Source organism: Telopea speciosissima, chromosome 1 (assembly GCF_018873765.1).
Source record: "Telopea speciosissima isolate NSW1024214 ecotype Mountain lineage chromosome 1, Tspe_v1, whole genome shotgun sequence".
Classification (NCBI taxonomy): domain Eukaryota; kingdom Viridiplantae; phylum Streptophyta; class Magnoliopsida; order Proteales; family Proteaceae; genus Telopea; species Telopea speciosissima.
The window spans coordinates 32,135,733-32,279,911 of NC_057916.1; the positions used below are offsets into that span (position 1 = coordinate 32,135,733).

General features: G+C 38.9%; 6 protein-coding genes, 1 long non-coding RNA gene and 1 other non-coding gene across 11 annotated transcripts in view; 6 read left to right on the forward strand and 2 right to left on the reverse strand.

Moving 5' to 3' along the window:
• The first annotated feature begins 38,968 nt into the window (after nucleotides 1-38,968).
• LOC122668567 (CRM-domain containing factor CFM3A, chloroplastic/mitochondrial-like) lies at nucleotides 38,969-53,829 on the forward strand. 2 transcript variants are annotated; one of them, XM_043865112.1, is made up of 10 exons: nucleotides 38,969-39,954; nucleotides 40,220-40,715; nucleotides 40,817-40,947; nucleotides 47,864-48,214; nucleotides 48,858-49,014; nucleotides 49,110-49,402; nucleotides 49,902-49,961; nucleotides 50,092-50,181; nucleotides 50,281-50,518; nucleotides 53,541-53,829. In XM_043865112.1, the coding sequence occupies exons 1-10, from the start codon at nucleotides 39,034-39,036 to the stop codon at nucleotides 53,579-53,581; spliced, it is 2,778 nt and encodes a 925-aa protein (XP_043721047.1). In that variant the 5' UTR covers nucleotides 38,969-39,033; the 3' UTR covers nucleotides 53,582-53,829. The 2 variants fall into 2 exon arrangements, with proteins under 2 accessions (XP_043721047.1, XP_043721051.1); XM_043865116.1 differs by having other exon boundaries at nucleotides 50,281-50,515; nucleotides 53,538-53,829.
• LOC122668576 (DNA-directed RNA polymerase V subunit 7-like) lies at nucleotides 51,871-53,829 on the forward strand. Its single transcript, XM_043865123.1, has 3 exons — nucleotides 51,871-51,989; nucleotides 52,614-53,171; nucleotides 53,470-53,829. Exon 2 carries the CDS (start codon nucleotides 52,623-52,625, stop codon nucleotides 53,151-53,153), a length of 531 nt encoding a protein of 176 aa, XP_043721058.1. The 5' UTR covers nucleotides 51,871-51,989; nucleotides 52,614-52,622; the 3' UTR covers nucleotides 53,154-53,171; nucleotides 53,470-53,829.
• A 2,772-nt stretch (nucleotides 53,830-56,601) lies between these two features.
• On the reverse strand, nucleotides 56,602-59,689 carry LOC122661592 (GABA transporter 1-like). Its single transcript, XM_043857043.1, has 7 exons — nucleotides 59,383-59,689; nucleotides 58,836-58,958; nucleotides 58,182-58,276; nucleotides 57,901-58,087; nucleotides 57,647-57,777; nucleotides 57,142-57,357; nucleotides 56,602-57,020 (listed from the first exon to the last, which is right to left on the reverse strand). Exons 1-7 carry the CDS (start codon nucleotides 59,609-59,611, stop codon nucleotides 56,625-56,627), a joined length of 1,377 nt encoding a protein of 458 aa, XP_043712978.1. The 5' UTR covers nucleotides 59,612-59,689; the 3' UTR covers nucleotides 56,602-56,624.
• Nucleotides 59,690-85,448: 25,759 nt separating this feature from the next.
• Nucleotides 85,449-86,868, forward strand: LOC122648623 (transcription factor BHLH148). The gene is made up of 3 exons (XM_043841833.1): nucleotides 85,449-85,826; nucleotides 85,925-86,200; nucleotides 86,728-86,868. Exons 1-3 carry the CDS (start codon nucleotides 85,500-85,502, stop codon nucleotides 86,812-86,814), a joined length of 690 nt encoding a protein of 229 aa, XP_043697768.1. The 5' UTR covers nucleotides 85,449-85,499; the 3' UTR covers nucleotides 86,815-86,868.
• Nucleotides 86,869-92,316: 5,448 nt separating this feature from the next.
• On the forward strand, nucleotides 92,317-112,035 carry LOC122650824 (signal recognition particle 9 kDa protein-like). 3 transcript variants are annotated; one of them, XM_043844209.1, is made up of 6 exons: nucleotides 95,159-95,163; nucleotides 95,746-95,749; nucleotides 99,258-99,335; nucleotides 99,472-99,540; nucleotides 111,430-111,523; nucleotides 111,723-112,035. In XM_043844209.1, the coding sequence occupies exons 3-6, from the start codon at nucleotides 99,264-99,266 to the stop codon at nucleotides 111,797-111,799; spliced, it is 312 nt and encodes a 103-aa protein (XP_043700144.1). In that variant the 5' UTR covers nucleotides 95,159-95,163; nucleotides 95,746-95,749; nucleotides 99,258-99,263; the 3' UTR covers nucleotides 111,800-112,035. The 3 variants fall into 3 exon arrangements, with proteins under 3 accessions (XP_043700137.1, XP_043700139.1, XP_043700144.1); XM_043844202.1 differs by lacking the exons at nucleotides 95,159-95,163; nucleotides 95,746-95,749 and adding an exon at nucleotides 92,317-92,429; XM_043844204.1 differs by lacking the exons at nucleotides 95,159-95,163; nucleotides 95,746-95,749 and adding an exon at nucleotides 92,363-92,425 and having other exon boundaries at nucleotides 99,251-99,335.
• A 5,573-nt stretch (nucleotides 112,036-117,608) lies between these two features.
• On the forward strand, nucleotides 117,609-117,681 carry TRNAF-GAA. The gene has a single exon. It is a non-coding gene; the product is annotated as a tRNA-Phe (tRNA).
• Nucleotides 117,682-137,024: 19,343 nt separating this feature from the next.
• LOC122672091 (probable WRKY transcription factor 21) lies at nucleotides 137,025-139,492 on the forward strand. Its single transcript, XM_043869595.1, has 3 exons — nucleotides 137,025-138,039; nucleotides 138,125-138,250; nucleotides 139,017-139,492. Exons 1-3 carry the CDS (start codon nucleotides 137,222-137,224, stop codon nucleotides 139,159-139,161), a joined length of 1,089 nt encoding a protein of 362 aa, XP_043725530.1. The 5' UTR covers nucleotides 137,025-137,221; the 3' UTR covers nucleotides 139,162-139,492.
• A 384-nt stretch (nucleotides 139,493-139,876) lies between these two features.
• LOC122672099 overlaps nucleotides 139,877-144,179 on the reverse strand; it is a 9,352-nt gene continuing 5,049 nt past the window's right edge. Inside the window, exons 2-3 of the long non-coding RNA XR_006334431.1 lie at nucleotides 142,473-142,477; nucleotides 139,877-139,888 (exon numbers count right to left, since the gene is read on the reverse strand). This is a non-coding gene — a long non-coding RNA (uncharacterized LOC122672099). The remainder of the gene's footprint in view (nucleotides 139,889-142,472; nucleotides 142,478-144,179) is intronic.

Below are 144,179 nucleotides of genomic sequence, written 5' to 3' on the forward strand. Positions count from 1 at the left end.
CCTCCTTAGGACATGTCTCGTACGGTTTGCAAGATTTGCACCATAAATTGCTTCATCTCTGCCACCTCAGCCTGTAATTGGTCCATTTGTCGACCTAACCATTCTTCGGGTAGATCACTTCCTAACGAATCCATGGTGGTTCTATCCAGGAAAAGCCTGATCGAACTGTGCCTCACGATGTTGGGTGGAGAAGGGGAAGTCCTGAACACCTCTGGATTGGATTGGACCAATTTGGGTTAGCCTATTGTCATAACGGGCTCACGTGGGTAACAGGAAGTCTTTCGATGTGAATTGTGCTTTACATAAGTCAGAGAGAATTATTTTAGGTCACAAGGAATTTACTAAAATTTTTTTTTTTTTATTTAAAAACATTTTTATTTTGTATTTTTTTTTTATCATTTTTTTGGTATTTTATTTTTATCATTTTTTTTTGTATTTAATTTGGCTCAAGTAATCGAAGTCGTCATTGGAGCTTCTGATATTGTAGAAGTTCTCTCAGACCATACTTCAAATGCCATCGTCGCCCAAACATTTCTTAAAAAAGAAAAATAAACAAACAAAGAAGAAAGCCGAGTTTCAAGTTCCTGATGATTATATCTTGAATCAATACGTGGTGCCCCATTTTCGAGGGACATGTCGGAATCCATCATACGGGAGTGGGCTCCCATCTTTCTTCGAGGGACTATCGTGAGACTATGGGATTCCTTACTTTGGGCGACGTCTCGTATTGAGGCCAGATTAATCATCAAGTGACCTTAAACTCAGTCTTTCTTACAGCTAACAAGGGTTAGTTTGTATCGCACCCTAATCATATATGGTCTATTTTCCTACATGATGCATGTAATGGGTAGGCTTAATAGGACAGAACAAGGTCACCCTTGACAGAATCGATATACCTATCGCTCGTGGTCGCGAATTGCAGGCACATGGTTCTTTTAATATACCTGGAGAGTAGGTCACTCAATCTCAGAGTAATCAAGCTAGTGCCTTTTTTGAATGGCTAAAGCATCCCACAGCACACTAGTGAATACCCTCGCTGGTGATTCTAAGCTCGTACAGTAAATATCAAAGGCTGTAGCTTTGCCGCAAATTACCCATGACTACTCATGGGGTCCAACGACTAACTACGGGGATAAGAGTGTTCCCATGTAGTGCGTGTGTGCACAAAAGTGGTATAGGAAGCGGCTATCATCCGATCTCAGAGTACTTAGTATGACGTACCTCACCTCCCCGGGGGTAGAGGTACGACAGGGAGTACCCTCGTCGTTTGATTTCACTTCGAGCACTATGCATGATGCAGTTAATACAAACAAAAGGGTTAGCCAAACATGTTATCATACAAACAATACATAAGGGAGAATATTCTTGCATTTAACGAGAGCATCTAGTGTTGAAAGCTTGACATGTCCCCAGTGGAGTCGCCACTGTAAGTGGTCCTCAGGACGAGGGTTCCTCAGCCTTGTGGTGACAAGGATTGGCTTCGATGAATAACGACGTATCATTCTGATATATCATCATGGGGATTGGGATCCTGCTTTATAAAATAATGGAGTCGCCACCTAGGATTAGGGCCTAGGACCCAATGGGTGTAGCCCCATCCGGGGTTAGCGGAAAAGGCTACTTGATTCCATATGGTGTGGACAGAGATTCAAGGTAAGTAGTCAGGTTACGAGGGTGGGAAGGTGTTAGGCACCCACCTCGCCCGGATAAACCGATCTTTCTACTAGATGCTGGTTTTTGAATATTCTCCCTTGATAATATATCTTATACTAACATATAAGGCTAAATTATGATACACTAATATTGACAAAGGAAGAGAAAATCATCTATTATGTACACTAAACGAGTTGCTTTAATTGTCTACATTATGCCAAAAATAATGAAAGGGAAAGAGACAGATACCTATCTAGAAATGCAAGAAATAAATGAAAGCGCACTGAGGGCGAAATATATGATGTCCCACGGCTCAGGTGGAGACGGACGATCGACTTGTCTCTCTCTTGTCGGACAGAATGAGGCTATACGAGATGAGTTTTGTCACTCAGACTTTGGGCAGAGTAACGGCTATATAAGAGATTCTCGTTATCTGTATACAGACAAAATAACGGCTGTGAAGGGGGTTTTTCGTTATCCGTACACTGACGGGATAACAATACCCAAGAGCATAATCGCACTATACTTGGATGGATAATCGAAGGATCTACCCAGGTCAAAGAACTCGACTCACTCACATACTAAAGAGGGAAAGACGGAGGAAAAGAGGGTAAAAAGTGGGCAAAACAAGCCCTGGAGGGTCTCCTTACCCAAAAAAAAGCTTGAGAAATGAGGGGGGGAGACCCTCCTATTTATAGGGAGGGGTACCCTCTCTCTCCTGGCTAGATAAGTCCTCCACGGTGCCGTGGGGGACTTTTCCATGGCGTCGTGGTGGGGGAGGGTGAGCAGTACCTCCTTCAGCATTTTATAAGTCATTTTAGGGATGTTAGGGTGATTTGGTTTAGATGTAGGGACAAGAGTCCTTCTTGAGAGAGATACCGATGTCTGTCCATGTCCTGTTCGCAGGGGGGTGACAAAATTCAGTGTCTTCAGTTTGCCCTCTTTGGCCAAGGCCTGTGCCAACAGCTGAAGGGTAAAGACAAAAGACCAACTAATTTCTTCACCAAGAGCATGTACTGCTGACGCTTTGCTCAAAGGCGACAGAGTTGCTAAAAACAGACGGTTAATCACGATGAAATCTTTTGATAACTCTTAAAAGAAAAACTCAAAAAAACCAAATCTCTATCTTGTGAGCATTGCTCAATCAAATTTTGAGGGTGATAAGGCACCGCTCGACCAAAGATCTAGATAAGGCACCACTCGGCCAAAAGATCAAATATGAGGGGCTCCACTAGGGATAGAATTTTGAGGGTGATAAGGCACCACTCACCCAAAAATCTAGATAAGGCATCACTTGGCCCAAAGATCAAATTTGAGGGTGATAAGGCACCGCTCGACCTAAGATATAGATAAGGCACCACTCGACCAGAGTTGCCAAACAGGCGGTTAACCGCGATGAAATCTTTTGATAAACCGATTGATCTTGATCGGGAGCAAGAGGACTCGATTGATCTTGATTGGGAGCAAGAGGACTCGACTGGTCTTGATTGAGAGAAAGAGGACTCGACTGATCTTGATTGAGAGCAAGAGGACTCGATTGATCTTGATTGGGAGCAAGAGGACTCGATTGATCTTGATTGGGAGCAAGAGGACTGCATTGATCTTGGTTGGGAGCAAGAGGACTCGATTGATCTTGATTAGGAGCAAGATGACTCGATTGATCTTGATTGGGAGCAAGAGGACTCGACTGATCTTGATTGGGAGCAAGAGGACTCAATTGATCTTGATTGGGAGCAAGAGGACTCGATTGATCTTGGTTGGGAGCAAGAGGACTCGATCGATCTTGATTGGGAGCAAGAGGACTCAATTGATCTTGGTTGGGAGTAAGAGGACTCGATTGATCTTGATTGGGAGCAAGAGGACTCGACTGATCTTGATTGGGAGCAAGAGGACTCGACTGATCTTGATTGGGAGCAAGAGGGCTCGACTAATCTTGATTGAGAGCAAGAGGACTCGATTGATCTTGATTGGGAGCAAGAGGACTCGATTGATCTTGATTAGGAGCAAGAGGACTCGACTGATCTTGATTGAGAGCAAGAGGACTCGATTGATCTTGATTGGGAGCAAGAGGACTCGATTGATCTTGATTGGGAGCAAGAGGACTCGAGTGATCTTGATTGAGAGCAAGAGGACTCGATCGATCTTGATTGGGAGTAAGAGAACTCAATTGATCTTGATTAGGAGCAAGAGGAATCGATTGATCTTAGTGCTAACCTCTTGAACAAGAGTTAGTATGACTCATGATAGATGATCTTAGTGCTAACCTCTTAGACCACCGTGGTGGGGGAGGGTGAGCAGTACCTCCTTCAGCATTTTATAAGTCATTTTGGGGATGTTAGGGTGATTTGGTTTAGATGTAGGGACAAGAGTCCTTCTTGAGAGAGATACCAATGTCCGTCCGTGTCTGTTGTCATCATCCGGGGTGACAAAATTCGGTGTCTCTGAGGACTCGATTGATCTTGATTGGGAGCAAGAGGACTCGATTGATCTTGGTTGGGAGCAAGAGGGCTCGACTAATCTTGATTGAGAGCAAGAGGACTCGATTGATCTTGATTGGGAGCAAGAGGACTCGATTGATCTTGATTAGGAGCAAGAGGACTCGACTGATCTTGATTGAGAGCAAGAGGACTCGATTGATCTTGATTGGGAGCAAGAGGACTCGATTGATCTTGATTGGGAGCAAGAGGACTCGAGTGATCTTGATTGAGAGCAAGAGGACTCGATTGATCTTGATTGGGAGCAAGAGGACTCGATCGATCTTGATTGGGAGTAAGAGAACTCAATTGATCTTGATTAGGAGCAAGAGGAATCGATTGATCTTAGTGCTAACCTCTTGAACAAGAGTTAGTATGACTCATGATAGATGATCTTAGTGCTAACCTCTTAGACCACCGTGGTGGGGGAGGGTGAGCAGTACCTCCTTCAGCATTTTATAAGTCATTTTGGGGATGTTAGGGTGATTTGGTTTAGATGTAGGGACAAGAGTCCTTCTTGAGAGAGATACCGATGTCTGTCCGTGTCCTGTTGTCATCATCGCCGGGGGGTGACAAAATTCAGTGTCTACAGGACTCGATTGATCTTGATTGGGAGCAAGAGGACTCGATTGATCTTGGTTGGGAGCAAGAGGACTCGATCGATCTTGATTGGGAGCAAGAGGACTCAATTGATCTTGGTTGGGAGCAAGAGGACTCGATTGATCTTGATTGGGAGCAAGAGGACTCGACTGATCTTGATTGGGAGCAAGAGGACTCGACTGATCTTGATTGAGAGCAAGAGGACTCGATTGATCTTGATTGGGAGCAAGAGGACTCGATTGATCTTGATTGGGAGCAAGAGGACTCGAGTGATCTTGATTGAGAGCAAGAGGACTCGATTGATCTTGATTGGGAGCAAGAGGACTCGATCGATCTTGATTGGGAGCAAGAGAACTCAATTGATCTTGATTAGGAGCAAGAGGAATCGATTGATCGTAGTGCTAACCTCTTGAACAAGAGTTAGTATGATTCATGATAGATGATCTTAGTGCTAACCTCTTGGACCGCCGTGGTGGGGGAGGGTGAGCAGTACCTCCTTTAGCATTTTATAAGTCATTTTAGGGATGTTAGGGTGATTTGGTTTAGATGTAGGGACAAGAGTCCTTCTTGAGAGAGATACCGATGTCTGTCCGTGTCCTATTGTCATCATCGCCGGGGGGTGACAAAATTCAGTGTCTACAGGACTCGATTGATCTTGATTGGGAGCAAGAGGACTCGATTGATCTTGATTGGGAGCAAGAGGACTCAATTGATCTTGGTTGGGATCAAGAGGACTCGATTGATCTTGATTGGGAGCAAGAGGACTCGAGTGATCTTGATTGGGAGCAAGAGGACTCAATTGATCTTGGTTGGGAGCAAGAGGACTCGATCGATCTTGGTTGGGAGCAAGAGGACTCAATTGATCTTGGTTGGGAGCAAGAGGACTCGATCGATCTTGATTGGGAGCAAGAGGACTCAATTGATCTTGGTTGGGAGCAAGAGGACTCGATTGATCTTGATTAGGAGCAAGAGGAATCGATTGATCTTAGTGCTAACCTCTTGAACAAGAGTTAGTATGAGTCATGATAGATGATTGGAGTTTATGTATGAGGACTTTTCCTCACCATTTAGGGTTTTTCCCCTTTTCAGGGCCTTTCTTGAAAATATTTTTCTTTCAGTTTTTTTTTTCTTTGTTCTACGAGGTAAGACCCTCGATGCGAAGAAGTATTGTGGTGCGGAGAAGGTGTTCTCATGGTATAGACATCATTCGCCGATGATGGCACGTGGAAAGCCACTCTTGATCAATCTAAGACAACGATATGAGCGTACTTATAGCCGATCTGCTGACCGTGGAAGCGACACACTCCGATCGTTACGAGGGAAAGATATGGTTTCGATGAGGGACGGGTCTCATCTGAAATGCTTATCGGGAATGAGCCATTCACGATTTTTGACAATGGTTGGATGATAAAATTATGCGCAAGTGCAGAAGTGGTCAAGAGATCACGACGATCAGACCATACATGAGTCCGGTACTGGCCAGATGAAATAATGATTTGGATGATAAATTGTCCGTGGGTTTAGACTAAAAAGGATCGATTCGTACATGAGTACAATGGAGCCCGAAAGATTCATGGGATGATCGAACTACACACGAGTATAGTTAAGATCAGAAAGTTCAATGATTAATTTGTACATGAGTACAAGGAGGATCAAATAATGGATCAATCTTGTACACGAGTACAATGAGGATCAAATGATGGATCAATCTATACATGAGTACAATGGAGACTGAAGATTCACGGGATGATTGATCTACACACTAGTATAGTGAAGATAAAAAAAATGTTAATGATTAACTTATACACAAGTACAAGGATAATTAGATAGTGGATCAATCTTGTACATGAGTACAAAGAGGATTAGGATGATGGGTCAATCTGTACATGAGTACAATGGAGACTGAAGATTCACGGGATGATCGAACTACACACAAGTATAGTGAAGATAAAAAATGCTAATGATTAACTTGTACACAAGTACAAGAAAAATCAGATAATGGATCAATCTTGTACATGAGTACAAAGAAGATCAGGATGATGGGTCAATCTGTACTCGAGTACAATGGAGACCAAAAGATTTATAGATTTATTGAACTACACGCGAGTATAGGGAGGATTAGAAAGTTCACAAAGTAATCAAACTATATGTGAGTATAGTGGGATCGAAAAAATCAATGAATGATCAAGCTATACACAAGCACAGCAAGGTTCAATAGGGTCAATGGTTCAATCAATTTGTACGGGAGTACAGCTGGGACCAGAAGATTCAAATGGTAATCGAACTATACACGAGTATAGCAGGGATCAAAAGGATCAAATTGCACGAGAGTATGAAACCATACGTGAATCTGGTATAACCGAAAGATCAAACTAACAGTGATCCAAAAAACCAAATGCACATGAGTGCAGAAGTGGTTAAGGACTTGGTCAAACTGTTCATTGGGCCAAATCATTGGAGATCAAGTTGTACATGGATTCAACAGTGATCAGATAATCCAATTGCACGTGAGTGCAGGAAGTACGAGGGTCCGATGGAACTAAATGATTAGAGCCCAAACTGTATACGAATTCTGTCATAATTGGTTGAGTAGGTTGCACGCGAGTGCAACGAACATAAGAATTCAGATGGTATATGATCAAGGCATTGGTCAGGAAAATGCAATCCTATGCATGTGCAGTATTCATGATGAAAATGGAAAAGCAATCCAAAATGTATACCATTAGATGCCAAGTAGTGCATGGGTATTATGATGATGAAAACAGGATAGCACATGAGTGCTATCATGATCGAATTACTGGAATGCTTAAAGGATAATGCAATCTTATGCACACGGATCCATGATGACAATGGCAAAGAAGTCTATCATTAAAACTCAGGTAGTTGGCATTATGATCCAAAATGCAACGATAAAAAAAAAAACAATCTTATGCAAGTAATCTTTTTTTATCTTTTTTTTAAAAGTTTTTTGCATGCAAAGGGAATCACAGTCCTAATGCAAATTATGTCATGCAAAAAGGAAAACACAACCCTATGCAAGTAATCAATACAAGCAAGTGAAAAGTAATCACATACAAACATAGACACTTACCAGATATTCTCCATTTTTGTGTTGCACAACACTTGTCCTTCACAAAAGCTTCGTGTAAAATTATAGGTTACCAAAAATATACTTTGGCAGAGAAATCTGAGATTCACTCAAACCCCCATTTTTTTTTCTTCTTAAGAAACAATCTTATTTATGAGAGAAATTTATTTTGAAAACTTATGGTTATTCACATTCTGACCTAGTAATGCACAATTCCACATAGACATATTATTCTCATCCCGTTACACACGTAGACTCGTCAAACATCGCTTGTCCAACATCGAACTGGTGTGGGGTGAATTTTTGACAAAGCGAGTCAAAAGGGTAAATTGAGAGAATGTGTATGAACAAGATGGTGGATAGGTCATTCTTCCCTTCTTTCATGGAGAGTCATGGCAGTTTATCCCATACAGTATCATCCTTCTCTGCTTGTACGGTCATTTTGTCTTTTAGGCTGAGACTCTTCATGATTGAGAGTCGATCTTCATGGACAACATGCCCCTTTAATTTCACATGCTCTTGCCTGGTGGATTGCCCCAAGGAAACAAATCCTTTTTCCTTATGCTCCTTTGTCCTTCTTATCTTGGATAGAGATTGCCTCAGTGATAAGTTAATTCTTCTGGTCGTCTTACTGGTTGAGAGGGTGAGTACAATACTGCTGGCATTTAATCCCCTAATCATTTCTTCAGAAATCTTCATGATTTTGGTAGACGTGCTTCTTTTTCTTCACATCATCGGATCGCATCAAAGAGAGAGGGATACTAGTGGGAAAGGGGAAAAAGTAGAAATATGATAGATATGACGCAAGTGAGCAAAAATAAAAAATTGTACATGGACGAATGGAAAACTGTACATGTGGGAGGACCGAACTTGATTATTACTTCATCAAGTTGCCTACGTACCCCAAATAGGGATCAGGTCGAACGTAGTTCAGGACAAAGATGTCTTAATGTCAAAGCCTTGATGATTAAGTTCCATCATAGCCGGCTGAGCTCGAAACTGTGGACGAGGGTCTCATCACCATTTGGCCCGGGAGGGCTTTACTAGGATGTAATGGGGCTTAGGACTGGGTTCCAAAGGATGGTAAAGGCTCAAATGTGCCCCTCGGGTCTAACCATGACTCGACACTTCTGCTCCCAAAACTTTATCAAGATTCTGGTAACTGAACTTGTTGGGGAATTTCTTCTTTTTTAATAATGTAATCAAGAAGTTTGGCAATCCCTCTCGTGTCTCAATTGAAGACTTTGGTAATTTTAACCCTGATAATTTTGACAATATTGTCTCCGAAGGAAAAGTGGCTATTTTTGCCCCATGGTCTAAGTGCTCCCAATTATTTGCAATGCCTTGAGCCAATGCATCCTTTCTTCTCTTTTTTTTTTGTCTTTTTTTTTTTGAACTCTCATTTTTTTTTTTCTCTTTTTGTTTTGGTTGTCATTTTTTTTTTTGGAGCTCTTTTTTTTGGAACTCTCATTTTTTTTTCTTTTTGAGATTGGCCCAATTTTGATTGTGGAGACAGAGCTACTCTTTTTTTTTTTTTTTTTAAATCCTTCAGAAACGTATTGCCCTTGTGACATCTTACTTCACCGAGAGACCTCTTCCGGTTAGACCCTAGAAGCTAATGGGACATTTTGATGAGCAAGAAGATATATGGATAATGAGGTGTGGGTGGGCCAAAGTGAGTTTTTTTTTTTTTTTTTTAAGGGAACGGCTAAGGTACAACTGGGGGACTAGCGGATTTTATTGTCTCAGGGTTTATTTGAGATGACTAGCGGCCAAAGGGGGCCTCCCTTAACAGGCTTTATGAGATAAAATCTTCATCCAGGCTTCCGACTCGTTGGAAGGGGATCAGATGTATGGAAAGCTCTAGATCTTTGACCATCAAGACTTTGACATTGGAAAGAAGGGAAGTAATTTTTATTTTTTATTTTTTTTGGTTTATTAAAACTAGCAGTCATGAGGTCATCATAAACTATTATTTAGATGAAAGAGAAAAGAAAGAGAACGAGTAGGTGGACGAGAGAACATATTCATTGACGGCTAATGGAAAATACACGGTGGATGAGTTTACAAAAGGAAATTTGACTGAATGAAAAGACCTAAAGAACTAAGGGATGCAGACCCGATGATGTTTTCGATGCGATCCTGTCTACACAAGAGTAAAAATCTTTATCGCTTTGTCACGGGACTATGCAGTTTGTACCATGAAAAATGCCATTCTAACTAGAGCCGGGTGCTGGAACTATTTCCAGTCAGCAAGACTAATGCTCGTCAAATTAATGACCGTAGTTTAACGCCTTCGGGCGATAGTGATGTCCTCAATCAGTGTTTGCCCCTGTTCCATCGGAGGAATACGAAGAACTTTCTTCGACGATTCTACCATTTTGCAGGCTGGCAATGTAAAAGAAGTATTCTCTTTTAAAAGTGCTGGTAGCATCAAAAGGATTTTCCCATAATCCTGGAGGAATCTGCTCCTTAGGGACTCTGTTAATCTCGCACAAATGATTCCTTATCTTCTCCCAATCATCCTTTCTGTATCCTCAATTACAGAAATCCCCCAAATTGAATGTTGTACCAAAATGAAAGGTGCAGTGAGGTTGACGCATGATCAGATTCGCATTTGGTTCTTCTCGTGACTCCTGTATCCAATACGGGGTTATGGAGGGTATAGAGGACATTCCATTTTGCACAACTGAATAATTGCTCGAGCCACTGAGTCTGGGTCTGAAATCGAAGAAGAAATTTCATTGTGTTTGACCGAGGAGGAACAAATTATGGATGCAATTCGTCCTGGCTCATATAGGTCAACAATTCTGGAACACGAAAGCTGAATGCTACCACGTACCTTTCGCAAAGGTACAGAAGGAAACAAAGGGCTTCAGTAGACAACTGGTAGAGGTCTCTTATCCCGAAGATATTGAGGAAAGGATAATCTGGATGGACAGGAAGTCCTCGGAGGTCATCATTCCCACGGTTGAGGAGAGTAATTTCATGAAACAAATCCAGGCAATCTTCACTCCTTGATTATAAGACCTGATGCATGATCTATTCTTGGAGATAGAAAGGTAAAAGGTCAATCCGATATTGCAATCCTGCCAAAACCTCTTTTTCCTTGGTCTCTTCATGGCCTTCAAACCCATTCAGCTTGGTCATATCAGTTGTTGAAGGAAGAGAGGATTCATGAATATCCTGGGAGAACATTATTGATGGAGACTTTTGACCTGTCACTACCTCTTCTAAAGGAACCGACAAAGCTTGGATCAAGGAGGTGGGATCAAACCCTTCTAAATCTTCTTCGAGGGCATTGATTGTCTAATTAACAGACTATTATTTTACCCCTAGCTTGAATTTTCCTGCTTCCAGCAGGTCTTAGATAGCATGCCCGGGTGTAATGCATTCATTAGTGGGGTGCCCCTCTTGGGTGTGATAGTCATAGTATTGATTTGGATTATACCAAAATGGTGGAGGATCCATGACCGGTCGCGGAGGAATTGTGCCCAGAAGTCCCAGTTTCTTCAATTCAGCATATGCAAGAGACCTAGCCACACCCAAATCGGCGAACTCACATTGTCTTGAATTTTCCATATTTGCCTCCGAATTTTGGCTATGATATTGCATTGTGTGGCTATACTGGCCATATGCCTTTCTGAGCAATTTGTCTTCAATATGCTTCCCTACGGCCATTAGCTCTTCAAAAGTCTTGAGGTGTTGGTAGTAAAGGCAATCGTGATATTCTCCGTACCGATTCTCCAGGATCATCTCCACCTGTTCTGCTTCTTTCAGGCGATTCCACATCTTTACGGCCTTCTCTATAAACCACATAATGAAATTGTAGAACCCTTCAGTAGGGCCTTGCCTTAGTGTCTCCAACTCTCTCCGTGTGACATCCACTTCAGTGTTGTATGAGTACTGCTTTGTAAAGGCTCTCACCACTGTTGACCAAGTCTGAGTCTGTGCCTGATCTAACTGTGTCAACCATCGCAAAGCAGGTCCAGCGAGCGAGTAGAGAAAAGTCTGCCCCATTTGATTTTCCTTGTGGCCCCAAGATTTAGCCACTGTAGCAAAGATTTTGAGGTGAGCTTCAGGATCACCTGAACCATCAAATTTATCCAATTTCCATTTAAAGTCTTCGGGTATCTTTCCTTCAGGGAAGAACACTAAGTTATCTTCAGGCTCCTCGTGAACCGTGTCCTTGACAATAATTTCAAGCTTTTCAACTTTCTCCCTCATCATACGCTCTCTTTCAGTCTCGGGATACTCCTGAGTTACGTTGATCACGGCATCTTCTTCCTCCATCATAATCTTGGTGGGTACCCTAGGCACTGTCGGGACTACTCTGCGAGTCATAGGCTGAGCATGCTCCGGCTCCCTGAAAGTAGGTATTGTGCCTCCTTGGGACATGTCTCGTACTGTTTGCAAGATTTGCACCATAAATTGCTTCATCTCTGCCACCTCAGCCTGTAATTGGTCCATTTGTCGACCTAACCGTACTCGGGTGGATCACTGCCTAACAAATCCATGGTGATTCTATCCGGGAAAAGCCTGATCGAACTCTACCTCACGATGTTGGGTGGAGAAGGGGAAGTCCTGAACACCTCTGGATTGGATCAGACCAATTTGGGTTAGCCTATTGTCATAACGAGCTCACGCGGGTAACAAGAAGTCTTTTGATGTGAATTGTACTTTACATAAGTCAGAGAGAATTATTTCAAGTCACAAGGAATTCACTTGAGTATGTAAAAAATATATATATTTTTTTAAACATTTTTTTGGTATTTTTTTTTATCATTTTTTTTTTATTTGGCTCAAGAAATCGAAGTCGTCATTGGAGCTTCTGATATTGTAGAAGTTCTCTCAGACCATACTTCAAATGCCATCGTCGCCCAAACATTTCTTAAAAAAGAAAAATAAACAAACAAAGAAGAAAGTCGAGTTTCAAGTTCCTGATGATTATATCTTGAATCAATACGAGGTGCCCCATTTTCGAGGGACATGTTGGAATCCATCATACGGGAGTGGGCTCCCATCTTTCTTCGAGGGACTATCGCGGGACTATGGAATTCCTTACTTTGGGTGGCGTCTTGTATTGAGGCCAGACTAATCATCAAGCGACCTTAAACTCGGTCCTTCTTACAGCTAACAAGGGTTAGTTTGTGTCGCACCCTAATCATATATGGTCTATTTTCCTACATGATGCATGTAAGGGGTAGGCTTGATAGGACAGAAAAAGGTCACCCTTGACAGAACCGATATACCTATCGCTCGTGGTTGCGAATTGCGGGTACGTGGTTCTTTTAATATACTTGGAGAGTAGGTCACTCAATCTCAGAGTAATCATGCTAGTGCCTTTTTTGAATGGCTAAAGCATCCCACAACACACTGTTGGGTAACCTAGAGGGGGGTGAATAGGTTACCACTAGTGGATTTTGCCTCTTTTTCGATTGGTTGCACACTTATATTAAATACAAAAAGCAGAAGTAAATGAGGCACAAGATTTATAGTGGTTCGGCTAACTTAGCCTACATCCACTCCTCTCAACCTTGAGAGAATTCCACTAGTATTTCCCTTTCAATACAATAGGTGGGGAAATGACACCTTTACAACTCTTTTTAACAGGATAAGAGGATCCTTACAATCTTAGTTTCAGGACAAGAGTATCCTTTCAATCTCTTAAGGATGAGAGGGTCCTTATACTAATCTAAGTACAGTCTAGATTAATACAACAATGCTTTATCAAATCAAAAGCATAAACAATTAAATACAATAGAAGTTTGGTATAAATACCTATCAAAGAGTAGTGACACTTTTACCCTTTGAGTGATGGTGCTCAATGATATGAATGAGAGTGATGCACCTTGAGTCTCCTAGATGACTCTCCTTGATGGCATGAGTTGGAGAGAGTGGAGAGTTAAGAGCTTGGTAATATCTCTTTGAAGAGCTTGAATTGAATAATTTAGCTCAATGATAAATTCTCACTTTTGTACCTTCTCAAATGTACAATGCACTTTTTCTATCAAAAGATGTGTTTTGTTCCTTGTTTGGATGTGTTTTATAAAGCCAAAAGTTGGAGTTTGTTTGTTCTCCAACGGATATAAAGCTGTCATATTTTTAGACGCTTGGTCGACCTATAAAAGTTGTCGGTCGACCATCAAAAATCTAGCCGTTGAGCCCAAGTTTGGGGCTGTAGGTCGATTGTCGGTCGACCTATGGATCGACCTACAAGTGTCGGTCGACGATAGATCTGTCGGTTGCAACCGGACAAGCTCGGAAACAGGTCTGTATTTTTTATATTCTGTAGGTCGACCGACAGAGTCTGTAGGTCGACCGACAGATAGTTATCCTATTTTTTGATTGTCTGTCAAGGGGATTTTTGATCCGGCTTGCTTGGGGACTTCATAGGTTTTTGTCTAACACTTTAATGGCCATGTTTCTTGAGTCTAGGGCATGGGAATGAGTTCCTCCTAGGGTCTCTTACATGTGAATGCAATGTGTTTGTGATGTGATATGTACATGTAATGAAATGTGTTCTAATGCACTTGAATCTTCTTGGAGAGTCTTTGTCTTGGCTTCCTTTAGAAGATGTTCCTCAATCTTCAAATTTCTTCTTTTCCTTAACTCTTCTGTCGTGAGCTCCGTTGATCAAGTCTTTCCTGGATGCTTGATGTTCCCAACGTCTGACTATGAGGTTTGCTTAAAGATTGGAATATTAGTATTAATCTTAATGTTTGTTATCATCAAAATTAGTTTATGGAGGAATGTGTTTTCCAACAATCTCCCCCTTTTTGATGATGACAAACATGTGATTCAAAATATGCATTACTCATGTATGTATGCAATTCAAGATAAATATATGCATTATTCATGTGGGCATGTAACTCAAGATGAATTTGTATTATCATACATCATAATTCAAGGTATGCATTGAATTTGTATTATCATACATCATAATTCAAGGTATGCATTATCACATAAAATGAATATTTGAATCATAACTTCTCCCCCTTTTGTCAACACAAAAAGGAGGTGTAGAGCATGAACAAGCACAAACAATCTTAGGGTGGCTCCCCTAAGCCGTCTTTAGTAACCATGAACAAACAAAAACAATCTTAGGGTGGCTCCCCTAAGAAAATGACTTCTGCATGGTTAGAAGAACAGAGAGCAAATAATATGAAGCCCAATAAAGTGTTAATTTTAAAAGCATCACATGCTTCAAAAATAGAAGTTCCATGTTTTAAAAGTATGCCATAAAAGTACAGATCAAGAGTTCTAATATAAAGTCAGTGATGTCAACTATCTCTACTGGGGAGGAGGAGGAAAGAAATGCAGATTGAGACGCTGTAAGATCACTTGGTTCTCCTGTTGGATGCGAAGAATCTCTTCTTGATCTTTGTGGAGAGAGGTGAAGTGATCATCAAAGCCCTTGGCGGGTGTCAAGTTGTTGGCGAAAACTTAAAAATTCTTCTCTGGTGACATAGTCCCTCGAGGGTTCACCAGCATAGTCTTCATCCTCACTGTCGTCCTCTTCTTGTGACTCGCCGTCACACTGTGACATGTTGGGTAGCTCGCTTCCTTCGGGCTTGGTGTGAGGGAGGAGCCGCAACAAATCCCAGCTTCATCTTCTTGATGGTGGATGAGTCGATGTCAATCATCTTTGGGTCAATGAATTCCCCAGAGAGATCCACTTCATGGAACTTAAGGATGGCGATTATGAGTCCGCCATATGGAAGGTTTCCCCTATAATGAGGTCTCGACATATTCCATGGTCTTCATAATCACATATGGAAGATTGATAGGAGTGGCAGTGACAAGACACCAAGTAATGTAGGCTTGAAAGGGATTGACTTGGTCTCTATGGCCTCCTTTGGGCAAGATGTTGTAGCGACAATGAAGCTGATCATCCTGGGTAGTTCATGAAGTTTTATAGCTTTAACAGTTGGTTCAAACCCAACATAGTCTTTCATGATGGCACCATAAATTTCATCAACATTCATAAAAGTTTTGGCATCCCCTTTGGGAGGAAGATAGCTCATATCTCCTACAGTGGGAATCCCCATGATCTCTCCTAGATCTTCATAAGTGAACATGATGGGAACACCCTTTACTAGGGATGTGATGACAAGCCTATCATCCACTATTTGGGTTCTCGACAGAAAAGTGTCCGGCAAGGTCAGGATAGCAGGATCAACATAAACTAAGGTATTTTCCCAACCCAAATATTTGAAATATTCTTCAATGTCATAGTCAAGAAATTGAGAAACTCTTACTGTTCTTTCCTTGTCAACCTTTCTCTTCTCAAATCTTCCCCAGAGAATGGAGGCTTCTTCTGAGATGAAGAGAGACTTGTCATATGCTGCAGAGCTCTCTCCAACTTTGGAGCCATTTGAAACCTAGGGCTTTAGAGAATAGAGAGAAATAGAGATTTTTGGGTTGGAAGTGGGTAGATTGTGTAGGAAGAGTGATTTGGGGCTTGGATTTGGTGAAATCTCAAGGGTTTTTGCAGGGTTTTGCCTTGGAGTTCAGAGAAAAAGGGTTTTGGAGAGGAGAGGTCTCGAACATAAGATGAGAGAAATGAAAAAAATCCTCTCGGTTCATGTTTAAAAATGAAATTTTTCAGTGTCGGTCGACCTACACGAGTCTGTCGGTCGACCGACAGGTCAAAAACAGGGATTAATGGGATTTTAGCCCAGAATTCTCTAACAACCTGATTTTTGGGCTTTTTGAGGATTTCACTTTACTCAAAAGGGTTGCAAATCCCGAGTTCTCTCCTCAAATAGCAGAATCTCTCTTCACTTAATGGCTTGGTGAGTATGTCGCAAGTTGTTTTTCGGTTTCAATGTATTTTAGAACAATTTCCCCTTTTTGAACTGTGTCTCTAAGAAAGTGATGCCTAATATCAATATGTTTGGCTCTTGAATGGAGAATGAGATTTTTGCTTAAATTGATTGCACTTGTATTGTCGCAATTAATTGGAGATGAACTAAAATGTATCCCATAGTCCATGAGAGTTTGCCTCATCCAAAGGACTTGGGCACAACACTGCCGGCCGCAATGTACTCGGCTTTAGTGGAGAGAGCAACAGAGTTTTGTTTCTTGCTAAACCATGAAACCAAGCAAGATCCTAAGAAGTGACATGTGCCACTTGTACTCTTGCGATCAAGATGGCACCCTGCAAAGTCGGCATCCGAAAAGCTTATTAAATCAAAATTTTGGTTCATTGGGTACCATAATCCTACATTTGTAGTACCTTTAAGATATTTAAAGATCCTTTTAACGGCACTAAAGTGGGATTGCATTGGGTTGGCTTGGAATCTAGCACAAGCACACACGCTAAACATGATGTCTAGCCTACTAGCGGTGAGATATAGAAGGCTGCCAATCATGCCTCTATAGCGTGTAGGGTCTATGGGAGTACCTTCCTCATCTTTAGATAGCTTTAGAGAGGTGCTCATGGGGGTGCTAGATGACTTTTGACTATCGAAATCAAATTTCTTGAGAAGTTCTTTAGTGTATTTAGTTTGACATATAAAGATTCCATTTTTGGTTTGCTTAATTTGAAGTCCTAAGAAAAAATTAAGTTCACCCATCAAACTCATTTCAAATTCATCACTCATGCATTTGCTAAATTCAACACAAAGATTTTCATTGGTGGATCCAAATATAATATCATCAACATATATTTGCACGATAATAGAGTCTTTTCCTTTATGTTTTACAAACAAGGTTGTATCAACCTTACCCATTTGAAATCCACTTTGGATTAGGAATTCACTCAATCTCTCATACCAAGCTCTAGGAGCTTGTTTGAGTCCATAGAGAGCTTTGTTAAGTTTGAAGACATGATCCAGATATTGTGTATCCTCAAATCCGGGAGGTTGTGCAACATATACTTCCTCCATGATAAAGCCATTTAAAAAAAGCACTTTTGACATCCATTTGACATAGCTTAAAATTTTTATGACATGCAAAAGCAAGTAGCATTCTAATAGATTCCAGTCTTGCTACCGGTGCATAGGTTTCATCAAAATCTATCCCTTCTTGTTGATTATATCCTTTGGCAACTAATCTAGCGTTGTTTCTAATGATTGATCCATCTTCATCAAGTTTGTTTCTAAACACCCATTTGGCTCCTATAATAGAATGATTCTTGGGTTTTGGGACAAGCTCCCAAACATTGTTTCTTTCAAATTGATGGAGCTCTTCTTGCATAGCTACTATCCAATCACTATCTTCCAATGCTTCTTTTATATTTTTAGGTTCAATTTTGGATATGAAAGCAACATTGTTGCAAATGTCTTGAGTTTTAGATCTAGTTTGGACTCCTTTGTCTAAGTCTCCAATGACATGATCCAAGGGATGGTCTTTCCAAGGTCTAACCTCTTTGGGTAGATCCTTTGGTTGGTTTTCGGGTTCTCTTAGAGAGAGATTTTCTATGTTCTCCCTAATCTCAACAAGTGTATCATCATCATCAACCAATGGCTTGTTTCTATCTTTAGGAAGAGATTCATCAAATTTTATATTCATTGATTCTTCAGTAATCAAGCTTTTCTTATTGAAGACTCTATAGGCTCGACTATTTGAAGAGTATCCAAAGAAAATGCCATCATCGGCTTTAGCATCAAATTTTCCTAAGTTATCCTTAGTATTCAATATATAACATATACACCCAAACACTTTAAAGTAATCAACTTTAGGTAGTTTATTATGATAGAGTTCATAGGGTGTTTTGAGTAATATAGGTCTAATTAATACACGATTTAACACATAGCAAGCCGTATTGACCGCTTCGGCCCAAAAATATTTTGGAAGAGAGTATTCATTTATCATTGTTCTAGCGGTCTCTTGGAGTGATCTATTCTTTCTTTCAACCACCCCATTGGATTGAGGTGTTCTAGGAGCGGAGAAGTTGTGGGTTATGCCTTGTTTTCGCAATAACTCCCAAATTGATTGAGATTGTCAAATTCTCCTCCATGATCACTTCTAATGGTTGTTATGAGATATCCCTTTTGGTTTTGTATTCTCTTACATAGAGATGCAAATTCATCAAAGGCTTCATCTTTATGTTTTAAAAATAGAGTCCATGTGAAGCGGGAGAAATCATCAACTATTACAAAGGTGTATCTTGAACCGCCTAGGCTAGGTGTAGTAATAGGTCCAAACAAGTCCAAGTGTAGTAGTTCTAAGGGTCTAGTGGTAGACACTTCATTTTTTGATTTATGAGATACCTTGGTTTGTTTTCCTCTTTGACAAGCATCACATACATGGTCTTTTCCAAATTTGAGTTTGGGTAAGTTTCTAACTAAATTCTTAGATGCAATGGTCTTAATCACTTTTACATTAACATTTCCTAGTTTCCTATGCCATAGGTAGGGATCAACATCATTTGTCACAAGACATGTATTACTAGAATTTGCTTCATCCAATAAGCAGATATAGATATTATTTTTCCTAATTCCCTTCAGGATAGTCTTATCATTTGAATTTTTTACTAAGCAATGAGAGGTTTTGAAAATGACACTATATCCTATATTACACAGTTGACTCACACTAAGCAAATTATACTTTAAATTGTCAACTAGGCATACATTGGATATGATTGTACCTCCAATGGTGATTTCACCGATGCCAATGATTTTTCCTTTGCTATTGTCCCCAAATGTCACCATTCCTCCATTGTACTTATTTAGCTTGGTGAATAGATTGGGGTTGGCCGTCATATGCTTGGAGCATCCACTATCAATATACCATTCAATTGCTTTACTGCTCTTCAAGCATACCTACAAAAGCAATCAATTATATGTTGGTCCCCATAATCTCATGGGTCCATTGAGGTTAGGATCGATCATACCCTTAGGTATCCAAGCTCTTCTGGAATTTTGACTTTGTATTGTAGGTGTGATAGATGTAGGTTTTTGATGTCCATATGATCTTTGGGTTCTTCTTGGCCCTTGAAATTCATAGTGTCTATATGGAATATAGTAATTTTGTGATGTGTAAGACTTATTGTTGATGTAGGCCCTTTGGTGATCATAGGGCCTAGTGTATGTGTTTGGTCTATAGTGATTTTGAGGTCTTTGGGGTGCATATGGCATATATGAAGCATTTTGCCTATATGGTTGAAATGGCTTAGGCTTGGGATATTGTCTTTGTGGCCGTTGGGGCACAAATTCTCTTTGAGGTTTGTTGGTCCTCTTTTGAGAAGTATAGTAGAATGCATGATGCTTCCTTTTTGTATCCGGTTCTTTATATATCACCTTACCATCAATATAAGCACCGATGCAAGTTTCATGTCCGGGTAAATGACATTTTTCACATACAATGGGATGTGAGGTTTGGCCTTGGTTTGATTTTTTCCATCTTGGAGTTCTCATCTTTCCCTTTCCTTTGGCTTGATGTGGTCTTTTACCATCATAGCCTAGACCTTCTTTATTTTGAGGTCCCTTTTGTGGATTTCCTAATAATGTATCTAAGGTCTTTTGACCCTTAGTAAAGGTGTGCAATGTGGAAGTTAGATTCTTATTTTCTTCTTCTAGGTTGTGTGCATGTGAAGTCAACTCATCAATTTTGTGTAGAAGATTGGCTACTTCTTTTTCTAAGGCCTTTTTAGAAGCTTCCTCTTGGAGACTTACATTATAAAGTTCTTCAAAGGCCTCTTGAAGTTCTTCATATTCTAAATCATCATTGCAAATTGACACTGAGCTATGATAGGGAGAGTTTACCTCGTCATCATCATTGTTGTGAGCCATTAGTGCCAAGTTGACGGTCTCTTCATCGGATTCATTATTTTCTTCTCCACTATCACTTGAATCCCATGATATCTCGGCGGTGCAAGCCTTTTTCTTTCTGCTTTCCTTTCCTTTTAGCTTGGGGCACTCGGTTTTGAAGTGTCCGGGCTTTCTACATTCATAACACACAATGTCCTTGTTAGTATTGAAGGGTTTTTCCTTTGTGTATGTTTTACCTTTGTTTTCTTTTGATGGTTGTCCTTTGTAGAATCTTCCTCCTCTCTTTCTTAGGAATTTTTGGAACTTCCTTGTGATTAGAGAGATTTCTTTCTCTATATCCTCTTCATCGCTTTCTTCTTCTTCGGATTCGCAAGAGGTCTTGAGTGCGATGGACTTTCTCCTTGGTTCTTTTACTTCTATGACTTTATCATCTTCAAGGAGTTCAACTTCATGGGTTTGTAGAGTACCCATCAATTCATCCATGTGTAGAACCTCTAGATCTTTTGCTTGTTTGATGGCGGTCACCATTGGTCTCCACTTGGAGGGTAGTGATCTCAAGATCTTCCTTACATTCTCCGCTTTGGTGTATTCCTTTCCTAAGCTTTTCAACTTGTTAACAATGTTAGTAAACCTAGTAAACATGTTAGAAATACTTTCATCATCAAGCATTTTAAACAATTCATATTCATGAACAAGTTTGTCAATCTTGAGTTGTTTAACTTGTGATGTTCCTTCATAGGTAACCACAAGAGTATCAAACATCTCCTTAGCTGTGTTACACATACTAGTTCTATTGAATTCTTTTTCACTAAGAGCACATTGTAGGAATGCAATAGCTTTGTAGTTTTGTTGTATGTGTGTTTTATCCGATGGTGTCCATTCGGATTTCTCCTTAGGTACAATTCTTCCTCCAACTTCTTTTGTGATTTGGAAGGGACCTTCCTCAATCACAGTCCATACATCAATATCGTGAGCACACACATAATTTTTGAACCTACACTTCCAGTGGGCAAATCCTTCACCATCAAAGTATGGTGGCCTAGAAGTGTTGAGCCCCTCAATTTGGTGTGTAGATGATGATGATGCCATGGATCGTTTTTAGCACAATATAAAGACAATATGGTCTTAGTTTTGAGCTCCCGCTCGATACCAATTGTTGGGTAACCTAGAGGGGGTGAATAGGTTACCACTAGTGGATTTTGCCTCTTTTTCGATTGGTTGCACACTTATATTAAATACAAAAAGGTAAGTAAATGAGGCACATGATTTATAGTGGTTCGGCTAACTTAGCCTACATCCACTCCTCTCAACCTTGAGAGAATTCCACTAGTATTTCCCTTTCAATACAATAGGTGGGAAATGACACCTTTACAACTCTTTTTAACAGGATAAGAGGATCCTTACAATCTTAGTTTCAGGACAAGAGTATCCTTTCAATCTCTTAAGGATGAGAGGGTCCTTGTACTAATCTAAGTACAGTCTAGATTAATACAACAATGCTTTATCAAATCAAAAGCATAAACAATTAAATACAATAGAAGTTTGGTATAAATACCTATCAAAGAGTAGTGACACTTTTACCCTTTGAGTGATGGTGCTCAATGATATGAATGAGAGTGATGCACCTTGAGTCTCCTAGATGACTCTCCTTGATGGCATGAGTTGGAGAGAGTGGAGAGTTAAGAGCATGGTAATATCTCTTTGAAGAGCTTGAATTGAATAATTTAGCTCAATGATAAATTCTCACTTTTGTACCTTCTCAAATGTACAATGCACTTTTTCTATCAAAAGATGTGTTTTGTTCCTTGTTTGGATGTGTTTTATAAAGCCAAAAGTTGGAGTTTGTTTGTTCTCCAACGGATATAAAACTGTCATATTTTTAGACTGTCGGTCGACCTATAAAAGTTGTCGGTCGACCATCAAAAATCTAGCCGTTGAAAACTAGCCGTTGAGCCCAAGTTTGGGGCTGTAGGTCGATTGTCGGTCGACCTATGGATCGACCTACAAGTGTCGGTCGACCGATAGATCTGTCGGTTGCAACCGACAGGCTACTGGAAACAGGTCTGTATTTTTTATATTCTGTAGGTCGACCGACAGAGTCTGTAGGTCGACCGACAGATAGTTATCCTATTTTTTGATTGTCTGTCAAGGGGATTTTTGATCCGGCTTGCTTGGGGACTTCATAGGTTTTTGTCTAACACTTTAATGGCCATGTTTCTTGAGTCTAGGGCATGGGAATGAGTTCCTCCTAGGGTCTCTTACATGTGAATGCAATGTGTTTGTGATGTGATATGTACATGTAATGAAATGTGTTCTAATGCACTTGAATCTTCTTGGAGAGTCTTTGTCTTGGCTTCCTTTAGAAGATGTTCCTCAATCTTCAAATTTCTTCTTTTCCTTAACTCTTCTGTCGTGAGCTCCGTTGATCAAGTCTTTCCTGGATGCTTGATGTTCCCAACGTCTGACTATGAGGTTTGCTTAAAGATTGGAATATTAGTATTAATCTTAATGTTTGTTATCATCAAAATTAGTTTATGGAGGAATGTGTTTTCCAACACACACTAGTGAATACCCTCACTGGTGATTCTAAACTTATACAGTAAATATCAAAGGCTGTAGCTTCGCCGTGAATTACCCATGACTACTCATGGGGTCCAACGACTAACTACGGGGATAAGAGTGTTCCCATGTAGTGCGTGTGTGCACAAAAGTGGTATAGGAAGCGGCTAAAATCCGATCTCAGAGTACTTAGTATGACGTACCTCATCTCCCCGGGGGTAGAGGTACGACAGGGAGTACCCTTGTCGTTTGATTTCACTTCAAGCACTATGCATGATGCAGTTAATACAAACAAAAGGGTTAGCCAAACATGTTATCATACAAACAATAAATAAGGGAGAATATTCTTGCATTTAACGAGAGCATCTAGTGTTGAAAGCTTGACATATCCCCAGCAGAGTCGCCATTGTAAGTACCGTGGTCCTCGGGACGAGGGTTCCTCAGCCTTATGGCGACAAGGATTGGCTTCGATGAATAACAACGTATCATTCCGATATATCATCATGGGGATTGGGATCATGCTTTATAAAGAAATGGAGTCGCCACCTAGGATTAGGGCCTAGAACCCAATGGGTGTAGCCCCATCCGGGGTTAGCGGAAAGGGCTACGTGATTCCATATGGTCTGATCAGAGATTCAGGGTAAGTAGTCAGGTTACGAGGGTGGGAAGGTGTTAGGCACCCACCTCGCCCGGATAAACCGCTATTTCTACTAGATGCTGGTTTTTGAATATTCTCCCTTGATAATATATCTTATACTAACATGTAAGGCTAAATTAGGATACACTAATCTTGACAAAGGAAGAGAAAATCATTTATTATGTACACTAAAGGAGTTGCTTTAATTGTCTACATTATGTCAAAAATAATGAAAGGGAAAGAGACAGATACCTGTCTAGAAATGCAAGAAATAAATGAAAGTACACCGAGGGTGAAATATGTGATGTCCCACGGCTCAGGTGGAGACGGACGATCGGCTTGTCTCTCTCTTATCGGACAGAATGAGGCTATACGAGATGAGTTTTGTCACTCAGACTTTGGGCAGAGTAACGGCTATATAAGAGATTCTCGTTATCTGTATACAGACAGAATAACGGCTGTAAAGGGGGTTTTTTTGTTATCCGTACACTGACGGGATAACAATTCCCAAGAGCAGAATCACTCTATGCTTGGATGGGTAACCGAAGGATCTACCCACGTCGAAGAACTCCACTCACTCACATACTCATGAGGAAAAGACGGAGGAAAAAAGGGAGAAAAGGGGGCAAAACAAGCCCTGGAGGGTCTCCTTACCCGAGAAAAGCTTGAGAAATGAGGGGGGGAGACCCTCCTATTTATAGGGAGGGGACCCCTCTCTCTCCTAGCCAGATAAGTCCTCCACGGCGTCGTGGGGGACTTTTCCACAACGCCATGGGTGACATTAGCAGGCTGATGTCACACCCCCTCATGGTGACGTGGAAATCCGGTACACATCCAAAAGGTGTCGTGGGATTGCGCCCACGGTGTCGTGGGAAGGCGTCCACGGTGCCGTGGGAAGAGTCCACGGCGCCGTGGGAGCGCAGTGCCATTTTTCTTTATTTTTTGGGTTTTTAGCTCCCTTCTGACTCTTCAGGAAATTTCCTGTCGGGGGGGCTCCGCCCCCCCTACACCCCCCGCAGGGGGGCTGCCTGCCCCCTAGACCCCTACAACCCGGTAACTGACTAACGGGACCGCCGTGGTGGGGGAGGGTGAGTAGTACCTCCTTCAGCATTTGATAAAAGGGTCTTATAAGTCATTTTAGGGATATTAGGGTGATTTGGTTTAGATGTAGGGACAAGAGTCCTTCTTGAGAGAGATACCGATGTCTGTCCGTGTCCTGTTGTCATCATCGCCTGGGGGTGACAAAATTCAGTGTCTACAGTTTGCCCCTCTTTGGCCAAGGCCTGTGCCAACAGCCGAAGGGTAAAGAAAAAAGACCAACTAATTTTGTCACCAAGAGCATGTATTGCTGACGCTTTGCTCAAAGGCGACAGAGTTGCTAAAAACAGACGGTTAATCACGATGAAATCTTTCGATAACTCTCAAAAGAAAAACTTGAAAAAACCAAATCTCTATCTTGTGAGCATTGCTCAATCAAATTTTGAGGGTGATAAGGCACCGCTCGACCGAAGATATAGGTAAGGCAGCACTCGGTCTACAGATCAAATTTGAGGGTGATAAGGCACTGCTTGACCAAAGATTTAAATAAGGCACCACTCGGCCCATAGATCAAGATAAGGCACCACTCGGCCCGAAGATCTAGATAAGGTACCACTCGACCAAAAGATCAAATATGAGGGGCTCCACTAGGGATAGAATTTTGAGGGTGATAAGGCACCACTCAGCCAAAGATCTAGATAAGACACCACTCGGCCCAAAGATCAAATTTAAGGGTGATAAGGCACCACTCGACCTAAGATCTAAATAAGGCACCACTCGACCAGAGTTGCCAAACAGGTGATTAACCGCGATGAAATCTTTTGATAAACTGATTGATCTTGATTGGGAGCAAGAGGACTCGAGTGATCTTGATTGAGAGGACTCGATTGATCTTGGTTGGGAGCAAGAGGACTCGATTGATCTTGATTAGGAGCAAGAGGACTCAATTGATCTTGATTGGGAGCAAGAGGACTCGATTGATCTTGAAAGAATTCATTTGATCTTGAAAGCAAGAGGACTTGATTGATCTTGGTTGGGAGCAAGAGGACTCGATTGATATTGATTGGGAGCAAGAGGACTCGATTGATCTTGATTAGGAGCAAGAGGACTCGATTGATCTTGATTGAGAGCAAGAGGACTCAAGAGGACTCGATTGATCTTGATTGGGAGCAAGAGGACTCGATTGATCTTGATTGGGAGCAAGAGGACTCGATTGATCTTGATTGGGAGCAAGAGGACTCAATTGATCTTGAAAGAATTCATTTGATCTTGAAAGCGAGAGGACTTGATTGATCTTGGTTAGGAGCAAGAGGACTCGATTGATCTTGATTGGGTGCAAGAGGACTCGATTGATCTTGATTGAGAGCAAGAGGACTCGATTGATCTTGATTGAGAGCAAGAGGACTCGACTGATCTTGATTAAGAGCAAGCGGACTCGACTGATCTTGATTGAGAGCAAGAGGACTCGATTAATCTTGATTGGGAACAAGAGGACTCGAGTGATCTTGATTGGGAGCAAGAGGACTCAATTGATCTTGGTTGGGAGCAAGAGGACTCGATTGATCTTGATTGGGAGCAAGAGGACTCGATTGATCTTGATTGGGAGCAAGAGGACTCGACTGATCTTGATTGAGAGCAAGAGGACTCGATTGATCTTGATTGGGAGCTCGAGTGATCTTGATTGGGAGCAAGAGGACTCGATTGATCTTGGTTGGGATCAAGAGGACTCGATTGATCTTGATTGGGAGCAAGAGGACTCGAGTGATCTTGATTGGGAGCAAGAGGACTCAATTGATCTTGGTTGGGAGCAAGAGGACTCGATCGATCTTGGTTGGGAGCAAGAGGACTCAATTGATCTTGGTTGGGAGCAAGAGGACTCGATTGATCTTGATTAGGAGCAAGAGGACTCGATTGATCTTAGTGCTAACCTCTTGAACAAGAGTTAGTATGACTCATGATAGATGATTGGAGTTTATGTATGAGTACAATGGAGCCCGAAAGATTCATGGGATGATCGAATTACACACGAGTATAGTTAAGATCAGAAAGTTCAATGATTAATTTGTACATGAGTACAAGGAGGATCAAATAATGGATCAATCTTATACACGAGTACAATGAGGATCAAATGATGGATCAATCTATACATGAGTACAATGGAGACTAAAGATTCACGGGATGATTGATCTACACACGAGTATAGTGAAGATAAAAAAAATGTTAATGATTAACTTATACACAAGTACAAGGATAATCAGATAGTGGATCAATCTTGTACACGAGTACAAAGAGGATTGAGATGATGGGTCAATCTGTACATGAGTACAATGGAGACTGAAGATTCACGGGATGATCGAACTACACACAAGTATAGTGAAAATATTACTGATTAACTTGTACACGAGTACAAGGAAAATCAGATAATGGATCAATCTTGTACATGAGTACAAAGAGGATCAGGATGATGGGTCAATCTGTAGTCTAGTACAATGGAGACCAAAAGATTTATAGATTAATTGAACTACACGCGAGTATAGGGAGGATCAGAAAGTTCACAGAGTGATCAAACTATACGTGAGTATAGTGGGATCGAAAAAATCAATGAATGATCAAGCTATACACAAGCATAGCAGGGTTCAATAGGGTCAATGGTTCAATCAATTTGTACGGGAGTACAGCTGGGACCAGAAGATTCAAATGGTAATCGAACTATACACGAGTATAGTAGGGATCAAAAGGATCAAATTGCACAAGAGTGCGAAATCATACGTGAATCTGGTATAACCGAAAGATCAAACTAACAGTGATCCAAAAAACCAAATGCACATGAGTGCAGAAGTGGTTAAGGACTTGGTCAAACTGTTCATGGGGCCAAATCATTGGAGATCAAGTTGTACATGAATTCAACAGTGATCAGATAATCCAATTGCACGTGAGTGCAGGAAGTACGAGGGTCCAATGGAACTAAATGATCAGAGCCCAAACTGTATCCAAATTCTGTCATGATTGGTTGAGTAGGTTGCACGCGAGTGCAACGAACATAAGAATTCAGATGGTATATGATCAAGGCATTGGTCAGGAAAATGCAATCCTATGCATGTGCAGTATTCATGATGAAAATGGAAAAGCAATCCAAAATGTATACCATTAGATGCCAAGTAGTGCATGGGTATTATGATGATGAAAACAGGATAGCACATGAGTGCTATCATGATCGAATTACTGGAATGCTTAAAGGAAAATGCAATCTTATGCACATGGATCCATGATGACAATGGCAAAGAAATCTATCATTAAAACTCAGGTAGTTGGCATTATGATCCAAAATGCAACAATAAAAAAAAAACAATCTTATGCAAGTAATCTTTTTTATCCTTTTATTTTATTTTATTTTATTTTTAAATTTTTTTGCATGCAAAGGGAATCACAGTCCTAATGCAAATTATGTCATGCAAAAATGAAAACACAACCCTATGCAAGTAATCAATACAAGCAAGTGAAAAGTAATCAGATACAAACATAAACACTTACAAGATATTCTCCATTTTTGTGTTGCACAACACTTGTCCTTCACAAAGGCTTAGTGTAGAATTATACGTTACCAAAAATATACTTTGGCAGAGAAATATGAGATTTACTCAAACCCCCATTTTTTTTTTCTTAAGAAACAATCTTATTTATGAGAGAAATTTATTTTGAAAACTTATGATTATTCACATTCTGACCTAGTAATGCACAATTCCACATAGACATATTATTCTCTTCCCGTTATACTCGTAGACTCGTCAAACATCGCTTGTTCTTGACCCCAGCTGAAGCCCTGGAAGAGCGAACTGTCGAAGGCGGTGGGGCTCAAGATGAGGAAGAGGGGGAGTCCGAAGAGGAAGCCATGGGAGTGGATGTCTGGGAGAGCACTTTGACTGAGCGCTCTTTGGCTGCCTTGAGGAACCAATACGGGTTCCTTGAGGATGTGCTCACCTTCATGTCGACCTCGGCAGAGAGGGCCAACACCCTGCATCCTGGCACCGTGTGTCTGTATGAGGTCGCGCTTCAGAGCGGCCTCCACCTGCCCGCACACCAATTTATAATTGATGTCCTTCACCACTACACCATCTCCCCAAGTCAGCTGGTGGTGAACTCTTGGAAGCAGCTCATTGGCTTCTATATGTACTTCGCCCAGCTCGATCGTAAGCCATCGTGGGCTGTTTACGTTTATTTTTTTCAGTTAAAGCAGACCACAGACGAGTGGTTTTACTTAGCTCTCTATGGAATGAGGGGGTCGCTAAAGTCTGTGCGCTTCATAAGCCACATGCCTCAGTCTGCGAGAAGTGGAAAGATTGCTTCTTCTATGTGAGCATTCCTGGCGACCCCTTCAAGGCCGAATGGGAGAGAGTACGTCTAAAGATCGTGAAAGCGGTCCCCCTACTGAGCCAGTACGACCAGCAATCTCTCAGCTTGTGCGAGCAGGGCGTGGCATTCGACGTGCATGAGTTAAAGAATGAGGCTCTGTTGGTCAGGCACAGGCTGAGCTCAACTCGGGGTGAGCCCCCTTTCCCTTTCAGTTTTAATTTTCCTTTTGTTGTATGTGTTCGCTAGCTAGGCTTCTGACTTTATCTTCTTTGTTTGTTTTCTTAGTGAACTTCAAGGTAGACCCCAAGGCGCTCCGCTCCAGCGCGGCCGAGGACAAGAGGAAGGTCATGGAGAGGCAGACCCATTCCTCCACGGGCATTACCATCGAGGGCTCCTCTATAGCTCCTTCAAAGGAGCAGATAAAGTCCTCCCTGAAGGGGAAGGAGGGGCCTTCCAAGACTCTGCCACCGAAGGTCCCCAAGGGGAAGAGGGCCCGCGATGAGGTGGTCGACCTTGAGGCGCCCCCCAAGAAGATTGCCCTGGAGAAGGGCACTTCAGATAAAGCCCCCCAGGACACCACCCAGGGGGGTACTGGTGGAGGTTCTTCTCAGGCCCCGCCGAAGGGGAGGCATCGGCTCCACTTCTGATGGGAGGTGTATGAGGGCGATTCAGGCTTCGCTGATCCGAAGGTGTCCCGGAAGCTGATGGATTATGGTCTCCCACAGGATTTGACCGCCATCAGCAGCCTCTCGAACGATGATCTGGCAGACTCGTTCGCCATGGACCTTGCCAGAGTAACCTCTTGTCCCTATCATATTATTTTCCTTCTTCTTGTATTTCAGGCATGTTCTGACATGGTTCCATCTTATCAGGTCGCCAGCGGATGGAGTCCCTTGCCACGACCTGTGAGGAGGAGAAGAAGAAGAGGAAGGTCGCAGAGCAGCAGGCCTTGGAGGCTACGACTTGTATCTCGTTGCTTGAGACCGCAACCAAGGATCATGAGGAGACCGTCAAGAGCTTGACAGATCATAAGGACGAGCTGGAGTGGGAGCTCGCCCTGGAGAAGAGGAAGGTCACGAGCCTTCAGGGGGACTTGGTCGAACAAGATGCTCGCGAGGCGCGAGCAATTGAGAAGGCTGCTTTGGAGGCCGTCAAGGCATTCCAAGTCTCTAAGGAGTTGCACGACTTCATAGCCAAGAAGGTGGATGAGGGCTATAAAGTTGGCGTGGGCGATACCATTAGCTACGTCTTTCAAGGCACCCCCAACTATGACTTCTCGGGCTTCAAGTACTATGCTCCACCCTTGCCTGAGACTCTAGACGTGTCGGCCTCTCCTGCGCTTGAAGACCCTGCAGTTTCGAGCGAGCTCCTTGCTCCAGAAGATTCCCTTATTCTCGATCCAGTCTCGACCGACGCGACCATTGCTTCAAATCCTCCTCCACCAGCCAAAAAGGATTAAAGACTGTGTATCTCTCCTTTTTTTTTTTTTTTTTTTTGAGATGTAAATATTAACTCCCCATAAACAAAAAGCATTTTTCTTAAGTACTTGAGCACGTTTTTCATACTCTTCGAATTCCCTTAGGTCGCGAACTTGGTGCCCTTACGAGTGCTGCTATTTCGTGCCAATGGTGATGACCTTAGAGGCTGGTCTCTTATGCCAGTCCTGTGGACTGGTCTTTTGTGCCAACACCCGAGGTTGGTCTTTTGTGCCGTCCTCATAGGTCGACCTTTCATGCCAGTCCTATGGACTGGTCTTTTGTGCCAATACATTGAGGTTGGTCTTAAGCGCCAACCCTTAAGGTTGGTCTTTCGTACTAGTCACATGGACTGGTCTTTCATGCCAACCCTTGAGGTTGGTCTTTCGCACCAACTTTTACGGTTGGTATTTTCACGCCAGTCCGATGGATTGGTCTTTCGTGCCAACCCCAAGAGGTCGGTCTTTTGAGATTTTAGCCAATTGAACAAACAAAATTGTATGCATGACTGAATTGTATTGATATTACCATGAACAATTCTTACATCGCCTGTACTAGTAAAATTTTCTCAGATTCTTTGAGTTCCAAGGTCGTGGTATCTTGTTGCCCCCCAGGGTCTTCAAGTGATATGTGCCCGGCCTTATCTGCTTAGAGACCACGTAGGGTCCTTCCCAGTTCGCGTCCAGCTTTCCTTATTTTTGAGGTTATAATGAGCTTACTTTGCACATTACCAAGTCCCTTGCCCTGAATACTCTTTCCTTCACCTTAAAGTTGTATTAGCGAGCTGTCCTTTGCTGATAGGCTACGTTTCTCATTAGGGCGTCTTCTCTCACTTCGTCGAGAAAGTCCAAGTTTGCTATGAGCCCGTCTTGGTAGGTTCTTTCATTGAAATTGAGGCACCTTAGTGAGCCCGTTAGTACTTCCACTGGGGCTAAAGCTTTAGTTCCATAGGCTAGCCGAAATGGGCTCTCCCTCGTGGGTGTTCAAACTATGGTTCGGTAAGATCACAAGACGGTTGGTAGCTTGTCTACCCACCTTGCTTTTTCTTTTGTTAATCTTCTCTTTATCCCAGCTAGGAGGGTGCGATTGGTGACTTATGCTTGGCCATTTGCCTGTGGGTAGGCCACTGATGTCGTCCTTACCTCTATGTCATATTGGGCACAAAACGCCCTGAACTGTGGGTTGTTGAACTGGAGCCCATTGTCTGTCACCAGTATTTTAGGCAACCCAAACCGGTAAATGACCTTATCCCTAAAAATTTTTCCATTCATTGTCATGTGATTGTGGCTAGTGGTTCTGCCTCTACCCATTTGGTGAAGTAGTCCATTGCGACAACGAGGTACTTCCTCCCTCCAGAGGCTGGGGTGAAGCTGCCCAGGATGTCCATTCCCCACATAGTGAATGGGATAGGGCTAAGTATTGAGGTCAGCTCAGTGGCTGGCTAGCATAGGATGGATGCAAATGTCTGGCATTGCTTGCACTTCTTTACGTACTGGATGGCGTCCTTTTACATATTTAGCCAGTAGAAGCCCAGACAGAGCACCTTATAGGCCAGGTCACGACCTCCTATGTGGCTGCCACATATCTCCCTGTGGACCTCTACTGGGGTGTTCAGGGCATGAGTGGGCATTAGGCATTTCAGCAACAGGGCAAATGCTGATCTCTTGTACAACTCGCCTTCCACCATAGTGTACCTTGCCGCGCGACCCCTTACCTTACATGCCTTAAACCTGTCTTCAGGCAGGACGTCATCTCTTAGGTAGGAAACAATTGGGTCCATCCAACTTGGCTCCATTTTAATTGGCTTTTTAACTTGGTGGGTGGGATCAGACAATTCTTCTATATACACCGACTCGTCCAGTTGGGCTAACGCCTCTGTTGAGAGGCGTGAGAGCGCGTCTGCCTTATCATTCTTGTTCCTTGGTATTCTCTGCATCTCGAACACCTCGATGGAACTGACCAGTGTTTTAGCCATGGCCAAATATGCCATCATGCGTTCATCCTTTGCCTCAAACTCCCCGTTCATCTGATTCACGACCAGCTGTGAATCAGCTCGAACCGCCAGTCTCTTGACTTGGATGGCTTTGGCCGTCCTAAGGCTTACTATTAGTGCCTCGTATTCGGCTTCTTTGTTGGATGCTGGGAACTTGAAGTGCAACGCGAACTGAATTTTGAAACCCTCTGGACTGGTCAGGATGAAACCTGCTCCACAGCCTTCTGAATTACTCGACCCATCCACGAACATCGTCCAGGATGGTTCTGGAACGCTCTCTACTTCCATTTGGTCCTCTTGTTTTGGCTCATTCTCGCCCTAGGTGCATTCAACCGTAAAATCAGCCAGGGCCTGACCCTTTATGGCTGTCCTTGGCCTGTACTCGATCTGACACTCGCTCAATTCTACTGCCCATGTTATCAACCTTCCAGATACATCGGGCTTGTGGAGCACTTTCTTCAATGGTTAGTCAGTCATGACCGTTATTGGATAGGCCTGGAAGTATGGCCTTAGCTTTCTTGCTGCTTTAACTAGCTCGAATTCGAGCCTCTCAATCTTGGGATAGCGGGTCTCTGCGTCCAACAACACGTGACTGACGTAGCACACTAGCTTTTGTACCCCATCCTCTTCTCTCATCAAGGTCGCACTCACAACCACTGACGACGTTGCTAAGTATACTAGCAGTTACCCCTTGGGGACAGGTCTTGCCAGTAGGGGTGGATTGACCGGATACGTCTTCAGATCTTCAAAGGCCTTTTGACAGTTTTTGGTCCATGTGAAGCCTTTAGCGTCTTTCAAGTTCTTCAGGGTCTTGAAGAAAGGCAGGCACTTGTCTCCAGATCGCGATACGAACCTGGCTAGTGTCGCTATTCTTCCATTTAATCTCTGTACCTCGCGAACGGTCCTGGGCGGGCTTATTTCTTGGATGGCCCATATTTTGGTTGGGTTGGCCTCGATCTCCCTTTGGGATACCATGTACCCTAGGAACTTCCCAGAACTTACTCTAAAGGTGCACTTGGCCGGGTTTAGCTTCATTTGGTGAGCTCGTAACACCTGAAATGCCTCGTCTAAGTCATCCAAATGGTCCTCGACCCGTATGCTTTTGACCAACATGTCGTCTACGTACACCTCCATATTCTTGACGATCTGGGCTTTGAACATTTTGTTCACCATTCTTTGGTAGATCACCCCTACATTCTTCTGCCCGAAAGGCATCACCAAATAGCAGAAGTTCTCTTGGTTCGAGCAGAATGCGGTGTACTTTTCATCCCCTTCTTTCATCAGGATCTGGTTGTATCTTGAGTACGTGTTTGTGAAACTTAGTCTCTCGTGCCCGATAGTCGTGTCTATCAGGAGGTCTATTCTAGGGAGAGAATACTTGTCCTTAGGGCACGCCTTGTTGAGGCCGGTGTAGTCTACATACATCCTCCACTTTCCATTTATCTTGGGGACCATCACGACGTTGGCCAACCAGGTAGGGAACTGTTCTTCCCTGATGAAGCCAGAGGCCCTTAGCTTCTCTATCTCTTCCTTCATTGTCGTCTGTCGTTCAGGAGCAAAACTCCTTTTTTGCTGGACCGATTTTCTAGTTGGGTCCACGTGCAGGGCGTGTTATGCAATGTGGCGCGGGATGCCTGGCATGTTAGCCGCCGTCCAAGCAAACACGTCTTCATTCTTACGGAGGAACATCCCGAGTTCTTTCGCTTCTCCCTCCCTCAACAGGGACCCAATCTTTACAGTTTTCGTGGGGTCCTGCTCATCAATCATGATCTCAACAAGCTCTTCTATTGGTTCGCCTTGCTGGTAGCACTGATCGCCCTCGCGGTTGTCTGTGACTTTCACCGCGAAGGTCGTTCCCCTGTAGTTGCCCTTGATCTGCTTTAAGAAAGCAGTGTGGCATTCGTGAGTCCTTTTTTGCTCAGTCTGGCATTCCCTTACACCGTTAGGGGTAGAGAACTTGACTTTCAGGTGCTTGGTGGAAACCACGGCTCCTAACTCGTTTAAACTTGGCCTGCCGAGGATGACATTGTAGGCAGTCGCGACCCAAACTACCATAAAGTTTACCCTTATGGTTTTTTTACAAGGGGCAGTCCCCACTGTCATCAGGAGTTCTACCGACCCCTCGATTGGGGCAGGCGCTCCTGAGAACCTGTACAACGGTGCGGTCTCGGGCTTTAATGTGCCTGGCTCGAACCTAAACTGTAGGTAGGCATCATACGACAGCATGTCGACTGATGCCCCGGTGTCCACCAAGATTCTATGCATGGGCCGGTTGGCTATAACCACCTGAACCACGACAACGTCGTTGTGTGGCTAGCTTAGCCCCTCCATGTTTTCATCTGAGAACGTGATCACAGGCTCGGTCCGTGCTCTCTTCTCGGGCATCTTGGCCACCGCCACGAACCGTGCCTTTGCTTGGCTTTGCGAGACGACTCCTGTCCCGGGCCTCCCAAGATGGTAAGGATGACAGGTGCAATGGAGGTGTTGGCTTCGATGTCAGTCCTCTTGACTTCTCTACTGTCATCGCGTCGATCACCTCGACGGTCGCGATCATCCCCTCCTCTCGTTTGTCATCCCTCTATGGGTCACTCCTTAGGGTTTTGCGACCTCTGGAGTTATCTTTTCCATCTTCCTTGATGTAGCACCTCAGGTGGCCTTTCTGGATCACGTCCTCTATCTCTCTTTTTAATTGCCTGCAGTCCTCCGTGTCGTGGCCGATGTCTCTGTGGAACTTGCAGTACTTCTTCTTGTTCCTATCCTCAGGCCTAGAGAACATTGGCCTGGGCCACTGCAGTAGACCCCGATCGTATACCTCCATTAGAATCTTAGTCCTACTAGTGTTGAGCAGCGTGTAATCTGGGCTCTGGTACCGGTCTGCATACCGATCTGTTCTTGACTTTTTAGTGTCTTTCTTCTCTTCTTTCTCGCTCGCTCTTTTCTTTTCTGAAGCCTTGGGATTTGCTATCTTTTGCGCCTTCATATTGTCAAACATGTTGGCATACTGGTAGTAGCGATCCAGTAACTGGGGCATGTTGGTGATCGGGTCAAGAGCGAGCGACTTCACCAGGTCGTGGTTGGTTACCCTATTGTGCAGGGTGTTGAAGGCCATGGCATTGTCCAGGTCCTTGATCTCCAGAGCCTCCCCGTTGAAGCGCGTGATGTAGTCTCTTATGGACTCATCATGTCACTACTTTACTGCCAGTAGGTTGGTAGCTGTCTTCTTTTACTTGACGCTGCTTTGGAAGCGACTCACAAAGGCTTTAGCCAACTCCGTGAAGTTCTTGATGGAGTTGGGCTTGAGCTTGGCAAACCAGAGCACCGCTGGTCCTTTTAGAGAGGTTGGGAAGGAGTGGCACGATACGACATCTGACCCGCCATACACCGTCATCATTGCGTTGAAGTAGCTGATGTGATCGTTGGGGTTGCCCTTCCCATCTTATGCCTCAAAAGTGGGAGGTTTGAAGCCTCGGGGGAGTTCAGCCCTCATGATCTCAGCCATGAAGGGATGCTGGCAGGGCGTGAAACTCTCCTCAGGCACACTGCCCTTCTCCAGGGCCTCCAATTTGGTGTTTATTTCTCTGAGCTTATGGCCAAGCTCACTCTCAAAGGCCTGATTGGCCACAGGCTCAGCGCGGGTGCGACGTGCATTCAACTCATCCCGAAGGTCTTGTCGGGCCGACCTCTGTTGGCTGGCTTGCTCGATAAGAGCGTCTGAGGCCTTAGACCGACTCCTTTCTGTTCTGCCATGGGTCCCCCGATTGGTGGACACTAACTGCTCCACCACGCGAGAAGGGTTGTTCCTTGTGGGCAGTTTTTGGTACGGACGATCACTGGCGGGGGTAAGCTCCTCCGAGATGGGTGTGATGATCCAGCCCTGCTCCCAGTCGCTCGTACCTCATCTCTAGTAGGCCTCGGGTTCTCTTGCGCTGGTCTGGGGAGTATCGGGGCTGGGGGCAAGATCGGTGTTACTGTAGATGTTAGGTTGGCCGCTCTCAAAGCCTGAGGAACTCATTTTGATGGAGGACTTACCGCTGCAGGTCCTGGATCTAGCCCACTGAGGCTGACGCATCTGGGATTATGGTTGCCGGGATGAATCCCTCTGACAACGGAGGTGGGGGTGGCAGCGCTCTCGAGCTCAGGCTGGTTTATCCCGATTCTGGGACTGTGCTTGGTCCAGCCGCACTTGCTGTTGACGGCTGGGACCCCGCCATGCCTGCTGCCGCCGCCAGTAACTAGGATCCGGTTGGTGCCGCAGTCGTCCGTTGCTGGGTCTGCTTCCCAGCTTGTCCTCCTCCGCGGGTGCTTCTCACCAACAGTCGCTCGACTAGGTTTTCCCCGGCCTGTGGGGCTTCTGTGTTGGTGGGAGCCACATTCTGTTCGCCTGCCACGATCTTTGGTTAACTGGTAGAAGTTTTTAACGGCTTGCTATCGTCGTTCCCACAGACGGCACCAATCTGTTGCAACAGAAAAGTCACCGAAGCATCCTATGCCTGCAAAACGAGATTAGCAAAGACTACCGGGCTATGCCAGCGATCTCACTCCGATGCTTAAGTCAGAATCCTTAGCAACAGATAATTAGAGTAGAATTCAGATAATCGTAATTGGGTGTTACCTCCCCTACTTAAGGTGGGCGATGGGCAGAATCGTGCCTTAATAGGAAAGCTGGATTCTCGGAGTAGAGTGAGAATGTTTAGGAGAGATGTGGGGAATAATGTTTATCCAAAACTTCTCACGCGCTTGATTAGGCGCAGCGTGGGCGTTAATCTCGGGCCATGTTAGCTCATGGCAAGCTTTGAGTGGCTTATGTGAAGTATGGAGGTCGCCCCTCTTTATTGGCTTGGGCCAAGTCGTCGTTATTTGGATGGTGGAGGGGCGTGCCCGCGCTATGGTACGAGTTGGATCCTAGCTCAGTGCCAAGCGATGCATGTCGCTTCTTTGGCCTCGTTCTAGACGAGCTCATAAGTTTGTGTCAGTCGTGCATGTCCTCAGCCCATCCTCTGCGTGCTCATTAACTCGTTCTCGCAGTCAGAGACTTCTTGACCCATCAATGAGATTTTCGTGAGAATGAGATGCAACCAAATCATCAAATTACGGTGTTTCAATCTTGCTAACATTTCTAATTATTGCTGAATTCGTCTCTTGACCGACTTGCTCTCAATCTCTGGACAACCCTTCTTCAAGGGTTCGAGCCTCTTCATAGCAAAGGTGATTCTTCCATCAAGAACAGCTTTGTAGTACTTTCCATTAGGAGTTAGGACTGGACCCAATCAACTGGTGGTTGTCGGTTGAGAGAGCGAGTTGTAGAGTCTTAGGATCAATCTTAGGAGTGTCAACCGCAGGGCCTTTGAGAATTGGGGTTCTGCTCATGTAACAGAGAACCAGCCGCACTAAGAAAGCAAAAAGAACCTCGAAGAATTACCTAGTTAAAATTCCAAACAAAATGTTGAGGCATATCCTACAAAGACTATTCTTTAAAATCGGAAACCCTAGATGGAGATGGGGAACCTGTAGGAATTTGCTCGGTCATCTCTTTTCGGCGTTGGGTGGTAGGAATAAAGACAATTCCGAGAGAAATCATATAATAGGAAATTCTTAATTGGACACTACACAATTGAGTTTTTAAACCTTGCTTTAACTTGTGACATTGTTTGATTTCTTATATTACCTTACAATAAGAAGAAAGAATTGGGGTTATTGGTGCAATTTCATATTTTTCAAATGGCAATTGACCTTCTTCTCCGTTTCTGGTTTTGCAACTCTCTCCTCTTCCTCCTGACCCTTCTCAATTTTCATCACTCTCTCGCCGGCGAAAATAAAGCCGAACATGGAGATGAAGGTCGGTTGCTAGAGTGGGGGAAGGGACTCAAACACATGATGCTTTAAGAATCATTTTATGTCTAAAGTATACTCCATGTCATTGCTTAACGTTGAATTATTAACGGATGAATAATTTTGTATTTTCTGAAAAATACAAGGGGTGTATTTTTTAAACTTCGGGTTGAATAGTATTTTAGGCAAAATACAGGGGATGTACACGTAATTTTCCCAAAAAAATATATTGATCAATACTAATCCGAGATCGACCGATCGGATCCCAATACCGATCCAGCCGATACCAGACCGTGCCCAGATCTTATTGAACCATTGAATGCATCCATCTGTTTGTCGTTGTTCTCCAGTAATCCTTCTTGAAACGGGCCGGAACAGAATCGGATCCCGGTCAGTGTTCGACCCATTTACCGTCCTGGGTCCTTCTTCGTGGATTGGATAAACGAGGAAGAGAAAATACTTTCAGGATTAAACCCCAGAGCCACATAAACCTCCTAAACGGCGAAACCTGCAACTCGTTTATTCATTCCAGTTAATGAAAAGCCTGTTCTTTTCATTTTGATGTATATATTTTGCTTGATTCGTTGGTTTATTTAGTAGTCAGTTTGAGATCCTAAGATGGCACTTGTACCTGGCCGTCAAATTTATCCAACGACCTTTTTGGATTCGTTTCAGTGCTCTCGCTCACGATTCAACAGTTCTCGCTTGCAAATTTTTAGGTCTGGTTCGTCGATTCCCAACAAAAAATACAATTTCTATGTAGCCCAGAACAGCATTAAACCAGATTCCGTCCCAGAGGAAAACCCACAAAGAAGTCATAATTTTGTACTAAAAAACAGTCATAGCAAGTGGTCTTCTGCCGGTGAAACACAAATTTCTCAATTTCCTTCTGATGGCGGTTTCTACGGTCGTAGTTGGATTAGTAAGTGGAATGAAAACCATCAACAGTTGCTCCCTAAAACGCCTCAAGCTGTGGTGGATTACCGAAACAGTGAGGGTGTTTCGAGCGAAGACGACGAGCGGAGTAGTAGTACAACCACTAGCAGTAGTACAATGGAGAAGATCGTGGAGAAATTAAAGAGATTTGGGTATGTTGACGATATGAACGAACGGAAGGAAAGAGTGCCAGAGAGAGGATCTGTGGAAGATATCTTTTATGTTGAAGAAGGTATGTTACCGAATACGAGAGGTGGTTTCTCATCAGAACTTCCGTTTGGGGTGGGAAATGGTTTTACGGGTGATGAGAAGGTTCGTTTTCCATGGGAAAAACCATCTCCAAAGGAAGAACAAGAAGAACGGAATTCAGTGAGGCGAAGGAGTAAGACCTCTTTGGCTGAATTGACTATTCCAGAGTCAGAGCTGCGGAGGCTGAGACATTTGGCTGTTCGGTTAAAGCAGAAGACTAAGATTGGGGGTGCCGGCGTTACTCAGGTGGTCGTGGATTTGATTCATGAGAAATGGAAGGAGTGCGAGGTCGTGAGACTCAAATGCGAGGGAGCTCCTGCACTTAATATGAAACGGATACATGAGATATTGGAGGTTAGCTTTTGAATAGTATCTAACGGTTTCTTTCTTCCTCTAGCATTTGGTCAATTACTATGTGAATCGGTGTATCTTGAATTGTCCTTTCCCCCCCTCCCCCTCCCTTCTTTTTTGTATAGCTACCATTGCATGATGGAGTTCATATTTCATAGCATAAGCCTCGTGATATATGAATAATGCTTTCATTAAGTCAGTTTTCAATCAGTAATGGGTTGTTCTTGTTTAGCCTATTTGCTGATATGGATTATTCCATGCTGTTCAGAGAAAAACTGGTGGGTTGGTAATTTGGAGGTCTGGCACCTCTATTTCTTTATACAGAGGTGTTGGCTATGAGCTTCCTTCAATGCAAGAAGCAAAGAAAAGGATGCAGAAGACTAGTGAAATTCCCCATAATATCTTTGGAAAGGAAACAGGTAAAAGTAGTAGTGATCCTAGAGAATATGGTTCGTATAACGATAAACAGACACCTCAAACCAGCTTGGCACCTACTGTTGAGAAGAAAAGAGATGCAGATTCATTGCCAGAAAAGAAGTATGAGCATGAAGTGGATGAACTATTAGATGGTCTTGGCCCTAGGTATGTGGATTGGCCAGGAAGTGATCCGTTACCTATAGATGCTGACTTGCTACCTGGTGTTGTTCCCAACTACAAACCCCCTTTCAGAGTACTTCCTTATGGTGTGAGGTCTACTCTTGGAATCAAGGAAGCAACAGCACTACGAAGGCTTGCTAGAGTTTTACCTCCACACTTCGCCATAGGTATGCCACTGGAGAGGTTCCATTTTGTAAAACTTCCTTAGTTGATTCCATTTGAAGCTTATTTGTTTTTGGATACTGAGTTTAGACTTTTCTACCTCTAGGAAGGAGCAGGCAGCACCAAGGGTTGGCCATGGCCATGGTCAAACTGTGGGGAAGTAGTTCAGTTGTAAAGATAGCACTCAAGCGTGGTGTGCAACTTACAACTAGTGAGAGATTGGCTGAAGATATCAAAGTAAGTCAATATCCGAGTCCCACTTGCAGTTACTTTTGAAATTTAACTCCAACTGGCGGGTTGGAATTTTCTTCTCGTGTTGTCTCCAATATCTTCATTGAGTTCCGGCACCCTTACTCATTTTTCCGAAGCTGTTCGATCTTTATCTATTTTATGTAATTTAAGTGCTTGAATTGCTGCAAATGATTCGTTTGTTCAGCCTTTATTTCATTTTGCTCTCTTCTCTATGTTAACATTGAGTGGGTGGGGAAGAAAGGGATTTTGTGGAGTCTTTAGTTCTGATTGTGCTTTTTTGGCCGGAAGTGTTTTCCTTTGATTCTCAAGAGTGAAGGTGTGCTGAGTTCACATGTTTACAATTAAAGTAGCACTAAGATTGGTGTTTTCCTATTACTCATTAATTATTAGTGAATATGGGGTGGGGAGTGGACCACCACCTTCTTGGCCACTGGATGAGGTTATGTGCACCATTTGTAGCGCCTTTGCTATTCTCTTCATAATTCTATTTTATTTTACGACAATGGTATTTCTTTTATATAAATAGATAACACATGCTGATATTTTCTTAACACATAAATAGATAAGCATGGTGAAATGCACTATAAATAGATAACACATGGTGATATTTTCTTAATACATAAATAGATAAACATGGTGAAATGCATTACAGCTTTTTAGAGAGTACTCCAGTTTGTGACTTAACAACCTACTGATCTACACATTTACAGTCAACCCCTTATGCCTAGCAATTGTACATGTATACAGATTTATTACTGGACAGGGCAATTAGATATTATGTTTTCTATGTACTTTTCCGTTAACAAGAAAGTTTTCTTATGCAATAAGAGATCTTATTTTGATTTTTGAGATGGAGGCAATTACGCTTGGTATCATGTGTATTGTGATATGCGATTGGAAGTCTACTCTTGATTTGCTTACAGAAATTGGGATGTTAGGGTGCATGTAAACCTCTTGATAATCCAATGGATCCCAATGTCAAACTTGCTGCAGATGAGGGAGATGCTCTTGATGATCCAGAAAGGTCCAGAAGGTTGGTTGGAAAACTGAATTACTTGACATTCACTCGGCCTGACATCTCATTTCCGGTCAGTGTTATGAGTCAGTTTATGTCATCTCCTAGGGCTCCTCATTGGGATGCTGTCATTCGGATTTTGAGATATCTCAAGAAGGCTCCAGGACGCGGGTTAGTGTATACTGATCATGGACATACATGAGTTGAGGGATTTTCTGATGCAGATTGGGCCAGATCAATGATTGATCGGAGATCAACTACAGGTTATTTATATTTATTGGAGGTAACCTTGTCTCATGGAAGAGCAAGAAACAAAGTGTAGTGGCTAGATCAAGTGAAGAGTCAGAATATCGAGTCATGTCACATGCTACTTGTGTGCTGGTCTAGTTGAAGATGTTGTTGACTGAACTTGGGTTTGAGATTTCTCCACTGATGCAGTTGTAGTGTGACAACTAGATAGCAATACATATTGCCTCAAACCCTGTATTCCATGAGAGAACTAAACATATTGAAGTGGATTGTCACTTTGTGAGAGAAAAACACCAACAGGGCATAATCTCTACAAAGTATGTCAAGACTGGAGAACAACTTGCTGATATTCTTACTAAGTCTCTAGGGAGTGGGTGGGTTGGCTACATTTGTAACAAGCTGGGCATGATTGATATATATGCTCCAACTTGAGGGGGAGTGTTAGAAAGGGTAGATTGGGTATTCCCCCCCCCCCCCCATCATCCTCTATATTCAACAAAGGAAGGCAACCTTAATTAGGAGGCTACCTCCATTGTCAAATGTAGGTGGGTGTTGGGTGACTTTGCTTGTAGATGGTTATGATGGACCATCTATAAATAGGTATATTTCCTTCAAAGAAAGAACATGAAATATATCTCTTCCTCTTCTTCTCCTATAGACTTGTTTATCCAGATATAGGTTTCTAACAGAAAAGACTGAAAGCAAGAAAAGGCATCAGACTTAGTCCGGAGAAGATATACCCACGTCAGTTAACCCTACCCCGAGCAACAATTCTAGAGGGACCCTATTAGTCAGTGTATAATAAAAAATAGAACAATACTTTTATCATCACTGGGAAAATAAGAGGACCTAGTGTGCTTTGCAAGTTCACAAATGTTACAATTAAACCGGTCTAGGTTACAGTATTTGACTAAGGAAGGAAACAAATGACTTAAAATATAAAAAGAGGGGTGACCGAGGCGACAATGCCATTGATGCAGTTGACTAAGAGCACTACTTCTCGAGAGATGTGAGCTGAAACTGGAGACGGAGCAGTAGTGAGACCTGGATCCAAATAGTAAAGGCTATCCCGTACCCTACCATATCCAATCGTTGCCCCTGTCATTAGATCTTAAAATAATAGTGTGTAGAATAAAAGTGAACATTGCAATTCAGATCAACGGTAAGGTGGTAAATAGAAAGCAAATTTGCACAGTGGTTAGGGACATACAAAACAAAGGACAAAGAGATAGAGCCTTTACCAAAAATGGCAAAGAGGGAACTATTAGTTACTAGGATCTTGTCCTTACCCGAACAAGAGTTATAAGTATGGAACAAGTCCGAGGAGCTGGTCATATGATCAGAGGCTCCAGAATCAAGAAGCCAAGAGGAGCTAGAGTGAGACAAAGCAAAAAATAGACTTGATTGAGCAAGATGTGAAGCAGGTGTAGTGGAAGAAGCCATGGTAAGGGTTGCAGTACCAAGTTGAGTCACCATACGCTTGAGAGCAACCAACTGTTTAGAGGAAAAGGGAGTAGGTGTGGTGCCATACTGCCATCTATGGTCTTAGAGAGATGAGCCTGAGATCTAGTAGTGTGTTGTTTCCCACGCCCCCTTCCCTTGGGATGGCCATGACGCTTCCAATAGGTCTCTCTGGTATGGCGAGGACGCCCACAATAATCACACTTAATCGGGTACTCTGTAGATGAACCGGGTTTACTGATAGAGCCAGAACTATCTGAAGTTGGTGAAGCTTGAGGGGTAGTCACAAGAGCAGAATGAGTAGGGGTAGTAGGTGGTATCATAAGTTCATAACAAAATAACTCTTGTCTTTATGCTGAACAATATTATAAGTCTGGAGAAGTGTGGGAAAAGTATCTCTACCAAAAATCTAGACACGAATCTGATCGTATTCCTGGTTGAGGCCAGTAAGAAAGAAATAAACTCGTTCCATTTCACACTCCTTCTGGAAAGTCTCAGCACCATAGGTGCAAACTATGGGAATTGGGTGATAAAAAATCCAACTGTTGCCATAAAGTGTTGAGGGCAGAGTAATAGGTTGAAACAAATAGCTCCTTCTAAGTGGCCTCACGAACCTGACGATGGAGCTTATAAATCTAAGCATAATTGCTAGTCTAGGCATATGTCTGCTTAGCTGCATCCCACAAATCTTTGGCAGAGTTCAACAATACAAAGTTACGACTGATGGTTGGTTCCAGAGTTCAACAAAAAAGACATTACAAAGGCATTATTAGCCAACCGTGTGTCCTTAGTAGAGGCCTCAGTAGGCATAGGGGTGTCACCAATGATATAACCCGAAAAATGGTTGCCTTGAATAGTAAGGAGACAAGCTCGTGACCAAGCAAGATAATATGTTCCATTCAACTTGGTGGGTCTTGGCGGGAGAGAAGGGTGATGATGGGGGATTCCAAGAAGATTCAGGTCACTACACCCAGATCCGCCTAAGGAAAAACTAGTACTCTCCATTATAGCGCCAAGGAAATAATCATAGTAGGTGAATGAGAAATACCTTCACATGGGAAGATTATAGCATATCAGCAAGGCACAGGCAGAAGAATAGAACCAACAAAGGCGGTAGCAAGCACGGAGAGCTGCGATAAGGTACAAAGGGTTAGACGGGTGTGCTGTAAGAGGTGCAAGAGGCACACGAACTAGGCGGGAAGGATGGAAGGGGGCATGGAGGCTTATTGTAAGGCCAACATTAGCGCAAAAGGTTAGGCACGAGGTCGGCAAAGGCACAGGGGTCTGGCGCTAGGCGGCAGAGACACAAGGAGCGTAAGGGAGGGCTAGGCGAGAGTTACAGAGGACTAACAAGGGCCTGTCGGGAAGCTTGCAGGAGCGTAGGGCCTAAGGAGCGCAGGAGGCCTGGAAAATGACCGACGACAGGTAGAAAGCCCAAATGGGAGGCAAAAGGCCTTATAGAGGGCCTGGTGGTGGTCGCACCTGGAAAGATTAGGCGAGGGCCACAGGGGGTTGGTAGGGCAGCGCGAGGGCCTGGAGATGGCAGGGGATGAGCGTAGTGGCTAGGGAGGCCTAGCGGCGATCAGTGATGGAGCCGATAGAGATCGGTAGGGCCAGGGGGCCTATGGATGGTGAGTGGTGCTGCAGCAGTGGTCATGGGAAAAAAAATGTCAGTGGTTAGGTGAAGCGTTAGTGATGGTCAACATGGTGCGACATGCAAGGAGAGCATGTTCAGTCAACCATGCTTACCATGGGAGGCCGAAGCCTCAGCGGCGGCGGTGGTAGTGAACTCCGTCAGCGGGAAAAAAATACCCAAAAAAGGATTGGGCTCTGATACCAAGTTGAGAAGAAGAAGATTAGTGAGAATAGATTGGCATGTCAATAGTGATAGAGGCCTTTATTATTTATAGATTGGATATGGTTACTAGTATAGTATTCTGAGTCACAATACAATCAACCCTACATACATTGAATCTAGACGAGCACATAACCCTTATCCTTAACACATTCTTATCGCAGTGAGTTGCCAAAATTCTGCTATGGACTGAAGATGGATGTGCACAACACCCAGATTAGTTCTAGACTCACCAAAACTCGTGGACGAGTTGTTTTTTTAAGTGGGGGGAGGGGGGAACTGATGCAACACAAGTCCATCAGTTGGGTTCCAAGGTAGAATTGTATTTGGCCTATATTTTAGGGCTATTAAAGCCCAGGTTTCTGGCCAGAATTTCCCCCATCGATCCAGTGTTTGTGGGCCATATTTTGATATTATCTAAGTCCACAAACCATGCCCTGTTTGCAGCCTTCGAACAGCCTGTCACGAGAGAGGATTTCTTTCAGTTTTGGTGGGTCTCATGGCCAGCTTGTATGGGTCTCATGGCCAGCTTGTATGGATTAGATTAAGGAGAAGAACTTGGAAGATATTTTCCAGATTTTGGTGGGCCCAATGTCCAGTTGCATGGAGACTTTCTTCAAGGGATGTTGAGCTGTCAAGAAGGTTTTGAATTTCAAAACAAAGCTTTCCAACAAGTCCAAGATTGCTTAAATCTGATTGATATTGAAGGAGTTATGTATTGGTCAAACTTAATTTGGTGTGCGCGAATTCTGTCAAAATCGCTCTGAATGAAAATATTTTTTGGACATCAAAACAAATGAATATTTTACCGCAATTTTGGTTTTTAGCAATGTTTTACCATATTAAGATTTATGGAATTTTTAGATTTGAGAAAAACCCTTGCATTAGAAAGTTGAAAATTGCACCTACCGCCGAAAATCCAGTTTTTGTTCTTGAGCTTGGGGGTTGACTTTTTTTCCTTTTGGAATTTGATTGTTTAACTATTTTTATTGGATTCAAATAGGGGGGTATTTGCTTATTTAAGAATTTAAGAATAATATCTTAAGTAAATGAAATTACGTAAATGATATTAGGCATAAATAAGTGTCTGTATACATAGATTTCCCACTGAGATCTCGACGAGATCTTGAGATCTGGCACTCATATAAAGGAGTTTGGGTCGAGATTCTCGAGATCTTGATGAGATTTCGCTTGAGTTGTTGCATTTTTTTGTTTCGTATGCCATCTCGTCTCGACCATGGGAAAAAACGAGATCTCGCTCGTTTTAGTTCTATGGTTCAGTTGTGCCCAATAAATTAAACCAAATCCAAAACAACAAGCCCATCTTTCCTTCTAGCTGGAATTCTGCATCATCCCTGTGTTCTTATAAGTTGTAACATCTTCAACCTGCTGCTCATCACTCGTCATTACTGCAGCATTGGTTGTTGACTTGTTTTACTTTCCTGAACAATTGTAGTGAACCTTTTCATATTGTACCCTATTGATGCAACTCCTAGGTTTCTACCAATTCATTTGTTTGTTACTCTATTATTTCTAGTTGTGCCGTTCAATGATCTCAACACCCCTCTCATCCATGTCTGTCTAATGCATGTATCGTTTCTTGGTTGCCGTACATTCTAATCCATAAAGCATGGCGTTCTAGTAACCTTCTAATAATGTTTCCCCTTCAATTGTAGTGTGTTTCACTAATCAAACAGCACTTAAGAAGTGCCTTTTCATATAATTTTTCACATGCAAATGCAATGTGCAACATACTTTTCAATTCACCCTCCTTAAGGATAACAGAACCAAGCAATGAGATGATTGAATCAAGATAGTTACGATGGGAAGCTTGTTTCTACTTAGTTTTATATTCATATATGTTAATGAATTTAAATGAATCAATATGTATATATGGAGCTGTATGTTATATCTAATTGTATTTGCTTTTTTGCTTATTTGCTTATTTGATGACAATAAAGTAATTTGCAGTCGCCATAAATATGGATGTACTACATACATGCATAATTGTAAGAGACACGCACTCTACTATTATGCGGTTCCTTAAGCTTTGTTTTTGAAATTTTTACAAGCACTTAGTATCCATTTTTGAACTGTTATGTCACAAAAATCTCCTATGAAGTACCTAAAACACCAAAATAATATCTTCCTAGTAATGTAATTAATCAATTCCACGCCATGTATGCCCTGATTGATAACTAACTTTCCATCCATTATGTGTTTTAATCTTGTATGTGTATAAGTGGTTTTAGATTATTACCTTTTTACTTGGGGGATTAGTGTTGGATGTTTGATTAGATCTTTTTGGTGATTGAATTCAGAAAATAACTGGGGGTACGCTTCTTTCTAGAAACAAAGATTATATCGTCTTCTACAGAGGGAAGGATTTCTTATCGCCGGATGTAACAGAGGCGTTGTTAGAAAGGGAGAGGTTGGCCAAGGCCCTGCAAGATGAAGAGGAACAAGCACGGGTTAGAGCCTCATCTATGGTTATTCCAAGTGCTGAGACAACAGGAGAATCTAGTACTGCCGGTACTCTTGGGGAAACTCTGGAAGCTGATGCCCGATGGGCAAAAAAGTTAGATGGTGATAATAAGGATAAGGTTTTGCGAGCTGCAGAACTAGAAAGGCATGCAAAACTTGTTAGAAAGCTTGAGCGGAAGCTTGATCTTGTAAGTTCTTTGAACATGGAAAGTATAAGTGACAATTTAAGGTGTGGATTGAAGAAGGCCTTTAATTGCTAAAAGATAATCATCATATGCAGTTTTTTTTTTTTTTGTTGGGGGGGGGGGGGGGGTAGGGAGGGGGAAGGTACCAGCAGGAGACTCTAACTCAAGACCTCCTGGTGAGCATGGGCATGAAGCGCACCACGGCTCACCAACTGCACTAGGCAGCTGTTGGTATCATCATATGCAGTATGAAACAGTCTTTTCTGAGTGTCCAAGTTTTGAATCTATGTTAACGTCTCAAACTTTTCATGACAATGCAGTCATTTAAGGTTTGGGTTGAAGAAAGCCTTTACTTGCTAAAAGAGAATCACTATATTTTGAGGTTGGAAAATATACATCTGATTGCTTTCCTGGGGGGAATAAAAAAAAGAAGTTTGATGTAGGGGAGTTTGACTAAATATGGGGCAAGTATAGGACAGCGATTAGTAATTAGCCCGCCCTTATACATGAAATTCTTTCATGCTTTTAAATGAATTTCATGCTTTTAAATTTCTTGTTCTATTAAACAGATCAGTTCTTCCAACATATCTGATAGCATTATATTCAATATGGTATTTCTTGACTTTCTGGAGTTCTGATTTATCAGGCTCAACGGAAGTTAACAAAAGCAGAACGAGCTTTAGCTAAGGTAGAGGAATTCTTAAAGCCAGTAGAACGGTCTGGAGATCCAGAAAGCATCACTGATGAGGAGAGGTTCATGTTTCGTAAACTCGGACTCAGAATGAAAGCTTTCTTACTCCTCGGTAATGACCTACTATTTTTTTTTTCTTACAGAGTAATTTGTCATTTTGTTTTTCTCGTCCTCGTGAAACTGTGGCAACATTATTCCATCTTTCAGGAAGGCGTGGAGTCTTTGATGGTACAGTAGAGAACATGCACCTGCACTGGAAGTACAGGGAGCTAGTTAAGATCATTGTAAAGGCTAAAACTTTTGATCAGGTCAGAAATGTTGCCTTGTCTCTGGAGGCTGAGAGTGGTGGTGTGTTGGTTTCTGTGGACAAAGTTTCCAAAGGGTTTGCCATAATTGTATACCGCGGGAAGGACTATCATAGACCTGTAACATTGAGGCCGAAGAATCTCTTGACAAAAAGGAAGGCTTTGGCTCGCTCAATTGAGCTTCAGAGGCGTGAGGTATCTCCAGAAATATAGTATGCAAACTATGGTGCTCATGTTGGACCTGATATCCATTGTATATGTGGTCTGCCAACTTATGAATTTGACCCATTGAAATGTTCTAACCTCACCCATGGCTTTGGATAGAATAAAAGAAGGTTGTCATTTTGGGGGGGAAAATATTAATACATATGTTGATTAGAAACAACCCAGATATTCTGGGGAATAGACCACATGAACATAGTTGTCAAAACGTCGCCTAGGGGTTCCCTCCTCCAACTCCTAGGATCGCCTAGACGTCATGACAACTATGCACATGAATGGTACTGGGTATGGGTTGGTTGTGGGCAATGGATTTCAGGTCTGTACAAGTTTCCTGGCAAAAGCAAATTAGGAACATTTTTTTCTGTCATTTATGCAGTAGGATGGATTCTTATTAAAGGTTTGAGGATTATTCTTAAGATTGTCACATGAATTTTAAAATATAAATTGTTTTGTCTTGTCATTGGATGAACAGGCACTTTACAACCATGTTTCAGCTCTGAACAGAAGCGTGGAAAATCTAAGATCTGAGCTTGTATGTATTCTTGCATATTTTACTTTTAGTTTGACTAATCTAATTAGGCTTCAATACAACCCATATGGTACTAGATTCTGCTTACTTCCTTTTTCCTCTATCCTTATTCTCTCCCATTTCTTTTGTTCAGGATCAAATGGAAATCATTAAGAGCCAAGGAGACGAGGAGTTTTATGCCAAACTGGATTCTGCATATTCTACTGAAGATGAAGATACTGAGGTTGATATTTCATCTGATCTTTTATTTTTCTAATCTTCTTTTCACTTTGCTGCGAACGAAGACTATATTATTGATTGTCCATTCCTTTGACCTTTACAGGACGAAGATGACGAGGCTTTTCTTGAGTCCTATGAAAGTGACAATGATGGTAGTGATAATAATGATGCAATCTCAAATTTCGAGACAGAAACAAACTTTCCTTATGATGAACAAAATGTTGATGGCAGTAGAAATGATGCAATCCTGAACCTGAATGTAGAAACAAACTTCCCTTGTGATGAACAAAATGGTGATGATGGTGCCGATAATGTACATCACAACCCCCACGCAGAAAAAAACTCTCTTTATGATGAACAAGATCAGGTTAAGGAAACAGGTGATGAGGCTTCTGAACCATATCGATATGTAGAATCAAATACACCTTGTGTTGTAAACCTTAAGGACAGCTAGTTGCTCTGAACTAATTGAGCCTTTTATGTTGTTAATGAAAAGCTTTGTAAATTATGTTCAAGAGCAAATTCAGAGTCTATGGGTCTACAGTACTAGCAGCCAACTTCACATGGAATTCATGTATAGTTTCCTAATCTTTGTATAGACAGACCACGTAAGGGCACTCATTGGGCGGCGTCTATGTCCCTGACTTCGCTCTCTCACATGGTTTTTTCTTTCTTTCCTACCTACCCTGATTATGTGGACTCATGTGAATGATATCGTCTTTATTGTCATCGGTGTGGTTTAGAAGATTCTCCTACGCTTATTTTTTTGGTATGAAGATTCTCCTACACTTACGACATGGGGAATCTTCTCTAAAAGGGCAAGAGATTGCTGCCTAATTTAATGGCCTTTGCATTAGTGTGGGGCCAATGAGAGCGCACACATGGGCATTAACATGGATGGTAGTTTTCATTTTACAAGGGGTGGGGTGGTAATTTCGTGTACTCCTGTTTAGATGCAGAGGCCATGTGATCAGACAATGTTCTTTTTCCTAAACAAATTAGAAATAAAAATAACAGAAAGAGAATGCCACCTTTTGTGTAGTGCATGCACCACCCCTACGCCTTGACACAGGGAGCATGAAACCCCGGAAATGCTTAGGGCGTGACGATCATTTCATGTGCCCCTGTGTCAGAGTGCAAGGGCGGACATGTCTGGTGCGATCGGGTGACATTCTTTCTTCCCTAACATTATAATATAATTACCCTTATAATATTTGAACCATCAATGATTCAAATCGACTAAACATACTTAGTACACCACCGAGTTTTCTTTGGATCATTATCCTCTCAAGTTACTTGCTCGATATAGTTGTCCGGTTTTTCTTATAGGGGGTGGAAATGATTATCTAAACCCTGCCTAAACACGGCCTGGGTGTGGTTAAGTTGTCATTTCTATCCCGAAAGGAACTGGACAATAAGAGCAGGAACCTGACAAGAAAAAAATTCGTTTTCTTCCTATAAGGGGTCAGCCATTAATGACCCTGGTATGAAGATGAAAACTTCCCTCCACTACCAAGTACCAATGCTTTTCCTTGCACAAACTCCGATTTTCTGGACATTGGATTAGAATCCCGATTAACTCACTTTCCCTTCTTTAAAGCTTCCTTGATTCGGTCTCCACGTTTGACTCTCTTCCTCTTTTTGTCTTCCCGATTCTCTCCTCTCCCGCAGTCCCACTGTCTCTCCTGCGTAGTCTTAGTCCTCAAAATCTCCAGTTCTCGACCGGAGAGGACGAAGACTCGCTTCTGGGGTTTACGAAGGTTCTTTGCTTATCATTCTTCGCAGTCACCTTTGAGTCTTCCAGAGTTTCTGGTATGTATGATTCACGAAACTGTTCTGTTCTGACGAATCTCGGTACTACTCGAACGGATTTTTTTTGTAATTTCAGGTGGGATTTTAGTAATGCAGCTCTTTTGTTCTTTCTTTTAATCTAAAATCAACTACAAGGCAGACCCCGGGGGCGGGGAAAGTGCCGATGAATGGGTAAACCCAGGCTTTATTATGCATCAGAAACTAAAAGCCCTAGCTTATCAAGCCAGGGTAGACCCCGACTTTGCCCTAGTTGAAGGTTCTCCTTGATTATTTCAGCGGCTAGACCAACATCTACGCTTATCTTTTAGTTTTAACTTTGCGGAGCTGTTCTTGTTGTGTTTAACCTTTTCTCCCCCTGATATTGTGTCTGATTCTAGTAATACTTTGCTTTCTGCATGTTTTTTTTTTTTTCTTTCCTTAGTTGTTGCCTTATGATCTTAGTAATGCTTTAATAGTTGTTGTTGCATGTCTATATCTGCTCTTGTTCTCATGGGTACCCAGCGTTGGATTACTAACCTTAGGCTTTTTCCATGTGGTAGTAGTAGTTTTACTCTTTTCAGGATTTTTATACTAGGTTGCTTACTATGGATGTCAAACTGGTTCTTTTTTGGGTTCTTTTGACAGGAATCGAAAATGTATCTGGAGGTAAAATTGAACTGGAATGTATTGATTTCTCCTGAGCACTTGGATGGAAAGGGACTAATGCTGCAACGCTCGATAATCCTACGCCTATTGGAGGACTTCGCCACTAGGAAGGCCACCAAGGATCATGGTTACTTTCTTGCACTAACTACCTTGGATAGAATAGGTGAAGGGAAAGTGAGGCAGGACTCAGGGGATGTACTCTTCCCTGTGCAGTTTAGTTGCATCACCTTCAAACCATTCAAAGCGGAGATTTTGCAGGGTTTTGTAACCAGAATTATGAAACAAGGGGTTTTTTTGAGTAGCGGACCCATTGGGCAAATATTCCTGTCATCTACAAAAATGCCAGACTACCGTTATGTTCCCGGAGAGAATCCTTTCTTTCTAAATGACAAACAGTCAAAGATAGAGAAAGATGTAAAGGTACGCTTCATGGTGCTTGGGACAAAATGGGCAGAGGCAGATAGGGAATTCCAGATGGTGGTTACCTTGGAGGGTGATTTCCTTGGACCCATTTCATAATTTGGTGAGTAAGATGATTTCCTTGTGTAGTGCAGTTTAGTTTTTATAATTTATTGGGTAATTTTTTAGGTTAAGAATAATTGTTTTTTAATGGTTTAAAGCCTTCTCCAAATGGCTAATATTTGCAAGGCTGGAAGATGATGCCTATGGAGAGGGGTGCTAGAATCCAGGTCCAGTCTTGTGGATTTCTTCTTAGATTGAATTGTATCTATACCATTTTTTTCATTCATGGAAGTTTTAAACCTGGGAGGGAGGCTGGGTGTTTTGTTTATGTTGTTTTTTATTGTCACAAGAAGTTGGTATGTATTGGTGACAGGTGTAAAGAGACAGTTGTAAACGGAAAAAAGACAGCGAGAAGCCATCGCCCCAATAGATGCTCTGTAGAAAGCGTCGAACCTCTATGTGGATGGCACTGGGATCTTCTTTGATGTAGTAGTGTTAGTGGACCAAATCTATAGATCCTTCTTTTTGTGATTGGTGGATAAGGAACTTGAGCAAGATTCTGAATGTCTTTGGTTATCCGACTGATCTGTTGTGAAAATCCTGTCCTTTGTATTCAGTTTCAGTTCCTTTCAATTGTTTTGAATGATTCTCTTGAATCTATGTAAAGTGCAGTTATTGAATTGCTTCCTTTTTTCTCCTTCATGTATCTATGCAGATTATATTTTTGTCTTTGGATTCAGTTTGCTCTGTATAATAGAAGCATGTAAGTACGATTAGATTGCCTTTCTCATGGGGATTTTTCTTTTTAATTGACATCTTTCATTTATTAATTTTCTAGCTTGGTTAGGGTTGCATTTGTTCTATTTGTCATCTGCATATCGTTATTTGTTCTGTGGTGATTGCACATTGGCCCAAAGACTCATCAATTCAATGCCAGTGTATGGTCCTCTGATTTTCCCTAATTTGTCAGTCTATTCATTCCTGTTCTAGGATGCTAAGTTAACCTTACTTTGACTGTTAAATGCAAATTAAGTTCTACAAAAAGTTAGCTTGGTCATTAATTGTTTTTTGAGTTGTGACACTATGTTCCATTCAATGATTGGTCAGTATATACACTAAGTTGAATAGCCAGCAAGTCATGTCATGTTTATTGTCTATACTTTGAATGTTGCGAAGACATTCCCTCCATTTACTTTGTTTTAGAAGAGTGCTGATAACTTGGCCATTCTAATTCTATGATTATGTTCATTTCCATGGTCACATTTGTATACCTATTTATAGGATTACACTTATGTGTGGGTTGAAGTTGTCTTAGTGACTGATAAAGTTGTTCATTAACAATTGTTCCCCAATAAAGCAATTATCTTTTATTATTTTTTTTAAAAATCACACAAGAATTGCTGACATGCATCTGTATATAGTGAACAGAATAAATTAGAAGAGTATATGGTTTGTACTACATTGCTATAGCATCACCACATAATATCTGGTTTTTTTGCTTGGAATTTCTCCCACAGAGTGTCCCAATGATTCCTTAATAGTTCATTCCTTTTTTCAGCTCCCAATAAGGTTTTCAGTAGGTTCAGAACGTCATTTTTACCTATCAATTGCAGATGTAGTGTCTAGTGACTTGTTGGTTTGTTTTCATTATTTAATGACATTACAGTGTTTTCTTTCTTTTCCTCCCCTCTTGTGTCTGTTCTTCTGTTTGATTAATGCTATTATATATATTTTTTAGGTTAATAATGCTATGCTATATAATTTGCACCTTCTTTATGAGTTTATTAGTGAGAGAAATGTTAACGTTTTCTTGTATCTAATATATTCATTAATACTTGATGGTTTACTGGAAACATATTATTTTGATTTTTTAATTGGAATTTTTATTCTAGAGGCACAGTTTACTGATTTACCTAACGGCAGAGTCGAATTGTAGTGTCCAACATCCTGAACGGGGTGACTCTCTGACATAGTTGTCAAGCCGTTGCCTAGTTGACCATCCTGGCATCCAGGCACCTTGACGACTAGTGTTGCCTTGATCACCTAGGCGGGTGTTTTGGTTGTCTTGGTCACCTGACATCCAGCCCCCCTTCAACACCTTGGTTTTCCACTCTGCTCCCAAATTCCTCCTGAATCATAGCGATCCTTTTGAAGTCATTCTTTTTGGCTGTTCTGAGGTGGCCACAAGACCATGTGCCTCTTTAAATTTTTAGAAGGTTTTATTAGTCCACCACTAACTAGCTGAGGTGGTTACTCTGGACCTTTCTCCCTTTCTTGTGTGAGGTGGGGCTGATTTCTTTTTAGTTCTTTCTGTTTCTACTACTTTGTTACTGATGCATGTTAATTATGATTATATTTAAAAATGGGTTCACCAAGTTCCACTATTTGTCATGTGGAACAATGGATTTGCGTCTATGCTGCTGTAGTTTCAAAACCAGACTGTACATGAATTTTTATCACCTGTGGTTCTCCTGCTCAGTACGGTTCCCCAATGCCTCTAATAAAAGGGGGTGGGCCTCACCTGGACAGTGTGTTTGGTCAGGGGGTGAAATGGTCATTTCAGCCCCCCTATGAAAGGAATCGCACAACCGTATCGATCAACGAACCTCAGGAGATAAAGGTCTGACTGTACATCGAGTGGATGTGTTGGTTTTTTCTAGTTCGACTTGGGGACAAACAGGTCTTAGAAAGCCACGATTTGGTCCATTATGCAGCTGGCTGGTTTGTTTGGATCTTAAAGCAAATGGGGTGTTCTAGAATTGGAACAGAGATACCAAAGCCACAGATCGCAACTTACGCCGAATTTCACCTTACTTAGCAACCTTGGTTGCCAATGCTTCACGACACCTCTGTTGCACAACTCATGAACAGAGATACACTGTGATGTGGCTTTTAGAAACGATACAGGCAGGGGAAGCAGTTGCTGGATGGGTTATTGTTATCTCCAGTATGGCTTAATGATCAATTCTGCAACAAACTTTCCTTTCATCTTAGCAGGCTCCAAGTACTTCGAGTCTTGATTTTTTGAGCATTGACCATGGCAGGCAGCTATTATGATACCATTTGATTCCAAAAGATAGTAGGTCCTCCCTCTCCTTGGAGGACCTATTATTACAAGGGTTGGTCCCCCTACCATCGCTGTAAAGAATGAAAAATTTACTGCTCCCAAAGGAAGTATCTTTGAGGAATGAAGAGGATTCATAATTTTCAAAAAAAATATCTCTATGTAGACCAAAAATATTTGAACCTTCTAACCATCTTAGACAACTCAAGAGTATCATCTCCATAGATTATTAGATGTACCGTACGTTTCTTGAACTTACTGTTTCTAAAGCTTCAGAAACTTTGAACAAGCTTCTTTCTGTGACTTCACAATTCAGTTGCTAGGCCAAGAAGCTTGGTCCATGTTTCACCAATCCGAGGGAAGCAGAGCTAGCCGAAAAAGTATTTGTCATCTCAAATACACTAATGCAATAATGATCACTTAAAAAGAAGATGAGACTCTAGGGAAGAAAAGCTTAACAAATGTCACATATCATGAAAGAACTTGTAAGTGTTAACATCTTGTACTATGAACTTGACTGCCCCAATGCAACCCAGTATAGAAACAATGGAAAACCAGGTGGCAATGATGATGTTAAGGACCTTCACAAAATAGCCAAGGCTAGATTGCTTGGGCATTTTTCCAGCTTTCAGAAATGCTATAGCAGGGAAGACAAAGTCTAGGGGTGTGAAACCAATGGCTCCACAGATTGAAACAAAATCCCCAAAGAAAGGTGTTGCTGCAGCAATTGTAGTAATGATAACAATATAAGCCAAACGAAGAGCAACATATTGCACTAGCCTTCCGATCTGAAACTGTTCTTCGGCCTTTTTGGATCTTTTTCCATCTTCAAAACAGGCAAAAGTTGGTCTACAGTATATCTGAACACAGAGAGTCAAGTATGAGCAGGAATTGAATTTGTTCCATAAGTATCTGATGCTTACTAATGAGAAACATCTATAATAAAAGAATTTAATTGAACAACTTAAGTTTGAAGTACACCTGATAACACCCTGATACTTGAATAACTGCAAAAATGTTAGCCATGACAATTGCCCACTGTGGAACTGTGAGGGAAGACAGGATATAAGGTTGAACTTCTGATCCAAAAGCCCAGAAACCTGTGAAGGCTATCTGCCAATAAGTCAAGACAATCACTGTGTATGCAGCTGAAACACCTTTATACATGTTCTTCTTTGCGGGTTCCCTCAGCGTATCCTGTTTACAGAAAAACCCACTAGTTTTAATCCTCCATAAATGTGGGAATATGATTGAATGAAATCAAATACACAAGGTTATGAGCTAATTAAATTTAGGGAAGCAGTTTTCTGTACGGGAGTGTGGCCTACGCCAGCACTCCCATGTGTCTATCTCTCTCTTCCTTAAAACAAGGGGCAGAGGTGTCTTTTCACATGGGGAAGAAAGAGAGAGACTCATGGGAGTGCTGGCGTACACCACACTCCCGGACAGAGAACTTTTTCCCTTAAATTTAACAAGCTTATTATGCCTGTATTTCTGGAAGTATTGCATCTCCAAATGAAAAGGCGATTGCCCCTAGGGCATTGAAGGCTTTGAATGCCTTAGTAGAGCTGCTTCCTTGTAATCCATAACTAATTGTACTTCTATCAATCTTCTTGCCTACAATAGGAAACAAGTATTTAATGTAGGATTGACCATCACATGGAAACCGTGCAAAAACCAAGTGAAATTCATTACTAAATCCCATAGAGAAACAGATAGAGCAAAGGATCTCAGGCATACCATCATAGATGGTCACACCAATGACTGTGCCAGCAAATCCTATTGTGCTGAAAGTGCTCAATGCATTCACCCATCTCAGTGAGTGAATATCTGGGAGATGTGATAGAATTAGTTGAAAAATTCCAAAGAAGACAATGAAGTGCTGTAAGGTTAAGGTTCCATTTGAATGATTGTACTTGTAAATTGCCTGCACAAAACAGAGAGGTGGAAAAGAATTTGCATGTCTTAGTTAATAGTATCAACTGTGAGCAAAACCTCGATTGAGATCATAATCAACTAACCTTCAGGCTGCTTCCGGCAGCAATTTGGATGGCGATGTTATTGCCTAGGGAAGCCACCTGCTGAAAAAATGCAATGGACCGGTAACCCCAGGGCCCTTCAAAAATTTAAAACATGATAGCAGTTAAGAAGAAAACACAAGGAACATAAGCACTGCTATTAGAACACCTGAACAATAAAAACTGTTTTGAACACATACATGAGAATATGGCCTTGTAAATGCTCTAACCATGTTACATATAGCATACTGTATCTGAATATTTTGTATGTAAAGAGCAATTGATAAATCAAAAGGTGTGGACATGACAATAACATGGAGAGATTTATCAATAAATTGCTTGTAAATTTCCATGGCTTTGTATGCTAAGACTCAAATTTAAGCCCTTTTTTTTTTCCCCCTGGATAGTATAGAATTGGAACATCTAGTTCTGAATTTTCTTGTTGAAGGACTTTTGTAAAGCTGCTTCTGAAACATGATTGAATGAGAGATTCAATTCTGACTAGCAAATTTATCTAGTAGGGTAGCTTCCTTGCTGAAATACTCAAACCAATCTGCGAATATGAGTTGCGAAAACCTTCATAAAAACAGTCAAGTAATAATAAAAGTCAAGTAAAATATGATCAGATTATACAGAAGCAGAGGAGCTGATACTAACCAAAGATACTCTTGGCTAAATGCCGATAAGTAGTGTGTTGCTTCCCATTCCACTTCCACAGAGCAGCAATCAAAAGACTACAGTACCATGTCGCTAATGTTGCAGCCACCAAACTAGTTACACCTGAACCAAACCAGAGAAAATCAGATTTATTAGAAATCTCTCAGATGAATTGCACAAAAAAATCCTCCCTAATGTATCTCTAAATTCCAATCAGAGGGAGATGGAATTGGTGAAATTATCAAAAAGTTAGTTGATGGGCTTGAAAGTTTGAGGCTTCAGAATCTCTTATTAAGTTCATTTGGAAGGTAAAAATCAAGTAAATGGTTTTGGGGATTGATTTGAGTGATGTTATGCTACTAAGCTTCCCACAACTGGTATAGTTCTTCAATCATATATAACAAATGGGATTTTGCTGTTAATTTGTGTGTTCATACAGAACAGTTAGGAGACTAAAAATTGTTAAGTTCCCAATTCTCCACTGTAGTTCAAGTCACTACTGTGCTGTTAATGAGTTTTAAATGGGAAGTTGAAGAAAATTTTTTACCAAGAGGCCAACCCAGAGAAGCAAAAGCAAACGGCAGAGGAGCATAAGCAGCCGGAGTGGCAATTGTAGTAGCGATATGGAAGGCGGCGTGCTTCCAAGTCCCTTCCCTTCGATGATCAGAAGAAACAGTTACTCCTCCACCTTCTGCATCTACCCAACTAGTATTCCCCTCTTCTGGGGTTGATTCTACTGTTTTTGTTGTTTTTTCTGGTGATTGTTCGATACTCATATCTTAGTTTTTTCTGCAACTAATGATAGCTTTGGCTGAGAATATAGTCTTATTCTTCTTCCCAAATCCCAACTGCAGAGACATTGAGAGAAGAGTAAGAGTTCTTCAACGGCACTTTATTGTCTGTATTTCCAAATTATTGAATTTGGTGTGAAATCTCATCAACGGCCGCCTCTCAGACTGCTAGCTTGGCGCCAAAAAAAGTAAGAAAGTAGGTCCCATACAAATTGATCCCAAGGGGTAACTATCGGTTGGACGAAATTTTGTTGTTAGACTTTTTGAAACCAAAGGGAAAGTGAATTATTCCATTTCCTTGGCTGCCAGTTCATAGTAGCAGGTACAACAAAAAAATTTCCCCCTATAAGTAACCATCACAAGTCAAAAACTACCAATCAGACCAAACTTCAAACCCTCAGAAGTCATTACCTTTGACCAAAGCACGTAAGAAACCAAAAAAAAATCCTCTGCGGTAGCTCTCCTTGCGGCCCCAGTGAAGCAACAACTTGCATGGATCAGAATCTCTTGCCTGTGCAAAGAACGCAATAGGGTGTCTCCCATCGGAAAATTATCACCTCAATTTGCCTGTCCATCAATTTCCTCAATTCCTCTAATAGAGGGAGGTGGACCCCACCTGGGCAGTGTGTTCAGGCAAGGGGTAGGGTGGTCATTTTTGCCCCTCTTATTAGATGAAATTGAGGAAATTGAGGAGCAGATAAATTGAGGGGATAAAGATCCGTCTCCCACCAGTAGTAGTGGTGGTGGTGGTAGAACTGATAACCCTAAAACCCAAAATTGGTTCCCTTAGACCATTCATTGCTAAAGTAAGTATAGTGTGGAAAGAATCGCATATTGCATTAGCACTTTAATTATAAAAGAAATTAAAGAAGGAATTTAGCATCACGTTCGAACCCTATCTATCTTTCTAAAATTTAAGAATTAAAAGATTGATAAATTAGAAAGAAACTCATCTACATATGCACATCAATCTTTAGTAAACTAATGCTGATCAAAGTTTGGTTGACACTAATGAGTAGAATTCTCAAGATTTCTTTGTAAGAAGTTTAGATCATGAGATTGATTGTTCAAAGTATGGAAATGGCCGATGGTAATCCTTAGTTTTTTTTTAAATGTTGTTCAACTATATGGTGATCAATTTAAGAGAAATAACTGTTGAGTATATTCTATAACCCTAATATATGTTCTAATATAAATCTACTTGAATAAGGAATAAGGCTGTGGTGGGCCCCACTGGATAAAGCTCATCTAACCTAAAACTCTAGTCTTTCTTATAAATACTAGCTGGAGGCAGCAACCTGTTTATTCCAAACTTGATATGCAGAGTGTATTGCTTTAAGCAACCTTGTGCTTAAACCCTAAACCCTAACAATGTTAAAGCAATAGTTTTTTTATTTTTCTCTCTTCGATCGTACATTATTTTTGAAATCACGGTTCTGGTTTGTGTAATTGGCTTTGGAGAAGAACGATTGGCTTTGTGGTTTGTGTAATTGGTTTTGGTGATCGGAATCACGATTTGACCTTTTTGTCTGATTAATTTTGAGATTCGTCTTCAAACCTTAAACAAAAAAAAAAAAATCGAACGGCTGCAGCCAGCGACTCTGGTATTTTTTTTTTCTCTCGTACTTCACGGCTCTGATTTTAAAAAAACACAAAAAAAAAACCTCTTTGTTAGAAAGCTTTTTATTTCAAAGCTTTTGATTGGAAAAAGAAGTCAATACCTTTTGCTTGTAAGAAGGCTTTTCTCAAAAAGTTATTCATTGATTTGATTGATTAAAAATAAATAAATAAATAAATAAATAAAAGTGGTTTAAAGAATGTCTTTTGTAGCCTTGATTTGATCAATTAAAAAAAAAAAGAAGAAGACAAAAAGAAAAACCTTCTTTTGGTAGAAAATTTTTAACTAAGCCTTTGTCAAGCTTTTGGGTTCGGTCACCGTTAGTAACCATTGCCAGCGATGAACACGATTGGGTCCCTGCTGGTTGTGTCTGATCTGCCGTATCCTCTACCTCTCCTCTCACCAGATGCGATTGTTCTGTTTTAAATATTTTTTTAAATAAAAAAAATATAGCAATCTTGAGATGGAGGAACATGCCGTTCCGTTTGAGATGACCAAATTAAAAACCTTTAGTGGATCTGAATTCAATGCATAGAAACGGAAGACTCGGTTTGATTTAAAATATTTGAATGTGTTCTATAACGTAACGAGTACTTTTAAAGACTGTGTTGATATTGAGAAATCTCAATGGGTTAGTGATGAAGACTTTTGTAAAAATTATTTGTTGAATTGTTTGTCAGATAGACTTGCAAAAATTTACAGTAAATTTAAAACTGCAAAGAAGATCTAAGATTCTTTAGACGCCCAATTTAAGGAGAAGGAACTATCCAAAACTCACTTGGTGGATAAGTTCATGGACTTCAAATTTCAGGAAGACAAGGCAAACCTCCCTCAAGTAACTGATCTTGAGAATTTACAGTCTAAATTAAACATAGAAAAAATACATGTTTGTGATACATTCCTAGTTAGTGCTATTATTTTTAAGTTACCTTCGACTTGGCATTCTTTTAAAACTAAAATGTATAGAAAGAAAGTGCAAGTGGGGCTGGATGATCTCAAGCGATTCATTAGAATCGAAAATGAGAATAGGGCTAGGAATAACTTGGAGATGGTCAAACAACAGTCAGCTGCTAACATGATTTTCCATCCTAAAAAATTTCTTAAGAAATCCAAACCACCTAAAAGTGAACCAAAGTGGTTGGAGACCATAAAGACTACTTTCAAAAAGAAGGGCAAGTGCCACAACTGTGGTAAGTGGGGTCACTATGCAAATGAATGTAGACTCCTTAAAAAGGGGGATGCTGACACACCAAAGAAGGAAGTCCACATGATGGTGGATAAGACTGAGCCTACAAATTTTGTTGCTATGGTTAAAAAGGGTGAGGCCAGATCTTCTTCAGATTGGTGGTTGGATTCTGGAGCAACCTATCATATGTGTAACAACAGGAATTTGTTGATTGAGAAAGTCTAAGTAGCAGAGACGGTTACGGTTACCAATGGAGCATCAGTGGAGGTGACTCAGAAAGGAACTACAAATCTGGTCTTGTCTTCAGCTAAGACTTTAATTTTAAAAGATGTTAAAGTAGTTTTTGATTTTGGAAAGAATTTAATTTCACTTAGCCTATTATGTGATGCTGGCATGTGTGTTTCTTTTCATGGTGGTAGAGTAACTTTGTCTGTTAACTCTCATTATTTTGGTTGTGCTTATTTAGTTAATAGCATGTATAGATTAAGTTTAACAAATGAGACAATTAATCAAGTTAGTTCAAATTTGCTTGATCCTAAAACATTACATTGCAGATTAAGACATGTGAATTATAGAAAATTGCTCAAATTAGTTAAAACTTATAATTTGCCATTAGACACTTCGATTAAATTTGATAGATGTGAAGTGTGTGCTCTAAACAAAATTACTAGAAAACTTTTTCGTTCAGTTTCTAGGAGTACACAGCTTCTTGAATTAATACATTTTGACCTTTGTGATTTTAAAAGTTTCACTACTAGAGGTGGTTGGAAGTATTTAATTACTTTTATAGACGAATTTTTTAGGTATTATCATATTTATCTATTAAAATCGAAAGATGAAACTTTTAAAAAATTTAAAATTTTCAATAACCAAGTAGAAAATCAGTTGAACTTAAAGATTAAAAGACTTAAAAGTGATAGAGGAGGAGAATATAAATTGTCAGAGTTCAATGAATTTTATGCCTCTCAGGGCATAATACTTGAAACTACTGCATCTTACTCGCCTCAATTAAATGACATAGCTGAACGTAAGAACAAGACATTGACAGAAATGTTAAATTTCATGTTATTGACAGCTGACACGTCTGCTTGTTATTGGGGAGAAGCAATGTTGACTGTCAATCACATTCTAAATAGGTTACCACACTCTAAGTTGACTTTTACTCCTTATGAAATATGAAATATAACACAACCATCCTTGTAGATTTGACACTCTTAAAATTTGGGGTTGTATTGCTTATGTAAGGATACAAGACCCTAGGAGACCTAAGGTGGGAACTAGAATCAACACTTGTGTGTATCTAGGATCTCAAGGATGCGTAAGACAGTGTTGTAGACCATTTTTTAGATTTCTCAATCAATGTGGTGATAGAATCTAGGGATGCTGTATTTTTAAGGATAAATTTCTCAAAGACATGCATGACCTTACCAGGTTTGACAAGAATGGTTACCCAGAATTCACCGTTAGAATCGAACCAATTGTCTCGACATTCATCCCACAATGCTCCATAAATCGGAGTCTAAACGCATTTCTACTAGGGATCGAGTACCCAAGAATTTTAGTGAGGACTTTATGACTTACCATTTAGAGCCTGATCCATCCAATTTTAAAGAAGTGATGAGATCTAGGGACTCACTATTATGGAAAGAAGCCATTGATGAAGAAATGAGCTCTTTAATACAAAATAAGACCTAGTAGCTTGAAAAATTGTTGATTTTCATATGCTCCATAAATCGAGTCTAAACGCATTTCTACTAGGAAGTACCAGAATTTTAGTGAGGACTTTATGACTTACCATTTGAAGATCCATCCAATTTTAAAGAAGTGATGAGATCTAGGACTCACTATTATGGAAAGAAGCATTGATGAGAAATGAATCGAATAAGACCTAGTAGCTTGTTGATTTACTTACGCAAACGATGATCGTAAATGTATTTGCGAAGAAACTTAATCCGACGGATCTATAGCGAAGTATAAAGCACGCTTAGTAGCTAAAGGCTATACTCAAGTTAGTGGGATAGATTATTTTGATATCTACTCACCGGTCCGTCACTTGACTACGATAAGGATTATTCTTGGTTTGACATCTATTGAGCACTATGTTGTGCATCAAATGAACGTAAAAATGACTTTCCTTAATGGAAACCTGATGGAAGAAATCTACATGAACCAACCTGAAGGGTTTGTCGTGGAAGGTTTTGAAAAAAGAGTTTGTAAGTTGAATAAATCTCTATATGATCATAAATTAGCACCTAAATTATGGCATGAAAAATTTGACAGAATAGTAACGAGTTTTGATTTTCATACCAGTAACTCGGATAACTGTTTTTACTTTCGGTTTGTGCCAAATAAGGTTACGATTATTTGCTTGTATGTAGACAACATATTGATTTTTTGTTTTGATCATTCTGTAGTGAGTAACATTAAAACAACCTTATTCAAAGAATTCAACATGAAAGATCTTGGTGTAGTAGACACCATTCTTGGTATGAAAGTAAATTTTGATAGGCAAAGGATTACTCTTAGCCAGACTCATTACATTGAGAAACTACTTTCCATATGGGGATACAGTGATTATAAACCGATTGAGACACCTTATGACTATACTAAATGGCTAAAACCTAAAGCAGGTGACACCGTGAATCAGTTGGATTATTCTAGACTGATTGATAGTCTCATGTATGTAATAAGTTGTATTAGACCAGACATAGCCTTTACGGTTGGCATGCTGAGTCGATTCACTAGTAATCCTGGCAAAGAGCATTGGGATGCTTTGACGAGGCTCATGAGATACCTTAAAGGTATTCTTAGGTATGTCCTATACTATACTAGACATCATCTAATTTGAAAGGATATTCTGATGCATCGTGGTGCTCAGATTTGGGAGACAGTAAATCTACTGGTGGATATGTATTTACACTGGGTGGAGCAGCTGTTGTATGAAAATTCAAGAGACAGACTTGTATTGTTCTGTCATCGATAGAATCAGAACTTGTTGCTCTAGCTTGTGCAGGAGATGAAGCAGAGTGGATCAAAGATCTGATTATGGATATTCCATTGAGAAGTTTGAAGTTAAACTCTCTATCTATATTATGTGATAATTAAGCTATAAAAACGATAGTTAATAACTCACTCTTTAATGGAAAGAGGAGACATATCAGGCTAAAACAGGTAATGCTGAATTATCTGACAGAAATACGAAATCATCACTTTGATTGATGTGTAATCGAAGGATAATATGGCAGATGCCCTTACAAAGGAACTGAACAAAGGTCGAACATTCAAAACTACGGGAGGAATGAGATTAAAGACCCTTTAGACAGGTCATAATCTAATCCTATGTTATTTTAAATTATTCGAATATCATCTAGCCATAATAAGCATTTGTGATAATTTACATATTTCAGATAATTTGTTAAGATTACTAAGTATGGAGGTTTGTGAAACCATTCCAAATCTGATGGTGTAGCAAATTTCTGTATGTTGTTTCCTTACTTTGTTATTAATATGAAAATTTGTTTTGATATGTTTCGTTGATATTATGTTTATCTTTTAGTCCTTCATAGTATGATGTGTCATTCCAAACTTGATGATATACAACATCTATGATTGCTATGACGATTATAATATTTCAAAAGAAAACATGATATGGTCTTTTGAAAGAGACTATATAGGATCTTGTTTTTTTATAGAAACTTGATGATAATGCGTATTGTTGAATTTTGATTCATTTTCAGCCATTATATGAATTGTACTAAGTTCTTCTTGTTGAACTAGATACTCTTATATCTTTATGCAAATGAATGAATTCATTTTTCTTATGAAATTCATATTTGATAAATTACAGAGGATGACGAAGATGGAGGAAAACGTTTAAAGCTGGATCTCGATGATGATGAGTAAAATCATTAAGGATTGCAAGGATCTTTTTCTTTTTTATTTTCACTTATATGTGAAACTTCTTGTTGTTTGGGTTTAAATTCGATCTAAAACTCAAAGGTTTTATTTCTTGAAGTTTACTTTATAATCCATTAAAGTTTTAAACATTTTATTTATTTTATTCAATATTTCGTTTGAACAATGTTTATCTATTCTTGGTGTTGACTATATGTAGAACATAGGAGAAGATTGTTGAATATATTCTATAACCATAATATATGTTCTAATATAAGTCTACTTGAATAAGGAATAAGGTTGTGGTGGACCCCACTGGATAAAACCAATCTAATCTAAAGCCCTAATCTTTCCTATAAATACTAGTTGGAGGTAACAACCTATTTATTCCAAACTTGATATGCAGGGTGTATTGCTTTAAGCAACCTTGTGCTTGAACCCTAAACCCTAATAATAACGTATTAATACTATATTAATATAAGACCGGCTATGACGTATGATGCGGAATGTTGGGCAGTTTAGACGAGTAATATAGATAAGATGAGTGTTGCGGAGATGAGGATGTTAAGGAGGATGTGCGGCAAGACCAGGAGAGATAAAATAAGAAATGGTTTTTTTAGAAACAAATTGGGAGTTGCACCAATCTAGGACAAACTCCGTGAGAGCCATTTAAGGTGATATGGTCATGTACAATGGAGACCCATGGATGCATCAGTAAGAATGAGTGACCAGATTTAGTTTCAGACCTAAAATGACTATTGGAGAAGTGGTAGGAAAGGATATACTTGTGGTAGGGCTCAATCCTAATATGACCGTGGATAGAGTTGTATGGAGGACAATGACCCGTGTAGCCGACCCCTTGTAGGGAGATGTTCTGGGATACTGCTTTGACTAATGCTTTTACTTCTTTCTTTACTTATTTTCCTTTCTACTTCCTTTACTTATTTTCCTTTCTACTTCTTTTTACAGAGATGAGGATGTTGAGGAGGATGTGCGGCAAGACCAGGAGAGATAAAATAAGAAATGGTTATTTTAGAAACAAATTGGGAGTTGCACCAATCTAGGAAAAACTCCGTGAGAGCCATTTGAGGTGATATGGTCATGTACAACGGAGACCCATGGATGCATCAGTAAGAATGAGTGACCAGATTTAGTTTGACGGAGCTAAAAGAGGTAGGGGCAGATCTAAAATGACTATTGGAGAAGTGGTAGGAAAGGATATACTTGTGGTAGGGCTCAATCCTAATATGACCGTGGATAGAGTTGTATGGAGGACAAGGACCCGTGTAGCCGACCCCTTGTAGGGAGATGTTTTGGGATGCTGCTTTGACTAATGCTTTTACTTCTTTCTTTACTTATTTTCTTTTCTACTTCCTTTACTTATTTTCCTTTCTACTTCCTTTTACTCCTTTTTACTTCTCTGTTCTACTATTGTCATCGCCTCTATTGGATCCATGTAGCCAACCCTATTTAGTTGGGATAAGATTATGGTTGTTGTTGTTGTAATATAACGCAAACATTGTTAATGTGATAGTTGTTTTCTATGATTGATTAGAACTTAGATATAAGATTTGAACTAGGGCAAAGCTATTGAAAAATGTTGCCAACACCTATGATGTTTAAGATTTCTAACACCCTTGTGAAAAAATCACATTGTGTTGAGAGTTTTTTGTAAGAAGTCTAAATCATGTGATCTGTTGATGTTAGTTGTATAGCTATATGTAATATCCTTTTATTCTTTTTCCTTGTAGACCTGCATGCCATGACTAGGTACAATTTTTTTTTTGTATTTATTCTCTGGTAACTGAATCAGTAAGCATACAATTTTATACAAATTTCAATTCACAGGTGAAAGCATGGCAATGACCTATGATGATCCTTAGTTCTTTATAAATCACCATATGATTGATCTAGAAGTAACTTAAAAAATGTTGTTTAACTATTGCGATCCTTACTCTCAAGATAAATATTGCATTACCATAGTATTAGTATAACACAACACAGACTTGGTTAATTTAATAGTTGCTTTTCTATGATTAATTAGAACTTCAAACTAGAGCTAGTTCTAAGATTTTGATTACGGCAAGGATATGTAAAAACAATGTGGGTGAGTGCGTGCATGCACGGATGAATGAGTGCATGTGTGTGTAGACACCTCATTTTGTCACTCCAGAGGCATACATGGCAATAATAAATTCCAATCATATTGGGGGAAATGATCAAAATACACCTGAAGGTTTGATCAGGTCGAAAAGTGGTTAAATGATCTTAAAATCGATCAAAATTTCCAGATTAGGTGATTTTCATAAATTGTCTTTGAAAAGGATTTTATTTGAGCATTATTTTGAAAAAGATTTCGTTTGTTTGGTCCTAGAGAACCCACTTTCAAAATGATATTTTTTACCACAAATAGTCCCTAAATATTGGAACTACCTACCATGAACCTTCTACCCCGAAATCTCACCACTTGGAGTCCATAGGGAGTTGTGGGATGGGAACTATCGGGGCAACACCCTACCAAACTACCAAGGGGAAGGAAAAATTGCAGTAGTTTCTATTGAACCCGAATTCAGTATTTTCGGCTCCTCAAATAACACCATTCGATGGGACCATCACATCTATGGATTGTAGATCAAATATTACTTCTAAGCAATTCTAATCCTTTGTAGGAACGAGATCGGAAGCTATCATGTCTAATCATGCACGCCAATGTTGTTCAATTGAATTACCAAGAAAATCAAACTTTGCTGCCTAGCAAGCATGAAGAAGATGCACATACTAAACAATCAAGTAAAGGTTGAGCTAGCTGATCTACGACCACCGGAGGTGCGAAAGGACTTACTTGTTTGTAAGGCATTATTTTTGCAGGAGTGCACATCTGCGCACTCCCATTTTCTATAAAATCACATTAGTAGGAATAGTTTCTAAGAGGCATTACTATTGCTGCCTCATTAGGTAGTGGTGGTGGTATGGAATTTTTATCCTCTCCTGTTATAGCATGGTGCTGTAATGCATCATGCGGCGGCTGCTGAGGCCATGTGCACCATGTGGGGCCCACTATGCCACATGGCCTCTGCATCGCTGCATGATGCAGTACAGCACCGTGCTGTAACGGGAGAGGATAACGATTCAGTGGTATGCCCATTATCTACCCCAGATCTAATTCTATGCATGATCTCTTGGTACTTCCGGGATTGTTTATATTTATTTAGATTGAATACCATTATGTTAGTCTTTGTATTGAAAGCTATTTCATCAAATTTATTTTACAATCAATTCCTGTTTTCCGGTGCATTATTTCATGGGATCTCCTTTCTTATTATCATACTCATTGTTACTAAAATACCCTTTGATCCATAAATCCCAATAAGTATTTATTCATGCTAAGCGCCACTAGGCATGCATTAAGTGTTTACTTATATATTTTTCTTTGAATTTTTATTCTGAATTTTTCAGTATTTTTGAGTATTTTTTTTTGGGCTCTATGGATCAAAGGGTATTTTAGACATTTTGTGTATCAAATTAATTTTGAAGGCAGGCCCATGCGGCCAGCCTTGCCAAGTCCAGCCCACCCTTACTGCCATGCGGCCAGTACACATGCACACCCACCCTGTCCACAGCACCCCTTAGCCCCTCAACTATAAGGCCTTCCTGCCAATGCAGCCGCAGCCACATAGTACATAGGGCCTTAGGCTCATACACCTGCAGGCTGCAACCATGCTGGCACTGGTTGCTCGGGTCGGGTCAGTCCGGGTTGATTCAAAAATAATTTTTTTTATTAGGAAAATTATTAATGTAACAAGGATCTGTTATTTATCCAAACATAACAAGACACCCACTATCCTCTTAAAACTACAGTTTAGGATGTAGTTGGAAATAATTTTATAAGGATAGTTGAGTAAATTTACATTCATTGCCAGAAAATCAAGGAAACCCAAGAATTTTAATTTAATTTTTCAATAAAGGGTTAAAACGTAATTATGCACTTCCAACGACATCATTGACACGTGTCCTACCTCCATCCAACGGCCAGTTTTAAAATGCAAACATCCCCTGTCTCTCCTCTTTCCCGCACTTCTCTGTCTCTCTCTACTCCTAGAGAAGCGCGAACCTCTCCTTACTGCGGATCTCTTTGCCGAAGTAGCTGTCGGAGACGGTTCCTAGTGCCAGACGTTGATGTTGTGACCATCACACGACGGTCACGTCCTCTGTAGCGCGACCCACTCCTCTCGCTTTCTCTCACGCAAACCGATTTTCTTTACGACTCTCAATCTCTCGTTGCCGGAGTACCCATCGGAGACTGTTGTTCCCATCTGCTCCAAGAAGGACCTATTTCACGCGCCAGAGTCCCTGCTGCGAACCAGAGCTTCACACTTCCCATTGAGCAACGACAATTCTCCGGGATCCAAGAAGAAGCCTGTGTTGCTGGTTTCCTCTCATTCCCTTGAACGACAGACTGTTCCCTATTTCTGTAAGATTCTCTATCTCATCTCATTTCTGTGTTGCTCCTACGATTCTTCCTTGGATGTCTGAATCTGATTGCTATTCTTATTTCTGTGTTGTTGCTACTCAAGAGCTTTGATCGAATTCAAGAATCCTAGTTTAAGTCTACTTCTTGGAACCCTGTTTTCTGGTTTCGATTTGTTAAACCTGATATCTGCTACTGTGTATAATTCCATATTACTGGGTATTCCTCGATTCAGATGATAAAGGAAAAGGTTTAGTACTGATGCCTCATACTGGATCACATAATTTTAAAAGAAAATGTTCCTGATTTGATCCATTTTTAGAGCTGATAGTACTGTAATAGTCAAACTGGAGTAGTCAGAGAATTTTCCTTACTTTTTCCTCTATTCTATAAAATGGATCTTAGCTTTTTGGGTTCCCTTCCCAATTAAAAAGGTTGAGAGAAAAAGAGGTTAAAAAGAATCAAATGGGGTATTCCTCAATTCAGATGCTAAAGGAAAAGGTTCAGTATTGATGTCTCATTCTGGATCACATAATTTTAAAAGAAAATATTCCTGATTTGACCCACTTTGAGAGCTGATAGTATTGTAATAGTCAAACTGGAGTAGTCAGAGAATTTTCCTTACCTTTTCCTCTCTACTGTAAATGGATCTTAGCCTTTTGGGTTCCCTTCCCAACTAAGAAGGTGGAGAGAAAAAGAGGTTAAAAAAAAAAAATCAAATGGGGTATTCCTCGATTCAGATGCAGAAGGAAAAGGTTCAGTACTGATGTCTCATACTGAATCACATAATTTTAAACGAAAATGTTCCTGATTTGATCCACTTTGAGAGTTGATAGTACTGTAATAGTCCAACTGGAGTAGTCAGAATTTTTCTTACCTTTTCCTCTCTACTATTAACTGGATCTTAGCTTTTTGGGTTCCCTTCCCAACTAAGAAGGTTGAGAGAAAAAGAGGTTAAAAAGAATCAAATGGGATAATCCTCAATTCAGTTGCTAAAGGAAAAGGTTCAGTATTGATGTCTCATACTGGATCTCATAATTTTAAAAGAAAATGTTCATGATTCGATCCACTTTGGGAGTTGATAGTACTGTAATAGTCAAACTGGAGTAGTCAGAGAATTTTCCTTACCGTTTCCTCTCTACTATTAAATGGACCTTAGCTTTTGGGGTTCCATTCCCAACTAAGAAGGGTGAGAGAAAAAGAGGTTAAAAAGAATCAAATGGCCAAGAACATTAGTATAAACTGTCCTTCAATCACAAGTGGGAATCTACTAACACCACAAATTATAAAAGAAAAAGCCTTCCCTTCCCACCCTTCTCCCCTCACAAATTTTTTTTTGTATATCTGTAAAGAAGACACCTCATAGTCCATTCCATATTTAAAAGATTCTATTAACATTGGATTAGTGAAAGACAAGACTTTTCAAAAAAAAAAAAAAAAAACTAAAACTAAAACTAAGGCCCAAAAACCTTTGCCTTTGGCGGTTACTCTCCTTCTATTAATCAAAATAGCCTTTACACATAAGAAGAGGGAGAAAGAGAACCAAACAACTCAGCAATGAAGGGATTATACTTTTTAAAAGAGTAAGCAAAGTTAAAGAGCTCCCATCATTATTATCAACAGCCCAAAATCTCATCTTTTTGTCCAATCTCCATCTCACAATCTCCTTCACTGTGATTCTGGCTTTTAATGAGGCTTTCTAAACCCTAATCCTCATGTGCTAGAATACCCCATTACAAATCTTTGCATTATGATCTTGTGGGCAAATATGTGCCAATGCAGTAACCATTGCTAAATTTGGTGTAATGGATTTGGTGATATATTACAACCAGTGTTGCACTTCATCTTCTTATTCTCTTCTCTGTCTTGCTTGTAATTTTGCTTCTTCTTTTTTTCCATCTCTGGTGCTCTTATAAGATTATGGCTTGAGATATGTATTTTGGAAACTTGATTTATGATTAGGGATGTAAATGGATATTCGTAAATCCGTATTCGATCCGCGTTCGTATCTGTTTAGGAGAATCCGAATCCGTCCGAAACTAATCGGATACGAATATGATAATCCCCCTATCCGACCAATTATTATCTGATTCGTTTAGCAGTCCAACGATAATAAAATATCTGAAATATAACTATGTGTTTGTCTATCCTTTTAAGTTACCTTATTGGATTTTGTTATCTTGTTTTCATAAATTTATAAGTTAAGATAATGTGATTCTTTTTCTAGATTTGTTATTGGTTTATATATATTATTTTATGCAATGTGCTACATGGAATTACATATCTATTAAAAAATCAAAAGTAAAAAACGTAAGAGAATAAAAGACTAAGAAGAGTAGAAGAAAGGGTAATAACTGAACTCTCAAGTTTCAACCCTAACCTTCATCATAAAAATGGTAAATATGTCAACAGATAGTCGAAAAATCGTATTCGATCTGTATTCATATCCATTTAGGAGAACCTGTATTCAAAAAATCATTATCCGAAAATTATCCGAATCCGTCCGAATACCGATAGGATATTATCCGAATCCGTCCGAATATAAACGGATACGAATATGAAAATGCCACTATCCGACCGAATTTGATCCGTTTACATCCCTATTTATGATAGGAATGGGATTTCATTATCCGTGCGGTGGATTTTGGTGCACCACATATCACTACGAAGATCTCAACGCGTATTCCATCCGTACAACATCCATTATCAGATTTCGTCGAAAAATGGCATGAAAATTGAGGAATCCGTAGAAATAATATTTCATGCCAATCAAGGTCCGACTGATATCGAAATTTCGTGTAGGCTTATTATGATCAAGTCATCCAATGGGTTTCGGGCCACATCAGGAGATCCAGATACCGAAAAAAGTGTTTGGGGCTAAATCGTCATTTTGCAATTAAAGAAGTACCGAACAACATCAGATTTGAACCAAATTTTACTTACGTATTTAAAATAGCCATATGAGACTAAATAAGTTTTGGTTCAGATTGAGATAGTTCAAATATCGATAAAATGTCAGGGGCAAAATGGTCATTTTTATAAAAGATCCTAAATTTAGATGAAATTTTACGCAGAGGTTTAAAATGATTAAACAAGGCTATCCTACATGTCTTGGTTCTATTTGGGATAGTTTGGATACAAAAAAAAAAGGATATGGATAAAGGTAGTAATTTCTACAATTCATTACCATAGAAGTTAACAGGGCCTGTATCATCATAGGCAGAACACTCTCCTAAGGAGTGATTCTCCTATTGCTGCAGCTTCCGTTGCCCTAATTTATGTAGGTTCAAATGTGGGGCTGATCCAAAATTCATTGTATCAACATGAGGTCTCAAAATTCATTGTATGGTTTTAGTTAATGAGAGAAAAATATACAGATTTCATAACTGAGCAGTGTGTCATTTCCTTTTGTGGTTGCTTGGAATATATGGAAGGAGCAAAATAGCAAAATCTTTTTTATTTGAAAATTTGAAGCCTCATGTGGATATGTAAGGGTCAACTCATGATAATTTGATGGATATTGATCTAGGATTTAAGTTCTATCTTTTGAAGAAATTTTTTTCTAATTTAATTGGGCTCATGTTCTCTGTGCCGCAGCGCAGGCTGCGCCCAGACACATGGGCCTGCCACTAAGGGGGGCAGAGTGGTCATTGCGCCCATCCCCATGTGTCTGGGCGCAACCTGCGCCCCGGCACAGGGAACATTCTCCCTTTAATTAATGAAGGGCTTTTCTCCCCTACTCCTTTTAATTGAAATATGAGATGTAATGTCCATGTTGAAATCTTTGCATATTTAAAGAAGCAAGGATTGATTTTGTTTTGTTGTCTAGGAAAGAGCATTATATGTAGTAGAGGCAGAATTCGTGGCACATTTTTGAGGCACTTGAGCTTTCATCAAGACGTCCAACTCGAAAACATAGGATTAAGGTTGTGTTTGGTATGCATTTTTGGAACGCATTCTAGGTCAATTTCGCATTCTGAGACGATAAAAACAACTATTTTTATCATTCGAAAATGCAAAATCAACCTAGAATGCATACCAAACACAGCTTAAGTCATCCCTTAATGCAACTACTTACACATCCGAGCAACAGAAAACTACAACATGAGCTACAAATCCATGGATAATTCCATACATCCTTTCTTAACACTTTCTCCTACATTTGCAGAACTAGGGCCTCTTTGGCTATAGATCATAAATCCCTCTTTTTTAACACTTTGATTGGGCTCAGATCAGGTTAGTTAATTCTGAGAATGCTTAATTGGTAGATGTGGATCCAAAGCAATGTAGGTTTGGTAGGCAGTGCAAGATTGTGTTCAGATCAGGTTTATAAGATTACATTGATTGGTCATCTTATAAAAAAAGAAGGGAAAAAGATCTCTACTTGATGGTGTTTCCTACGCCCTTTCACAGGGCACTGAGAGATGACGCCTCTGCTCTCTGGGTAGATACCCAAGCATGCTCACCCATTGGCCCAGACACTTGTGGAAAGACCAGGTGACCAAGTAGAGATCTCTTGCCCAAAAAAATTTACATTAATTGGGCTATATTCCCTTGAGCTAGATATGGGGAAGAAATACAGGCGAATCAAGGGCAAAGGGTTACTAGGAATTCTTTGTAAACAGAGAGAGACACTTTGTTGAACCATGTAAATCCTTGCATTTTTAGTGAAAACTGCTCTCATCTTTCCATGGATGCGTTACATTTATTTGGTTTACAAAAATTCAATAATAAGCCATAAAGACATTTTTTAAATACTGTGTAGTTCATATGCCATAATGGCATTTTCATAAATATTGTGTAGTTTCATAAGACATAATGGCATTTCTGTAAATACTGTGTAATTCCATAAGTCATAATGGCATTTTTAATAAATCTTGTGTAGTTTCATTAGCCACAATGGCACTTTCGTAATTAATAACTACAGTGCTCGAATTGATTCTATAGAAAGCCTTCGAAAACGTTGATCCTGATCTTTTTGTGTTCTAGATTTGATCTCAGAACGGGGTTACCAAACACCATTTCTCATTTTATCGGAACAGAATCAAGAAATATCAATTTGGCAAAGTTTCGTGACTGGTTTAGCCCACATGGCCAATTATATGCCAACTTTCACCAATAGGGATAGGTAGGGACTTCTCCCATTACATCTCAAATTTTGTCGTCAAACTCAATCATATGATTAACTTTTATCCAATTTTTCTCATGTACTTTAGATGGCACATAATTTTTAGGGTAAATTACACGTCACCCCCTGATTTTCAAATGAAACTCAAATCATCGCCTGGTTTGTGAAAATACTCAAATCATCTCCTGTATTAGATCCCAATATGATAAATTAGTTTCTACCGTTAGTTTTATGCTGTTAAATAATGATGTCAACCAATGAAATAAATTTAAAGTCCTAAACTATCCTTGACATTCAAACACAGATTTTGAAGGGTAGTATTGTAAATTTAATTCTAATGTTTTAGTACAAGGGTAAAATAGTCCTTTCACACCAATGACTAACAACAGACACATCGTTATTATAGAGGGGGACGGATGAGTATTTTCAAAACCCAGGGAGTGATTTGAGTTTTGTTTGAAACCAGGGGTGATGTGTAATTTACCCTAATTTTTATTCCTATGTTCAACTTTTTTTTTGCAATTTTTTAATTTCTTTGACCTTTCTTTGATTTTTATCGTCTCCCTTAGTGACTATTTTTGGAGTTTGCTAACCTCAAATTGCCTTAACCAAATAGCTCACATGAGATAGTTGGCATGAGAAACATATATTAAAATTGAGGATTATAAAATAAAAATTATTTTTACAACGAATCATTGGGTTGATAATTAGCCTCATGAGATTCAGAAATTTTGTGTGAGATTATAATTAATGGGTAGTTATTGATGTCGCAAGTGCTTGGGACATTTTCATGAGGCACAAGACCGAAGTGAGTCATCCACTCATCCATTTTTATGGTTTATGTTATGTTATTTGTTTCTATTTAGAGTTGGGAGAGTGCATAGTAATGATTGAAGAATTGGTATACATGTATAGAGATTAGAGAGATACATGTGATACATGCCAATACATGGGGTGATATTTGATTGAGTTAGACTAAAAAATTTGACACGTGACTAATCTAGACCATACACACTCTATCAAAGAGTAAGGGTGTTAAACGGTTCGGTTTGATTCGGTACGAGGATTTTTAGGTAAAACCATAATCGAACTATTTATTAAACTGTTTCAGTTATTGAAACCAAAACCATTTAGTAAATGATTTCGGTTTCTTGATTTTTAAACGGTTTCTGTTTATCCGCCCTAAATGGTTTCAATCACAGCTTTAGATACTTGGTTCCTAAATGATTTGCCTGTTTTACACCAAATTTAATGTTTGTTGTATTTACTCAATAGGCCACATTGAAAAGGACATGTTTCTAATTTAAAGTGAAGCCTAAATATTCATATAAACATTGAATACTATTATATTAAGGGTTTTTTTCACGTACCTCCCCTGATGTATCACGTAATTATAAAAACATCCCTCAGTTTTGAAAAATTCCGTATGCCCCCTGAGATTCTTAAAAGTTAACACATGTCGCCATTCCATTTGATCTCAAATGTTTAGATTTGATGCCCCTAGTGAGTAGAATTAATGGTAGACTCTCTTCTTGGAAATCTAACCTTCTTTCTTTTGCAGACCGTAGTGTTCTCATTAAATCGGTATTAGGATCTTTACCTGCTTATCTTATGAGTTGTTTTTATTTTTCAACTACTGTGTGCAGGAGAATTGATTCTATTTGCTATAATTTCTGGTGTGGTGGTTCTGAGAACAATAGGAAAAAATCTTTAATTTCTTGGAAACTCATGTGTGTGCCTACTTTTCTTGGGGGTCCGGGCTTCCGACCAGCCCGTATCCAAAATAATGCTCTTCTTCTTCGTCTGGGGTGGAGGCTCCTGGTTGATAAAAATTCTTTGTGGACCAAGATCCTAAAAGCGAAATACTTTCCCAATTCCTCTCTTTTTGACCCTAGTACAAGACTGAAAAAAGGGTCTTGGTGTTGGAATAGTATCACTAAAGTATTTATTCCTCTTCGTTCCTTTTGCCTCAGAAGAATTGGAAATGGTCATGACACCTACTTCTGGAGTGACCCTTGGATCCCATCCATTCCTTCCTTTACAATCAAACCTGGGGAATCTCAGAGAACTTACCCCGAAAAAGTTAGTGTGTTTATTTCCAATGATTGCTGGAATATGGAGTCTCTTAGGAACTCTATTTCTTCTTATCTACCCAATATTCTTAATATCCCTTGCTCTAATTCGTGGTGGTGCACTCTTGCTAGAGATGGGTGTTTTAACACTAAAAGGGCGGCTAATTTCCTTTTTTGTTCCTTTTTTTATGATATTTCTTTAACCGCTTGGTGGAAATTTTTTTGGAAACTAATCTTCATCCTAAATTTAAAATTTTTTTCTGGCGTGTATTAAATGTAGGGATTCCAGTTAAAGATACTATTTCGAAATGGACTCAGGTCGACCCCACTTGTGCTTTCTGTGGCACTTGTAATGAGACCCTCTGGCATTAACTCCTATCTTGTGACTGAGTTAAACATATCTAGGCAACTGGTCCTTTGGGTCTGAGGACAGAATTCATCTTATTCCCATCTCTGAGACAATTCTGCATCTCTACCTTTCTAAGTCGCAAGCTTGATAAGCCTTCTCTTGTCTGGTTTTTCTCTATTTTTATTATAACTTGTTATTTTATTTGGAATTTTAGAGACAGTTATGTGTTCTGTTCTATTAAGCCTGATCCTCTCAGTGTGCTGTAGAGAATTGAACTCTGGATGAAGGACCTTCATATTGCTTCCCCCTCTTTTAATTCGAATATTTTGATATCTACTAATAAAGTTGTGGATGTTCTTCCTAGGATTACTTTGCCTACTTTTGATTTTCCTGTTTTGTTGTGCGCAGGGCTTGATTCCACAAACATAGGTTGTTCTGGATGGACTTTCGGCATTTTGTTAGATGACAAATTCATTTTGTTGACTGCATGTTGGATTAAAATCAATCATGAACTGGAACCTGAGCCGTTTGTGTTGGGTTGGATTTCCCTCAATGTGGAGGATGGCCCAAAGGTTTTTGGTGAAGCCCATATGAAGGGCATTTTTGTCCAATGATTTGTTTAATGAGGTTTTACCTCATTTTTTGTCTCATTGAGATAAAAGAGAGTGGCTGGTCGTTTTTGAGAAAAGAAGAGAAGAAGAAAGGGGGAGGTGAACAGTTTTTCTGGTTTTAGAGGCTCTGCGCAGTCAACTTTGAGAGCTCAATTGGATGGTCATTCGTGATCAATTTGAGCTGATTTTTGGACAAAAGATTCGTAAGACATATATCTTCATTCTGAACGGTGGGATTGTTGATTTGATTCCTTTAATTTGATCCAATAACTACGTTCTTTTTGCCCCTATTTTGGTGAGATCTCTTCCTTTTCTTTCATTTCTCTTTTGGAGTTCATCTTGTTAATGATAGATGCCAATGATATATTATTCTTGATGTTTGGAATGGTTGTATGTCTCTAATATTTATTAGAGTAGACTCTTGTATATTCCTATTATTTGGAGATAGTGAAATTTTGGTGGACTACGGTCCCGTGGTTTTTAATCATCTCATTGAGGTGATTTTCCACGTTAAAAATTGATGGTGTTCATGTGTGAGCTTGTGATGCATTAAGTTGCTGATTTGGGAGCACGGTTATTACCTTCATTGTGTTCAATATATATTGCTCCATATTGCTCTATTTGTTTGCTTCCTATTAGGTTCACTCAAGAAAGAAAAAATTGTTTGTGTTTGTTGATTGGGTACATATCGACTTCCTTATTTTTTTCCATTAAAGTGGTATCAGAACTTGGTTGTTATTTGGAGTATTTGTCTTGAGTTGAACAATGGAAACGAATACAAGTAGAATGGTTACTTTGAATGATTCAAACTATCCTGTTTGGAAAGGAAAAATGAAGGATCTTCTTTATGTGAAAGATTATTATCTACCTGTGTTTGCTAGTGAGAAACCTGAAAATAGGACTGATGAAGAGTGAAATATATTTCATCGACAAGTGTGTGGGTATATTAGACAGTGGGTGGATGATAATGCGTTGAACCATATTAGCGGAGAGACACATGCACGCACTCTATGGACTAAGCTTGAGCAACTGTATGCTCGAAAGACAGGGAACAATAAATTATTTTTGATCAAACAGATGATGGCCCTGAGATACCAAGATGGAACTCCAATGACAGATCACTTGAACTCCTTTTAAGGAATTATTAATCAGTTGTCCTCGATGGGTATTAAGTTTGATGAAGAAATACAGGGATTATGGTTTTTTGGCACCTTATCGGACTCATGGGAGACGTTTAGAACGTCATTATCAAACTCAGCTCCAAATGATACAATCTCGATGGATTTGGTTAAGAGTAGTGTCTTGAATGAAGAGATGAGAAGAAAGTCACAGGGTTCCTCTTCACAGTCAGATGCTTTGTTCACCGATAATAGGGGGAGGAGTAAGAGCTGAGGTCCGAAGAATAGAGACAAAAGTAGAGGTAAGTCCAACAGGTTTGCAAATGTTGAGTGTTATCATTGTGGCCTAAAGGGACATACCAAGAAGTTTTGTAGGAAGTTAAAGAGAGAAAATAAAAAGGAAAAAAGTAAAGAAAAGAAGAAAGATGATGAAGGCAAAGGTGATCGAGTTGCCACCACTTCCGAGGATTTTCTCATTGTCTACGATGGTGATGTTGTTAATCTTGCTTGTCATGAGACAAGTTGGGTGATTGATAGTGGTGCTTCCATCCATGCTACATCTCAAAAGGACTACTTTACATCTTACACGCCTGGTGACTTTGGGGCTATAAGGATGGGCAATGATGGTTTGGCTAAAGTTGTTGGCAATGGAGATGTTCATTTGAAAACTAATATTGGCACAAGATTAGTTCTTAAGGATGATGTGAAGCATGTTCCTGACATTCGTTTGAATTTAATTTCTACGGATAAACTTGATGATGAGGATTTTTGCAATACTTTCAGTGATGGCCAATGGAAGCTCACCAAGGGTGTCATGGTTATAGCAAGAGGCAAAAAGTGTTCAGCATTGTACTTGTTGCAAGCAAAGTTTTCCAATGGCATTGTAAATGCAATTGAAAATGAAAGTACAACTGAGTTGTGGCATAAAAGACTTGGTCACATGAGTGAGAAGAGAATGATGTTGTTGTCCAAGAAGAAACTCCTATCTAGAATGAAAGATGCACATTTGAAAAAGTGTGCTCATTACTTGGCATGAAAGCAGAACAGTCTTCTTCAAAAGCTCACATTCTTCAAGGAAATCAAATGTACTTGGTTTGGTGCACTCTGATGTGTGTGGTCCTATGAAGACAAAGACACTTGATGGTTCTCTTTATTTTGTGACCTTCATTGATGATCACTCTAGGAAGCTATGGGTTTACACCTTGAAGACAAAGGATCAGGTATTAGATGCATTCAAGCAATTTCAAGCTCTAGTTGAGAGACAAACTGGAAAGAAGTTGAAATGCATCAGCATAAATAATGAGGGAGAGTACATAGGACCGTTTGATGATTATTGCAGAGAACAGGGTATTCGACATCAAAAGTCCCCTCCAAAGACTCCTCAGTTGAATGGTCTAGTTGAGAGAATGAATAGGACATTGGTGGAGAGAGTGAGATGTTTACTCTCACAGGCATGGCTGCCAAAATATTTTTGGGGTGAGGCATTGAGTACAGTTGTACATTTGTTGAATTTGTCACCATGTGTTCCATTATAATTTGATATGCCAAATAGAGTTTGGACAGGTAAAGATGTTTCTTATGATCATCTGCGTGTTTTTGAATGCAAAGCATTTGTGCACATTCACAAATATGAGAGGTCTAAACTTGATGATAAGACACGACAATGTGTGTTTGTGGGGTATGGTCAGGATGAGTTTGGCTACAAGTTTTATGACCAGATTGGGAAGAAAATTATTAGAAGCCAGGATATTGTATTTATGGAAGATCAGACCATACAAGATATTGATAAGGTTGAGAAGGCAATGCCTCAACATAGTGATGATTTGATTGACTTGGATCCAGTTCCTCCAACATCGGTGCCAGAACATATTGAAGAGGAAATTCATAATGATCAGTAAGGTACAGGTGATGATGAGGTTCCCACACAGGTTGAGACAAATGATGATTCTCATGAGCAGTTGTCAGTACCAGAAATTCCACCACCTGTTCCTATCAAAAAGTCTACCAGAGATAGACAACCTTCCACATGTTATTCTACTGATGAATATGTATTACTAACTGATGAGGGAGAACTAGAGTGTTTTGAAGAAACAATGGAAGATGACCACAAGAATGAGTGGGTTGAAGCCATGCAAGATGAGATGAAATCATTGCATGAGAATCACACCTTTGAGTTGGTGAAGTTGCCTAAGGGCAAAAGAGCTTTGAAGAATAGGTGGGTGTACAAAGTGAAGCAAGAAGAACACTCCTCACGTCCACGATACAAAGCTAGATTGGTTGTCAAGGGATTCCATTAAAGGAAAGGCATTGATTTTGATAAGATATTCTCTCCAGTTGTTAAGGTGTCATCTATTCGTGTGGTTCTTGGTCTAGCAGCTAGCCTTGACTTAGAGATTGAGCAGATGGATTTGAAGACTGCCTTCCTTCATGGTGATTTGGAGGAAGAGATTTACATGGAGCAACCAAAAGGTTTCAAGGTCAAAGAAAAAAAGGATTATGTGTGCAGATTGAAGAAAAGTCTTTATGGCTTGAAACAGGCACCAAGACAATGGTATAAGAAGTTTGAGTCAATTATGGGGGAGCAAAGCTACAAGAAAACTACTTCTGACCATTGTGTTTTTGTTCAAAAATTCTCTGATGATGACTTTATTATTCTTTTATTATATGTAGATGACATGTTGATTGTTGGCAGGAATACTTCAAGAATTGACAGTTTGAAGAAACAGTTGAGCAAATCTTTTGCCATGAAAAACTTGGGGCCAGCAAAACAGATTCTTGGCATAAGAATCAATCAGGATAGGAATACTAAGAAGTTGTGGTTATCACAAGAGAAGTACATTGAAAAGGTGTTTCAAAGATTCAAGATGGAAAAAGCTAAAGTGGTTAGTTCTCCTTTTGCTACTCACTTTAGATTGAGCACTAAGTAGAGTCCTTCTACTGTTGAAGAAAAGAAAGACATGGAAAGAGTTCCATATGCCTCCGTAGTTAGAAGCTTGATGTATGCCATGGTTTGCATAAGGCCAGACATAGCTCACGCAGTTGGCACAGTTAGCCATTTTCTCTCAAATCCCGGAAAAGAGCATTGGAATGCAGTCAAGTGGATTATGAGATATCTTTGTGGCACTTCAAATTTGAGACTTTGTTTTGGAGGTGAAAAACCTTTGTTGGTTGGTTACACAAATGCAGATATGGCTGGGGATGTTGATTCTCGTAAGTCTACTTCAGGCTACTTGGTCACTTTCTCAAGTGGTGCTGTAGCTTGGTAATCAAGATTACAAAAATGTATTGCTCTCTCTACCACTGAAGCAGAGTTTGTTGCAGCAACAGAAGCTTGTAAAGAGTTGCTATGGATGAAGAAGTTTGTGCAAGAGCTTGGCTTCAAGCAAGAGCGGTATATGTTGTTTTGTGATACTCAAAGTGCTATTCACCTTGGTAGGAATTCTACTTTTCATTCTAGATCAAAACATATTGATGTGAGATATCATTGGATAAGAGATGCCTTGAATTCCAAGTTGCTAGAGATTGAGAAAATCCATACTGATCACAATGGCTCTGATATGTTGACGAAAGCTTTACCAAGGGAGAAATTTGAGGTTTGTCGTTTGATTGCCGGCATGGCGAATCCTTCCACATAGTCAGGAGGGGGAGATTTGTTGGGTTGGGTTTCCCTCCATGTGGAGAATGGCCCAACAGTTTTTGGTAAAGCCCATATGAAGGGCATTTTTGTCCAATGATTTGTTTAATGAGGTTTTACCTCATTTTTTGTCTCATTGAGATAGAAGAGAGTGGCTGGTCGTTTTGAGAAAAGAAGAGAAGAAGAAAGGGGGAGGTGAAAAGTTTTTCTGATTTTAGAGGCTCTGCGCAGTCAACTTTGAGAGTTTGATCGGATGGTCATTCGTGGTTGATTTGAGCTGATTTTTTGACAAAAGATTTGTAAGACATAGATCTTCATTCTGAACGATGGGATTGTTGATTTAATTCCTATAACTTAGTCCCATAACTTCGTTCTTGTTGCCCCTGTTTTGGTGAAATCTCTTCCTTTTCTTTCATTTCTCTTTTGGAGTTCATCTTGTTGATGATAGATGCCAATGACATATTATTCTTGATGTTTGGAATGGTTGTATGTCTCAAATCTTTATTAGAGAAGACTCTTGTGTATTCCCATTATTTGGAAATAGTAAAATTTTGGTGGACTACGGTCCCGTGATTTTTAATTCTCTCATTGAGGTGGTTTTTCACGTTAAAAATTAATGGTGTTCATGTGTGTGCTTGTGATGCATTGAGTTGCTGATTTGGGAGCACGGTTATTACCTTCATTGTGTTCAATATATATTGCTCCATATTGCTCTATTTGTTTGCTTTCTATTAGGTTCACTCAAGAAGGGAAAAATTGTTTGTGTTTGTTGACTGGGTACACATCGGCTTCCTTATTTTTCCCATTAGTTTGCTATTCTCAACAGCCTTAATTGAGCTAAATCGAGAAGTTTGAAGTTGAAAGAAATTTGGTGCTCCAACACGGCGCTACCCGGACTTCTTCCAATTCCATCCCGTTCTCCTTGGACTTTTGAAGTGTTGAAATATTTTTTGCAGATTTTGGATCTATCCAAAAATATTTTATTCAAACCTTTGACGGATCCCCCTCTCCTAACTTAGTTTAGATCTTTAGCAAAACAACCTTCTAGTAATGTACCCTGTGTCGTTGAACACTGTACAACTTTGCCATGTTTTTAATATATAATTTTCTGTTGTCATAAAAAAAAAAAAGAAGAAAAACCGTCCATTTTCATGGTTTTTCCTATTTGAATCATGGGAGAAGGTTCTTTGGCCATGGGAGTGTGGCCTACACCAACACTCCCATGAGTCTCTCTCTCTCCTCCCCATATGAAAAGACACCTCTACCCCCTTGTTTGGAGGAGGAAAGAGATAGATACATGAAAATACTGGCATAGGCCACACTCCCAGACAAAAAACCACTTCCCTTGAATCAATTATTCATGTTCAAAGTTGGGAGATTATCAAGTAATGGCTACATTTCTCCGTATCTCAGACCCCCTCTAACCCTTGTGTCAGATGAGAGGAAGATTCTCTTCGGTTGGTTCTCACCTCCATACCACATGGGTAGATGAACCGGACTCAGATTTGAGTGCCAAGTGGGAGTAGCTCTCCATCACAGTATGCAACTTCCAGAACAGAGCTGGAATATTCAAGGCAGTTGCCACATTTGATCACGTGATATTATTATATTAGGCTCCACACTCCACACGTCCACAAAAGCTGAAGTCCAAAGTCCAAACTCAAGTCTGGGGTTTCAAACTCCTAAACTCCAAAACCACCATCAGTACGAATTCTCTCTCTTTCACGCCCAACCCCTAAACGACGACAGTTATAGGAGCCGTTGCAATCGAAAATTTGAAATTCCCGGTGACAACATGGATCCCTTCTTGCCAGAGGAGCTGCTCTGGTTCGCAGCTCCTCCTCCTCCCCAACCCCAAGTGAATTGGAGCAGTTTTGTCAGATACACAAAACCCTCGGAAGGATCACGACCGGATGAGAATTCCATTTCAATTCCTAGAAACGATAGGAACATGCATAAGAGAATGATCGAGTTGTTGAGAGCAATTCCAACTGCCAGGAAGGAAAACAGAGAGATTGAGAACGATCGTAGTTACCGTCATATGATGAATGAGAGACTCAGGAGAGAGAAGCAGAAGCAGAGTTACGCAGCTCTGCGTTCCATGCTTCCTCCTCAGACCAAGGTCCTCTCCTCTTTTCCTGTTCTTTACTCGGTGGGGTTTGCTTTGAAACGTTATATCTTTAATCGGTTTCTCAATTTTAATTCTTAATTACTTTGCAGAACGATAAGAACTCCATCGTTCATATGGCAGCGGCACATCTGCAGGAGCTGAAGAGTGAAAAGGAAGAGTTAAGGAGGCGAAACCATGAGGTTAAGACAATCTTAACAGGGAATGAAGACAAGAAGATTAGATTTCGAGTAAATAATCCGTCTTCCGCGGTTGATTCTATGATTGGGGTACTCAAACATTTAAAAGACATGAACTTGCAAGCAAGAACGATCAGATCAAAGTTTTCTGCTCAAGAACTTTCAGCAGTAATAGAAGTCGAAACACAGGTGAGTAAGTAGTAAGCCAATTTCAGCATAATTTGACCCTTTTTGAAAATTAATCTTAACAATTTCCCATTTTTCTCTTGGAAAAAGGAAGGAAAACAGAGAGAGAGAGAGAGAGAGAGAGAGAGAGTTCTTAATATGATTTTTCCCATTTGAATTGGGTTCTGTTAATTCAAGAAAGAGATTTCTTTAAGATGGTTTTTGAACACTTCTTATACGTCTACAGGAATACAGCATTATAGCCAAATTGATACGTACAGATAGTTTAATGTCTTGTGTTACAATTAATTTGGCATTAATGGGTATAAATTTAGGAGAAAAGTTTCCAGAATTCTATCTCTTTCAATTCGGTCAATTTGAGCTCAATGGGTATAAAGTGGGAGAAAGAAAACGAAGAATTTTCCATGTTTCTGTGTCTTTCGATCTTTGTTTGTAGTTGATGGGTTATATAAAATTAATCTTTTAGTTTTAAATTTTTTTACATTGAGTATTAACGTGGATTTTCTTGCAATTGGGTGTTATTTTTCAAGATTGAGGCGGCGGAAGTGGAAAAAGAAGTGCAGAAGGCTCTGATGGAAGTTGAAGGAAAGTTCGGAACTGATTTCCTGGAAGGATAGTTTTGTTCATCGAGAGTTTGGCTTTAATTTTATTGATTATCAGATCTTTGTCGTTGGCTCGATCCCTTGTTCCTCGTCTCTTCTGTTCTGTATATTAATCCTCGTGAGGGAAATCTAATTATTACTTTATTAAAAGATGTAAAACCTTTCTTGGAACCACGTGGGAATTTAGTTGCTTAAATGACAACATTACCCTTAACTATGCTCAGAAGATTTACTTGTATGGAACTCGTTCATATGTTATTGTTGTAGTCCAACCAAAAAAATGATTAGAAATCGGAGGATATTATATATTGCGAAAGGTTTTTAGAATCTCTTCATCCATGGTGATTTGACATTATGATTGGATTTTTAGAATAACGAGATTCATCATTATTCCCACCTCTTATTGATAAATGTCTGAAACATCCTTCCTTAGTTGAATCAAAAGGCAGATCCCATGACTACAGAGATTTTCTCGTTTCCATGGATGAAGTAAAACTCGATTTCATAAATAGGGATGTTACAACACAAGAAACTTTTGTAATCATTACCCAATATGATTGTGTAGAATACTTAAAATTTTACCATATTTAGTAAATGATATCTTTTGGATGTTTTTTTTTTTTTTAATCTTTTAAAATCCAAGGTATATAAATGCAAAGTAAAGTGAAATTTAATAATCAAATATGAAATCATTTTCACATAAAAAATATGAAATGATTTGAATGTAGTGACATAACCATGTGTGGTAATGATTAAAGTTCTTTTACTAGGTTTGAAAATCTCACTTGCCTTCCCTTCAATCTACTTCAATTTCCCATGCAACCAAGCAAAGCTTAAAAGGGTATGGGTTTGTTGACTAAATCCTTAATATATGAGTGTAGGTTTTTTATCATTATCATGGAAGGGTGTCAATGAGTAACCATTAACCAAGTATCGAATCCGAATCCAGACCAAATACCCAACTCCAATCTAGACCAAATTTAATATGGTTAAAAGTGGAGCCTGGACAAGGTAAGGGCTACCCAAACAATTTAATGAATTAGAGATTTAGAGTCCTCTTTTGGGAATTTTTTATTTTTTTTGGTAAAATCTTTTTAGGATATATTGAAATCATATAGTTAATTAAAACGTAATTAAAAACACTAAACTATTTTTGTTGGTAAACACTATAACTGTAATGGACAAATAAAACAATCATACAATATGACTCATATGAGTTTTTAACTTTTTATTCCCTCATGATGAAGATAGAATCTCTTCAACCACGACCCTAGGATTTGACAGAGGAAAGGCATTCTGAACACTTGTCAACTTATGTTCTGAGAGTCCAATCGTCAAATCACGGTAAACAAGAGATTGTATCATCATCCTAGATCATTAAAAAATAATAACAAAAATACTTTGGTCTTACAAATATGGCAAAAAATATATTTCTTATGTGTTTCATTTTTTGGGAAAGTTTTCAAGCATCGTGGGTGCACAAAAACTATACACATCTAGGGTCATAAATGTTTGTCCCCATTGTTCAGGATCGATAATACCGTTGTACTGTTTCCGCTATCCTCTACACACCCTAGGGTCAATATACTTTTTTTTTGGGGGGGGGGGGGTGTTGTTAGAAGTCTTGACTATATTGTAGTTTTCTTTGGATCATGATCTTGAGCATTTGAATTTTGTATGTACTCTCATTCGTAGACCATGAGAATAAGGGTGTCAATTGGGTACGGAACCGGGTATTTGGTTCGGATCCGGTTCGGTTCCAAGCAGTGGTAGCGGGATCCAGATCTGGACTAAGTCCCGGAATAGTTCTAGAATTGAATACTCTATCCGTTCTTGGACGGTTCGGTTCGGATCTGGTTACAATCAGGTTCTTATCTGGTTATTACATCCGGTTACTATATCCAATTTAAAGTCGGTTATGCCATTTGATTCTCATTTGGTTATGATATTCACGAGACAAAGCAAAGCAAAAGTTTAAGATCAAAATATATAACTTGCTTAAGTAAAAGAAATATTGATAGAATATTTTAACTGAAGGGTTAAGTTAACCACATAACCGTCAATTAGAATCTTTTAAACCTAATAAAATAGTAGATTTTTATGTTAATTTTTAAGGCGGGTATTCGGTCCGGATCCGGATCCGATCTGTACCGAATTATAAAGACATTTTTAGATCCAGAAGCCTAGTTTCAGATTTTAGGCAAGAAATGGGATTCTAATCATTAGGACAAATTTTCTTCCACTTGGAGAGGATGGTTCACCGAATCACCGTCCATCCTAGGGTTACACACTCATCTTAAGGTTATTTGTGTGTTTCAAAATATCCTTCAGATGCCTTCTCCCGCCTATCCCACACTATGCTGAATGGATCCCCATTCAATGTGGGTGGAGGGAAACTCGATCCTAATCGCTCTATGCATGATTGAGTCATGTCTTCTTCTTCTTCTTCTTCTTCTTCCATTGGTGTGCAGTTGCTCCTTTGTTATATCCAGTTACGATTAGTTAGACCCTAAAACCCATTTATGAGTAATATAGATACAAAATATAAATGGATTCTAAAATTCATTGAGTAAAAACAAAAAACACAGAAAAGGAGAAAAGTTTTCTATGGGGGTGTGTATCGTTCACACCCAGATATAATGGAGGATAAAATGATCACCCCATCCCTTGTGAAAAATGAAAATCTTGCACCCCAAGATGTTTCTATGTGCATTCTCATTGGTCCTCACATGTGCTCAAAGGACCATGCCAAAAAAAAAGATAAAAGCTTATTAACAACAAAACCCAATCAATGTTTAAACAAATAGGTTTTTTAATTTTTGCTTGTTTATGACTTCATATGTAGGTCAAAATTTCAATTTACCTCAACAAATTCTTTTAAGTCTTGACCATATAGTAGTGGAAAATTATCCTCTCCAATTCCCTATAGCTTGGCAGTGTGGCAGTGCAACAGTGCTAGTGTGGATGTCTGACACATGGCAGCTCGGACATTCAGCGGTCCGAGCACCACGTGTCGGACATCCACACTAGCACTGCCGCACTACCGAGGTATAGGGAATTGGAGAGGATAATAATCCGTATAGTAGTAGCCTTCTTTCTATCAAAAAAAAAAAAAGCAGATTATATGCGTATAAATAAGGGTGTCAAAACCAAACTAAAACCGTTTAAACTGAAACCGGCAGACCATTTAGTTAAATGGTCCAATTATGGTTTTAGAAATTACACCGTTTATTTTATCGATTCGGTTCGGTTTAGACCAATTAATCCAACGATTTCAAGCTGTGTAATCCAATTAAAACCGATTGTAACCAAACCGTCTAACCGTTTAAAAACCTCAGTTTTAGGGGAGTTATAAATTCATACTATTATGTGCTTCTGGGTCTCTGTATTTTAAAGCTCTAACCATGGCTTCCGTTGTTCCTATTTCATTGTTAATTTTTTATATGCATCTTTCTTAATGGTTATGTGCACTGCCAAAGGCCCTCAATTGTGAACGTTGGTGTGGTTTTTACAATTGATTTTGTCCTCAGTAGAGTTGCAAAAGGCGTCATGGAAACTACAATTGCTGATATCAACAAGGATCCATTCATTCTTAGAGACCTGGTGGATGTTCTTTCAAATAATTTCATTTTTTTCTGTTATCTTAGTTAATCCCCAAACTAAGTTTTAAGATTCAATTTGTTTTTTTTTTGTCCAAAAATTAGAACCACAAATTTTATCTCAGGTGTTATAATGTATAAGTATTACAAATTCTAGGAAAGTTGTGGATTTTAAAGAAGCTATCAAGAAATAGGGAGAATAAACGAGATGCACTAGGTGGGATTTTTTATTAGAAAGATTAATAGAAAGTCTATTTTCTATTAAAAAATGCAGCAGGTAACTAGTATAAATTAGACTTAGTAAATGGTTTATGAAACCAAATAATAACCGTCTAACCGAAACCGTTTAAAAATCATTTATCAAACAGTCCAGGTTTTGATTATGAGACTGTTTATATTCTCAAGCAGTCAAAATCGAACCGAACCGTTTAACCAAAACCAGACCGTTTAACACCCTTACGTATAACAGGTTTAATTAAAAAAAAAAAAAAAAAAATCTAAAATCTAAAACCAAGGTAACCAAACCCTCGTCCCTCTCTTCGACAAGTGAAAACCCCCTGGTTCTCACTTCTTCCTCTTTTTTTTCTGCCGGCGGCGAGTTGGCGACTGTGGTTCTCCTGGCCGGCGATTGCAGCAGGTATTTTCCTGGTTCTTACTTCTTCTCCATCTTTTCTTCCTCTCCTGATTTTTGAATGGGAAAACCCTTTCCCCTCCCCTCCCTTTTTGAATGGAAAAACCCTTTCTCCTCCCCTGATTCGACTGTGGTTCAAAAAAGCAAAAAATGAGTTTGAGATTTTTTAATCAACTGTGGAACTTCTAGCTACTGGTTTGAACTTTGAAGATACCCTCCTCTTTGCCGTCATTCTGTTGATAGTAAGAATGATCTTATATTCTGATAGTCTACTAAGTATCTCAGTTTTAGAAATTCTTTGTTATTCTAGTGGGAGAACTCAGTCATTGGCCTTATTTAATGGGTTTATATAAAGAACATTAGATCCAGAAGGAAAGCATGAGCTTTACTAAGGAATTAGACAAAAAAAAAAAGAAAACTTATTGATCTTTGGGGTTGACCATCACCAATTTCTACAAGCTGATTGATTTATTGATTTCAATCACCGTGACTGTAGTCATTCCCATTATTGGTTATTACCACAAGATAGTCAGTGCAATGTAATTATTATCTAATTTTGAATTCCAGTCCGGCCATTTCAATTTCCTGCAAGTAGCCCATCTGGGGCATCATAAATTATATGTCTTCTACAGGCAATGAGGATCTCCTACATGTAGTGCAGTTGCAAAGTGGATCCTAATTACAATTAACATGCCTATATCCCTATTTGCTGTCAATTGTGAATTGTGATATAGATGTTAATATCCCTACTTCCCTAGTGGATGTTAACACTTAACAAGCTACTATTGTTAAACTTGTTACAACGTAATGATAATGGGAATTCAATATAGAAACAATATATCATATATATGGGTTAATATAGAAACCAAAGTTTGGTTATTCTTTCATTTCAGCTATTATTATTGGACTTTAAGAGGGATATGAGCAATATTCATTAAGATTGTACTCTGGTAGTCTATCTAATTCCTTTCAATCATCCCTTTTGATTGGTCATCCTAAGCTCTACAATGAAGAATGAACCCAATCGAACTATATATTTAGGCACATTAGTAAATGCTACTATTGTGTCTATTAGGTGAACATGCCTGTTGCATAGTGAATATATGTCCGTATTTTGGCTCCCAGATTTTTATAGAGCAACCGTATTAAACACGTATCATATCATTGCCGTATGCGTTTTATTGCGTCAGATTTTTGAAAAGTATTTTTACCGTACAGCCCGTTTGATTACCGTACATATCCGTTCCCGTATTATTGCCATTCCCGAACTTACTAACTGTGGTAAGGCTTGGTTCCCTCTCCCTCCGTCGTCTTTGTCTCTCTGATTCTTGACTCTGCAACTGCGGCCGTTGCGTGCGATGGTTGAGTTCTAGAGCCAACAATCTCTTCCCCGGAAAAAGGTTAGATTGTTAGAATCAGTCTCTCTCTCGCCCTCTCTCGTTTGACAAGTACTATATTCTGGATGTCGGCCAGAAATCAAAGGTTGTGAAACAGAGGGGCAAACTAGGTTGTTATTTCTTGTACCAAGGGGAAATGGCTCGCTTCAATGAAAGAAGAGCGGGAATTAGTAGAACTAGAGGAGGAATTGTTTTTAAATTTGAAAGTCAATTCGCAGAACCCTATAAAGTGCAGGTGGTCTTCTTGATCTGGATTCTGGACTGTTTAATTTATGGGCCATATCTTTAACAGGGTATTGTGAAATAATCAAGTTCAAGTGTTCCACCCTCCCATCTTTTAGCTCAATAAGTTCCTCTATTTAATGATGTCTGGTCAGATTTTGGATTTGTTAACCAAACCTAAAGGCAGCCGAAAAATCTAATGGCTGTAGTTGATGAATTACAAATGCAACCTACGTCGATGTGTTTTGATGCTGTATTTGGTTGAGTTATAGTTGTAAATATGTTTTGGTTGCAATGTGTCAGAAAGGTAGGTGTAGTTAACTATTTACTACGAATGAAGAATTTAAAATCAAAAGGATCGATTTTGGTTAAGGTTATAGAGAAGATGAGTTTAGTTTTGCAGATCAATAACTTTTTAAGTTCATAGATGGATGTCTGTCTGTAGTAGATTATAGATGGGAGGCATTGTTTGGAATCTGTAACGTAAGTGAAGTGCACATGGAAGTGAAGAAAAACAAACAACTAAATGTAGGGCCATAGCCGTAAAGAAAAACAAAACAGCTAAATATATTGTTACGTTGATGAGTGGGCTTGCATGTTGTACGAGAATGGATACCTAGTGTAGTTATTTGAGTGGCAATTGGTGTAGTTATCTAGTAGTTAGTGTAGTTAAATATGATGGGGAATTGTACATGGGTAATCAGTTATTGTAAATGGTAGTAAGTTATTGTAACTATTTGAAAGCTTATTTAATAAGTCTAAAAAGGAATGAAAGTAAGTCTTTGAATCTTATTCAATTACCCTATTGAATAAGAGGTCATGGTCTCCTCCATTAGACCAACACTTGTTGCTTCACACTCAAACTCACTTCCTTTGCTAAAAAGTAGGTACGTCTGAGAGAAGCAATCCCTTGTACGTACCAAGTGGTATCAGAGCATCAGGGATGTGACGAGGTCAAGGCTTCCTATGTAAAGCCTACTGTCTTTTGTTTTCTTTTTGTTGCTTTTGTTTTTTGGTTTTGCTCCTCATGTTTGATTACAATGCCATAGCCCAAAGAAGCCCCATACACCCAGTCTCCATGTTTCACTCTTGAAGAAAAAGTTAGGAGATGGCATTCAAGTCCAAGATGAACTACTCGCTGTGCGGGATGACACCATGTCCTTTCTTCCAAGTCCTCAAGCACTCCTTGATCAATGTGTACACAAGAAAAAGAAAAAAACAGGCCCTCATTCATTGGCAAGGCATGTTGCCAGCAAAAGCAACGTGGGAGGACTATGAAGAAATCAACAATAACAAACTCAGCCTTATCCCAACTAAATGGGGTCGGCTACATGGATCCTTGCAAAACAAAGTAGGGAAAACTGAGGTCCACACATAATTAAAGAAATGAAACTAAGAGGAATGTAGAAATGAAGAAATGAGAGATGAGAAGTGAGAAATCAGAAATGAAAGAAATTGGAAATGAAAGTAAGAGGAAAGAGACACTGCCCAAAAAGTCAGGAAAATCTCAGCTAAAGGGGGTCAGCAACATGGATCCTTGCTGTCCAATAGGCTCTATCTGAGGTCATACTTGGTACAAGACCTAGACTATGCATGTCCTTCCTCACAACCTCCCCTATGGTCATTTTAGGCCTACCCCTAGCTCTTTTAGCTCCTTCAATCGGGATCAGATCACTCTTCCTTATTGGGATGTCCCCAAGCCTCCTTTGTACATGGCTAAACCACCTCAAACAACATTCTTGGAGCTTGTCATGGATCGGGACAACTCCCAAATCAGATCTAATACATTCATTCCTTACTTTATCCTTTCTAGTTTTTCCGCATATCCATCTTAACATCCTCATCTCTGTTACACATAACTTCTCTATATGACACTTCTTAACTGTTCAACATTCCACCCCATACATCATAGCTAGTCGGACAACAGTCCTATAGAAGTTCTCTTTAAGCTTTAAAGGAATACGTCAGTCACACAATACTCTGGTCGCACTTCTCCACTTCATCCATCCCAATTTAATTCTCTGTGAGACATCATCATCTATGTCACCTTCTTTATTTATGCTTGACCCCATATATCTATAATAGTCACTTTGCGGTATCTCTCTCTCTCCTCAATTTTCACGATCTCATTAGCCATCATAGTGTGACTAAAGTTACGCATCATAACTGGCTTAATGTAGATGGGGTTCAACTAAGAGCCACTCTACGGTAGGATCAATGACCGGTTGCAACGGAACACCATAATAGCAAATTAGCAATAAAACCATAATTAGTAATTTAGGAGGTAGAGATAAAACCAGCCTGTAGAACAGTGTCAAACTTAGGTTGAGTGAAGGTGATGTTGAACAGGGTCTATGCTCCAAAATTCATCTAATTCTGATGGTTGGATGCTGAGATATGAAAAGAATTCCAAATAGAAGGTTATGGAATATCCCACAAACAGTACTGTCTGTATCTGGGCTCCAATGAAGATCGAGTGTAGGCCTTAATGGTGAGAACCTTTGCTGCAAGTTTGGTTCAGTTCTGATGGTCAGAAAGTCGAGATGGGAGTTAGGGATGAAAATAGAAGGTTAGTGGTGTAGAGCAATCCAGCCAGCAGAATAGGCCAAGATTGGGATCGAGTGGGGTGGTTGATGGTGTGATTCTATGTTTCAAATCTCCACAGTTTGTGATAGGGGGATGTGAAGTTATGGAGGAGGAATGAAAATAGAAGGTCAAGGCTTGGGAGCAATCCAGCCAATAGAACAGGGTAGAATGGGGATCGAATGGGCTCCTTGTTGGTGTGATTCAATCTCCCAAAGCTCTGCTGGAACAAGTTTCAGACATTGGAGAGAAACTGGTTCGATCGCTGCAGGCTGTAGGGCAGAAAATCGACATGCAGGAATGTGGTTCAATACTTCTCTGGTGATGATCAGCAATAGCAGTTAAGGACTTGCTTGGGGAGCAGTTTCTAGACTTAGTAGTGATCAGTCACAGCAGTTGCAGTCACAAACACAGCAAGGGATATCGAGTAGGGCAGGGAGAGAAGATAAGAGTAGAAGACAGAAGGGGATAAGGAGATTCGGCTCTCAGCCCTAGAGATTTTGGCTCTCACCAGCCTGGCCTCTCAGCCCTTCATCCACACAGGGGATAACAGAACCTTCATGCTTTGAAGCAAACTTCATTCAATTATTCAAATCATGGTGGGGTGGCCTCTAAAACCTTATATTAAATAGAACTCATAGCTGAGTCAAGCAATAAATAGAAAGTATAAGAATTAGACGCTAATGAGAATGGCAGTCTCCTATTGGGATTGGACTTGCCTTACATGAATTAGAAACCTAATAAAATAGAAGGTAACAAAATTCGAAGTCTTTTAACTAAACTTCCAAAAAATAGAAACTAAATCTTGCAACATTAAAGTAGAAACTAATTTTTAGAAACATGAAAATAGAAACAAAACATAATCTTCTCAAGTGCAGCCAATCCTTTCCTTCTTGTCAAAACTGGAGTCTCATGTGGTCCCCACATAGATACTATCGGCCAGCAGCTGTGTTGAAGAAAGACTAAGTGATATTGACTAAAATAACATCACGATTTTCCTAAGAATATTCTCAGCAAGCCAAAATCAGGGGCTGTGACACTGTTGATGTGAATAGTAACGTGAACAGTGTTTTGTCCCTTCTTCATGTTTTGATCTACATCAATTATGAAGAAATGCTCCACCAAATTCTTGATTTGGGTCTTGAGGACAAGATCCCTTTTTATGAGGGAAGAGATGTTACGTGTATGAGTGTGGGCTTGCATGTTGTACGGGAGTGGTTACCTAGTTTAGTTATTTAAGTGGTAACTGGTGTAGTTATCTAGTAGTTAGAGTAGTTAAATGTGATGGGGAGTTGTATGTTGGTATCAATTATTATGTAAGTGGTAGACAGTTATTGTAACTATTTGAAAGTGATGCAGGAGCAATTCTTTGGACCGGACTAAACCTGTTGGGGGACCCATATGAAGATGAACTAGTCCCAACCTTGTTCTGGCTCAGTAGGATATTTAGTATTATTTTATTTGGGAAATATATGTAATCTTTTATTTTGGGTAGCTATTAGGGAAATTTTCAATTGAGTTTTACTGAGTTTCTATTTTTATTAGTCTAAGTTTTAGAAGTAATTATGATTCTTTATTTTTGGGTAATATAAATAGATGTGTAACCGACTAATGCAAGAGTCAACCTCGAACCAGGGAAACCAGCGGGAGATCGATTGCAGCCAGGATCAACACAATGAGGATGAACAAATTGAATAACTGAAACTTTTATTGCCTTTTTTTTTTTTTTTCCTTTTCCTGTTTACATATGAAAGAAGGACATTAAAAAAAAGGATAAGAAGAAGAAGGGGGGATAGGGATAGGAGGGGGTAGGCTATCTCAGCCTTGGGTCTTTCACCCACAACTATTTCAGCTGTTGAACACAAGTCTTTTCAGACCAAACACTTGCAAGCAAGCAATAGAAATTTCATTAATCAAGTCTTAATTCAAGTACAACTGATTGGGCCTATTTATAGCTTGGCCTAAGCTTCACAAAATAGAAAGTCTCAAAATAGAAACCAAACAAAAATAGAAACTAAATCTAACTAAAAGGAAACAAAGGACTGTAATAGAAACTTAAGAAAATGGAGACTTTTAAATAAAAGCTAAGCCTACTTTCTAAATCTGAAATCAGAAACTAGTAATAATTTGCTAAAACTGAATTTAGAAACTATCTAATCTCCTATTGGCTATTACAACCAAACTGAAAAATAGAAATAAGGTAAACTAACATAGCTAAACAAAAATAGGAACAAAGCTATCCATATGTGCCCCCAAATCACTGTTCACGTAAACAGTAACTCGGGTACTGTTTATGTGAACAATACGTTTTTTTGTTTTGCTTTTGTCTAGGTCTCTTATCTTCTTCATTATTCTCTATGGGCTGGGGCTGCCTTAGGTGATGCTCCATCGAACCAACAGAAACTTGCCACATCATCAGACCAGGCTGCCTCTCACAGCAGTCGAATCCCACAACCTTGCTGGGCTGGTTTTGGGGCTTGTTCCTGCGGGTACATATCGACTTGGGGAATAGTAGATTTGAATGAGTAAAAGTTTGAGTTGTTTTGTTACCAGATTGGTACAAACAAAGTCGTGTGATCATATCCCCTTCTCTCTCATATATTATTATCTCTTCTCTTCCCTGCAATTTTTTCTCTTCTTCTATTCTTTTATTCTCCTTCCCTGTCTGCTAGTAATCTGATTTATGTTCCTTCTCTTACTCTTACCTTGCAACTTCACAACTTTTCTGCAACTAAAGATAGTACAGCATATAGGTGTATACATCAATCTCTCTCATACCCTAATATTTCAACTTGAGAATTGGTGTAGTAGTCATAAACCCTAGGACGATTCAGGTTGGAACTTTTGATTTCAAGAAGTCTAAGTGTTACGATGGCCTTGCTTGGAATTTCAGGTTGACAAGAGCTCTTTCGATTGAGATCTTCCACTCGAACCAGGTCTGGTTCCATGGTTTTCTACCGCCCCTGTTTGCCAAAGGTTGAAGAAGACTCCCTCATCCCACGATACTGATTCTAATTCTTTTATTTGCTGAGTTTCCTAATGTACCCCTTGTTTTACTATTTATTCACTCATGTCCCATGTCTTTACTTTGCTTCCAAGTATGTCCTTGCACAATAAATCTAATTCCTATTAGGTCCTATCTTCACCAATTTAACCCTTAGAAAACCTGGTTATTACGAAATTGCCATTGCCTTTCTATTGCTTAAACTTTTGTTTGATCAAGTGGGCCCATTAGCGATCCAAATCAGGTTTGGAACCCCGGTTCCGCATCAGAAAGCCTATTTAATAGGTCTAAGAAGGAATGGAAGTAAGTCTTTGAATCCTATTCAATTACTCTATCAAGTAAGAGGTCATGGTCTCCCCCATTAGACCAACACTTGTTGCTTCACATTCAACTCTCTTCCTTTTTAAAAAAATAGGTACATCTAAGAGAAGCAATCCCTTGTACGTACCATGTACAGTTTCTGTTAAGTGCTTATTTTCATGTTGCTCTCTCTCTCTCCCTATTATGGATTACATTTCTAGGAGCTTAGGGTGTGATGTTGTCTTCTAGCTTGGAAATCATGCAATTAGAAAAGGAATAAGTAACTTGTATTGAAACACCTATGTTTACTTTGTTGTAGACTTAGTGTTGGAAAGTTTGCTCCAACTAGTGAGAGGCTTTTAGTGTTTATGCATTTTTCTTGGATGTTATAGATGCTTGGGAGTCTCGTGTACTGGGTATATTCTTTTTTTTTGGTTTGTTTGTGTTGCTATCATTAGTAATTTGGAAACAACAGCGGGGAAAAGGACAAGGGAGACTCCAGAATCACTAGATATAATAATAATAATAACAATAATAATAATAATAATAATAATAATAATAATAATAATAATAATAATAATAATAATAATAATAATAATAATAATAATAATAATAATAAAAAATAGAAATAATAATACTAATAATAGTAATAATCATCTCTTGCTAACTTTCATCAACAAATCTTTTGTCTGTTAATCTGTTGGTATCTTTTGCTATTTTAGGTCAAGATGGTGTACATTAGCTCTTGGGATGAATTCGTGGAGAGATCCATACAGTTGTTTCGTGCAGATCCTCAATCTGTATGCTCTTTTCCCTTTCTTTTATTTACTTTTGGGTGACCAAAAGCGAAGTACTACTGTGAGGGAAGGGTGAAACTTCCGTCCATCCTCCCATTAAGAACTGAAAAATGTTTTCTCTGTTGAATCCTGAAAACAGTCAAGGTATGTTATGAAGTATAGGCATTGCGATGGGAAGTTGGTTCTCAAGGTCACTGATAATAGAGAGGTATGAACTCAGTAGTTATTCTTCTCATTTCCTTAAATTTATCATCTTTAGAATATTAAATAAAGGAATTAGATCTTTTTGCAAGCTATCAAATTACGTATAAAACTTCGGCATTAGTACCCTTTCCATTGTTTGTGCTTTAATTATTCCTATTGGCACAATCTATTTTTTATTTATAATTTTTTATGATCTCAATTGGTTCCGTATTATTGGGAACGAAAAAGATCGATCTAGGAATGGTAAGAATAAAAAATGGCTAATTTTTAAGAATTAGTTATGATTAACATAGAAAAGGAAAAAAGGAAAGCAGTAGAGGTGATGGAAAACTGTGAATCGCCAATTCTTTCCACAAAAATTGATTGGCCTTATTGACTAATGAGCTTTCTCTTGAGGTACTGACTTTCAGGTGGTAGTGCTTTCCCAGAGATATTTTTCAGTCCTAATCGTGCTTATGTAGCTGAAATATCTCCAGGCTTTGATTTGGAAACTGCATACATTGGTTGGAGATTTGAATTATAGACATCTATCTGTTGGGTTATCACTAATATCATGGTGCACTTAATTAGGTATTGATCCATGCACTTCAGATGTGGTGCAAACCAAGGGGGTTGAGCATCTCCTCCCCCCCCCCCTTTCTTTTATAGACATTGTAGCGTCTGGTAATCATAGTTGTCAAGGTGTCCTAGGCGCCGACTTGGTATCCAGGTGGTTTTGTTGGGGTCTAGGCGACTGTTGCCTTAGTGCAAAGAGCTAGTTTACTGGTGTCGAACCAGGTTTGGCACTTATTTATGCCAAATATCATTGAAGTAAATGTTTTTATATTTACTCAAGATATTATTCATAAATAAGCAAATACCCTCTATTTGAATCCAATAAAAATAGTTAAAAAATCAAATTCCAAAAGGATAAAAAGTCAAACCCCCAAGTTCAAGAACAAAAAAAATGGATTTTTGGCGGTAAGTGAAATTTTCTACTTTCAAATGCTGGGATTTTTCTTCAATCTAAAAATTTTATAAATCTTATTATACCAAAACATCACTAATAACCAAAAGAGTGGTAAAATTATCTTTTGTTTTGATGTCTAAAAATTTATTTCCATTCAAGGCGATTTTAAATAGCATTTGCGCACACCAAATAAGGTTTGACCGGAGCATAACTCTTTCAATATAAATTGGATTTAAGTAATATTGGATTTGTTTAAGCTGGTTTTGTGCTCTACCTAATACAAAAAGTCTCATGTAAAAATAAATCATTTGACAGTCAAACTTATTAGAGAACATGAACAGTTCTCTAAATCGAGAGCTGTTTAATTACGTATAGATAAGATCATATTTTCCAAGAACTGTATAAACCAAATGTGAGACTAGATATACCAAGACAATGATCATTTTCAAGAACCGTATAAACCAAATGTATATTTTGATTGTTTCAAACTTTCAATAACTTGCTTCTTCAGTTCTGCTGTCTCCTAGTTCTATGTTGATTTTTGATGATATAAGATATATATTGTAGCATACTAAATAATGTTAGAAAGGAGGAGAAATAAAAAATAACACTTGGGTGCCTTAGTCGCCTAGGCGGGTGCCTTGTCGCCTTGACAACTATGCTGGTACTCCATTGATTATTTAGAATACCCATTAGACATGCATACCTTTAATTCTGTAGACAGGATAACCATTGGGTGCAAGGTGGATGTCTGTTTTTATTAATGGAAAACTACCATGTGAATGTAAATGAAAAAAATTGTGTAATGAAGGTGAGAGCTGCAAAGATACCATTGTATTGTGGTAGCTGAAGATCTATTATCCATTCCCTTTGGTTTGAGCTCATCCACAAGATAACCAGTTGGCAGATAAGCATACCTGCAATCATGATGCAAGGTTATCACAATGTAGACAGGCGTTGGATAAGACTATTTTACCTTTTGGGGCTTGGGTTGACAAGAGTAGTGGCTAAATACCCAGCCTAAAATTGAACATTTAGGCTGGGTATTTTGCCACTACTCTTTGTGATGATGTTTTCTTATGGTATTGTGATATATGTATTGGCTTTCTTTCATTAAAACTCGGCCGAGTTCACTTTGGAGTTCCAGAAGTATTTCATTTGTATTTTTCTTTCACTGTGGGCAGAACGGTGTTACAATAGAATTATGTAATGTCATGTGTTCTGGAACCCAACCAGAGGAGGACAGCCCAGTGGGTTTCCGACAACAAAGGTGCAACTGTTTTCTCTAAGATAGAACTTGGATCTGGATACCATCAACTTCGGATCAGGGAAGGAGACAAAAGTGTATGGGTCTTTGGTCTAGCACCCTTGAATCGGAATTGAGTTTCTCCCTAGGGAGAGAATACCACTTCCTTCTCAAAGCATAAGACATTTGCATGATAAACTACCAACTAGTCCATGCCAAGGGTGATGTCAAAGTCGTGCATGTTAAGCACGATCAGATCTGTCTCGAGCTTCCTCCCCTCAATGCTAATCTCACAAAAGTTTATAACACAATCCACCATTATAACCTCACCTAAAGGGGTTGCCACCGATAAGACACCAGCCAAAGGTCTAGGGTTTCTATTGAGAGAGAAAACCAAGACAAGACATGACAGGAGTAAGCACATACAACAATATATCGCAAGAAGTAAATAAAGGCTTATAAATAAAATCATAAAAGGTCTTTCATATCTCCAGACACATACTTATCCTTTCTCTTTTGTTAGTGGTTGATTCATAGTGTTGGCGATAGAACTGCACCCCCACATCTACCTAGGATGAGTTCCTCCCTCAAGGACAAGAGAGCGAGGTATACCACATCCACCTAAGATGTGATGTTCCCCCTTAGGAACAAACGAAATAATGCGCCCCTCCTTAGGGACAACCAAATAATGTGTTCCCCCCTCAGGCACAAACCAAATAATGGGCCCACCTAGGAATTCCCCTTCTCGCTCATGTAATGGGGCCCACCTAGGAATTTGCTGTGTGCAGTTAAGTCCTAATACCATGCTCAACCCCTAAACACAGTTCCTCCCACAACATGCACAATATAATGTACACAAGAACATAGAACAAGCATATCAATTAAGGGCCAGTAAGTACCATCATTTCATTGAAGGAAAGTTCTATAGGACTGTTGTTCGCCCGACCATGATGTATGGGGCATAATGTTGGGCAGTTAAGAAGTGTCATATTGATAAGCTTTGTGTAGCTGAGATGAGCATGTTACGTTGGATGTGTGGAAAAACAAGGAAGGATAAAGTGCGTAATGAACATATAAGAGCGGACTTGGGAGTTGCCCCGATCAATGGCAAGCTCCGAGAGAGTCGTTTAAGGTGGTATGGTCATATTCAATGGAGACCTAGGGACGCCCCAGTAAGGAGGAGTGATATGATTCCGATTGAAGGGGCTAAAAGAGTTATGGGCAGACCTAAAATGACCATAGGAGAAGTGGTGAGGAAGGACATTAATGTAGTCCTAGGTAGGAGTAATCCCACTAGGAACCAGGGTAATAGGATCTCTTAACAAGGCTGGCCGATTGGGATAGCTTAGGCTAATTAGGGCAGAATTAGGGTTATGGTTAGGGTTTCGACTTAGGGTTTTATTTGGTAATGATGTGCAGAATTTTATGAGTCTAATGGTATAAGTTGGATCAAATTTGGTTGAGGTTGGAATTCTAGGGTTTTGGGTAGGATGCCTTATGAAAATGGACTGTTTGTAAGATCTAGGGTTTAGGGGCAGATTTTAGGAAAGAGGTTTATAGGGTATTAATTGGCAGGTCTAGGGGGTTATTTTGGTATAAAGAAGTTAGGGTTTGGATGAGTTACAAAATTCTGCAATTTAGGGCAGAATTGGATTTTGGGTTTTAGGGTTCTAATGGATCTATGGATTAATGGAAGGGGTGATAATAGGAGTAGATGGAGCTTAGGTTAGAGGATTAGAAGAAGAAGGTTAAATGCTGAATTAATAAACTACTTACTTGAAAGATGAAATCTTCAACGGTAGCAGCTTTGAAGAACTAGAAGAAGGACCTCCCGATCTACAAGATGCAAGGAGTCGATCGGAGTCCACCAATCCCTTCACCTTGATATTACCCACAAGGTAGCCTTGATATTACTCACAAGGTTCACTCAACAGAGCAGAGCAGCAGCTATGGCAGCAAACAAAAGCTTTTTCATTAATCAAATTCGTGTACAATGCTGGCCTCCCTTATAAACTTATATAGAAGACTCAAAAATAGATTCAGACACTAAAAAGGAATGGCCTAACCTTATCCCTAACCTATTAGGCAACTTAAACTGACTAGGAAACTCAAATAGACTCAAAATAGAGTCCTAATGACTTAAAACAACTTAAACTACTTAAAATAAAGAAGATTCCCTAGTAGCCAATAGGATATAAGAACCTCTTAGCCAATAGGATCACTTCACTTAAATTAGATCAATTGAACCAATTGGATGCAACCAATTTAAACCGGTTCAATTAAAAACACAAAATAAAAACTAAGTATTGGGCTAATCCCGTATGCAACCTATATACCCCTATTTCAGGCCCACTAAAGTGGCCTAATACATAGAAAACCCTTGGGAACAAATGCCCAACATATATATATCCCAACCCTACACTTATTCCCAATGAAACAAGCCCTATTTGATGATGAATCTGCATCAACTCTCCCCAACTTGAAAAAATTCGTCCTCGAATTTTGTAGTGATGAGGGGGAATCAACATGTGATCAGCAGCTTTGACCATCCCCAAACAGAATTTCGGTGAAGCGGGAACATTGGGAATAAAGTCTTCAATGCGTGGAGCGTTCTCTTCAAAGAACCATAGTAGCATAACAAACTCTATGTGCTCGACCTCTTCAAGAACAACATCTTGGATGTCGATGATTTCTTGTGGAGTGTTGTCAATCACCACTTCATCCTCCATGTCCTCAGCCTTGTCTACTTTGCCCTCTTCAGTAGTTTCTTCTACCATTGTGTGTTGGACCTCCACATCAATTTGATGGCCGAGCTTCTCAACCATGATCTCAACTACTGGTGCAGCTTGGTCTTCTTGAATTTCTTTAGCTATAGGTTCTTGAATCTCTTCAACACAAACCGCTTTAGTAGAATCTTTTGTTGGTGCATCTGCCATAGGTGAAACTTCAAACACAGTCGATGTCACTTGCATTTGAGTTGACATGTTCGGCAGTCCTTGTGGCTGTACAGTCGATGTGGTCACCTTTGGTTGTAATCCTTTTAGAGTAAACAAATGATATAGACGCTGTCAATCAGGTAGGACACACAAGTTGTTTTCCGGTTCAATCCAACCTCGTCGCTCGTCCAACCAATTGCAACCTACTGCAATAAAGCTCCTTGGAGATGGTACCGGCTTACACCAAGCACCATCATGATATGAAGAACACCCAAATTCAACACAGACTTTACCTGTAGGCTCGATGCAAATCTCTCCTGATTGGGACAACATATCCACCACGGATTGTGAAATAATGTTGTTACGTCTCCTCTCATCAACAACTAAGATGGCGGTGCTCCCATTGGGTAGACGAACTTGGGTCTTGAAAACGAAGGGAGGTGGGTCTTTCAAGGCTTGGTTGGAGCTTCCCTCCGCCATAGCTCTGATACCAATTTAATGTAGTCCTAGGTAGGAGTAATCCCACTAGGAACCAGGGTAATAGGATCTCTTAACAAGGCTGGCTGATTGGGATAGCTTAGGCTAATTAGGGCAGAATTAGGGTTATGGTTAGGGTTTCGACTTAGGGTTTTATTTGGTAATGATGTGCAGAATTTTATGAGTCTAATGGTATAAGTTGGATCAAATTTGGTTGAGGTTGGAATTCTAGGGTTTTGGGTAGGATGCCTTATGAAAATGGACTGTTTGTAAGATCTAGGGTTTAGGGGCAGATTTTAGGAAAGAGGTTTTATAGGGTATTAATGGGCAGGTCTAGGGGGTTATTTTGGTATAAAGAAGTTAGGGTTTGGATGAGTTACAAAATTCTGCAATTTAGGGCAGAATTGGATTTTGGGTTTTAGGGTTCTAATGGATCTATGGATTAATGGAAGGGGTGATAATAGGAGTAGATGGAGCTTAGGTTAGAGGATTAGAAGAAGAAGGTTAAATGCTGAATTAATAAACTACTTACTTGAAAGATTAAATCTTCAACGGTAGCAGCTTTGAAGAACTAGAAGAAGGACCTCCCGATCTACAAGATGCAAGGAGTCGATCGGAGTCCACCAATCCCTTCACCTTGATATTACCCACAAGGTAGCCTTGATATTACTCACAAGGTTCACTCAACAGAGCAGAGCAGAAGCTATGGCAGCAAACAAAAGCTTTTTTATTAATCAAATTCGTGTACAATGCTGGCCTCCCTTACAAATTTATATAGAAGACTTAAAAATAGACTTAGACACTAAAAAGGAATGGCCTAACCTTATCCCTAACCTATTAGGCAACTTAAACTGACTAGGAAACTCAAATAGACTCAAAATAGAGTTCTAATGACTTAAAACAACTTAAACTACTTAAAATAAAGAAGATTCCCTAGTAGCCAATAGGATATAAGAACCTCTTAGCCAATAGGATCACTTCACTTAAATTAGACCAATTGAACCAATTAGATGCAACCAATTTAAACCGGTTCAATTAAAAACACAAAATAAAAACTAAGTATTGGGTTAATCCCGTATGCAACCTATATACCCCTATTTCAGGCCCACTAAAGTGGCCTAATACATAGAAAACCCTTGGGAACAAAGGCCCAACATATATATATCCCAACCCTACACTTATTCCCAATGAAACAAGCCCTATTTGATGATGAATCTGCATCAGACATGCATAGTCTAGGTTTGGTCCCAAGTATGGCCTTGGACAGAGTCTATTGGAGGGCAAGGATCCATGTCGCTGACCCCATTTAGCTGAAATTATCTTGACGTATTGGGTTGTGCCTTTTTCCGCCTACTATCTTTCATCTTTCTATTTATTCCTCATTTTCCATTTGTCTTTTTTAGTATATCTTTGTTTTCTCTATTTTGTTTTGTTTGGATCCATGTAGCCGACCCCATTAAGTTGGGATAAGGGTTAGTTTGTTGTTGTAGTACCATCATTTCATTTTCCACATTATTCATACCATTCTCTATACATGTCCACATATCATGTAAAATAATGACAATAGTAACATCCATATCTATCCTAAGGAATTCATACCAATGACATATATATAATAACTGCACATGAATATGATAAAAAATACAGTAAACACTCATAACTGAGCGAGTTAGAAAGACTTACAACCATACATGAACTTGTCCAGTATTCTCCTCAATAACTGTAATGATCCTTTCCAATATAATAAGTCACAGACCTATAAACATATGTATGTAGGTATACAACATCAGTACTATGCATTATTTAACCTAATATGATCAAATATATAACCCTCTTTCCATTTTATATCTTACACATTATAGTACATAATTCTGTTGTAACACTATTCTTCCCACAGTGAATGAAAAATACAAAAGTGTTAAAATATATACCGAGAAGGGTATTCTGGTCTTTTTGTCTCTGTTATGTTCTACCAGAATACTGTGGGGGTATTCTGTTACTTTTACACTTTATTTATTTAATTTCTTTTTATTATATGTGAACCAAAATACCGTGGGGGTATTCTGGTATGGGTAGGACTGTGTTAAGTAGACTCCCACTAGGAATCCTAGTTGGAGTCTACTATGATTATGAATTCTTGTTTCCCAAGTTTACTTGTCTTTCAAGCTTTTGATTATTATAAATAGAAGGCTTGGGATGGAGTTCGAACCATTCAAGCATTGTGTTCTCTCAATTCTGCTAACATGGTATCTAGAGCCAAAACCGAGAGCACAGTGTAAACACCACCACCATCCTTCCATCAATCTCTCCTTCTCTCTCTTCTTCCTTCGATCCACCCTCTACCTCCTTTTTTTGTTTTTGTTTGTGTGCTAGGGCAGCACTAATGAGGTGATCTTTTTTGATCTAGTTGCTGCCCTTGCTACCCTACCCATGATTTGGAACTTGGCCATGGTGGTGTTTGCTTTGAAAATCTGGCATCATTATTTGTATGAAAGAAGTGCAAGAATTACTCTGACCACAGACCACAAAAGTCTGAAGTACTTCTTCACTCAAAAGGAGCTTAACATGACATAACGGAGATGACTAAAACTAATCAAGGACTACGATTGTTCCATCCACTACCACACGGGGAAATCTAACATGATGGCCAGCGATCTGAGTAGGAAACCATTTTGTGCTGCTTTGGAGTTGATCACCAACAAACGACACATTATTGAGGATGTTTGGAGATTGAATTTGGAGGTAGTCATTAGTAATGCCACATCCTAGGTGGATGTGGTAATACCTCACTCTTCTGTCTCTGAGGAAGCAAAGGAAAGCTGTTTGGCGGTTGGAAGACCTATAGAAAGAAGTTGGAGAGGGTGGTCGTAGATCACTAGTGGTAAACCAAACAAACTTTGGTACACCCCCATGAACGGTGATGCAGGGGTGGGGAACACATTTGTTCCAAGTCCAGACATTACCCAAGCAAAGACAGTTTCTAGGTTAAATAACCCTTGTACTATCATGCCTTGAAATGACAACGAAATCTATCCGATGCAGCCGATAAATCAAAGCTAAATAAGCTTTTGATCTTCTTTAACCTGGCCAAAGGTGCGGTTTGATTAAAGGTACCATCCATGGGTATGGTACTTGGAACCTTCATGCACCAATCATGTGTAGGTCGCAGTAAAGCCTGCTTGTGGCTTTGAGATCAAAACTAAATTAATGATTAAGACCCACAAGTCGAGCCAATGGCTTGCACTGATTGTAGATCCCATCCATGGGGATCCACCGAAGTGTATCCATGGCCCAATCATGGGCTGGTCTCAATAAACACTATTTAAGAGGATCCAAACACACGAAGCTTTCCAGCTCTCTCCATTTTCTCAGCCAAACAGCCTGGGATCAATATTAACGTGGAGTTGTCATTGGGTATCACATCTTTAATATGATCTTGATCCACTTGTGAACTCAATGTCCATAACTTCCACCAACATTCCCAACTGCTCTGAATGGGTTCATCTAGACTATTAGGAATAGGATAAATATCCCCGCGTCTAAAGAATAAACCCAACGCAATCAATCAATCCAAAATTGATGGTCAAATCAGACAGATTAGGAGAGCTAACTTCCGCTGTCATGATCCTAAACCAGTCATACGGAGCAGCTAACTAAGCTAAAAATGCTTTCCATGCGTTCTTCCTCCATCTACGTGAACCTTTTTTTAGGGACTGAGGGCCAAGTTGGCCTCCAACGGAAATATATCTCCAATAGGTTTCTAGGTAAGAAATATATCTCTCTAACAAAAGGATTGGGTTCTCCTTGTAGAGTTCACCAAGTCCTTCGAGCAGTTCGTCGACTTCTACCCGGCGAGCTATCTGCAGATAAGCATACGACCTGAAATCATGATGCAAGGATATCACAATGTAGACAGGCGTTTGATAAGACTATTTTACCTTTTAGGGCTTGGGTTGACATGTGTAGTGGCTAAATACCCAGCCTAAAATTGAACATTTACTTGTCAGGTTAGGAACTTCAGGTTAGTGGGTTTTGTACCCAGGCTGGTCAGGTTTGAGTAAGGGGTCGAGACCCAAGTGTGCAATCCAATCCATTACTTCAGATTAGAAGTGTACTGGTCTGGTCTTGGCAAGATGTTCTATTTTTGTGTAAGTGCGGACTTGTGGCTCTTTTCTATTATCACGTTGATAACTAGGATCAGGTCCAATTAATAGATCATCATCCATTGTGGTTCTGTATTGGTTTGTTGGATAAACATTGGCGGGCATAACTATTCCAGTTGAAGTCAAGAACTGGAGAGAGAACTAAATCTTTGGATCTGTATTCATGGACGACATTTGCCTGTGCATCATATTCCCCAACTTGTATGCATACAAATGTTTCTATAGTTCTTGATGCCCTTTTCTATTGGATATGAAGCACTGTTGACATTAGGGTTATAACAATGTCTGGCAAAAGGAGGCAGCAACTAGGTGAACCTCCAAGGCTCCAAATTTTTGGCTGCAGTTATGAGGATTTGGTTCCTTTTCTCTCTTGATTCTGGAATTTAATCTCTAGGATGTTTTATATCTCACAACGCCTCCTTCCTCTGACAAGAAATGATTAAACTAAAAGAAAAGAAAATGAAACAGAAGTAAACTTTCAAATGGGACTGAAGAAGAGTTCCAAATGATCAACCTTTACCCAAGACTAGAAGTTATTCTTTTTCTTTTGCACTTTTACTTGTTCTGGTGTTCAATATCATTAGTTGAAGAGGTGAGAAAAAGGCCAGTCAGCCAGTCAGGGCAGGTTATGGGCCGGCTCGAAGGGTTTCAAAGACAAAAAAAGAAAAAGAAAAAGAAACTATTATAATATTAGGTAAGAAAAATGTAGCAACTTTCACTAGCTGAGTAGCAGTGGCATCTAAAGTCTTCACATAATTTGCCAGTTCTACATGGTTGATGTAGTTTAATTTTTGCAACGGTGGGGAGGCTTAGAGGTGGTGTGTGATCTTTGATTTGTAATGGTCATGTTCTATACATCTAGAGATAAATCATATGCTTTGGTAGGAGTAGAAGAATGCATAAAAGGTGTAAAGCAGTAAATTTGTCCAGACTCAACTAACTTTCCAAACTGATTGATGATTAAATGGGGATTCTGGTTGATCTTTGGGTACATTGTCATGAAGGAATTGTTACAACTGCTTATCCCAGAAGTCGAGCTGTTAAGTAATGGCTACAACAATGTATTTCAACACATAACAACATCCCCCGCATGTGCAGGCCCACACACAAACACAGCTCTATACGTGACACCATCACGTGACACCAAGGGGCACAACAACACATATCACAAACCCCTCGCACTTACTAGGGATCGAACACCCAATCTCTTGGCTCTGATACCATGTTACAACCGCTTATCTCAAAAGCCCGAGCTGCTAACTGAATGCTACAACAATTTATATCAAGACATGACAACAAGAATCATGGTTTTGATGGTTATAGCTTTGTTCAAATAGAGCTATGACATAGAACTAGGTTTTTTTTTTTTAATTTTTTTTTGTGTGGCTCTGTTGGTGCAGGATGTGAGGGAGCAGGGTAGCCACCATTTATTAATGCTTAGGTTTTAGTTTGCTAGATATCCAATGTCCATATTCTCTTCTTATTTTTTAAAATATCATCACATTACTCTTTGCGCGATGATTTATTTTTAGAAATCCCATGTCTGTATGCTCATATTTTTTGCATCATTAACAATATGCTATGTCTGCTACCCGTTCAAAGATTACATATTACTTTTTGGAAGACTTAACTCATCTCAACCCAACTAATAAGCCATATCAGAACTAAATGGAGTCTGCTACATGAATGCTGTTCTGTCATTCCAATCCAATCTCTGTTAATATTTCAAATAAGGCTTTAACGGGTCATTATTTTTTGACATAATATAACGGAAGTCATTTTTGGCCTTAACTTTGTCCAATTTATGTATTTCAACTTGCCGCAATGACTCTTTCTGAATTCTTGCTGGACTGTTCTAGTCCTCTGTCCTTGTTAAACATGACCAAACCATCTCAGTCAACTCTTGGGAAGAATAGTTTTGACAATAGGCATAGTTGTAGACTTGTAGTTAATTTCATGAAGATCACATGCTTTCGTAATTCTTATGGCAGATCTATTTGGGTTGGAACCATACTTATGTTTGATGATTTTCATTGTTACAATTTTTTTTTTGGGTAGTATCGCTTTTGTTCGCTTCAGTGGCCAATGATCTATGTTTTCTGATTTCTTTGTTTCTTTTTAGTGTCTCAAGTTCAAGACAGATCAGGCACAGGATGCAAAGAAGATGGAGAAGCTCAACAACATTTTCTTTACCCTGATGGCTCGGGGTCCTGATGGTATTAATCTTCTTATCTTATTTTTCCTGTTTGGTACTGGTATCTGTGCCAAAAAATGCTGCTATTGCCTTTGTTCCAGCTGCAAAATTATGCAGCCAGGGTGCACTTCTTCGCATTTCTGTATTGCTTGCAGATGTTAAATTTTGGTTTCATGAAATTCTGATGTGGACTGGCTCTGCAATTGAACTTTTCTCTGCAGCGGATGTAACGGATGTATCAGGAAAAGAACAGGCAGAAGTGCAGCCAAGCAAGAAAGGAAGGGGAAGGAAACAGTGAGTGCTGGATATAGAAGAATCTAGGTTGAACTAATACTGGGAGGCTGGAGGGATATTTCAAGCATATCTCTTTTGAGCCAGTTGATGCAGTTGAGGAAATTTCTTCGCCAGTATTTTTTTTTGGTACCCTTATGTAGCGTTTTTCAGTTACACATCAAATCATTCTCATACTGGAATGTAAAGAAGCATATATTCATGATCATCGATGAGCATTTTTTGGTTTTCTTCTTTGTCTTGTGGATTTCATTCATTTCTAATTAGTGATGGCTCATCTTACAAATTTTGGACTGTCATATGACTTTCAACTGTATTGCATACTGTTATTTTGCCTATTTCCATGGGTTTAAAGCAATACTATATTCTCTAAGCTATTTCAAGTCCTGGAAATTTTATATTTTCATCCGATTTGATTTACCTTTTTTTGTTGTTTGGGGGGGGTGGGGGGGTGGGGGAGCAGGTGGGGGAAGACGGGAATGATTCGGTTTAACTTGAAAGAAAAAGGTTATGTGGTTGTAGAGTGAGGGACAACAGATTGATTTGCTTTATCAACTATGATGCGAATACAGAGGTTAACCATCATGACAGCAATATTCTTAAGAATATGGTTGGAGAAATTCTGAGAAAAGAGAAAATTCTCTATAGGGGAAGACAGGAGGAATGTAAAGCTTTTGATAGATTACTGTTGAACTCTGATTTGTGTTACTTGGGGAAGGCCAGGATCACCATTTCTTTTCTGTATTCTTGTAAGTCCAGATTTCCATGGCCCATCCCTAGTTGCACCCTTAATGTCACTAGGTACCTAAGCTAGAAAATGTTGATTTTTTTTTTTAATCTTCTTTTTGGGTCACTAAAATTGATGCAACAAGGTTCTTTGTCATCATAGCCTATATGATCATTCTCCAGCCGTTGAGTGCACTGCTGGTAGATTACAAACGGTAATTCGCGGGGTTTTGCGTTACTTTTGCAGCCCCTTATGAGAAACAACTTTTATAAATATGATTTCTGCTCAGTAATGCAGCATAAACATTTCAATGTAGTGAAGTTCTTTTGATAATTCATTTTATGGTTGATTCTGGGAATTGTGGAGTAAGGTTTTTGTAGTCTGCTCTTACTTTGAGGAAGAAGCCGCTTTGTTCCTATAGTTTAAAATATCAGTATTTGGATCAGTTGGATTTTCCTATACATATCAGGCATTAAACTGAATCTAATCAATCTATCTACTACAGTGGATTCATCGATCCAGTTGCAGTTTTCGGGGTTTTCCTCACTAAAGAATTGGTGCTTATGCTTCAAGCATTTTCTTGACTTCCCATTTCAAGCACATTTATTCTTTTTATGATCCTTGTATCTGTCTTTACAAGCTTCTCCATCATAAATCATTTTTTAAGCATCAAGAATATGTTTCTTCCCTTTCTTTCCTTTTCTTTAATTATTAAAGGTAAAGAAGAGATTTCATTGGAATACACAGGAAGGGAGAAGAGGAGGAAGGAATTACAACCAGACTTCCACTACTTTTTCTTGAAGCTGCTTCTCTTACTAGCCTAGGAGGGAAGTGAGCTCCATTGTTGAGGGTTTGGAAATCTATAGTTGTCAACTCGGCAATATTAATACTTCACTAGCTGCATCTTGCCCCTATCACTGGCTTGTGGAATATAGAATGATTAATGGTCACTTTTTAAGGGTAGGAACTAGGGAAGAATATAGTCACCACAGTGGACTTGGCTCTTCATTTAAATAGGTTCTCTTTTGGCTTAAAAGTAGAATAAAAAAACAAAAAAAAGGGAAATGAAGACTAGAGAAAGAAAAGTAACTCTATTTTTTTTTTGTTTGGGTGAGAAAAGTAACTCTATTGAAACCATACTTACATTGTGTAAAACAAAAGCAAAAAAGAATGAGGAACGAAGTGTCTTGAATTTGGGGCCATGGTACCTTTTTATTATGGGTGTCCTTGGTTCTCTTCAATCATGCACGTAGTCTCCCTCTCCCATCCAAACTTCAAAGGCTTAGTTAGGCCATTGGGTCTCACTCTCCCTTGAGTGGGGTGCTCTCTAAAGTGTGTGTTACATCATTATGATCAAGATCAATATCATCTTTGTCTAAAGCCTGAGGCCATCATGATTGAATGATTTTAGCTCATCCAACGTATGAGAATCCAATCCATGCATTTACTTTTCGAGCTTTGGAAGCCACAATTTGACCCATTTTCTCTACTGTTGATCAATACTTCAGATGACAGCTACTCAAATGGGGTCTCTCTATTACCAAAAAAATAAAATAAATAAAGATCTCTCTCTCTCTCTCTCTCTCTCTCTCTCTCTCTCTCTCTCATGACAAGTTCAAAAAAACTCCCAGATTCTCAGGTGAGTTAGAGAGTATCCGGCCCATCCGGGTTTGCTTGTGTTGCGGGGATCTTTATCCCCTTCAGTTCTCTGTCCGGCTCAGTTCCTTAGTGCCCCTAACAAGGGTGCGCAATAACCACCCTACCCCTGCCCGAACAGTCTGCCCAAGTAGAGTCCACACCTCTCTTATTAGAGGTATTGGGGAACTGAGCCGGGCAGGGAATTGGAGGAGATAATTTTTCGTGTTGCGACAGACATCCGCACAAGGTGAACCTTCACAAAGAGAGTCAAGAAAACAAAGCTGAAGAAATAACCAAAGTGGGTGGGTGCGGGATGGGGAGGAGAGGAGAGGAGAGGAGAGGGGAGGGGAGGGGAGGGGAGGGGGGGGGGGGAACTCTCTGATGCCTAAATCAGAATTCCAGAAAACAACAGTTTTCGAAAGGGACAAAAGAACAGTAAGCTTACGATTGGATGTTTTCATTTGCGTACTTTTAGTACTGTTGATCTATTTATAAGACGAAGGAGAAATGTCTTGAGTTCACGTAATCCTTGGATTCACGTAGTTCTGAGTTTATGCATCAGTTTGTCTTTATTCATAATTGGCATTTTGTTAGCCACTTGGAAAGTCTTGATCATGAACTGAGCAAGAAGAATCAGATCTCTACAGTCTTCTTATGGTTTTAGGGCGACCGTATGTTGGGCTTGCTTTCATGGCTCTAGGGTTAAGTCTTTGCCATATGGAGCCCACTCATTGGTGAGCTGGTTTCATATATATGTCAGCTTGCATGACATGATGCTCAAAAGCATAAAGTAGGCCGGCCGGGAAGAGTAGTGAAGTGACAGGTCATGCTTCTTCACAGTCTTTCCAGACCAGGCCATTTCCTTGCAGCGAGTTTCTTACATTCTTGCTTTCTTCTCAACAGCTCTTTGTCATGTGGCAAAAAGAGTTAAGTCTTTTTTCAAAGGAAAGATACTTCTTAAGAAAGAAAAAGAAAAACTGTCCCTAAAGCATAAACTTATATATGGTAGGAAGAAAAACTATCCAAAAGTAATCGTTTGGATAGCTTGACTTCTGTAAATTTGTTGTTGCGTGAAAGAAGCCTCATGTCTTCATTTCAATGGAAAAGGGGTTGCTTAACTAGTTACAAAAATAATCAGTTTCCCATTAATTTGATTTATTGGGATAATTACTATTACAACAACAATAACAACCAAGCCTTATTCCAACTTAATGAGGTCGGCTACATAGATCCTATAAGAGACAATAGATAAAAAGAAGTAAAAAGGTGGGAGGTTGGGGGAGATCGACCCAAATCCCTAGGGCATCAACTTTTCTTAACTACGTACCACTTCTTAACTGCCCAACATTCGTATTTCTTATTCTTGATTTTTATTTTTATTTTTGCAAGTTTCAGGCTAAAGATTCTCTTTCAGTGCATGGATAGATTTTCAAATACAAACTTGTTTCAAGAAGAAGCAACAAGGGGAATCAACTTTTTGGGGTTTGTAGGGGCTAGGGAGGTTTTTTTATTTTTTCTTTTAAAATAGTTTATAAACTAGAAGGATCTCAATGAGAAAGCAAAAGAAGGTCTACTATTTTATATGCCTATATTTGTCAAGCCCAACAAAAAGGGGTGAGGGGGAACCTCAACAAAAGAAGGGGATCACATCCACAAAGCTATTATATTTACTGAGTTCATTTATATTGGTTTCAACATAAATTGAATGAATTCTTTTGCCCTTTGGATTTTCATGATTGAAATAATTGAACCTTATCAAGAAGTTCTTTTCACCAAAGAAGATAAATTTTCTTTTAACCCTTCGTACTCATTAAGAGTTTAAGAGTGTATTATCATTTATAAACTCTTGACTAAATTTAGTTATAGATTTGTTATGTGTGTCATCATTTATACACTCTAAGCTATACTTGTAGAAAGTTGTAAGAAGATTCAAAATATTACTTTTGTTTGAAGGCTCTCCTTTTCAGACTTGAAATATGAAATAGCATTCTGTGAATTTATACATTGATATACATAAAAACAGCTCACCTATAGTGACAGAAGACTAAGTCAAAGCAGATGACTATGTTAAAGATTCTCTGATCGACTCTTTGGGACTCAAACTCTTCACCGCCACAAAGAGATTAGGGACTCTCCATATGAATAACTTTCTCTATTGGGATTATGCTTTTCCTGCCCCTTTCGTCCTATAGCTAGGTAGGGCATAAAGTAAAACAATTAGTAAATCTCTTAAGCTCTTGCTCTTTCAATTTCACAATTCATAGTATTGTTGCTTGGAGTTTTTAGTTAAGCATCGAAGAGTCCCCCCAGAGTCCGCTCTGACCCTCTCTTGCTTAGTTCTTGGTTCTTGGTGCGTAGGTCTCCCCACGGCACGACGATTCAAATTTCAGTTCAAAAGGCGGTTTGAAATAGTTTACCTTGCCCTCTTTTAGCCTGTAGCAAGCAGTGTTTGATTATTGACTCTTCTGATGGAAAACACCAAGGTGGATAGGTGCTCAATTTTCGTTTATTTCTTTCACTGGTTGCTATTAGAAAGTTCTACATTTCTACACATGTATCCTATAGGTTTGATGGTGATATACCTAAAATCGACTCGCCTATATATGGCAAGAGGACATGTGGCGGAGCTATGACAAAGCATGCAAACTTCTACTATATAGATAAACAAAGATCAACATAGCAGCTCATCAGAGACGCCAGGGTGCACCTCCGATACGCAGAAAGCCTGAGTGTGCATGCCCCCTTTCTCGCAGAAAGGTTTGAACGAACCACCCACTAGCAGAGGAGCCTAGACACCCCACCACCCGTAGGCTAGAAGGCGTATACTCTCCACTCCCATGCTAAGAAGTCAAATTCATGCATCATCGCTCCTATAAATGGGAAAGATGAAACTCAAGGTGAACTCTCTAAACAACATCTAACATTGTTCTATTAACCCATTGCTCTCTATTGTTCCGAACTCTTCACTTCTTGTCTGATTTCTGATTTAAGCATTGGAGAGTCTTCAACGGAGTTCAAGCCATCCCTCTCTTGTGCTCATTGTTTGATTTCAAGTAATGTGTAAGTCTCCTAATGACACATCATTCATTCAGATTTCAACAACAAATGGACATAACTAAATATTAAAAAATCAACCCTAGCATGGCCTTGGGCTTTATTAAGGATATCCATATATATTTGGGAAAATTTTGAATTTAAAGGCATATATAGTTAATAGGTGAAAGCAATTTCAAATGCTTATTTTAAGTTACTTTGTTATCGATCAATTGGTTGGGATCTAATCAAGCAATTAGTTCCTCTAGGTGATAGTATAAGATTTAAAGCTTCACCCACTGCACAGTCTGATCGTTTTTCTTCATTGATTGTGAAAGAGATGAGAATTATAGAAGCAAAGGGCTCAAGTTTCAATCTTAAGCCAAAATTTAACATTGGTCAATAAAATCTTCATGTTGCGGGGATAGCTCAGTTGGGAGAGCGTCAGACTGAAGATCTGAAGGTCGCGTGTTCGATCCACGCTCACCGCAATTTTAATTTTTTTATAATTGAAAAAAAAACACACAAAAAGCCAAAAAATTTTGACCGTTCTTCAGAACTCGAGGGTGGAAGGAATTTTAATGCATAGTTGGAAAACTGGTTTTCAATGGGAAGTCATCCGAGTTGAGTCAAAATTTGGTCGTTTTCAGTGTTGGAATGGTGAATCTGAAACCAAATCAATAAGAAAAGTTCGGTTTTGATTTTTTTTTTTTTTTTTTTTGGTAACAATTTGTTATTGGGGTTGACTTTGGTTTCGGTTCGATTTGAGTTCAATTTAATATTTATACAAATAATATGAAAAATCTGATTTTACAATGGATTTCGAGTTGTTATCGTTTCTTATCGGAGTAGATCGGTTTGGTTTCGATTTTGGTCTGGGTTTTCGAGTCGATTTCAGGTTGGTTTTGGGTTCTTTTGGTTTCTGGTGTGGTTTGGTTCAGTTTCAAGGTTGTAATACCCCAATTCGATACCTGTCCAATAAGATATCTGTGCAGTTTGGTCCAGGACATTTCAATTCGATTCAGGACAATTTACACGGTTCGGTCTCAATTTAACACCCCTACGTCCAAAGTCAAATAATGCTCGGTATTTTTACCCGAGTCATGACAAACTTGGCAAGTTTAATAGTTTTAAAAAAAAAACCATAAAGTCTGTTCACTTAGAAACTGTGTTGAGTAAAATCGTAAATTCGTATTCTAAAACTGTAAGAAAACCCCAACTCCTCGATTCCCTTATTTTGTTGAATGGTATAAACTCAAAATGCTTTGACATGTGATTCCTTGATTTTTTTTTTTCTTTCCTGGTCGTCCCATATTTTTTCTGTATTTTTTTATTTATTGTTTTTACTAATTTATACATATTTATTGTATTAAAAATATGTAAATAAATGTGACTTTGTCTTGACTGGGTTTGACAAGATCGGGTCACCAAGATTTTCTAAAAGATGAGTCAAGTCAAAAACCTGATTTTCCAACTATATTTTAATGATGAAACTCATTGGCAATGGAGGCAATCATTTGGTCACATCACTTTGGATCCTTGATGGAGACCGACATAACCCTCATTCTGAATTATTCTCTTGGCCTTTTCAAAATGCCTATAAATGAACTCGAATCTTCATTTTTTGGCTATTTTTTTTTCTTTAATCAATAAAATAACAAATCAATGAAACTTATCTCTTGTAGCAAGATCTATAAATGTTTTAGACAGAAGTTTTCTGCCACCCATAGAGGAAGAGGATTCACCCACCATCCTAAGGTCTTAATTTTTCCCTTATAGTACGAGGTAAAAAATACAATTTCCACTGTTCCCAATACCCATCCCAAGGTGCTGACACCCATCGACGGAGGAATTTCCTATGCCAATGGATGAAGGGAAACTTGGTTCAATGCTATGAATTAAAAACCTCAAAAAATAAAAAAAAAAATCATAGATTTTAGGAAATTTTTGCTTCTTTCCGATTCCAATTATTAGGGTTTTGTCTAATTCTAGGTTTTTAAACCTTAGTTGTAAAATCTACATCCACAAAACCAGGCATGAAACACATTTGATCTGAATTGAACTCATGTAATACAATGGATGCATTTCATCTAATCGAATCTGGATTAGCTCCTTCTGTTTCTCTCTCAATTTTATTTTTATTTTCTCTGTTGATTTGGTGGGTAGGGGTGAGGTGGAAGGGTGGTTATGACTTATATGGCAAAAAGACTCTATTCGTCTGTATAGGCTTGATTCATTCCTTGATCTGCTGTGAAGGAAAACAGGCTTGATTCATTCCTCCCTGTCTATTGTGAAGAAAAAATAACAGTTTCTATTCATTCTAAGACCAAAAAAAGACTAATGGCCATATCCATGTCCACCCATCATATTACTAACACAACCAAGGGCAATCTTTTTTTTTTTTTTGTATTGAAAAGAAAAATATATCAAGCTCAAAAAGCGTTTTATACATAAAGATGGCTGTTTTCCCATCTTGGATGGCCAGATTAGAAACCACAGCCAAGGGCAACCTTGAAAAACCCTAGAGTTACTCCAATAATATATTTTAGTGCAAGTAAGCAGTCAATGGTATAGAGGTCCCACCCTACATTGGGTTCCATATGACCCCAATGTAGGGAGTTTGAACGCCATACCAATGGTAGTGTGAAGAGCAGTATCATATATCCACATAGAGTTCACATGGTCCGAGTAGAAAAAGGAAAATAATAAATAACTTCATGTGAGGGAAATAGTATCCTTGCGTCATTATTCCCCCCCCCCTCTCCCCCGTTTGGTATTTTTATTGAGAGAATGGATTTATTGTTAGGCTGCTTGGACCCTGTACTTACACAGGGTCCAATGGGAGCGCACACAAGCATCTAAAGGGAGGGGCAAGGTGGTCATTTCATTGCCCCATGTAAGAGGGCGCGCAATAATTCTTTTTCCCTTTTATTTAAATTAAGGTTTATTTTAAGGGATAAAGAATCGTCACCCGATCGCAGCATATATGTTGCCCTTATGCCCTAATACGCGGATACACAAAATAACCGTCGCACCCTTGATCATTTTTAGGGTTTGAAAGTATGGCACGACCGGGTGTCAGTTGTTTCACCCTTTTATTAATTTATTTGTTTTGCTGGTTGTGTCTTTTTGTTTGCATTATCAAATAGCGAAATTGATGCCTTTTTTTTTTTTTTTTGTTTCATGTTAAACAAAACAAACAAATTCCAAGAAGTCAAATTTGTTTCCATTAACTGGTGAGGATGGTGTGACCACTCATCTCACCATAACCAAGTAATTAGTGAAGTAACCAACACCAGCTTATCTTGTACGAATAGAAAGAAATGGACACACACTACACATTCGTTTTTGACTTTGTTACACACCACACCACAACTAAAGTTACACATATTCCTTCTCTATAATCTACATTACAAATAGTTTACTTTATTTAAGTATCACAGTCAACAAGAAGTAAAAGTGTTTTTGGCTGCTTCATTAGTAAAAATTAGTTTTCTATTCTTTTGATACTTCTTCCTACTCTCACTTTCTTGTTGGATTTATGAATTAAGTTTTCAATTATTCCAATATTATAAAAAAATATTATTTCCCCTGCGTCCCGACACAGAGGTGCATGAAATGACTGCTACGGTCCCTTGGTACCCAAGAAATGATTAGGGGTGCAACGGTTATTTCATGCACCTTTGTGTCAGGGCGCAAGGACAACGTGTTTGGCGTGATCGGGTGTTGTTCTTTCTCCTTTTTCTAATATATGTGATTATTTTTTTTTTATAAAAATTAATATGTTTGAGGACTCTATAAGCCATTAATAATTCATGACAAAAATTTTCCTCTATCACTGATGAAAGTTCAGCCACCATCCTAGAGTTTACAAATCTCTATAAAATTTTAATATATTTTCCAAAATACCTTTTCAATACTGCTCCACACATTTGAACCCACCTCAATGATCTCATCATTCATATCCATATGGCCACTAGTAATGCTGTCAACATTTGATTGATAATTTTTCCAAAACACACGACAAAAACAAAGATGGAATCTTGACTAATGTTGCCCTATTTGGCTTTGGTGAAAATTAATTTAGAATGAGCAAGCATCAATACCAAATTAGTAATCGCATTTGTCAATTTCTTCCCTACAAAAAATGTATGCAGTGACTCCTAGGATTGGGATCCTCTCCACTGAGTGAAGAGCCCAATGGGGCATCCGACAGCAGGCTGTGTCGTACACATCCCAATGATTTTCCATTGGGTGGAGAGTCCAATGAGGCATTCGATAGTTGTGCTGGATTGTACACATTTCGACGGCCGTTGGATGCCTCATTGGATATTCATTAGGTGAGATTCTCATTGGACAGTATCCAAATTAATCATGAGTCCTATGTTGTCGAGATGTGTACGGTACAGTCCAGCCGAGCCGTTGGATGCCTCATTGGGCACTCATTGGACGAGATGCACATTAGAGAGGATCCAAATCATGAGTCCTATGTGACAAGAGAATTTCAAGAATCTCATTTAGATTTCTTCCACTATGCAAAAGAAACTTCTATATTTTTGGTAAATATGCAAAAAAAACTTGTGTACTACTTAGGAAGGGATTCTTGCACTATCCACTATCATTATGGTATGTGGACAAGTGATGTACGTACTTATTCCAAACGTTAAATAGAGAAGGCACAATTTAGTTTTTTTGTCAACTTTCATAGTCAAATTCAAGCAAACATCTTCCCATGTATTTTCATATATGTCCATATTACTATTATGAACTTTTTCATTAATTAAATATTCTAAAGCTTTATTGTGTCACTTGACCAATTCCGTTTAAATTCAAATTCGATATCTAAACAGGAAGAGACACTAGCTAGGTTTGTGTTAAATTCGATATTTAGCACAAAGATAACTTCTGAGTAATGTCGGCTTGTTAAAGGTAGGGAGAATATAATTACCTAGATTTACTTTTATTTGCTTATAACCATCACATTATAACTAGTCTTGTTTTCACTTTTCCAGTTAATCTAGATACAATTTTCAAATATTAATTGAATCTTCCGTTGTTTAAATCATGAATCTCCGTCACTTGCAGTGATTTATCATTAATGAATGAAAATAAAGAACTGTAGTATATTATAGGTTACCTACCCCATAATAGACTGGGCACTTCATTAATATAGGTTCTTCTTTGCCTTAAAAGTAGAAGAAGGGGAACAAAAAAAGGGCATTAATGTTGAAACCTTACATTGTGTATTTTGTTTGGGAATTAAGCAAAACAAAAGCTAAACGAACTTCACTGAAAAAGAATGAGAAACAAAGTGTCTTGAGTTTGGAGCCATGGTACCCTTTAGGTCTTGTTGCCTTTCCCTCTCCCATCCAAAGGCTTAGGCATGGTTCTAACTTCTAAGTATTGATATTGTATCACCCGTATATGTATTGGTTTTGTTAGTCATTGATAGCGATACTGTGCTGATATCGTATCAATAGCACAGTACGAACAAGGGGTAAAATGGTCAGAAAACTCTTTTTTAAAGAAAATTTAAAGATAATTTTGTCTGATACTGTCGATCTAGGCAGATACCATATCTATATCATATCAGTTTTACGTGTTATCGATACCCATTCCGATACCGTACACTAAAACCATGGGCTTAGGCCATTGGATCTCAAGCCACAATGACCCTGTTTTCTCCACTGTTGATCACTACTTCAGATAATAGCTACTCAAATGGGTGGCTCTCTCTCTCTCTCTCTCCAGATTTTCAGGTGAGGTTAGAGACTTACTTGTCGGTGGCATGAGAAGATTTGGGTTTGCTTGCAAGACATGATTCTCACAAGCATAAAGTAGGGGAAGAGTTAGTGAAGTGATAGCTGGACATTTCCTTGGAGTTGAGTTTCTTACATTCTTACTTTCTTCCCATCAACCCTTTGTCATGTGGCAAAAAGAGTCATCTTTTTCAAAAGCAAAGACATTTCTTAAGAGAAGGAAAAAAGAGTAAGCGAATAGCTGTCTCTAAAGCCTAACCTAAACCTTATATGGTAGGAAGAAAAACCATCCAAAAGTAACCATTTGGATAGCTTGACTTCTGTAAATTTGTTATGATTTATTAGCACTTCCCATGTCCTACCCTTGAACAACCTTTTTTTGCTAGTTTCAGGCTAAAGATCCTCTCTCAGTGCATAGAGAGATTTTCAAATACAATCTTGTTTCAAGAACTAGCAACAAGGGGAATCAATTTTTTGGGGTTTGTAGGGGCCAGGGAAGGTGGGGTGTTTTTTTGTTTTTTTTGAATAGTTTGTAGACAAGAAGGATCTCAATGAGAACATGGTTTTAGTGCATGGTATCGGAATGGGTATCAGCAACATGCAAAACCGATACAATACTGATACACTATCGACCTGAATCGATTATATCGGACAAAATTACCCTTGAATTTTTTTGAGTTTTGTGACCATTTTACCCCTTATCCATATCATGCTAGCGATATGATATCGGCACAATATCAATATCGGTGACTAGCAAAACCAATACATATCGCCCAATATATGGGCGATACATTGCCAATACTTAGAACCATGAATGTGAAAACAAAAGTGTCAAGCCCAACAAAAAGGATGATGGGAAACCTCAACAAAAGAAGGGAATCACATCCACAAAACAATTTTATATGCTGATTTAATTTTCACTGGTTTCAATATAAATTGGATGGATTCTTTTTGCCCTTTGGATTTTTTAAGATTGAAATATTTGAACTTTAGTAAGAATTTCTTTTCATCAAACCCCATTAAAGAAGATTTCTTTCTTTTGACTCTTCTTGTAACTCTTTGAGACAGTCAAACCATGCAAATACTCATTAACTAGAGTTAGTTATAGACTTGTTATATATTAATGTTATATCATTTATACACTCTAAGCTACACTTAGCAAAAAGTTGTAAGAAGATTCCAGATATTACTTTTGTTTGAAGGCTCTTTTTTCACATTTGAAATTTGAAATAGCATTAGGAAGGGTGATTGTTCTCCTATTGGGAGCACAGGTTGTGCCCTGACACATGGGGTGGTCATTTCGACCATTCAGGGGGTGAGGCGGTCATTTCGTCCATCCCAAGTGTTTCGGCACAGGACACAAAGAGCACTTGACCATAAATGATATAACACTCATAATAAGTTTAGGGGAAAGCTTTTATACACCGCTGTGTAAGCTGTGTATGAGAGAGAGTTTCTCACAAAAAATAGGAAAAATCATAAATCCCCACCCATTAATTAATGCCTTGAAACTCCCACCCTCTCACATACACGGCTTACATGACTGTGTATGAAAACTTTCCCCATAAGTTTATAAATAAGTCTAGAGTTTATAAATGATAATATACTCTTAACATGTAATTGCATGCTTTGACTGTCTCAAAGAGTTACAAGAAGGACCAAAAGAAAGATATCTTCCTTGATATGGTTTGGATGTTTGATGAAAAAAAAATTTTAATAGAAAATGCTACTTGGTCGTATGTGGTGTGCGATCCCTACACCCAAACACAAGATTGTGCAAAATGATCACTACACCCATAGAGAGTTCCGAGTAACAAGATTACAGCGGAACAGGACCTAGTAGGGTAGAAAACCAAAACTCGAAGGTGGGAGTTTAATGATGCAACTCATTATCGAGGAGTCAATCATAAGGTCACCTCACTTTGAGGACAAACGTTCAATAGATAGAGTATTGCCAACTCAGAAGAGGCAGTGAAACATGCCTAACTAACTAACTAACTAACTAACTAACTATATATATATATATATAAAGGAGCACTCGAACATTCTCATTGCCTTGTGAGACATGGTTTCAGAACTTGGATCAGGTGAATCTGCCGAACCCAATCCTGATTCTGGATGATTCTCGCAGCCTTTTTTGAATTTTCCATGAATGCAAACAAATCAATGAAACTTATATTTTGTAGCAACATCTACAAAAGTGTCAAATATAAAACTCAAAAAACAAAAAAAAAAAAACAAAATCATTTGAGTTAGGGACAATTTTGCTTATTCTTCCCAATTCCAATTATTAGGGTTCTGTCTAATTCTAGGTTTTTTCAAACCTTGTTGTAAAATCTCCATCCACAAAACCAGACATGTAACATGTTGTATCTGAAATTGAATTCATGTAAAGATGAATACAGTGGATTCATCTCATCTAATCAAATCTGGATTGGTATGAACAGATTTGGTTATCTAGCTCCTTTTGTTTTTCTCTCTTATCTCTCAATTTTGTTTTTTCTTTGTTGATTTGGTGTGGAGGAAAGGTGGCTATGACTTTTATGGCAAGACTCTTGTCGTCTGCATAGGCTTGATTCATTCCATGGTCTTTTGTGAAAAAACAAAAAAAAATAGAAGTCTCTATCCGTTCTACTACGACAAAAAAGATTAATGTCATGTCCATATTCACACATTATATTGCGAGGACCTAATACAACTTCAAACTTATTCTATAATTTTAGGGAGAGGGTTCCGTTCAGAGAGTTTACAAGTCATATCAATGACAGTGTAATTAAGGAGAATCTACACACCATAACAATGAAAGTATAAAATATGATATCATCCACATGGAATCTACACGATCAGAGCAGAAAAAAGAAATTAATAACTAACCCTATGTGAGAAAAATAATACATTTCTCCTTTTTGATATTTTTATTAAAAAAAAACTATTTTAACAAATCAAATTTTAACTCCATTATTATAATTTATTTGCTTCTTTTCTTTTATGTGCTTTTGTTTGCATTTTCAACAAATAGCCAATTTTTCTTAATTTTTTTATGTCAAACCAAACAAATGTAGTCCAAAAAGTCAAGTTTGTTTCACATGAACAGATGAGAATGGTGTGACCACTCACAATCACCAACACTAGCTGCTAGCTTACCGTTGAAGAACGAGAAAGTTGAGAGGACAAAAGACGAGAAAGAAACGGGCACATAAGTGTTTTTGACTTTCTTACATTTCTTCTCCATAATACAAATAGATTTTTAGTTTAAGTATCACAATCAATAAGAAATAAGTGAATTTTTTTTCCTGCTTCATTGCTTAAAATTAATTTTTCTATTCTTTTAATGGGAAAACTACGTCTTCCCCTCACTTTCTTGTTGGGTTTACCATTTAATCTTTTAATTATTTTAATATTATATTTTCTCTAGGAAAAATAACAGTACCTGGTCATGCGCAAAGCGTGGTGACTACGCCTAGACACAAAAAGCACCCTCCGTGTGCGCTTAGAAATTATTGCCTTACCCTCATGTAAAAGCGGAATTTTTAGATGCCCAAGGCACTTTTTGTGTCTAGACATGATCCTCACGCCTTGCCCACGACTAGGTAGCATTCTATCTTGAAAGCATTCCATCTTGCTGTCATCATCTGGTTGACAATTTGTCCAAAACACACGATAAAAACAAAAATGGAATCTTGACTAAAGTTGCCCTCTTTGGCTTTAGTGGAAATTAATTAAGACTCACCCAAAATTTAAACGATTTAGAGAATTAAATGTAACAGTTGCATGTGAAAATTTTCATCCGTTAGTACTTGCCTCACAAGGTAAATGGGTGATCCATACGGTATAAAGCATAAATACCCATCACATTTGTAAAGTCAGTCCTATATGATAGAGAATTATAAGAATCTCATTTATGCTGCATTTGGTATGTATTCTTGAAATATATTCTAAGTCGATTTCCCATTCTCAAATGACAAACACAGTTTGCAGCCCTATGTTTCTTCCATTATGCAAAAAACCTTCTGTGTACCATTTAGGAAGGGATTCTTACACTACCTACTATGATTGTGGTACATGAACAAGTGACATAGGATAGAGAGGAGATAGTAGGAATCATCAAAAACATATAGAAATATGTAACGTCTCAACATTAATTACTTGAATTAATTAGATTGTAACTCCTTGAATTCATGAAAATTTGTGAAGAAACAACTATAAATATAGGGGGAGAGAGTAGAGCTAATAACTAATTAGTATTGAGAATTCTCCCTCTCTCTCTCTCTCTCTCTCTCTCTCAAGAAAGGTTTATTCGTCTGCGAGTTGTTGTTGTTGTTGTTGTTGTTGTTCTTTCTCTATTCTTGTGGATTATGAATTTGTTTAAGAGTTGTATTCCCTAAGAGGATTTATGTTTATAAATCATATATATGTAACTTTTTTATTTTTTTTGGTAGAATAAATCATATGTAACATTAGACCTTATTATCTGTTGGATTGAATATTCTAAAACTATATGAGTTTCAAGTAGTGGAATAAAAAAGGATAAAATGTCTCTTTGTTTAGCTGTACTTCTCTTATTTCTTAGGAGGTTGTTGACTAACAGGATAAAAACCTCACTTTTAAAAAGGGAGAAACCAATCTCTAGTAAAATTTAAAACTAAGGATTATGGCGGTGCAAACAAGGAGGGTATCAATGGCTACTTCTGTGTCAACTGAAACATACCAATCAATGGTGAACGGTATGTCTTATTCTCATATTTATTATTTGTGATTCAAACGTGCATAGGCAAGATCATGTTAGTGTGTATGACAGGTGCATTGATGTGATACTACTGCTAGAAATGAAAAACTATCAATGGATGTAGATGCATTGTATTATGTTTTATTAATCCTTTTTTTTTTTAATTAATGTGTTTTTGATCTTTTATTAAGAAAAAATTGGCGGCCACTTTGATTATTAAAAGAAGAGGAATTAGCTGTCCACAACAAAAATGGGCCAAAGCTTACACATCAACACTATACATTATATGAGTGACCTAATCTTCATTAATTACTTAATTATTCCTTGAGTTTATTTGTTAGGGTTCTGAGTATAAATAGAATTAATTTAAAGGCTCTCACTTAAATGGGTTTGGCAATTTATCCCAGCTTTGAAGCTTATTGGTGCAAAATGTACAAACCTAAACCAAATTTATTTATAAATTAAGGGATGGCCTAACTATGAGAAAGAATGACTTTGACCATGCATATGGGAAGCTTTTCTAAATAATAGTCAAATCTTACACTAAGCAGACAATTAGTAAATTAAATGAGAGATTCTGTAGATCAAAACGAGAACAGATAGGGAGACATGGGTTTGGAAATCCCTGTTTGAAGTGGATTGGTGCAAAATGCCACAAATCTAGACCAAATTTAATTCTAAATTAGGGAATGACCTAATTACGAGGAAGAATGACTTTGACCATAGGAGGAAAAACTTTTTTAAATAATAATCAAGTCTTATCACTAATAGACAATTAATCAATTTTAGATTCTGTGGATCAAAACCAACCTTATCAACTTCTTGAATTAATCATCTTTTGAGGGAGAGAGAGAGAGAGAGAGAGAGAGAGGGGCTTGGCTTGGTTGTATCAAATCTTGAGTAGTAGGTAGAATATTAGATATTGTCGGACCATCTTCCAACTTTTTCCATGTAACCTTTAAACAATTTTGATCGGTTGCTGATTCGAATCCATTTATTTTTAAAATTTAAATATGAGTCATCTATTTTTATATTGTTTTGATTTAATTACATTTAGGATATCTAACATTTCGATAAATTATGTTTGAAGTATCTCACGTTTGATATATTAAGTTTTGAGGTATCTCATGTTCACAAATATTATATTTAGGGTATCTTCATTAAAAAAATATATATATATTTAGGGTATCTCACGTTTCTTTAATGTTATGTTTGGTAGTAAGTTTTCTTCATATTTTTTATTTTACTCATCATATTATATTTGAAAATACTTTTTTTTCTCTCCTTTTCTTGTAGATTGAAGCAACACGTACCCGCTCGCAGTGGGGAAAGAGAGAGGAACAGTGAGAGAGAATAACCCTTAATGTATTTCTAGTATAGTTCAAACCATCTCCCCATTGGTGGGAGAGGTTTCTAGAGGTGATGGTATGGGCAAAGTTGGAAATGTAAAAAAGGTACATCATATCGAACATAATAAATGAAACATAATGTACATTATTTCTTTAAACATTGGGTATCCTAGGTATGATTTACTCTATTTTTTATTAGGGAATTAGTTTTCCATCCGAGAGTGTGGCCTATGCCAGTATTCCCATGTGTATATCTCTCTCGTCCTCAAAACAATGGGGCAGAGGTACTGCCTTTTCATATGGGGAGGAGAGAGCTAGACTAATGGGAGTTCTGGTATAAGTCACACTTGACAGTAATATTTAGAGTACTGGTACACATATATGGACATACACGAGATGAGTTTCAATACGAATTAGAGTATTTGATTGAATTACACTATGAAATTTAGTATTGGCTAATTAATCTATGCCCTATCTATCCAAACAGTTGGAATGGAAACATCATCAATCTATGTGGTAGAATAGATTTCTTGTGACGTTCAAAAAAATAACAAACCCATTATGACAATAATTTTCATCTTTTTATTTATTTATTTTTTATCTTTTTTAATTTCTTTTAATCTAAAAAAGAATGGAAAATCACTGAAACTTACCTCTTATAGTTATATTCATGGAATGTAAACTCGGTTGAAACCTGTCGAAACCGCCGAGACAACTCGGTTGCGATAAGTTCCGAGACGAGTTGGATTGATATTTTTAAAAATCCCGTAACTCGGTCGAAACTAGTGCGAAACTGTCAAAACCAGTGTGAAACGGTCAAAACAGTGCGAAACGGTTGAAACCAGGGTTGTCTCGGTTGCTTTTTCCAGGATATAAAAAAAATATATGTATTTCATTATGATTTTGGACACAAAATTTGACAAACTCGAAGAAGAGGCAAGAGACCCATGTTCGAGACGTTTCCAAGTCAGAATCTAATAAAATTATACCATTGCTTGTCCCCTCCATATTTATATAAATATTGGAGGGCAAATGAGCTCTTACACGTCCAGAAGCAACAACACTTTTTGAATGAAAACCAAATGATGAATGATGATACATATTTCAAGTTTGTGCGTGAATCTCACCCTATCATTTGCGGATCTCGAGGTTTAACAATCGATGGTGTTAGATTCACGCACAAACTCGCCATATGTTTTCTCTCTATGTTCCTGTTTGTTTGATGGGAAGATTAGTAGAATATTGTGACTGTTACAGGCCTTACCGGCTAGAATCAAAATAATTGTCTCAGAATTTTGGTAAGATGATGGTGTTTGGATGTAAAACTAGAAAAGTTTACAAGTTTTTCCTATTTAGGGTTCAAGCACTTTATAATTATGTGAACTAATTATAAATTTATAATACCACTTTAGTGTCTGTATCGTATTAGTGCTTACGTTAATAAACTTGGGTCAATAACCACAAGTACCATTTTCAGTGATTTTTTGGTGAATGTAATTCATAGATTGTGTTTAAAATGTGAAAAATAAGCAACTTGCAAAAAATCAGACCTAAAAAACCTTGTTTTGGGGTCGAAACCTTGGTTTTTCGATCAATGGGAAAAAATCTCAGGTTTCGACCGAGATATGGTTGAAATCAAGACGAACTCGATTTCTGACTAGTCAAGACCATGTCGAAACCCGAGTTTTAGAACCTTGGTTATATTACAAGACTTTTAAATATATAAAAAAAAATCAATGGAGGCTGATATCATGTCCAATTCTAAGGTTTTGTTCAATTCCGACCGATTCTAACCTATTGCAATCGGATTCATATCAAATCAATGGAGGCTGATACCATGCCAGATTCTAGATTTCAAATCTTGCTTCCAAGCAATTAGGAATGTAAATGGATCGGATTCGGTTCGTATACGGATCGAAAGTGATTGGATCTGAATATTTCTTGGCCGAATATGGATTCAGATACGGATCGAATTTGGATACAGACCTTCCTCCCCCTAACGGATACAACTCACTCTTAATCCACATCTCTTAGATCATGATTCTCTTTTTCTTATATTCTAGAACCTGTTGAATCTTTAAAAACCCTCAAGATCATTATTTACATAATTTTTTATTATTAAGTATTTGAAATTTTTTTTGAAAGAATTTTTCTCGGAGTATTTGGATTTTCTTCCGAATATCTCTAAACGAATGCGGATGTTCCTAAACAGATACAGATGCAGATCGAATTCGGATTTTCGAATTTCCATTTACATCCCTACAAGCAACACCAATTATCAATCAATAATAGATCCTCTTAAAGACCATTGGATCAGTATATATCTTCCAAATGGTTTATCTAAAGACATTTTTTTAATAAGCAATTCTACCTAAAAAATCTATTTTAATCTTTTGAGCTTATCTCCCTGCAATCAAGAATCCCCAAACTGTTACACTCACTCAATAGCTTTTCTTTGTTCCCTCTTATATTTTTTAGGGAGAAATTTTTTTTCCAGAGGTTGCTTCTAAAAGGTGAAGGGTTGATCAAACAGAATTGATTGTTGGATGGATACAATAATATATGATTGGCCATAAGTCAAATTTCATAACCCCTTTTTTTGTTCGATGACCAAAATAGCCCCTCTATTCATTTGCATATCAACTTGTATTTGCAAAGGTTTGACTATGTTCTTAAAATCTTGACTTCTCAGCAAACTTTGAGAGCTTTATCATTCCTTGTCACATGTAGCATTCCCTATCTTATTTTGAAACAGGTACATTTGGGGTCTAGTAGTACTCTAGTACTAAGCACTTAAAAGCACCATTTGAGTTGCCAAGTGGCCATCACATAGCACCCTTGTAGGGAATTCATATGCATGGACTATGGAGAGAACTTGCTTCCAAAATTTAGTTCACAATAGTTGGTAAAAAGATTGCAACATTGTCTTTGTACAAATACTTTTATACCCTCCTCATATAATAAACAATGTGTTTCATACTGATATTTCTCTCTCTTATTCTGACAATATAGGCCTCATTTGGATGATACCATTTTTCAACTTCTCATTGGTTGTTGTATGTAGATTCATTATTACAACATCCTTATAAGAAACCCTCTCCCTTAATGTTATATATTTATGAGGGGAAAAGGATCTGCACAACACCTATATGCGGATCCATTCATACGCCAAGACATAGATGTATAGGGGGCACACCCTCTCTTTCCTCCAAAAATCCCCTTATTTATGATTCATAATTTGGGTTTTTCATATGCCCGAACTAGTATTCGGACATCACGGGAAACCTTCTCCCATTTATGAGAAAATTGGAAAAATAATCTGTATTATGAGGATAGTTAGACCCACAAAAAATTATAAAGGGAAAACTTTAAAAGACATGTTGGATCATATGATTGAGATAGACTATGAAAACCCATACGTGATGATTCTTTTAGTAACTTATCCATATAATAATAGAGATAATGCATGTTAAATAAACCATCCATGTCACATAAATAACTATTGAAAATTTTTTATTCATTGAACACTTACTAATAAATCTATTGTTTCTATAATATAATTTCTTCAAAAAATCAAAAAAAAAATTTAATTAAATTAAATTCATTGAAACATGCTTGACAAGAAAGGTAACAAGACAATTTATAGGGTGGAAGAATACAAAAGGAAGCACTCCCTAACACCCATCATCCCCCAGCCCTTAGGAACTGATTGCCCCACCTACCATCCCACTACACCTGCCTACCATCACCCCCTCCATTGATGGGGTGGAGCTGGTTATTGCACTGGTAGGGTTATAAAAGAAAAAATGAAAAGGATTGAAAGGTTTTGGGGTTGGGAAATAGTACTGATTCTACAACGGCTAGGGGCACCTCTACAAACTTGACCACAGAGCTTTTCCTTTATTACACCAACTCAGCCATTAGTCACTGGTTGGTTGCTGAAGTAGTTATACTTGCATTCTTTATAGCATATTTATATAAACATTTATGTTTGTTTCTTATGAGCTCTATGTACGTATTTTAAAATTTTAGCATCCTATGATAAAAAAAATAAAAAAATAAAATTGGGTAGAGGGATCCTATGACATTAACTTAAACAATATTAATCTCATTAATACTGAGAAGTAACAATAACTACGCAGAGTTTATCATAAAAAACAATATTTACATAGTAATGTTACTTTGCAAGGAACCTAAATAATCTAATCCTTTTAAATTTTAATAACAAAATTGCAAAGATTTTTTTTAGTTTGACAACAGGTTTTGCCACGTGAAAGGGTTATATGCAATTCTTGAACGTATTGATTTCTAGAAAATGGTACGTCTAGAATGGTTACATGTCAAATTTCAAATTTAGGTTGAACCATATGCCTTCCTATGTATAAATATATTTCTTTGTATTCTTAACCATCTAATTCTTGTTAGAAATTTTTTATTTCTCTATTTATGCCAATTTAAAGTAACTATTTAAACTTGCTAGCTAGACTAGAAAAACTTAACCTAAAAAATAATCGTAGTTCGATAAAAAAAAAAAAACCAACTGAGACACAATCTATGAGATTAGATATTGGTTTTCAGTCCTTAAAAAATGAAATGATTTATCTATAGTTTTTTATTAGAAAAAATTAAAACACCTCTCAAACTTCTCATGAAAAACTCCTTACGATCTTGAATTGCTTTATATGTCTATTCTTTGATTCTCATTTTGAATTTTTTTTTTCTTCATAAAGTGAAAATTACCTCATTTTTATTTTATGTCTATTCTATATATTAACACTATTTTAAAACTATGACAACAAAGAAAAGTGAGTCGATAAAGGGTAAATAGAAAGAGAGGAATGGAATTGAACGAGAAGTGAGACCAAAGGATAAGAGAAATAGGATGACACAGACGAAAGGAAAATAGAAAGTGGTGATCATGTTTTGTTTCATATTCTCATTTTTTTGCATTAGTTTTAAAATTAGGTCAATTTAATATTAATTACAAAAAGGGAAATATATGTAGTATGTAGTTTAGGATTGAATTTTCTTTCAGCCATGACAAAGGCCTTTTTTTTTTTGGTCGAACATGACAGCCTTTGAATGGTGTTCAAAATGTATCACGCATAGAGGGTAATTTCAACATTCATTAATAAGAGGCAAACATTAATGACCCTTGATGGATGTAATTTTCTTTTATCATACAGTGAAGGAAAACTTTCCCCATATACAAGAAACGTGGAATAGTAATTCAGTAGAATGACACCTAAGGGATTTTTTTTTAAAATAAAACATGGTTCATTAATACCTAAGTAGCAAAGATATACATATATTTTCTAAAATGCCTCCAACTAGCCAGAGGTTTGGTACCAAACCTATGATTGAATTTTGTCTTTTAACACTTTTATTCTGAACTGTGCAAGTTATGAAAGCCATTTGTTCGAAGTAACTTCATGGGTCATTAACAAGCTACCGTGTCATCTAACAAGTAACAACCCCCAAGGGGCCTATTCAATTTTTTTACAGTTTTTTCATATAATAATAACCCATAAAAATGAAGAAGGGAAATATGTCTAAAATAATAATATATAATTTTCAAAAATAAAATATCTTTTTCTTTTAATCAAAATAAGAAGATGGATATATTACTAAATGAGTTGTTTCTTTATAGAAATATTTTAAGGTGAGAGAGATCCTTACAATGCGAAAATGTAGTTTCTCACTAATGAGGGAGTGAGAATTGAGAAATCGAATAGTTTATAGTAAATGGTTTTACTCGAGGAGAGAGAATGCAATATTTACAGGATGACCGTAAAATAACATACGTAAGAATCTACATACTAACATCGTGCCAATCTTTTTTGCCATTATTTTATTACTATCAAATGGCTTCTCTATCAATATTAATTGTACGAGGGGCAAGTACAATCTATTTAAATCTGTTTCTTTCTTTTCTTTTCAACTTCATTAGTATCAATAGAAATGTTATAGGCAACCACCATAAAAATAATGTAAGCCATTAACATGGAAATTCGATCTAGTATCACTATCATGTATAAATAGAGCCCAAACACCTCCTCACCCACTCCCTGTCCATCTTCTTCCATAAGTAGAATTTATACTTCAACATAAATTTTGAAAATGAATCACATGTTGGATAATTCATTTCTTTTCTTAGATTATGTTTAACTAAAATATTTATTGGAAAAGAGGAAAAATAAGATCTTATTTTTTGTTTTTTTGGAAAAAGATGGGGACCTCGCCCTCCTCTCATGAAATTCTTTGTATACAAATCGTACAACACCTCCTCTTGTGCTTCCATTGGCTCGCTATAGAGATTTCATCATACATTGGCAACGATCCTTACCCTTTTTGTTTTTATGATGTACTTTATGCCCTCTCACAATAGTTTTTATTATTTTCTTTCTCCTCTCTTAAGCATGTATGCAAAACAATATATGTTCCTCATGTTGCCATTAGTATGATGTCAGAGATTCTCCCACATTGGCTTCGTGAGAAATCCTCTCCCATATTAGTTTAAGAAAAAATATCTTTGAACCATTAGGTACCCAATGCCTTTCATAGAGATTTTATATTTATTTATTAAATTTTAGTTTACTCAAAAAAACTGTTAAAAATCATTATGAAAGAGTGTAACTTGTTATTTTTTTTAGAACTTGGACTTAAATAAAAGGAAAAAAAGAATGCAACATGATAGCATGGCTTTTGCACATAGAAATAGGACCACACACGAAAGCATCATCTTAGTTTTCATGAAATAAAATAATCGAGATCATCTACTTCCGTCGTACTGGGCAAGGGTAAGGTGGTATTTTCTATCTTGCTTGTGTATGGGACATACGACAGTACCGGACAAACGAAAAATAGAAGATCTAGATCTGAAATAAAAACATTTCATTTGTGTTGATGTTTTTGCTTGTGCTCTTATTGATCCTCGCACTCGAGCAAACGCTACATGACAATGCGCCTCTTCGAGGGAAAAAAATATTTTCTTGACAAAATGAAAATTACCTCATTTTCTTACCAAAAAAAAAGAAAATTACTTCATTTTCGAATTTTCCATTAAAAAAAAATACAGAATTTAATTAATAATACATGGCAACACTGGAATGACAGAGAGAGGTGTCCAGTCCAGACTCCAGAGTCCTTGTCAGGTCAACGACGTTGTAAGTGGAGAGAGAGAGGCCTATCTACGTAACTTACGTACAGCCCAGTCCACCATCACAACGGCGTTTCTCAAGGGAGCCCAAAATAAAAAATTGGGGCCCACTAAAAGCTACCTAGTCAAAATCCTCGGAACACGTGTCCCTTTCTCTATTCCTTTACCCAGTTTGCCACGTTGCAAACTCCATTTTATGTATTTCGTAACGGCTCTCTGTCTTCTTCAAAAAACCTTCCCTCTTCACTCCTCTCTTCTCTTCGGAATTCGGATGCTCCTCCCTTTGCAAAAAACCCCTCCACGTTCCTTTTCCCCTTCTGTGGGCCCCATAAGTCCCTTCTGGCGGAGATTTTCATTTTGACCCCTTTTCTCTCTTTTATTTTTTGGGGAGGGGGGATTATTAGCATTTCTCATCATTCTTTAGTGACCTTTTCTTTAATTAATTTTCTTTTTGCTCTGCTCCGTCGTCTAAAATTCTTCGCCGGTTATCAACTAGCAAGTCTTCTCTTTCACACCTCTCTCTTTCTCTCTCAATCTCATCAATCCTATTCTCGTTCGTTCTCTCGCTCCTCCCAGCTGAAGCCACAGAAGAATCTAGGGTTTCGCTTTCTCACCCTATATCTCAGCCCCAACGTCGTCTTCTTCTTTTGGTGTGTCTTTTTGTTCTTTGATTTCCTTTGCCTTCTCTTTACCCTTAACGACCTAGCTATTTATCTATCTTAAACGCTTCAACTACTTAATTATGGTTTTCTCTTTTTTAAGTTTTCTTAGTCGATTTTCGGATTATTACCTGTTTTATATGATCCATGTCTCTCTCTCTCAGACGTGAAAATCTCCTGAGGAATTTAAAAGGTTTAGGATTTTTATTTTGTTGAAACCTTTTTTTTTTTTTGTTTTTTCCTTTCTTCTGTTATGGGTTTTCGGGGATCTGCTTCATGGAGGTAGTATTTGTATTTCGGAGTTCCATGATGTTTTCTCATTTGGGTTTCTAGGGTTTTGGAAGAAGTAGGGTTTGATCCTTGGATCGGGGAGACAGACATGGAGGAGGTTGAAGAAGCTAACAAAGCTGCCGTGGAGAACTGCCATAGGTTCCTCGGTCTCCTGCCTCAATCCAAGGATCAGGTTCAGTACAGGAGTTTAATGGTGGAAGCTGGGGAGGTTGTGTTCAAGTTCAAGAGAGTTGTGTCTCTCCTGGGCAATGGTTTGGGTCATGCCAGAGTCAGAAAACTCCAGAAATTTCAATCCTCTGTTCCCCAAAGCGTCTTCCTCGACAACCCAATTTCTAAAGTTGACTCTTCACCCAATCCTGTCCAGCATATCCAAGCTACTAATTTTCTCGAGAACCCACTCCTGGTTGCGGAAACAACTAAGAATTCTAGTATGCAATTTACCCAAAAAATGTTTCTTGAGAACCGGTCGCTGGAAATGGCCTCCGCTGGTAAGAATCCACTCCAACTTGCACAGCAAACGCCAACCACCCAATTTCAATTTCTCCAACATCAGCAACAGCATCCGCAACAACAAAGGTTCCAGCTTCAGCAGCAGCTACAACAGCAACAGCAACAGATGAAATTCCAAGCTGATATGATGTACCGCAGGAGCAACAGTAGCGTAAACCTCAAGTTTGATAGCTCTAGTTGCACACCCACCATGTCATCTACCCGATCTTTCATCTCATCTCTCAGCATGGATGGCAGTGTGGCTAGCTTGGATGGAAAGCCCTTTCATTTAATCGGTGCACCACAGTCATCCGACCGGAACTCTCAACATTCTACCAAGAAGAGGTGCTCTGGTAGGGGAGAAGACGGGAGTGTCAAATGTGGAAGCAGTGGCAGATGTCATTGCTCCAAGAGGAGGTTGGTTCCATGCACTAATTAAATTTCTATTGGGTCTTACTCGATTGTTTTCCGTTGCCAACAATTGGTTGCTTTTTTGTTACAGGAAACTTAGGGTGAAGAGATCCATCAAGGTGCCTGCCATCAGTAACAAACTTGCAGATATTCCTCCTGATGAGTATTCTTGGAGGAAGTATGGACAGAAGCCAATCAAGGGTTCTCCACACCCTAGGTATATATACATTTTGCTCTCCTGTTGTGAATGCCACATGATTTATGCATATAAGCGTTAGTTCTTGCCCGGTGAACCATTCTGACTCTCTCTCCTAAGTTTGATGTTCAAATGTGAAAGGTTTCTTTTATAACTTGTTTTGCATAGCAGATGGATATTTTGATTCTCAACTTGAATGGAAAATTCTTCTTCTGTCTGAACATGTTACTTGGTTGTGACGTCAGTTTTCCATTATTGATCTTGCCAAAACTTTCTAGTGTACCATCCTCGTACAGAATTTGAAGAAGTAACAATTGCTAAGTTTGTCTGTCTTGATTCATTGAAAGTTTATGTTACACTAGCTAATTGTGAATGGTTGTTAAATTGGCTTGAAACAACTGCATTTCACATACTGTGCTGTTTGTTCAGTTGATTAAATCAGGCACTTTAAAACTATCTGATTGACCCTGAAATCTAGTCAGTGAACCCAAGGGTTGAATGAAATATGCGAGATTCTGTTGAAATAACGTTGGCAAAATCCCTGCTTTATTCAAATTGAACAAATTGCCAGAATATAGATTGCAGATTTCTTAAGACCGCACAATTACCAGCTTGTCAATCTGAAACACATTATGCTTGGCTTACCAAGAATTCCTTCACGATTCACGTTTGTAATTCTTTCTCCAGTGGTGAACATTATCTGTGGTGCATCTCACATGTTGTTGACAACTTGTTATTTTTACACTGAAACTAGGGAAGAGAACTAAAGCAACCTGGTTTTATGCAGGGGATATTATAAATGTAGCAGCATGAGAGGTTGTCCTGCAAGGAAGCATGTTGAGAGGTGCCTAGAGGATCCCTCGATGCTTATTGTTACTTACGAAGGTGAGCATAATCACTCCAGATTGCTGTCCCAATCTGCTCACACATAGACTCCATGGAAAGCTTTCTTGAGATCACTTTGAAGCCCCAAGGTTCATTTTCATCTACACCGATCAGTTGATTCTGTACATAATGTGTATGGATCAAGCTTGAGATTACAGATGATGGGGCGTTTTACTGGCATGGGGAGGAAGCCTTCTAGCTCTTTTGACCTTCTTGAGGCAGGTAGATATATTAAATCACAGAGCCAGACAAAACATCTAGAATGCAAAAGGGGTTGGAAATTGTAGGATTATAACTCTTCTTCTGTGACAACCTAAGATCTATTTTTCACAGTAGGGGTTTTCTGAATGAATGCAATCCCTTTAGCGTGCTATTTAAGATTTTTTGTGCTTCTTGATGTTCTTTTATGTTGGATTTGGAATGAGTTTCCCATTAATGTCTCTATCATATTTACTAGTCACCGATTGAAAATTTTAGGCTTAGCTTAGATATGGACCTTTACCAACTAAGAATGCATTTCCGCAGCACATCGCTTACAGGTTTTATGATGTCTCCAGCTGCTATAAAAGAAATCGCTAAATAAATAATGGGAGAAAGAACACTGTCCGGCTGCGTAGTGTATGTTAACACTTTGTGTGTCTATCTCTCTCCTCCCACAGTAGGGTGTAGATGTGCCATTTCATATTAGGGAGGAGAGAGAGATAGACACAGGGAGGCACTAGCATATACTACGCAGCCTGGCAGTGTTCTTTCTCCCATAAATAATTGAATTGGCTCCAGCAGATTGCTTTACACTTGCTTTCATACTTGTCATAAATACTTCTGTTTTGCTTTATTAGGTCCAATTAGTTTTGTTTTTCTTTAACAGTTGAGGGGGTTTTTTTTTTTTTTTTTTTTTTTGGGGGGGGGGTGGGGGAGAGGGTGAGATCTAGGAAGAAAAAAGATTTCCATGCTTTACCTAATTCCAGGTTGACCTGGGTGTCGCACTTGTTTTTCATATGTGAAGAAACAATAAAATAGATCCCAGCACAGACAGAGGAAGGGCAATTCTAGTTGACACCATTTTGGTTGGCCCCAAATTGCCAAGTGGCAAACATGAGTGTGTCTATGTAATGGGTAGGGCACAGCAGACCTATCTCTCCCCCATCAAATTTCAGCCCGAAGAAAGCGATGGAAGTGCCTAAAAAATTCGCAAACATGCCATTTCATTTTTGTAATTTTATGAAATTTTACATTGCCCTTTCCAGATAGACCCTGTAGTAGCAGGAGCTTCATGCACTGGGACACCCTTTTTGTGACACTTTTTACGTATTGACTTTTCAACCATTTCCATTTACTGTTTCGAACTGGAATTTGGTCTATTTGGTCTATGAGATGGTATGAGGTCCTCTTAGCATGTGGAGCCATAATGTGTGTCATTTGGCAAGAAATTGTGATAATGGTGCCAAGCTAAATAATGCCAATGATGGTGTTGATAAGATTTTCTTTTTCTTTATGTACGTTAATAATGTAATGTTGTCTTGGATAGTCATGGGATGATAATGTTGATATTTTGAACGATGGAATGATAGTGTGTCTTATCTTAAACAGATCAATGCAGTGCAAGTTCTCTTTTGTGTGTAAATTTGTGAATGTGTGAGCTTAAGGTTATAATAACCCTGAAGTTTGGAATTAGATGTGAAACTCCAATAATGATGAATGATGATGAGTGTATCTTCTACATTTACATTGATTGTAAGTCTCAAATTTTGGAGCATTGGTGTCTAATACATGACTATAATTTAAACCCTAACTTCACTAGCTACATTGGTGTTAAATTTTGTAATTATCTTTGTTAATTGTACTCGTATGAATCTCGCTGTTGGATGGATGATCAGGTATTTAATCTAGAGAACAAGCTTTTGCTGGGTTATCCTAGTGGTCCTGAAAAACTGATCCTTCTGTTTAAGGCAGTTTTGACTGCTCAACAGCATAGAAATGGTGGATCTTTCTCTGTTGGGGAAGAAATCCTCAGCCGACATGTCTGGTTGTTGTTAGCATTGCACAGATGTTTGGTTCTAGTGGTAACCTGTTTGGGACTTTGGGGGCATGAATGCATGTAATTGGGGTCAATCTGTTTTTGACAAAGTTTTCTTCAGCCACCATCCTAGCAGGGTTCACAAAACCCCTATAGGGTTTTACTAGTGTGTTCCCAAAATACCCCCCTGGCCCTGGAAATACTCATTCGTGTCCATCCTTCAGTCCGCAGCTGAAGGAAAACTTAGCACATCTAATTTAGTCCAATTTCAGAGCAGTTTTGAAGAAAGCTTTCCAAGTTTGAGTCTCGGTCCCCAAGTACTTATTATTGGAAGTGTGTCTATCAAATTTAATAATTAAATTAGATTGAAGGGTTTTATGCTCGGCGGTGCATGATACACGGCCTTGCACACAACCATCCTCATCCGATAGTTGTGTGCATGGTCATGCACCATGCACAACCGTGCACAAAACCTCTCCCCATTAAATTATTTGATTATATTAATTTTGGTCAAGAGATCGCTATCTGTTCATGTAGCGCCTCCACCAGCACTAGAGCCCTTAAAAGTCTGTGCATGAGCATTTGATTGAATGAGATTTTTTAATTCATCGCGTGTTGAGTTGTAATTTCGCACGGTCCTATGTTTAAGTGTAGGAACCACGTGGCCGGTTAGCGTTCTTTTTCCCATTATATTTATTATGCATTATTTGATTATATTATTATGTTTGGTATTAGTGTGCTATGGTTGTCGTTGGGTTTTCACCTAAACATGGTCACTATTATGGACAGAATTGAACTTCCGTTCATACGGTTGTCACATTGTGCGTTCTCGTAAATGATGATTTTAAAATATAATTGTAATTGGATCACTTGAAAATCTTGAATGAAATACTGTCGGATGTGTAACTAACAAGATTCTCATATGTAACTTATGATTGGTCTCATGATCTGAGGGGTCCTCTATCGTAATATGTTAACTTATGATTGGTCTCATGATCTGAGGGGCCCTTTATCGTAATACATTATGGGTTTTGGTGTACCAAGTACCAACGGTTAATGCGTCTCGGACTTTATATCTTTGTGGTGTCGAATTGTGTACAAAAGAGATGCTCAATACAAAATTCATTTCCTACATGATCGGAAAAATTCTAGATCCAATGGTATGGTTTTATAAATAATTTATACAAGTTTTTAAATTTATTAACTATTATTAATAATTATTGTTTAAATGCCTTTAAAATAACTTTTATGGTCCAATCAACAGTATATAAATTTGAGGGTGTGTCATAGTGTAACCTTCTACCATTGTGATCAAATGGTCACAGGTTCGTATCTGAAAACAGCCTCTTTGCAAAAATAGAGTGGTAAAGATATGTACATTATGACTTTCCCCAAACCCCACACAGCGGGGGAGCCTCGTGCACTGGATGCACCATTTTTAATCAACAGTATATAGATTCTATGTCGGAATTGCAACAGTCTTATCTCGATATTGTATTGTCTTGAGAGAAATAAAAGTTATTTTTACTTTTGATGTACATATTAATAAATATATTTAATTGGAAATATATTATACTAAAGATAGATATCCCGCGGAGCTCTACGCTCTTAGGCAACCGACCGACCCTCCATTCTCTATAACTTTAGCTTTCGTCAATCCCTCAGAAGTCAGAATACAATATTGGTTTGGACGTGCCCTTTCCTTTCTCATGCCGATCAGGGTCCCTACATGGCCTGACGCAAATGTAGCCCTGCTTCTTGCAAAAGAAAACCTTTTCGACTATTGCTCTTGCTTTGACGGGTCTTACATCTTCCCTATTTTTCTAAGATTGTGAGAGAGATCTCTCCTTCCTGAATTCATCGGCAAGGATTGCAATAGTATTTGTTATAGAAGTTTCCCTACATGGTTGCGTAGAGGAAGAGCTAAGTTTTTAAAGCAGTACTACACATATAGTATTCAAAATAACTGTTCTCACTTTCCACTCGTTGGAAAATTTTGATAGTATTCTAGACCAATACAAGGATTAATTATAGGAAATTAATCGCATTATAATTCAATTTTTCGCTCTGGTTTTTTAACATGTTCCAACACTTATTTTTTAAGTCCGTGTCTTCTGCTGGGATTGAGCTCGTCTCCAGGGAGCATCCAGTCGTTGGGCTGTACCTCACACATCCCTAGGTATGCGGTGAGATGTGTGCAGCACAACCCCACCTTTGGATGCCCCTTGGGCGTGCCCTGGGGGCTGAGCTCTCTGGAGAGGAGCCGGATCCCTTCTGTTGAGTGGCATTTATTCTCAGTGGTTTGAGAACTGTTTAATTTTGGATATCCTTTGAATTCTACCGTTAAAAACATGAAAAAGATTTTGGAAGAAGATGGTGGGAGACCAAAATAGACTATATATTCGGTGAGTATGATATATTCTTACATTTTGGTTTTGGAGGTATATGCTTGGGCTCCCCCAATTCAAGTTAGAGAATGAAATATGAGAAACGGTGGAATTTTATGGGCTTAGCATTCCCTTTGAATTATAGCTGGATTTGGTTGGTGTAGGGGGGAAAGCTTGGAATTGACTGTTTCATGCTTTTTGGTTTGGACAATTGTTTTCCTCTATGGTTTATGAAGCCTTACTTAACAAGCAACACATGCATCTAAATTTTTGTTTTAGGTCTTTTGGTAAGAGGAAACTTGATATTGGGTAATCAAGAAATTTCCCAAGAGAAAATCTCAAAATGGAGTAAAGTATGATATGAACAAAAAAAAAATACAAAATGACCTTTAGTGGGTCATCAATATTATTGATAAAGAAAGTTTTTTGGTACCAGGGTGAAATTTTTTCTTATGAAGCTTACCATTATTATTCTATGTCTCTCCTATATGTTGGAGATCCAAAATGTCTTTAATTTAATGTTTTTGGAGTTCCATCCAAATGTGATGATGTCCATTGCTTGATGAGATTCTTCTTCTTCACAATGGATGAAGGGAAACTCGGGCCTCATTCATTCAATATGAGACATTGTCTTTTGGATTAAGTTTTAGGTGAAAAGAGA

Coding starts and splice junctions, on each gene's coding strand:
- LOC122668567 (XM_043865112.1), top strand. CDS start 39,034: ATGGCACTTGTACCTGGCCGTCAAATTTATCCAACGACCTTTTTGGAT. Junction 49,015..49,109: donor GAAAGCTTTCTTACTCCTCG/GTAATGACCTAC, acceptor TCCATCTTTCAG/GAAGGCGTGGAGTCTTTGAT. Junction 50,182..50,280: donor CTGAAGATGAAGATACTGAG/GTTGATATTTCA, acceptor TGACCTTTACAG/GACGAAGATGACGAGGCTTT.
- LOC122668576 (XM_043865123.1), top strand. CDS start 52,623: ATGTATCTGGAGGTAAAATTGAACTGGAATGTATTGATTTCTCCTGAG.
- LOC122661592 (XM_043857043.1), bottom strand. CDS start 59,611: ATGAGTATCGAACAATCACCAGAAAAAACAACAAAAACAGTAGAATCA. Junction 58,277..58,835: donor TTTAGCCAAGAGTATCTTTG/GTTAGTATCAGC, acceptor AAATTTTTGAAG/GGCCCTGGGGTTACCGGTCC. Junction 57,778..57,900: donor TGGTGTGACCATCTATGATG/GTATGCCTGAGA, acceptor TTCCTATTGTAG/GCAAGAAGATTGATAGAAGT.
- LOC122648623 (XM_043841833.1), top strand. CDS start 85,500: ATGGATCCCTTCTTGCCAGAGGAGCTGCTCTGGTTCGCAGCTCCTCCT. Junction 85,827..85,924: donor TGCTTCCTCCTCAGACCAAG/GTCCTCTCCTCT, acceptor ATTACTTTGCAG/AACGATAAGAACTCCATCGT. Junction 86,201..86,727: donor TAATAGAAGTCGAAACACAG/GTGAGTAAGTAG, acceptor TTATTTTTCAAG/ATTGAGGCGGCGGAAGTGGA.
- LOC122650824 (XM_043844202.1), top strand. CDS start 99,264: ATGGTGTACATTAGCTCTTGGGATGAATTCGTGGAGAGATCCATACAG. Junction 99,336..99,471: donor TTCGTGCAGATCCTCAATCT/GTATGCTCTTTT, acceptor TCCTGAAAACAG/TCAAGGTATGTTATGAAGTA. Junction 99,541..111,429: donor AGGTCACTGATAATAGAGAG/GTATGAACTCAG, acceptor GTTTCTTTTTAG/TGTCTCAAGTTCAAGACAGA.
- LOC122672091 (XM_043869595.1), top strand. CDS start 137,222: ATGGAGGAGGTTGAAGAAGCTAACAAAGCTGCCGTGGAGAACTGCCAT. Junction 138,040..138,124: donor TGTCATTGCTCCAAGAGGAG/GTTGGTTCCATG, acceptor TTTTTGTTACAG/GAAACTTAGGGTGAAGAGAT. Junction 138,251..139,016: donor AAGGGTTCTCCACACCCTAG/GTATATATACAT, acceptor GGTTTTATGCAG/GGGATATTATAAATGTAGCA.